The 141,064-nt window shown below is 50.8% G+C and overlaps 3 protein-coding genes across 11 annotated transcripts in view; 2 read left to right on the top strand and 1 right to left on the bottom strand.

The window, feature by feature from the left end:
• Positions 1-1,491, top strand: part of PIGH (phosphatidylinositol glycan anchor biosynthesis class H) — a 15,222-nt gene extending 13,731 nt beyond the window's left edge. Inside the window, exon 5 of one of the 2 annotated variants that reach the window (XR_004961464.1) lies at positions 1,228-1,491. The gene's annotated coding sequence lies outside the window, so the exon portion shown is untranslated. The remainder of the gene's footprint in view (positions 1-1,227) is intronic. The other variant, XR_004961463.1, reaches the window with a different exon arrangement.
• The window catches only part of PLEKHH1 (pleckstrin homology, MyTH4 and FERM domain containing H1), a 51,250-nt gene extending 2,367 nt beyond the window's left edge, over positions 1-48,883 (bottom strand). The window contains exons 1-26 of the mRNA XM_036277795.1: positions 48,844-48,883; positions 40,838-40,996; positions 25,535-25,597; positions 24,297-24,446; positions 20,840-20,923; positions 19,423-19,504; positions 18,561-19,318; positions 15,257-15,335; positions 14,551-14,642; positions 12,760-12,910; positions 12,445-12,587; positions 11,398-11,508; positions 10,050-10,136; positions 9,606-9,767; positions 8,646-8,726; positions 8,137-8,319; positions 7,681-7,789; positions 6,622-6,734; positions 5,870-6,046; positions 5,426-5,523; positions 4,839-5,016; positions 3,945-4,100; positions 2,779-2,879; positions 1,951-2,092; positions 410-552; positions 155-284 (exon numbers count right to left, since the gene is read on the bottom strand). Coding sequence (XP_036133688.1) covers positions 155-284; positions 410-552; positions 1,951-2,092; positions 2,779-2,879; positions 3,945-4,100; positions 4,839-5,016; positions 5,426-5,523; positions 5,870-6,046; positions 6,622-6,734; positions 7,681-7,789; positions 8,137-8,319; positions 8,646-8,726; positions 9,606-9,767; positions 10,050-10,136; positions 11,398-11,508; positions 12,445-12,587; positions 12,760-12,910; positions 14,551-14,642; positions 15,257-15,335; positions 18,561-19,318; positions 19,423-19,504; positions 20,840-20,923; positions 24,297-24,446; positions 25,535-25,597; positions 40,838-40,963 — 3,699 coding nt within the window. The 5' untranslated portion in view covers positions 40,964-40,996; positions 48,844-48,883. The remainder of the gene's footprint in view (positions 1-154; positions 285-409; positions 553-1,950; positions 2,093-2,778; positions 2,880-3,944; positions 4,101-4,838; positions 5,017-5,425; positions 5,524-5,869; positions 6,047-6,621; positions 6,735-7,680; positions 7,790-8,136; positions 8,320-8,645; positions 8,727-9,605; positions 9,768-10,049; positions 10,137-11,397; positions 11,509-12,444; positions 12,588-12,759; positions 12,911-14,550; positions 14,643-15,256; positions 15,336-18,560; positions 19,319-19,422; positions 19,505-20,839; positions 20,924-24,296; positions 24,447-25,534; positions 25,598-40,837; positions 40,997-48,843) is intronic.
• A 17,361-nt stretch (positions 48,884-66,244) lies between these two features.
• TMEM229B (transmembrane protein 229B) lies at positions 66,245-104,933 on the top strand. 8 transcript variants are annotated; one of them, XM_036273245.1, is made up of 6 exons: positions 72,582-72,797; positions 73,093-73,213; positions 81,212-81,375; positions 81,509-81,574; positions 93,923-94,104; positions 104,371-104,933. In XM_036273245.1, exon 6 carries the CDS (start codon positions 104,389-104,391, stop codon positions 104,899-104,901), a length of 513 nt encoding a protein of 170 aa, XP_036129138.1. In that variant the 5' UTR covers positions 72,582-72,797; positions 73,093-73,213; positions 81,212-81,375; positions 81,509-81,574; positions 93,923-94,104; positions 104,371-104,388; the 3' UTR covers positions 104,902-104,933. The 8 variants fall into 8 exon arrangements, with proteins under 8 accessions (XP_036129147.1, XP_036129156.1, XP_036129138.1 ...); XM_036273256.1 differs by lacking the exons at positions 72,582-72,797; positions 73,093-73,213 and adding an exon at positions 79,483-79,650; XM_036273260.1 differs by lacking the exons at positions 81,212-81,375; positions 81,509-81,574.
• Positions 104,934-141,064: the final 36,131 nt, after the last annotated feature.

Genomic DNA, 141,064 nt, shown 5'->3' with positions numbered 1-141,064 from the left:
AGAGATAGTGACCCCTGGTGGTTGCTAGTTTGCAGGCAGGCGCTTCAGACTGGACTCAAACATGACCAGAGAGGGACAGCAGCTCCATGAGAAAGTCAGGGCCTTCCTGAGGGTGTGGTCGCCACTCCTCCCGCTGGAAACCACGCGCACTTACCTGAGCAGCAAAGAGCTTAGCACCGAAGAAGGGCCATTTCCGGGCTACTGTCAGGTAGATGCGGATGCACTCAGGAGCGGAGCAGCCTTGCAGCGTTGCCCACTTTGTGCTCAGCTGATCTCCGAGGTGCCTGGTTTGGACAGATGGACAGAAGCGGTGCCAGTGCGGTGCTGCCACGTTTTCGAGGCGCTCTGAGACCTCCCCAGCTCTGCAGCCGCCTCCCACAGCAAGTCCCCGCAAGACCTGGTAGCCTACCTCAGCTGCTCAGGGGGTGCCCCGTGCCTGTAGCGCCTTGGGTAGAACCTGTCTAGGGCCTGCTGCAGGTGGTGGTGAGCCTTGGAAGGGGGTGTGCCCCTGGCGCCTGGTGGGAGGGGCCTCTCCAAGTCCCCAAACTCTACCTGTGATAGAAGCACATGGAGGCACAAGTCAGGAATCTGGACATGGTGGGGATGGGGTGGTGGTGAGGTGGGCTGTGGAGAGAGGTGAAACAAACCAACACTTTGTAACTGTACTGGTGAGGTAGGGATGGATGTGGAAAAACACTTCTTGTGGACAGACCCTTTATCTCCAGTTTCACAGACACTGTAGAAACCATCTTATGGTCCTAGAATATTAGAAGTTATCTAGGCCAACGTCCATTTCCCAGCTGAGGTTAAGTGCCTATCCAAAGACACAGCTGGTTAGGGGCAGGCAAGGGAAAACACTGCAGAGATTCTGGCTTCCAACCCGAAGATACGGGAACAGGACTGAAGATGCTACAGATCCTAGAGGACAGCAGGTCCTCGAACAACACTGCTTTGTTCAAAGTCATTTCGTCACAACGTTGATGAGCTGTTTCGCTTGCGGTCGCAGAACCGGCTGAGGATGTTAGTGGGGACGGACTGACTGTAGAGCAGCGCCCTCCAACTGTTGCCCTGGGAGTCGGACACTTGGCTCGAATCCCAGCTCTGCCACTTACCAGAACTAAATGGGATAATACATATAAAATATTTAGCACAGGGCCCTCTATAGAGTATTCAATAAATGTTTATTATATTTAAGGTCAGCTATTATTATTTCTCCTTCCTTTCCAGCCTGCAGATCCAGGGGAACGATACCGGTATCCCAGATTCCTTTGGCAAGATGGCCTACAGTAACAGGGAGAAGGCTCGAAGTCTGAAGGTGTGTTCCTTTTCCTAATTCCAGTTAAAATGTTTGACAGCTTTAAGTACAAATTTTAGCACGTACATTATGTGATATGCATTATTTAAGAATGACATCTAGGCCCTGCCCAGTGTGGTTGGAGCACCCTCCCGTACACTGAAAGGCTGTGGGTTAAACTCCCAGTCAGGGCACATACCTAGGTTGTGGGTTCAATCCCTGGTTGGGGTATATATGGGAGGCAAGTGATCAATGTTTCTTTCTCTCCCTCTCCTCCTTCCCCTCTCTCTAAAATCAATAAGAATGTCCAAGGGCGAGGATTAAAAAAAAAGAATCATATTTTGTACAACCCTGCGGAGGCAGGTACGAAGGTCTTTTCATTTTCAGTCTACGGAAATGGAAATGAAAAGCACACACAAGTAAAGTGACGTGACCGAGATGTCAGAGCAGGCAGTGGCTGGGACTCTGAGTTCCACGTCCAGAGTTCTGCCCGCAGCCTGTCTCCACGAGTCAGCTCCTCTCCGCAGCCGGCAGCCAGGCCCCCTCTCCTGGCTCCCCAGGAGCTGCGGAATCTCCTGTTCCAGGCTGCGTGGCGCATTCCACCTGTGGGTCCCAAGATGGTACCCTGACCCTTCTGACTCCCAACAGAACCCCACCTGGGCCATCAGGGCAGCCATCTCCAGAGCCAGTTCCTTGTTGACAGGAAACCTCCCTGCCGTTATCTCCCCGCTGGTCTGGAAGGCAAGCAGCAAACGCTCCCGCTCCGTCTCCCCTTTGACTTGGCTCCGGAAGTACAGCCTGCACGGAAGACAGTGAGAAGCCAGGTCAGCTGGGATCCTGAAAGGATGAGGTCATCTGGGCATCTGTTTATCTTGATTTCCAAAGAAAGAAAGAACTCATTTTATACCATTTGCGAGCCTGTCTTCTAATGCCTCCAAAGGCGTGAGCAAGCATGACCCGTCAGACCTCACAGCAACGGCGGCGTGCGCTTAATTCTGCCACACCGTTGGACTTAGGGATTTGGTGAAGGGGATCTGGTACCAGGAATCACAGCTCATTAGAGAATAGGATGAGCAAGAATCCAAGAGACTAATGGAAATTATTTTCCTGGAGACAAATCTGGGATGGAATTTTCTTAAACTGGTAGAAAGGATGTCTACTTCTGTATTCTTGTATATAGGAGCAGTTTATTTTTAGCCTTAAATATCTAGTGCTCACACAAAATCTCACTCCCTGTGAGGTAACACATGCAGCCATCGTGAGGTTGGTCTGTTTTCTTGGTGCGCACATGCACGCGTGTGTGCACGTGCGTGTGTGTGTGCACGCGTGCGCGCGAATGCAGTATAGGGACCGAGAGCCTGAGCTGCCCGTCGGCCCGGCTCCCCCAGCTGACGAGCACCGCGCGTGCTGTATCTGTGGGCCTCCCGCCTGTGTGCCAGTGGCAGCCCCCACGCTCGGCCCCACCCCTGGGCAGTGCTCAGGACCTGTTCTTGTACATCAGCTTCGCGACACGAGTGCCACCCTCAGACTTTCCGGAGTGCAGCTCCTTCAGGGCTTGTTCCCACTTGGAGATGGCATCGCAGATCTTGAAGCAGCAAAGAGGAGAGTCAGAAAAGCGCCTGATGCGGGGAAGGAGGTCCAGGCAGAGCGAGGCTCAGGCAGAGCAGTAGGGCAGCGGAGTGACTGCTCCAAGAGGAGGGTGACCTGCGGGGCCGTGGGCTCCTGCTCCCAGGACCCCAGGTGCCTGCAACTTCCTCACAGACAGACAGGGGTAGCTTGGGCATGGTGTGCGCAGCAAAGCAAAGCAAAGCTGCCCCTACAGGCCTTAAATCTGAGTCCCCACCCCTGCCCTGAGGCAAGGCAGGTCCCAGTCAAAAACCATGGCCTCATATCACCAGCTCCAGTTCCATTCCACTGCCCCTCATTCTCCTCTTCAGCAAATACACCGAGGTCTTCGGTGCAACAAAGCCTACAGCTGCCCGACATTTACAAAGGAGGAATGTGGCCTAGTGTTTCCAGGCAATGGTGAAGGACTACAGAAACCTCTGTCCTGCTGCCGTAAGGAAAGCGGACACTGGACCCAAACACTCACACTCACGAAGCACGTCCTGCAAGCACTTACCAGGCGCCATGGCTCTGACCTCAGGGCACAACACAAGACAGGTCCTTAATCCCATTCAAGGGCCTTTAATGGAGAAGGACCATAAGCTCTACCTCCTAAAAACGTGGCTGCACCTGTAGCATAGCACAGGCCCTGGCGGACAGGGTAAGAGCGAAGTGCCCGTGTAGGACACGGCGGCGTGGGCATGTGCTGTGCGTAGTGGGCAGGCTCCGCTGGGGCTGCTGCTGAGAAGGGCCTCCCTGCCTTCCTACACCAGCTGGGAAGCAGTGTCCCCCTGGATACTACGCAGCCACTGAAGGGAGACAGGATGTAGAGATCTGGTCCCCAGAGACAAGGGCATAAACACCTTTTCTCTGCCCATACGGTTACATTTTAGGATGGCGTAGAAATGGGGGTAGCACCTTGGGCTCAGCACCAAAAAGGCTGTGACAGTAGACACCCATCAGACAGGCTCTGTCCCCACCACCAAAACCCAGAGCCAGGCAGGGGCTCAGGAGGGGCTCGGCGGCTCCGCGGGGAGGCTGTCACCTTGACACTCCCCTGCAGGCAGTGTTCCAGGTCCCGGCCCGAAGGATCGTCCGTGAAGAGGGCAAAGCCAGAGTGGGACGACTTTCTCATGCCCGTCTCCTGGTTCAGCCGCTGGAGGAACTCATCCACTGTGGAGGAGCCGTCGAAACCAACCACCTGCAGGGGAGACAGCCCCAGAGGGGTTTCCTCAGGGGTGCTCACTGGGGCTCCGGGAGGGGTCTGCGTCCAGAGGTGGACAGTCTTGGATAAAAGGAGCAAGGGCAAACGCCAGAGCCAAAGAAGCACCCCACTCTGTATTCACATGCAGAGACTGGGTGCCTCAGGGGCGAGCCCGCCCTGTGGAACCTGGCCTGGGACACCAGCTCTGTTCCCTTCACTATCTATCACGTCTCTGGAGGCCCTTCCAGGCCACCTTCTTGGTCAGTGTCTCTGCCTCTCTGTTCATGCAGTGGGTTCAAAAGATCTACTTCCAGCCCAGCTGGTGTGGCTCAGCGGTTAGAGCATCGGCCCGTGGACCGAGGAGTTGTGGGTTCGATTCCGGTCAAGGGCACCTTGGCTGCGGTTCAGTCCCTGGCCCTGGTTGGGGTCAAGCAGGAGGCAACCAATCGATGTCTCTCCCTCTCTCTTTCCCTCCCGCTCTATCTGAAGATAAATGGAAAAATATCCTCCAGTGAAGATTTAGAAAAGAAAAAAAGATCTACTCCCAAGTCAGGGGGCTTTTGCAATTCAAGCTCCTCTCTCCTGCCTCACGGGCACTACCCACCCCACTCCCCCCCTAAGTCCCAGGCCCATTCCTTTGCTGGTTTGCCTATTAAGAATCTGCCAGTCCCAAGGAGGCTCAGACCGACCTAGCCTGGGGCACTCCCCTCTGGGACAGCGCACAGGCGCCCTCACCTGGTAGGTCCCGTTGGCGAAGTGCACGGGGATGCTGAAGGGCAAGCAGTGGTGGAAGGGGTTCCGCAGCAAGACGGACACCACCTCCATGCGTGATGGCCTGGCCTCCCGCTCCCCCGCCTGCAGCGTCCGCTCCACTGCCCGCTGGCAGTAGGTGGCATACTGGCCAGTTTCATTTCTGAAAAGACAGGCGAAGAAAGGAAATACTAGGGAGTCTACTCCTGCCACTCTGGCACCCTGGCTCCCAACCTAGACCTGGCCAGGACCGTGTCGGCAGCTGGGGCAGGCTGTTAAAAAAGCCCTGAAGACTGGCCTGGGGTGTCCATCTGCCATTCCGGGCCTATATGAACACAGCCACAGAGAATGAAAATCTGGGGGACGATATGGGGGCAACGAGCCCCACAAAACATCCGTGCACATGTGAACCGGTGTGCAGAGAAGCCCAGGCCTGCCCAGATCTTCACGTGCCCGTTTGTGAACAGAGCAGTGGGCGAGGTCTCTATGGCCACAGAGCAGATCCCAGAGGGTAAGGGGTGACCTGGTCCAGCCGGGGCTCCCCTGCGGCGGAGGAAACGGCGCCCACTCACCTGGGGTCCGCGTGGCGCTGGAGCTGCTGTTTGATGTACCAGAGGAAGTGGTGCTGGGGCAGGAAGAGTGGGGCGCACAGAGCCAGGAGCTGCCAGCACTGTGGGGCACAGGCCTCGTGGGGTGAGTGCTGGGGCCGCAGTGCCCCCGGCCCCCACCATCCTGAGCTACAGAGTCTTCAGCGCTCCCCAAACCAGAGACCCCCCCCCCCACCCGACCCCGGTTCTGGGGGCCAAGGTGGCCTGGCTCTGACCAGGACAGCGATCGCACAAGCTGCCTGCGCACCGACATCCCAGAGGCGCACAGAGAGGGCAGCTTGCTGAGGCAGCTCTGAGCACCGGGGCTGCCCACTGGCTCCCGGGACACCTGCCCAGTCGCGGCCTCCCTCTGCCCTCTGCTGGGCAGCCCTTGCCTGACTCCTGGCCACTGGCCCCTGGGACCCCGACCTGCGTGAGGGAGTGCTTCTGCGGCGGGCGGCAGCTGCTCTGCTTCATCAGCTGGCAGTAGATCTCGCTCTGCAGCTCGGGGTGGACCAGGCAGACCTGCAGCGCCCTCTGCGCCAGGGACACGTGGTAGTCCACCGAGGAGGCCTCCACGGGCACGGTGATGAAGAGCTGGCAGGACTGGCGGGGAAATGACAGTGGGCACAGGCAGCCCAACCGCCCGGGATCATCTCCCTGCGACTGGACAGACTGGGCCGTCCCCCAGGGCTCGGGAGGCACCGGTTCGGTTCGCAGAGAACGTTCTAAGAGGGGGCTGTTGCGGCTCCAGGGCACCTGGGCCTGCTGAGAAGGCCTCCTTGGGACAGAAGCTTCCCTTCTTCAAACGTTTCTATTACATAAGTGAGACATACTCATTTTTAAAAAAATAGAATATTCAAGACAGGCACAAAGAACATTCTGAAATAGAACCTCTCAGGTCCAGAAACAACACAGGCCTGCCCGGTCTTGCTGTTCACCACAGGTGGGGAGCTCCTCAAGGACAAGTCTCCCCAGGGCGTCCAGCCTCCCTGTCCACCTCCACAGGGCATGGCGGCTCTTCCCTTCCTCTTGAGAGCTTTCTGTGGGCTGCCCCCTGACTGCTTGGGTCTCCCTCACCTGAGGATCATCATTGTGGGCAGAACTGTGTGGGCAGAGCCTAGGCACATGGCAAGGGCACCCACCACCCGTCGGTGGGAGTGGGCTCTGCGCCACTTTACCTTGAAGAGCTTGAGGGCCTCGGTCTGCAGGGCCTCGGACGGCAGGGTGGTGAGGGACGTGTGCAGCCCGGCTTGGCTGTAGCACAGCGTGGGGTGCCTCCAGAGCGGGGAGTCTGCCCAGAGCAAGGGGGGCAGCGGCAGGGACCGCTCGTCAGGGAACTCGCCTCCCACCCCACCCCCACTTTGAGCTGTGGGGAAGGGAAGGATTTTTTTTTGCATTTATCTTCAGACAGAGCGGGAGGGAGAGAGGAGGGTAGACGGAGAGAGAAACATCAATGTGAGGAAGACACATCGACTGGTCACCACCCACACAACCCAACCAGGGCCGGGGACAAACTGCAACCGAGGTACGTGCCCTTAGCGGGAACCGAACCCGGGTCTCTCTGGTCTGTGGGCCGACGCTCTAACCACTGAGCTAAACTGGCCAGGGCAGGAAGGGAAGGATTTAACTGTCTGGACCCTGGGATGTGCTGGGTTTATGTGCAGTGTGGGGCTCACACGCACAGCTTACAAGAAGGCAGCCTCTGCTTTGCTCGTGCGGTGCCGCAGGGCGAGTGCGAGGTGTGGACACGAGAGCAAGCCTGTGTGTGCGGGTCAGGTCTGCGTGGAGGCGTGTGCACCAGCCTGCAATAAACTGCGGTGCAGCCGAAGGGGGGTGTGTGGCATGTGCGTGTCGTGTACTCGTAGTGCCTCAGGGTCCTGGAATCAGCAGCCAACTACAGACCCCGAGGTGCCCCGGCCTAGGTCAGCCTCCATTTATTAACAGCTCTAACTACAGACGAGCCAGCGGCCGCCCCTCCTCAGCCTCTTCCCAGCCAGCAAAGCTGCAGGTTGAATAAAGTAAAGCAATGACCCAGGTCACTGGGACGTCTGCTTCTCAGGTAAACTGCCCCCCACACAGAGTGGTCACCTCTGTCACCAGAGACAGTGGCCCTGGGGCTCAGGACGGGAACGCCCTTGGGCGGCTTATGTGGTTTTAAGACAGGGTAAGGGCACAGCAGCTTTCTTTGGGTCCCAGCCACCACCCTTGAACCCAGCCTGAGGGCCACGCTGCCTTACCGGGGTCTCCCTCCTCGTCCATCAGCTTGCCAATGAGCTGCTCGTAGGCGGTCCCCACCCTGGCACTGCTGCCACCTGCAGCCACTGTGAGGTGATAGCGCCACGTGTCCTGGAAGAGGACGGAAGCCAGCTGGGAGGGCTGGGCGGGACATGGAGGCCAGAGCCCCCAGGCCCGGGGCGGTCCAGCTGGTTTGGTTAGCACAAGTCAAGGCTACCAGTCTCTGGGAGGAAAGAGCTGGGGTCAGGTGAACATGAACCCAAGTTTCTAAGTTTGTGGTTCTACCTTGGTGAAAGAGATGGTCACTGGGATTAAATTCAACAGACGGAATATTCCCAATCAAGGACCATTAATTGCCAAAATGTCCAGGAGGGAAATGAATGTGGGGAAGACGGGGGAGGGGAGAGAGGAGATGAGAACTGCAGGTCCAAGCTTGGCAAGGCGGCCAGTCCCCTCACCTTTTCACGCTTGGTGCCAATGAGGAGGTAGGTGGGGCTGTGCTCCGAGGGGTGGATCACCAGGGTGTAGTGGGAGGACAGCAACCGCCGGGTTCCTCCAGCCTCGTAGTCCTCGTCTGAGTCACAGGACCGGTCGACTTCCTCTATGCGCGCGTCCCGCACAGGCAGGTGGCCCAGGGGTTGCTGTGGATGTGAGCTGCCGTGAACGGGAGAGCCAGCAGGGGGCAGGGTCTCCTCTCTCGGACCCTGGGGCCTGTGGGCTGGGAAGCATGGACGTGGACAGAGGACAGGAGGAGGGGCCACGGCTCCCTGGCTGAGGCTGGCTTGGAGAAGGGCAGTCGGCCAGAGTGTCGGTGGCCACGCACTCTGCAGGGAGCTGGCCAGCTGGCTTTGCACTTCCTGTGGGGTCAGGCTGGACAGAGGGGAAAGCTGGGCCTTCCGTCTGTACGGGGAGCCCCAGGAATGGGGTCTGGGGAAGAGAACAGGTGCTGTCGGGAAGCAGGAAGTACCTTGTCCTCATGGCTCCGATAGTAGTAGAAGGTTCTCCCAACGAGAGCACACCAGACCAGCTTGGAGTGGCCATGCTTCACCTGTGAGACACACGAGCCAGCACTGCCTGAACAAGATGCCCCCGGAGGTAAATCCAGGACTGGCAAAGAGAAGCCACAGGGAGGCAGATGTCAAACCCCCGGTCAAACCCGGGTCCTCAGTGGAGACGCCCAGACTCGGAGGGCACCCGCCCTTTCACAGCGAGGGGCCATGGCGTGTACCGCGGGACACCCCGGCCACCCTTGTACGACCTGCCCCTGAGACTGACCAGGCAATCACATGTCCCGTCCCAGGGGTGTGCACACGAGAACCTGCGGGGCAGCAGAGGCCGGATGGTAAGGGTGTCGAGAGGGAGGCGGCCAGGGAGGCGAGTGGGCATGGTGAACGGTGCGGGAGCGGCAGCTGTGCGCAGAGGGGATGGCTGGGGACGCAGGGCAGAGCGAGCTCGCCCGGGCCAGTGTGTGTGCCTCTTCATCAATTCCCCTTTACTTGGGGTTAACATTCCACTCTGTGCAACCAGAAGAGCCCTAACTAAACGTCTCTAGGGCAGGCCTGGGATACTGTGTGTTTCTGAGTGGCCACACCTACCTTGCTTAGGTCCCAGCTTCCCACTGTTCCCACTGTGGGTGCGGGTGGGGGTGGCGGGCAACCCCAATGACCTCGAAATGGGTACAAGACATTGTGTCCCTCCTCTGTCTTGAGAACAGCTGCTGCTCTAACAACCCTGAGCCCTGCTTCCAGGGACTCACTCACGTCACCTGTGTGCTCAGACCATGTCTGAGGCGACCAGCTAATCCCTGGGAGGAAGTCCCTGAGAAAGGGGCCGTGGGTACAGAGGACCCCAGGCCCCTTGGCACTCCCGCTCTTGGCTCCCCCGACTCTCAGGAGGCCCACCCCCTCTCCACCAGCCCCAGCCATACCTTGGTCAGCCAGCCCTGCACGGCGGGCTTGGCGCCACCCTGGGGCAGGGCTGGAGGCCCAACGGCCTGGACCTTCAGCAGCCCCTGCAGCACTCGGATCCACTCCTCCAGCAAGCAGGGCGAGTCCGCCGTCAGGTAATAGGTTTTCTTCTCAGAGACCAGCTGGGCAGGAGGGAGGGATTGAGGCGGAGCCAGGAGGCCGGGGGAAAGATAACAGAAACCTGGCTCTGAGGTGGCACAAATCCGAGCCCACAGGGCCTTCCTTCCTCCCACCCCGCTGTTCCCCCTCTCCTTCCTTCACTCTCTCTCACTCACAAACGAGGGTCACCCCCAATGTCGATGTGATGTCTTTCACTCATGCCGTTTGGCCCATCTCTGTCTCCCTCCAGCCCTCTCCCGGCCAGCGCCCCTGCTGTCTGAGTCTGCAGCTAGGACCACGCTCACCTGGAATGTCTGAGCACCCTCCCCGCGAACGATTTGGCAGCGGGAGTTCAGTTCCACCTGACCCTGAGGCTTCCGGATGATATCGCTCTGTAAAGAAGGGGAGCCCTGACTCCAGGTCTCAGAGGAGAACGCGACTCCCCAGCTTCCCTGGGCTGTGCGTGAGGGGCACCTGCTCTGCACCCTGGTTCCAGCTAAATGGGGCGACGACCAGACACGGGTCCTTCTGACCGTGGCCTCAGGAAGTTTAGATCGAGTCTTTATTTATTTATTAAAAATTTTTAAAAACATAGTTTAAATTGCAGTTTACATACGATATTATTTTGATTTAGTCTCAGGTGTACCGCACAGTGGTTAGACAGTCATCCTTCACAACGCCGTTCCCCTGATACTCCAGTGCCCACCTGGCCCCGTACATCATTACTAGTGTTATTGACTATATTCCCTGTGCCGTCCTCACGTCCCTGTGACTGTTCTGCAACCACCACCCCGTACCTCTCAGTCTTCACCTCTTCGCCAGCCCCTGCACCCCCTTTCCTCTGGCAACCATCAGTCTGTCTTCTGTATCTATGAATGTTTGTTTTATTTGTTCATTTATATTCTTTAGATTCTGCATATAAGTGGAATCACATGGTATTGCCTTTCTTTGACAGATGTCACTCTGCATAGTACCCTCTAGGTCCATCCATGCTGTTGCAAATGGTAAGATTTCATTCTTTTTAGGCTGAGCCTTTAAAATTGACTTACTTAGCTTACTACTAAGCTACAAAGTCCTTACATTTTCTTCTACTACATCTTTTATATCAAGTGTGGCAAATAAGTGGTATATATATATCAACACTCCCATTTCCAGTGCCACTGCAGACATTACTAATCGATCAGAGCATGCCTGCCTACTGAGTGGTCCAGGCCCAGATTCCTTAACAAGGTGTTTGAGACAGCCACTATAATTCAAGTAGATTTGCACTAGAGACAAGGCCTTTTTGCCCTCCTTAAAATGTTACTGATCAGGGAGGACCCGTCAAAGTAGGTCCCAGCATCCAAGGCTCCCCGATTCCAAACAGTGTTGGAAGGATGGGGAGGAGGCAGTGGGGTCGTCTTTGAACTCAGCTTCTAAAGGAAGAAGTGGCCAAGCCAACTCGGCTAGAAGTGCCTCTGCCTGCTCAGCCCCTGACTTCAGTGTGAGAACCAATGACCAGCCTCAGGGTCTGCGTGAGGCTCAGAGCCTCTCCCCACCTGCCAGCCCTCTGCCCTCTGCCCACGGGCGACACTGCCCCTCTTCCAGCTCCCCTCACACCCCAGAGGCCGGGTGGGGTCCTTCAGGTGACGACCGTGGGGAGGAGGGTCTCACCGGGGACTTGTAGTAGAGGATCTGTCCCTGTCTCAGGACAAACCAGCGCCTCTTCCACGTCTTCACCCGGCTCCCCATTTTCAGCAGGTAGCCCGACTTCTCCAGCGACTCCTGCAGGGGTGGGAGGTGCAGAGGGGAAGGGTGAGCAGAGAGGGGGAATCACTGAGGTGTGGATGTCACACAGGCCAATATGGCCCAACTGAGTCACTGCTTTGTCACCAGTTAGAAAAACACTGAGCACCTGTTGTATTTTCAGGGCACGTGTCCTGCTAAGGGCCCAGAGAGGACTACATAAGCATGGGTGGCCCTGCTGCGGGCGGGTCCTGCTGCCGAGGAACACACCTGACCACGAGCAGATGGCAGATCGGGGTTGCAGGAGGGAGAGGCTGGCCGGGAAGGGGCTTCAGGAAAGGGCTGAACTGGCCGCTGAGGTCAGCCTTTCCCTCAAAGATGAGCTGGGAGGAGGAAGAGGCCCTTTAGGCAGCAGGGAAGGGGGAGGTTTGGGGAATGGTGGGCACCTCCGCCAGGCTGGGTGGAGGTTCGAGGCGGGGAGACTCAGGCAGGGCAGCTGGGTGGTGTGCAGCAAGGGCAGGGGGTGTACGGCACAGCTCTGCGCCTCAGGCTTCTCATCCACAGAATGGGGTCATAACCCGAGAGGATTGAGGCAAGTGAGGCAGTACATGAAAAGCATGGAGCACGGTGCCTGGCACACTGGAAGGACTCAGTGTTAGCTCCCAGTGTCCCAGGGTCAGCGTGGAGAAAAATGAGGTGTTACATGTAAACCCCTCGGACTTAGTGGGCCAGAGTGTACTTTCTGACTGGCCATTCCTGGTTTGCTGAGGAGCCCAGCACGCACCCTCTCCGTCCTCACGGGGTGTGTGCGTCTGACTCCACAACTGCACACCCCCAGCCCACTCCCCTGGCCCCCCCTCCCTTCCCCATCCCAGGGACCCCTCCTCTCGCTGCTGCTGCCCATGTCTTGCACGGAGGGCCCTGGCAGGCAGCTCCCACCCATCAGCCCATTGGCTGGGCCACCGTCCAGCTCACCCCGCCCAGGCTCGGCCCATCAGTGGAGTAGGACGAGGTGCGCTGCAGCTTGTGCTCGGGCTCTGAGCAGTCGCTGTCCAGGGAGCAGGCGTCTGGGGGGATGGCGTAGTCACCCTCCGAGCTCAGAGAGGACATGGAAACACCTGGCCAGGGGGGAGGATTCGAGGCCTGTGTCCCATGTTTCACCACCTGGCCCCCGAGTCTGAGGGTGAGGGCTATGGGCAGAGGTCAAGCAGGGGCCCCCTGTATGACTGCCCACGGGAGGAGGTGAAGGGCCTTTTGCTGCCCTGCACCCTTCCTGCTCCCCTCTTGTACCTCTCTTGATGGCCCGGGGGCTGCCCAGTCCACTGGTCTTCCGGGGCTCCGAGCAGAGGACTGAAGTTTGGAAACTCGCCTGAGAGCTGCAGTCGTCGTCGGAGCCAGAGGACTCGTCCACAAAGGGCACGGAGCTGATCTGCGTGGCCCTCTGCAAGACAGGCCCCCTGCCCACTGCAGCTCAGGCTGCAGAACAAGCCCCATCCCACCGGCACTGCACTCTGGCTGCAGGTGCTCGGAGTGTGGCCAACACAGCCTGTCTGGGGCACATGGATGCCACCCCCACCCAGGCCACCCAACAGACAGCTGTCCCTTCCAGACCTCACTCTTGTGTCCTCACTGCCAAGCTGCTCCTTGGGCTGATGGTGGGGGAGCCACACCATCCCCTGTGGTCCCCACAAGAGCTGCCCCATCCTGGCTGCACACCTAACCACTGTGCCCCTACTCCCTGCCACTAGGGGGCCAGAAAGCCACACGGGGCCCAAGTGTGAGCAGGAGCTTTGAGAACGTGAGGGATAAGGAAACGAGAGCATCTCAATGGAGACATTTCAGGAGATCGACGATCTCAGTGTCAGTGAAACTGGAGAAGAGGGCGCTCTGCAGTGTGACAAAGATTTTTAGAAGATAATTTGGCACCACCTGTCAAAATTTAAAACGTGCATATCATCTGCCCATGAAGTCCACCTCTAGAACTCTGTCCTACAGATATATATATACAAGTGCACAGAGATGTGTTGGCACAGTGATGTTCATCACACCATCTATTTTAGAGAAAAAGAGGCAGACCTGAACTGTCAATCGGTGGAGGATGGGGTAAGGTCATGAGGGGCGTCTAACTGAGGGGTACTGGACGGCCCTAAAAGGGAAAGCACGGCAGGAAGACCTGGCACATGGCTGAGTGAACACACAAGGCGCAGAAGGACACGTACGGTGCGATCGCCTGTGTGTGCACGTGTGTGCCAGGGACAGACGGCTGTGAACGCCCCGAGGGCCTCAGCCAAACAGCAAACCACCCGTGACAGAGGCCTCTGGGTCAGGAATGGGGGAAAGGCAAGGTGACAGGACACTTCACTTTGCCTTTTTATTCTTCTATAAAAGTTTTACAAAGTGTAACTGTTGTGATTTCCAAAATGAATCATAACAGGAGACAGAAATGCATATAAAAACAGGTTGCACTTGTATCTGATTTTTGTTTTCAAAAGTGTTTCAATATATGCTCCCATATGTCTAAACATGTAAAAAATCCTGACAGCAGCGCCACTGCCCTCTGGGACACCCCTGACAAGATGGGGGGACAGGCCGAGCAGGCATAGGGTTAACCTTTCACTTTTTGTTGTTGTTGTTAATCCTCACCCGGGGATATTTCCCACTGGTTTTCAGAGAGAGTGGGGGAGGGGGCATTGATGTCAGGGAGACACATCGATTGGTTGCCTCCTGCATGACTCTGACTGGGGCCAGGGATCGAACCTGCAACCCAGGCATATGCCCTTGACCAGGAATCAAACCCAATTCCCTTCGGTCCTTGGGCCGAGGCTCTAACCCCTGAGACAAACTGGCCAGGGCAACCTTTCACTCTTTACTTTGCCCACAATCATATTGATTCCAATTTTTCTTAAGTGTAGAATCTTTCTACTAAAAGTCTGATAAGGGTAAACAATAAAAATAAAATGTGGTGGGCTGAGCTCCTGCCAAGTCGAGTGAGTAGAAGCTTGCCCCGGAGCCCCACTCCCGCCACCGACTGGACGGGGCCGCTGGAGGGGGACACCCTGTCCTCGGAGAGCAGCTGCTTACCCCCTTCAGGACGGTGTAGACGGGCGCCGTGCAGTTCCTGTAGACAAGGCCGGAGAAAGGTCCAGCGGATGAGAGCGGGGGAGGCCTCGAACCTGCAGGGGCAGGAAGTCATGGGATGAACGCAAGTGCCACAGCCCAGTGCGAGACCTGGACAGAGCGAGGAGGACAGCCACAGACAGCGTTCCCTGACACAGCCCTCGGGGTGACAGACTGGGTGACAGATCTCAGGACGGGCCAGGCTTTCTCCAGTCCCTCTCTTGCCAAGGTGAGTCTCCAGTCACGCACTAGGGCTCTCCTCACTGTGAGGGTTGTGCGGCTAGCCCACGACTCAGGACACCGCGGTGGAGACCGGCCTCCTTCAGGGGGCTCACCTAAATCAAGGTAGCGGAGGCTGCTTCCACCCACAGCCCTTTACAGAAGGGAAGCCAGTGCAAGGAGCAGGCTGGGCCCAGGGGCCCCCACTACAGTCCTCCCAGCTCTGGAAGTGGCTACAACCCTGTTCAAGGCCACTCCCACCGGCAGGCCACAGCTGAACCCGCACAGCTTTTCTCTCTCCAAGGCAGCCCTGGCTACGTGGTTTCACCCGAACCTTGCCTGTTGGGGAGGGCATGGGGTGCCAGGTGACCCTAGCCCTGGGTGTCGCCCAGAATCCTCTCCTCCCTGCATGTCCACCCTGCCCACTGTGGGCACCCGACTTGGGACTCACCACAGCAGGTGGCGTTACTTCTGAGAGGGACGCCCGAGAGACGCATGCCTGACATGGCCACAGCGTAGATCCGGCTCTCCTGGAATGAGAGGTCCCAGGAGGGTCAGAGCCCAAGGCGGTGCCACCCCAGCTCCTCCTGGGTGTGGAGAAAAAGCGTGGGTTTGGAGGCAGCCAGACCTGTGCCCACATAGACTCGGCTGCGTACCGGCGGGGCAATCGGCAAGTCACCTTGTTTCTGAGCCTCAGCTCTAAAATAGGGCGAGAGCACTCACCTTTCAGGACGTGTGAGAACCCCATGAAACGGCTGATGTAGGTGTCTAACACCTGGACTACAGCCAGTGCCCTGCACTCCCCGGCTCACCCTGCCCCGGGACAGCGGAGTGCCCGAGGACAGGAGTGGCCTGTTCTCTGGATCTGACCCATCTGACAGCCCCTGGGTCTCAGGCTCTCACCCCTACAAGTGGGGTGTTGACCACGAGCAACTCAGAGCTCCATGGTGAGGGCATGACCTTCTGTAAGCCAGTGGTCTGGAAGCTGGGACACGGTTTTTCTGCAGTAAGGTCACATCATGGCCAGGCTTTGGTCCAACCTACAAAGCCTGTCCAAGAACCCCACTCCACCCCTGGATGGATGGGGAGCGCCCACCCTCAGCTCCTGCCCCATCCCCGGGTATCCCTGCACAGTCGGCCCCCAGGCCTGGGGAGTTTTTCTGATGGCTTCGATGGCTCCTCAGCAGCTCACGGGCCCACCTCTGCTTTTGGGTATTTCTCTTCTTCACTCAAGATAAAGGGACAACAACGGCCCCTTCAGGTGACCTTGAGTCCCAAGGACCAGAGAAAGTGCCGGCTCAGGGCTGCAGGCAGGGCTGAGGCGCGGGGGGTGGAGGGGGCTGGGAGGAGATCCTGAGACAAGGGCCTGGAAGGGCCAGGTCGGGACAGGGCAGGGCCGAGGGAGCAGCCAGCGGGGCAGGTACACTGGGACCAAGCGGTGAAATTAGGCAGAAAACAGATGCTCCTAGTAGTGGCGGGAAAGGAACGTGGAGCTTGAGGAATTTGGGTTTATCCTGATGAAGGGATTTAGGCCACTATCTTAAACCAACAGGAGCGTTTCACAAAGGACATCTAAGGCCTAACTAACTCACCTCAGGTTATTCTGGAGGTCAACAGGAAAAGGGCTCTGTGAACTCTAAACTGGCAAATAAGATTATTTTTTTGTTCTTTTTTAATTAGTTTATTTTTGTTACAGCTGTGTCTCCTTTTCCCCCCATTGACACCCTCCTCCCGCTCCCGCTCCTCCCTCACCCCCTCAGCAAATAAGACCACCCGACTCCCTCGGATGGAGAAAGGCCCTCCTTGGAGTCCTCGTCCTGATGGTCACTGCCCAGCTGGTCTCACCTGAGAAGAAAGGCTGGCTCCCGGCCACTGTGGCTGCGAGCTGCCAGGAGGCCCTGCTCGGGGACTGGCTGGGCCGAGCCCTCTGTGGTCTCTGCCCCCTGGCCCACCCCGCCTTAGGGATCCAGAGCACTTGCATTTACAAGACCACAGTGAACAGGAGGCGGACGGGTCTGAGGCATTCCAGCCTGGCCTGGCCTTTCCCACATTTTCCGTCTCCACCTTTGTCCCACCTGCCCCTTTTCTGACCTGCCGGCCGCTTCCCCACCTGACCCTTCCTCTCTGGAGGCGGCCCACGGTGGCCCTCCCATGATCCTGGGGCTTCAGCGACAAGTCAGCCATCCTTGGCCTGGAGCCTGACTGGCCTTGAGGGACCTCCTAGCGCCCCTCCCAGCAGGGCCATGTCTTGAGTCACCCCGGTCCCCTTGCGGTAATCACTGCTACGCATGTGGCCGGCAAGCCTGGGGTGGTGGGGCTCCCCAACTAACAGCATTTCAAAAGGAGACCCTGTAAGGTGCTGCTGAAAAGGTGGGCCGCCAGGCAGTGGTGTGGGGTTGTGCCGTCCGCTGTGCCGCCAGGAGCCGGACACCCAGACGTGCCCACGGCGCTGCCCCACGGCGCTGCCCCACGCCACAGCAGCTTCCAGAGGTCAGACCACAAGTAGGGGCTGCAGCTCCTCTCCACGTCCTCAAAGAAGCAGGACAGCTGGAGAGTTAGAGCTGGGCTCTGGAGGCAGCTGGGCCGGTATTCAAAGCCTGGCGCCTCCCTAACGACTACATGACCTTGGGCAAGTGACTAAATCTGTGGGGAGAGCAGTTTCCCAAGCTGCAAGGAAAAACAGCATCTAACTCCTCGCAGACAGGCAAGGAGTCCTGCCTGCGGCGGGCTCTGTGCCCAGCTTTCAATGTCCATTATCTTATCCTCACCGCTGACCTGTGCAGACTTATCAATGCCGCCCCCCCTTTTCATTTTAACTTTTTATCATGGAAAATCGCAGACACAAAAGTGGAGAGAACAGAATAAAGGACGACTTCATGAATCCATCACCCAGTTCCACAAAGATTAGCACGTGGCCAGGCTCATCACCGGTGTCCCCACCCCAGATCCCTGACTCGGAAGCAAGCCCACCAGACAGCGTGGCGTTTTATCCAATGGTACAAGTAAGGAAGCTAAGGCTCAGAAATAACAGCAGCCAACACTTACGTGCCACTTTCTATGACCCACGACTGCAAGTACTTATGACAAATTAACCCTTTTATCCTCATTCTACATACAGTCGTCCCTCACAACTTCACGCTGCAACTTGCGCGGCTTCACTCCATCACGGTTTTTTCAAATATACTCATTAAAAAGTTGATCGAGACAGTGAAAATGATACAGCGCGCGCTCGGTTGTCTGAGTCAATGATACACCCCTGTTTTACACATAAATTAAAATCACTGTACGTATGGACTGTAGGCCTATGTATTCGAGCACCCCAGGAATCCTTCAATGCCAGGTGCAACCGCTAGAGTCTGGAACGGATTAACCACGATAAACGAGGGACGATTGTATAGGGAAACCGAGGCACAGAGGTTTAGGAACTTGCCCGGGTCACAGAGGTAGCAAATCAACCCAAGTGTTTTGATTCTGGGACCCGTGCTCTTAGCCCCCACGCCGCACCCCTTTCGAGAGTCACGGAGGACAAAGGGGAGCGTGCCCACACGGCCCCGGACAGCTCAGCCTGACGAGGAGCGCACGGCTTGCTCGGGGCGTGACTCCGAACCCGGGCTCTGCCCCTCGCTGGCTGGGTGGTCTGGGAGGCTCGGTGGCACCCACCTCCTGGAGGTGCCGTGAGGATGACCCCTCATCTCGTGCTCAGGGTGTGGCTGTGGTCACACCGTCAGCTCTGCCCAGCCCCAGGGGCCTCTTACCCAGGACGGAAACCGGTGCAGGGGGGGTGTGGGTGGTTTGCTTCCCGAATCCACTTCCTCCAGCTCAGCTCCGGAGGCTTTCAGGCTCTCTCTTTCCTCCTTCCTCCCAGCCGGGGGTTGCTCCTCCATCTCCATCTTCTCTGGCTCCTCCCGGAGCTCAGCGGGGGCTGCCACCTTGGGAAGGCTGGCGTGGGGGAGGGCTGAGAGGGTCCCAAGCTCGATGCTCACCATGTGGTTGAAGTGCCCAGCGCCCACCTGGGGCTGGCTGTGGTGCCGCTTGGCCAGCTGGACAATGTCATGGGCGGTGCTGGGAGCCCGCACCTTCGGTAGGGTCAGGCTGCAGCCGGGGCCACCTTCCCTGGCAGAGGTCTTTGTCCCAGAGAGTGACCCTCCCTGAGCAGTGACCAGGCCCTCATCCCAGGAAGCCAAATCATGCCTGGGGGTCCGAGTCTTCATGCACAGGCCAGGAGAGCACTCTCTTCTCAGACGAGGTGGAAGGGTCTTGGCCGCGGATGTTCCCCCAGGACAGACCATGATGGAGCAAGACTCCTCCGTGGGGCTTCCCACCCTAGGGTCAGAGCCCTTGCTTGGCAGAGAACTCGAGGAAGGCACAGGCAGGGATGACTTTAGAGCGTCCTGGGCCTGAGAACCACCGTCCTGCCCCATAGGCTGGGCTCCTGGCCCTGCAGGGACAGAATCCTGCTCTGGGGTTCCCTGGAGGGCCTCCCGCAGCTTCTCTGAAGGTGCCATCTGAAGAGCTGAGGTTGGGGCAAAGATAGGCATATTGAGGGCTCAGACCCCCTCCACCCCCAGGCACACACACTTACATACAGGCATGACACACACACACACACACACTTACCTTCTAGAGCATCTTGAAGGGCTCCCACCTGCTCTACCAGGTGCTGATTACAGCTTTTCAGGTGCTGATTCTCCATCTCAAGCTAGGCAAAAGGAAAAAAGATTTAGAATACTCAGCTCACAGGTTTGGACATATAATTCAAAATAAACTTAAAATCCCTTTTGAAGATCAAATCTCCGGGAAGAACAGTGCTGCCCCCGACCTCCTCCCTCCCTCTGTGCTAACTGGTCTTGTTCAGGATAGAATTCCACTGGGCAATCCCTGCCCTTTTCTTTCTAGTTTCGTTTTTAAGCTTTTTAAAATTGTGAAATACACATACACAGAAAACTGCATACCATGTCAAGGAACAGCACAACAGGTGCTGGAAGGAAAACTCATGTGACCACCATCCAGGTTAAGAAACTTGCCTGCACTCCCAACAACCCTGGACTTGCCCCTTTCTAACCACATGTTCCTCCCTCCCTCCCAGAGTCAACCACTGTCCTAGAGTCAAGAGACTCATGTCTTGCTTTCTGGGTTCTACCATCTAAGTATGTATCCTTACAAAGACTGGTTTTGTCATGCCCATTTTTGAACTTTATACAAATGGAGTAAAACAGCATGTACGTCTGTGTCTGGCTTCCTTTGAACAACATGATGTCTATGAGATCCATCCTCACGGTTGCTGCCTTTTCTTTTAAATGAAATCTCATACACAAGCTGATACCCCTACCAGTAGGTGTGAGCCACATATGTCAGAACACAGGAGAAAATGAGCTTTCCTCCCTTTGCAAACTTTAATTCCTTTTCCTTGTGTTTAGAAAGAGGTTTTTTGTTTTGTTTTTGCTGGTAGCTTCTGGTCCTGAGTTTCCTAAACAAAGCTGTAGCAAGTGCTGAACTATGAAAACGATGGAGTTTGTGGAAAGGAGAACAGAGGCCGTCAGGGGCTGGGGGGAAGAGAGAATGGAGTTAGCGTTTAATAGGTACCGAGTATCTATTTGGGGTGATAAAAAGTTTTGGAAACAGACATTGGTGATGGTTGTGAAAGTACTTAATGCCACTAAATTGTACACTAAAAACCAGCTACAATGGTATATTTTATGTATATTTTTAAATGTTAAAAGGAGTGGAGAGGACAGAGGGGCGTGGAGAGTGGATGGCAAGCACTGTGTGTGCCCTTCAGCGGAACGGAGGCAACTCTTCAGAAGTGAGGCTCGTCCCCTGTCCCCAAACCGAAATACAGCACAAGGCTAACGAGGAGCTCCGGGGGCCCAACCACGACAGAGGAAGGGAACGTGACGGGCTCAGCGTTTAAGCCGACTGAAGGGCAAAGGGTTAACAAAATGAAGGTCAGTCAAGGCCCCTCAAACAGGAGGAGGCAGAAAAAGGCTGGGAGCAACCCCACGTTCATGTCCACTCAGGCTCCAGGAAGACTCACCTCTTCTAACTTGAGCGTCACCCATTCCTTGATCTTTGCGGCTTTTTCTTGAACAACTTTTGCTTCCTCAGCTCTCATCTGCTTCTACAAAGAGAGGGCCTTCAGTGAATTACAGCAGTCCCCGGGTTAGTGCCTAACGAACTGCAGGTGGGAAGCCCTGACGAGGAATACCAGGTGACTGGATGGGGTGGGAAGCCTGATAGAAAAAAATAAATTAATTTATGAGTACGTTTAATATTCTTAAAGTGGGAAAGGCTTTCCTAAGCATAAGAGAAATCCCAAAAAGTCACAAAGAAGAAGACTAATAAATCTATATCATCACTATAAATTACTATCTGACACATACAAAAAAATCCCTTAAACCAAAAGATCAATGGGACGGTAATTTGCGACCCAAATGACACATATACAAAGGTCTAGTTTGAAATAAACAACTGAAAGGATATGAACAGAAAATCAAGAGAAAGAGAAAGAAAAGAAACCCATGAAAAGCTATTCCTGCTCAATCACAATTTTAAGAAATTTGATAACAACAAGATGTCATTTTCCTCTATCAGACTAACACAGCTTAGAAGTTTGATATTGTCCCAGATTGTCAAGAATGATGGAAAACAACCCCTCTGACCAAATGGGCAAAGCCTTTTGGGGGAGCAATTTGACACTATCTGTCAACTTTTTAAATGTACACGCCATTGAATTAACACATCCACTGCTCAGGAATGTTAGCTGCAATTTGATAAAGCAACAAAAACAGAAAACTCAATCACCTAAATGTCCACAAACAAGGACGAAATAAACATGAAAACTGACACTGTGCTTTGCTACACAAGAAATGTTCACAATGAACAGTGTTCTCGGTGAGGAGTAGAAACCAAGGATTGTGCATAGAGAACTGTTGTCATTTTATACTTTTCTGAGTTTTTTGTATTTTTTACTATACGCATGTATTATATTTACCATTAAAAACAGAAAATAGCCCTGGCCGGTTTGGCTCAGCAGTTAGAGCGTCGGCCTGTGGTCCTGAGAGACCCGGGTTTGGTTCCCGCTAAGGGCGCGTACCTCGGTTGCAGTTTGTCCCAGGTCCTGGTTGGTCGTGCGGGTGGCAGCCAGTCGATGTGTTCCTTTCACGTCAATGTTTCTCTCTCTCTCTCTGTTTCTCTCTCTCCCTCCCACTCTACCTGAACAAAAAAAAAAGGAAAAATGTCCTCGGGTGAGGATAAAAAAAAAAAACACGAAAATAAAGCTAAATTAGCACATGAGTACAGCAATTCCCTTCACACAAAAGGAGAGTATATAAGGGGGTGGAAAGGCAAGGTTTGTGTCTAAAGCCAGCAGCCTAGGATAGGAGGAAGTGCAGGCTGTGGGGCTCTGATACTGCCTCCGAGGCTTATCCCCCATCCGCACCAGCCCTCAGGGTGCATGTCCTTTCCAGAAAGGGGGATGACACGCCTCCCTCCTGGAGCACTGTGAGGACCAGGGGACAAGTGCCCAGCACAGTGCCCGAGGCACAACCAGTTCTACACCGAGCACAAGTGCCCTGATCTACATGCAAGGAGGCGGGCACATTCTGGAGTAGTTCAGAGACCAGCGATCTGACTCTGGTTCCACTTCTGGGGAAGAACTGCCTCCTAAATGTAAGATGACGGACATGAGCTCCACACAAGGGCGTCTGTGCAAATGAGGTGGGAAAATGTCAGACTCAGGGATTCAGAGCTGGAAGGGCCTTAGGCTGTCTAGTTTAGGGGTCTGTAAACTGGCCCGCAGGCCAAATCTAGCCTTCCACCTATCCCCGCCCCACACCACCTATTTTTGGAAACCCAGCCATACCCATTCACTTATATATGGTTAAGGGCTGCTTTCATGCTCAACAGCAGAGTTGAGTAGTTGCAACACAGACCTCGTAGTCCACAAAGCTAAAAACATTTCCTACCTGGCCCTTCACAGAAAAAGTCTGCCGACCGCCTGCCATACTTTCGCACTGAGGCCCAGGGGGGTGAGAGGACTTGCCCTGGGCCGTTCCTGGCACAGCTGGGAGTAAAACCAGATCTGCTGGCACCTAGAACAGCATTCTTTGTCTGATCTTGACCTATTATTGTTGTAAAATGATTTTTTTCTCGCCTACGCTTTAGCAGGAATCATGTTGCCTGCCAATCCCCAGATGCTACCCCTTCTATGAACCAAGAGAGAAAGTATCTCTAAAGTCAATGGAGCCCTGGCCGGTTTGGCTCAGCGGTTAGAGCATCAGCCTGCGGTCCTGAGAGACCCGGGTTCGGTTCCTGCTAAGGGCACGTACCTCGGTTGCAGTTTGTCCCTGGCCCTGGTTGGGTCGTGTGGGAGACGGCCACTCGATGTGTCCCTTTCACGTCGATGTTTCTCTCTTTCTCTCTCTCTCTCTCCCCCTCCCACTCCACCTGAACAAAAAAATGGAAAAATGTCCTCGGGTGAGGATAAAAATAAATAAATAAATAAATAAATAAATAAATAAATAAAGTTAATGGAAACTGATTATATTCCATGTGTCAAAATCCTATTTTCCCATGTTTTTCAGGAGCACACGGTGCCCCACGATCACACATGCACGCCCACAAAGGAGATGTCAGTGAGTGCTGGTGAAGGGTTACGGATTTGCCCACGATGGCGGGGCCTTCACGGAGGGTGCACACGTGGACATTAAGTCATCCGGCCTCGCTGTGGGGCTGTCTGTTGGAAATGATGGCGCTCTGGCACTAGGAGAAGTTGGGTAGGTAAGGCAGAGGGAAGGGAGGGGATGAAGTCAATGGGATCGTCAAGGGGAGGAGGCTGGGCATGGGGAACTGGCAGGGGATGTTCCGGATGTTATCTCGGGAGCGAAGGTGCTCACTGCAGCGGGAATGCTGGGCAGAGGCCTCTCCTGGGCTCCCATGTGCTCAGGACAGGAGGCCCCACTTTTCAGAAGCAGCAGCTGACTCCGGTTCATTGAGAAACTTGGGCCAACCAGGTGACCAAGGCTGCGGGGCCAGCCCTGTGCTGCTGTTCTAATACTGCAGCCAAGTGTGTCCCACAGCCAGGGGGGCACGAGGCCAGGGAGGAGGAGCTTTCCTTACCAAACCCCAACCTCGGTCTGATACCACACACAGATTAGAGTTCATTCCCCTGACAGCCCTCTGGCTGTTACAACCCTATGCTACAGACATGTAAAACAAGCAGCAGCAACTTAAGTAAACTGCCCACAGCTGGAGAGTAGCAGGTGCTAGAGGTGGGATTCGAACCCAGATCAGTCTGCCTCCACGATCCTTTTCCCACTATATCCCCTGCCTGGCTCTTACTGGACCTTCTAACAATGAAATCTTCACAGGAAAGAACCGCCTCAAGAGGGTGTGAGCTCCCCGGAGGGTTACGGGGGGTGAGGGGGGGGCTCTGCTCAATGGGTGCAGACGCCGCAGAGGGCACTGGTGCTCTGCTGCCTGGTGGCCCTTACCTGCTTCTCCAGCTGTGCCTCCAGCTGGCCGATGAGCTCATCTTTGCCCTGCACAGCTTTCAGCAATTCTTGGTACTTCCGGTGCAGGCTGCCTGCTGGGCCCACATTCTTCAGATTGGACAGTTTCACCTCTTCTTCCATCACACCCACCTGAAAAGGACCAATCGTCTCATAGGGTTGGGATGTGTTGTATGAAATGGCCACTAACATGGGAGGGGACGCTTCCTGATTCACCAGGCGGTGACTCCCAGGCAGATCCCTTATCCAGGGCAGTTGGGCCAATTAATTCAATGACCATTTAGTAAGCCTCATCTGGGGAAATAAAAGGAATCGACAAGGTGTTGGGCCCTCTGATTGTGGGGGCCCTGGCAGGGATGAGCTGGGCGAGACTAACAGCCCTGGAGAAGAACTGCTCAGACACCTGCTGCTCCCTGCATGTCCGTGTACTTGTGGACATTTCCAGCCTCCTGCAGTTAGATGGGTGTGGGACTCACTCCCGCCCTCGGGCCTGAGAGGAATGACACTACTTCTGGGCTCGAGCTTTTAAGAGCTGCTACACGAGTACCCAGCTCTCTTTCCCTACCATGGCAACCAAAGAGGCTGCATGTTCCAGACGGTCGGCGAGCAGGTGGGGCGCTCCATTAGCCTGGGTCCCCGAATCACTGTGTGAAGCAGAATCCCCGGCTCACCCCCAGTAGAGAGGTACCATGAGTGAGAACTGAACGTGATAAACTGCTGAGATGTCAGACTTAATTTGTTACCTCAGCATCACTATAAATTACTATCTGACACACAAAAAATCCCTTAAACCAAAAGATCAATGGGACGGTAATTTGCGACCCAAATGACACACATACAAAGGTCTAGTTTGAAATAAACAACTGAAAGGATATGAACAGAAAATCAAGAGAAAGAGAAAGGAAAGAAACCCATGAAAAGCTATTCCTGCTCAATCATAATTTTAAGAAATTTGATAACAACAAGATGTCATTTTCCTCTATCAGACTAATCCACTCACACACGCACTACACTGACCCTTAACCAAAGACTCACCCACGCCCACTGAAGGCTCCACGCGCCTTAGTTTGCTCAGCAGGCCTAATGCATGGCTGCTGGTTTTCCTTGTGCGTGTAAGTAGCTCATCAGCGTGATCAGTATGGCCACATGAGTGCACGGGAGGGGGCAGGAAAGGCCAGTGGTCGCTTCCCCGCACGCTTCTCGATCCCCTCCCCCGTTACCTGGGTCTCTGCATTCTCTGCTCTCTGCTCTGCCTCCTGCAGCCTCTGCTCCAGCTCCTGCATCTGCTCAACCGGAGACAAAAAGGACATGTAGGTGTGGTGTCCCCACCGTGCACAGGACGGCGAGGAAATGCAAGTGGACTGGGCAGACGCTCCTCCCGGCTGGCCCTGACCTGCCCAGCTCAAGTGGGCTCAAGGGGGTCAGGGCAAAGGTTTTTGGAGGAACACGTGGCTCTCATATCCTGAATTTATGGGAGCGGAAAGCCCATGGTGCTTCCCCTGCTGAGGGAGTAAAAGCCTCCTTCCTCCTTCCTCGCGTGAGGCACCGGGGAGGCCAGCAGCACGGGGTCCTTCTTCCTGAGGCGCTCCTGCCCCAGCCCGTCCCGCCTTCAGCTCCTCTCCCTGAGGCCTTCCTCCTCAGCACTGGGCGGCCGGCAGTGCCCTGCTCACCGCGCGCCCGCACGGACCCTGGTCCCGCACGAGCTCACTGCCTGTGGACAAATGCTCCCTCGCCCGCCCAGTGCGCCCCTGCCTGTGAGGGGCCTTCACAGACACCACCCTGTTAGATTTCTTCAGTCTTAAAGAAACAGAGGGGCTCAAGACACATTGCACAAATTCTAACTTGTTACCAGTAGAGACATGTCATTCAGGTCGGAGGAGGCTGGTCAGTCTGGAACCGTCAGCCAACTGGCCCAAGCACAGAGACCAGCGCTCTTACGCAGGGGGCCTGTCAGGGATCACAGAAGCTGAAGCCCGGCCCTCATGGCATCTCTGCAGCTTCGTGAACGTCAGAGGCAGTGGTGCGGCTGGATCTCAGCCCCCACCTGGCCCTGGTCAGGGCTCGGCTGTGCGCTGCCCCGACCACACACCATCGCTCAGAGGCCCTGCAGACGCAGAGCTGAGTCACACGTCCCACTCCCAAATGCGTCTCACTCCCAAACGTGACGTGCCAAGGCCTGGTCAAGTCAACTGCTCTCTCCCCACTCCACCCTGCCCCAGGGCAGCACATCTGCAGGAAACATACATCAGAGGCACAAAATCCCAGCCTCGTCCTCCAGGAGGCCAGACAGGCCTCGCCTTCCCAGCTCCAGCCCACCCTCGCCCGGCCCATCTCTGCGATGTGGCCTTTGCTCCAGCTACTCAACCTTCTCCTTGGCCTGGACCCTGACTTGATAGTCACCGTGAACGGAGCGATCCCTTCTCTTTCCCAGTCTCTCACCTTCTGAGCTGAAATTCTGCTTTCCCTCCGGGACTAGAGGATGGAAGAGGAGCTGAGGAACGTTACCCGGAAGTGGTTCACGCGTGAGAACCTGGGCCACCTCTTTCCTCAAGGCAGCTCTTCCTCATCTGTTTTTTCTCCTTTTGAGGACTAGGAGACACACATGCTTTCAGTACACATTCTTTGAAAGGCTCTGAGGTTCCTAAGTAAAAATTGATGTTTAAAACAAAATGGCCCTTGGGCCCCCAATGGACAGGACCTCCCGTGACAGGCATTCATCTACATCTCTTCCTTCCTCTCCTGGGTTTAATAATCATGCTCAAACCTCTCAACTCGAGCCTGAGGGGCAGGTGAGTTCTGGCCAGACACAGGCCTCAGAGCCAGATGACCTTTCCAAAACCAAATAGTCCTTGGACCGTCTTGCAGGAGCGCCCTGACCTTCAAACGCTGGCCTGCAGCTACAGGGAGGATAACAGCAGAGCGCACACCAGTATCATGGCTACCGGGTGGCTGCCCAGTGCACAAAGAACTCTGCTCGGTGGGGGGTGGTTGACACACAGTGGTGGCTCTCAGTGACCAGGTTAGTGCTCTATAACCCTCCCTCCTCTGATACCGGATCTGACTGAGCCAATCGGGTTCTCCCTCCCAGGATCTGAACTCCCCCAGAGAGCGGGGGGCTGCAGCAGAGAACATGCACCAGCTTCACCGCGTTATGAGCATCAGGGAGCTCCTCCAGTTCTGTGAGCTGTCCCAGGTTCTCCCGATACAGTCCGTTGGCTTAGCCAGCCAGAGTTGGAGTTTGGCCACGCCAGAAATATGTCTAAATCATGCAGTTACTGGGAGCATTTAAGAACACAATGGAGCCCTGGCCGGTTTGGCTCAGCGGTTAGAGCATCGGCCTGCGGTCCGGAGAGACCCGGGTTCGGTTCCCGCTAAGGGCACGTACTTCGGTTGCAGTTTGTCCCCGGCCCTGGTTGGTCGTGCGGTGGCAGCCACTCGATGTGTCCCTTTCACATCGATGTTTCTCTCTCTCTGTCTCTTCCTCTCTCTCCCTCCCACTCTATCTGTACAAAAAATGGAAAAATGTCCTCGGGTGAGGATAAAAAAAGAACACAATGGAATATTGAATGGGAAGGCTTTGGATTCTTCACAAGCCTCCTAGATTGACCATCAGCTGGATCTAACATTTGCTCCGCAGCTCAGAAGATGTAAGTTTTCCATAGGAAGTAATAATTTAATATTTTTTCTTTATTGATTTGAGACAGAGAGGAAGGGAGAGGGAGAGAGAGATAGAAACACTGATGAGAGAGAACATCGACTGGCCGCCTCCTGCAAGCCCCTCACTGGGGACTGGGCATGTGCCCTGACCGGGAATTGAACCAGCGACCTCTTGGTGCATGGGTCTATGCTCAACCGCTGAGCCACACCAGCCAGGCAGAAGTAATAATTTATGGGTGACCTTCTACAACGACTGATTGATATTTTCTCACTTCATCTGATGGAAAAACTTGTTTTCCCATTTTAGAAATGAAGAAACCAAGGTAGAGTGAAGCTCAGAATGCCTTTGAGTCCTACCTCCCAGCTAGACATTTCCATTTGGGTCAAGAGTGGCCAGTGACATTGGTCAGAGCCAGAAATCACTCCATTACTGACAACAGAATGAACATTTCCTCCCTCGAGATTTTACTATCCCTTTAAGGTATGCTATCATTGAAGCAGACAGAAAAGAAGGTCTCCCCCCACCGGGTCCTCATGGCTGCTGACCCTCCCAGCTGCTCTTATCCTCTCGGCAAGGGCACTTGAGATGCAAAGCATTCGGTGTCCACCTTCATGCTGGAGTATTCTTTTTCCTCTAAAACTAATTTCTGAATGTGAAAAACATTTGAACACCTAAAACTTTTTTTTATTCCTCACCCAAGGGATTTTTTCCCCATTTATCTTCAGATAGAGTGGGATGTGGGGGGAGAGAAACATCGACATGAGAGGGACACATCAACTGGTTGCCTCCCGCATGAACCTGACCAGGGCCAGGACCGAACCGCAACCAAGGTACGTGTCCTTGACCGGAACTGAACCCAAGACTCTGTGGTCCGTGGACCAATGCTCTAACCACCTAGCAAACCAGCCAGAGCTGAAACTTCTTTTAAACAAGAAGAGTATAAGGACCATCTATGTACCCATTACTGTAATCCAACTATTATGAACATCTTGCCGTCCCTGTTTAAAGGACATATTTTTAATATCATATTTCCCTCCATTTTTTATGAAAATACATTTCTCCATTGCCGCTAAAATAGTCTCAGGTGTGTCTGTGCTGGAATGTCTTCTCTCAGTCCCAGCATCAACACCCTTCACAACGGCAGAGCATTCTCTTTCACACTTGGTAAAGGCCATACCTGGAGCTCGGAGACACTGGAGCTTTGGGTGGGCCACCTCCCATTTGAGTACTGTTTCTCCTCTCAGAGGGTTCCTCAGGACTGTATCCTCAGCTGTCCTCTTAGTCTGTGGGCCAGGGGTGACCTGCCAGCCCCAGAGGTGTCAGGTTTAGGAGGCTGACTTTCAGGCAGGATCCACTTTCACCAGCTGCTACTCACACGAGATTCACAAGCTGCCTGAGAACTGGCTGCAGTGACCTATTGAAATGCACTCGGCACTGACCTGGTATTTAGTCCTTATGTCCGCAGCTCCCTGTAGCACTCGATGATGCTGTGAAATAGCCCTGTGGCAGCGGGGGTGGCGGGTGCCCTCCTGCACAGCTGGCACAGCCCGGCGTGCTGAGCAGTGGCCTGAGCCAAGAGCCATGCCATCCTGGGTCTTAGCTTCCCTTTGAAAAGGGGTTTGATGTCCTTAACACCGCCTTGCACCCACTGGAGAAAATGGTACAGGTAAGCACTATGGCTCTGGAACCCGACTGGCTCTGCCATGATGTGGCTTCAAATGCGTCCCCCTTAACCTCTCTGTGCCTGTTTCTTCACCAGTAAAAAGAGAGTTAACAAGTCTCTACCTCCCAGGGTTGTTGTTGAAGTTGACACAGGATGCCTCCATAAACTCCTGTGTACAACCTGGCACTTAGCGAGCAGTTTATACATAGAAGCTGCGTGTTGGTTTTTCACATACAAAGATGGCACTTACGACCGAGGACATCCGTTTGGCTAGGACAGTTTGTTCATGTGTCATCCAGAATAATTAGGTACCGGGCCTTCTTTCTCTCTCAAAAGTGTGCTGGTTTAGATGATAAATTGTATAGTCATCCTACCTAAGACCCATCCATAGAAAGAACAGCTTCAAGCCAGAGGTGGCTGGCGATTAGCCTACATGCCCTAGAAGACCTACAGTGCTGTGGGCAGTTAGCCCAGATAAACCGAAACAGGCCACTTCTGTGTGTCTGGCACTGGCTCACATCCTTCACGTGCATTAACTTGTTCAGTTTTCACCCCGATCCCAGGAGACAGGTACTATTATCCCTGTTGTACAGATAAGGAAACTGACTGGGGCAAGTAGGTAAGTTGCCCAAGCCACGCGGCTGAGGCAGAGCAGGGCTGACTCAGGAGGACTGGCTCCAGTCCACGGTGCTGTCAGCCACCGCGCTCGGCAGTCGCGGAAAAACCCAGATTCCACAGACAAGGCCTGACTTCAGCTTCTCCTGAAAACCCTGACGTGGACCCAGCAGGGTTACATTTTCTTACGGCAATGACCACTTCCTCCTGTAGCTATAGCACAGTCCCCCGAACTCTCCCCAGAATCCACTGTGTCACTTATCCAAGTTACTTGCAAGCATCTGAGTTTGCAAACCCCAGCTATCGAATGGTTCTAATTGTTGTAATAAAAAACAATGGTTTTTAACTTTTTTTTTTAGTAGATCTTTTCTTTTGTTTAATTGAAATCATGTGCTTAGCCCTGAATATATAAAATAAACGACTGTGCGGCTGCCCTGGTGTCTGACTATTGATGAGGGAGGAGAGAAAGGGCTCTAAGTCTTGTCTGCGGGTCCCACTGCACCCCCATAGCCCAGAACCTCCTCTGGGCACATGGGGCTCAAGGCGTCCAGTAGAAGGACAGCTGAATGGGGCCCTGGGGAAGGCCGTGGCAGGAGTTTGTGGTGGTAAGTTCTCAGACCTTCAGGGGAGGAAAGATCTGTGTGGACCCTGTTACAGGCCCATACCTGGGCCTTGACCACAGAGGTTTTTATTCAGCGAGTCTGAAGATGGGCCCAGGAATGTACTTGAAAAGAAAATCCCAGGTGATCCTGATCCAGGTGGTTCACAGACCACATCCTGAAAAACACTAGACTGGCCACAGAATGCAAAGCAAAGCTGACCGATTCCTTTGGGGATGCGTCCCCGGGCGGGGCCCCATCAGCACAGGGCTTCCGGAGGGCTTCACAGGAGACAGAGCTCTGTCCACGCTGTGGTCCCTGATAAATACCGTCTATAGTGGACTTCACAGAAACGAGGGGTAAAGAAACTTCTCTCTGCACACACATCCGCACGCATGCACGCATGTTCATACAGTGAACAAAAGTTCTAGGAGGCATCTGCTCCCAAAGCAAATCAGGCCCGTCAGCATGGAGAGCTGCTAAGGCTGCCTGTGATGACCTTATGCAGACTTCAACACACTTCCAACCAGCCTCCGTCCCAGTACGCCCCTTTTACAGCTCCCGGCCCTTCCACAAACTCTGAGGTGTGTAAGGGTGTTTTCTCGTGTTCTTTTCGTACATTGTTGGTGCCTGAACTGAATGGCTGTTCTGTATAAGCCTCTGTCTGCGGGGGGAGGAGCAACAGACATTGTTCTTTTGTTTAAGGAAACTGAACTGAGCCATTTATATATTTAAAAAAAAGTCCTGAATTACAAAATGTTGATGTATAAATATAAAACGAAGCGACTGTATTTCAAAATCTTGGTTTATTGGAATTAGCAAGGGATTCTAGAAAACAGGAAGTGCTCAGTGGTTGAGCATCGACCCACCCATGCACCAAGGTCACCAGTTCGATTCCTGGTCAGGACACTGGCCCAGATTGTGGGCCAAATACCCCATGGGGGGCGTGCAGGAGGCGGCCAATCGATGTTCGCTCTCATCGATGTTTCCATCTCTCTCTTCCTCTCCCTTCCTCTCTCTCTAAAATCAAAAAAGAAAAAAAAATTCAAGCTAAAAAATGAAAACTGTTTTATTACTCATTTCTTCGATTTAATAAATCCACTCAAGTCCCTTTTGGAAGCACATAGGGAATAAATAAAAAACGTAAAATCTGTATCCGTTCTAACGCTGACGCCATGTTCATCACGATACGTCCTCCACAGCTCTTTTGTGGACAGATGCTATATTCCCACTTTCTGATGGGATAACTGAGGCACAAGTTTAGCAAGGATGAAAAAGGTCCAGGGGCCCTGGCCGGTTTGGCTCAGCAGTTAGATCATCAGCCTGTGGTCCGGAGAGACCCGGGTTCAGTTCCCGCTAAGGGCATGTACCTCGGTTGCAGTTTGTCCCCGGCCCTGGTTGGGTCGTGTGGGTGGCAGCCACTCGATGTGTTCCTTTCACATCGATTTCTCTCTCTCTCTCTTCCTCCCACTCTATCTCAACAAAGTGTTGAAAAATGTCCTCTGGTGAGGATTAAAAAAAAAAAAGAAAAAGGTCCAGGGGACGTGCAATGTCCGTCCACACGGCCTCTCAGAACAGCTCACAGTTTCAAATGGCCCTGACTCGCCTCTGTGACTCCTTCAGCACCAAAGGAGGAGCGCGGGGGAAACGCCGCCAAGGGGCAGAGCAAAGGTGGACTCTCAGGCATCAGCCCTTCCTTGACTCCTGGACTGGCCCCAGGAGGGGGTGGCCTGGCCACCTGGGTGTCCATGACAACAGACCCTGAGAGGTGTGACAGCAGAAACAAAGTTTAGTGCCGTCTCCTCTCCCACCCTTCATCTCCTCTCACCCGTAGGTGAGGGATTATCTGGTAGCCTTGACATTTTTCTTTAAAAAAATTATTTTTGGTACAGGTTATTCCAAGCGCAAAATGGCAGTTCTGCAGGAGGAAGTCAGGTGTGAGTAGGCTGTGCGGTGGGGAAGAAGGGCATGCTTCCAAGCCCTAGCAGCCGGTGGCGGCATCTGATCCAGGCAGGGCCCGTCCCCTGGGAAACACCAGGCCTGGCCTGCGCTGCTGCAGCCAGCAGAGAGCCAGCAGCTATCAGTCATCCGGGCCCTGCATCTTGTCCACACAGGCGCGCACGCTGTGCGGACAGGAGGAGGGGGCAGGTGAGCGAGAGGGCTGGCCAGACGGACCAGCTGACCTGGCTCAGCAGGTGGGAACTGATGATGACTGGTAAGTAAGTGCTGGGAGGAGTGACGGACAGGACCTGGGCTCGGCCTCAGCAGGAGCTCTCCTGAGAAACCCAATCATCTCTTCCTGGGATTTGAAACTTACCTTGATGTACTGTGGAAATCTCTAGAGATTTACTGAGCCTTCCCATTGGTTTGGGGATGAATGCAGGTGACAGGCACAGACCTAACGCTGAGCAACATGGTGGTGTTTATGGCTTAAAAATTCCTGCCAAGAGGTCCAACACCTCTTCCATAAGTCTCAGCCCCGCTCCTTACTTATGTCTCCCAGCCCGTGAGCTCTGCTCAACACCTCTCTCCTCCCACACCTCCAGCCTCTTTCCCTGTCTGCACGCTTCGCCTTTCACTGCCCAAGTCACGTTCTGAGCCCCCAGCATTTTTCTGGGAGAACATTCTGGTTACATGATGATTAAAAACAGCCAGGAAGAGAAGAGGGGCCAGGACGAAAAGTCAACCTACCCAGACCCAAGGAGCTGTAGAGAAAGGTGTTTATGAATGTGTTTAAGGCCCCTGGGGAACAGGGAGGGAAATACCTCAAAACATCTTTTTTTTTTTCCAGATTCCGTCACCTTTATTAATGAAAATAGTATTAGGTTCACACATAGTCTAAATAAAGTATGACAAACCTGCTGTGTCATCATTTGTCAAAATACACATTACAACCGCCCTGGCCACTTTGGCTCAGCGGTTAGAACATCGGCCCGCGACCAGAGAGTCCTGGGTTCAGTTCCTGCTAAGGGCATGTACCTTGGTTGCAGTTTGTCCCGGGACCCGGTTGGGGTCATGTGGGTGGCAACCAGTCGGTGTGCCTCTCTCGCATCGATGTTTCTCTCTCTGCCTTCCCCCTTCTCTCCCTCCCGCTCTGTCTGAAGATAAATGCAAAAAACAAAAAAAAACAAAAAACAAAAAAAAACACATTTAACCAGTGTTCCCATTCTTCTGATTTAATGATCTGAGAGCTGTGCCTTTCAGAGTGGAGGCTAATTATTTAGTAAACACAGCTGTACAATATAGTTATGTATTTAGAGATGAGTTGTCTATACTTTTGCAAAAACATCTCTTACTATGAAATATTTCAGGCCAAAAGAAACATGTAGAGAATCATTCAAATAAAACACGGACCCACCATTCAGCTTTGTCAAATGTTAACTTTTGTCAGAAATGTTTTTAAGAAATGGGCCACTACAGGATGTCTCCCCAGCACTGCCCCTCTTCTCTGGTGGTTACCATGTGTATACACCCCTGAACAACAGACACTGCCTTTCTGTATATTTTAAAACTTTATATAGCCCTGGCCAGTTTTGCTCAGTGGTTAGAGCGTTAACCCGCGGACCAAAGAGTCCTGGGTTCAGTTCCCGCTAAGGGCATGTACCTTGGTTGCAGTTTGTCCCCAACCCCAGTTGGGGTCGTGTGGGTGGCAACCAGTCGATGTGTACCTCTCACATGGATGTTTCTCTCTCTCTCTCTCTCTCTCTCTCTCTCTCTCTCTCTCTCTCTCTCTCCCTCCTTCTCTCCCTCCTGCTCTATCTGAAGATGAATGCAAAAATGTCCTCGGGTGAGGGTAAAAAAACAAAAAACTTTATATAAATTGTATTGTCACATATATATATATCCTTCTAGACCTTTTTTGTTGTGCTGGTTTTTGAGATTTATCGATCTTAGACCTAGAGCTCTACTTGATTTATTTTTAACTGTGGTGTGCATCCCACTGTAAAAACACTCAGTATGTTTATCCATCCCCTGTTCAGGGACACTTAGAATAGTTCCAATTTTTCACACACCAATGCTGCAATATATATTCTTGTATATGTCTCCTTGTAACCAACACATTGGGATTTATTTCTACTTTTGCATTTTGTGTTTTCTATTTACTCTTTTTCTGTCCTCTTTTTTCCCTCTCTCCCTGTCTGTATTTAATAGACTTCCTTCATTCCATTTCCCTGTTCCATTGATTTGAAAGTTACATACTCTACTTGTTATTACTATTATTCTAGACTCAAATTGTAGGCTTACAGACTGTTAACTGTTCCCCAGTTCTGCTCCCCATGTTTCCCCCTTCTTTCTCATATCTACAGAACTTCCCACTTAACAGAGCCCATGGTTATCCAGAATAAAAAATATACTTTCCGATCTTTCCTGCAGCTGGACAACCAAGTTTTGCCAATGGGATATGAACAGAAGGAATGAATGCAACCTCCAGGTCATGCACTTAAAAGGAAGGGGTTGGGTGAACATCAGAATGCACCATCTTCAAGCAGCCGGTATCACCCTCGAATTAGACCCCTTATGTCTGAGATACTACATGGGAAGGAAGGAAGTACCTGTTTGGTTTAAGCCATTGTTATCTTGGATTCTTTCTTACAGCAGCCAAACTACAATCTAGCTAATACAGTAGGCATGGATTTTTTAAAAAATGTATCCCAGTTACATTCATTCTGCTTCTTGAATCTGGGGTTTCATGTTTTCATCAAGTTTGGAAATTTTTAAGTTATTATTTCTTTGAATAATGGCTTTCCTTCACTCTCTTCTCCACTTTTGGAATCTTATATAGGATCTTGTCCTTCTAGCATCCATGTCTCAGCCTGCGTCTTTACAAACTGTGTGCTACACTCTGCATGATTTCTCAGGTTCATGTTTCCGTTCTGTCTTCATGGTGCCTAATCTCGTGTTTAATTTATCCACTGAACATTTCATTTCAGTAAAAACAGTTTTCACTTCTAGCGGTTCTACTGGGTTCTTTTCAAAGTCTACCCGGTCTTTTGGATAGTGTCTCGTTCTTGTCTCATGTTTTCAATTACGTCATTATGTCTTCATTAGTTTTGAACTCGTTTATTTTATAGTATTTTGCCAACAGTTCTATTATTCAAAGTTCTTGGTGGGTGTAGGTCTACTCCAGTTGTTTGTTGTATATTTGGACTCTCACTCACTGTAGATTATTCTCTCAATATTTACTCATTTTGGATCATATATTCATCTTCACTATGTTTTGGGTTTTATTTTTCCTGTGGGTATTCTGTATGACCTGGGTTGAGGTCTTATTTCTCCAGAGAGGTTCTGTGTCTGTTCCTATAAGGTCTTCCAGGGGTATCTCTGGCCCAGAATTTAGGGTTCCTAATCCACACAGATAGTATACATTCTAATGTTAATCCAGTATCACCATCAGATGATCCCCCCACCCCCACCCCGAGCCTTGCCTTAGTATATACTGAGAAACTGTCCCGTCATCTCCCTGTGCTGGTGGAGGGCTTTCTTTTCTTTGTCTACCTTTTCTTTATAAAAGCCCTTTAATAGTCCTGACTACATGGAAGGTTCGGTGTCAGGCCCAGCTTCCAAAGGGCCAGACCTCATTTCTGTCTCCACAGACATTACAACTCAACCCTTAAGCCTTTCATGACCACAGGGAGACCAGCCACACACCCTGTCCCACTTAGCTGCCAGGGTTGAGTACCACTCGGGTTTTTCCTCTTTATTTTACCCGCTGATGATTCCTCCTTTTTCAGTGTATAGCTTTAAACTGAGAAGGACAGTTTAAATATTGAAGCCAGGACGTCTAGGTGGTTCACAGTGGCCGTTTTTAAGGTTATGTTGTCCATATCCCTAGAAATGGTTCTCTTCCCTTTGAGACATGTTGGCTGATCCCTACTTATCCTTTCCTTCCCTCGCACACCTTTTCCAATACCATAACCCGAGGCGGGGTTCCCGAACTTTACAGTATTGAAACCAATTTCTGGGAGCTTGTTAAACATGCAGATTATGAGCAGTGCCCCAGGAGACTTGGATCAGGAGGGCTGGGTGGGGCCCAGGAATGCACATGCTTAACGAGCACCCCAGGTTTCTGGCACAGGTGATCCCAGGACCACCCTTTGAGAATCACTAAGGCCTGCTTCCCTTCCCCAGGTGGAGGGATTCTGCCCGTTCTATTTGCAGTGCCTGAACCACGTCCGTAGGAACCCTGCCAACCTGTTCTGCAAAGCCTGAACGAGGCAGCAATGCCAACAGACCCAAGGTTCACGAGTTCCAGTCCAGGCTAGTCCGGGGCCACTCCCCTCGGCAGTGGAAACACAGGTGATGCCAATAACTTGTCTTCCTGGACTTGTGAGCCTATCCCTAAAGCAGGTCATTTCCACAGGCTTTACTCATTAAGGCTTTGACGTTACTTGGAGAAGGGTGGACAGAATTTTACTTTTGTACTACAAAAGAAAGGTTTGCTAAGCAGATGGGTACTATAAACAAAACTATAAAGAGAATGGTTGATCCAGTTAACATTGTTTACATATAGATACATTTAATGCAGGTCTCTACTCTTGTTTTTTTTTTTTTATCCTCACCCGAGGATATTTTTCCATTTTTTGTACAGATAGAGTGGGAGGGAGAGAGAGGAAGGAGAGAGAGAAACATCGACGTGAAGGGACACATCGAGTGGCTGCCACCCGCACGACCAACCAGGGCCGGGGACAAACTGCAACCGAAGTACGTGCCCTTAGCGGGAACCGAACCCGGGTCTCTCCGGACCACAGGCCGACGCTCTAACCGCTGAGCCAAACTGGCCAGGGCGCAGGTCTCTACTCTTTAGATGGGTTATGTTCCAAAAAGCCAGCCATTTAGAATGTATCTTCCCATAGAAATATTATAAATGGTGGTCACTTTCCCAGACCAGCCCACTCAAGCCTGTAAAGAGAATAATTGTACCCAATAAGACCTATCCTATGCCAGAACCTTTATATATGTGATCTGGTACAATTCTCAAAATAACTCCCAAAGGCAGACATTTGTGTCCTGCCTTAGAAGTGAAGGACTTGCTCAGGGTCCCATAGCTAATAGGTGGCTGAGCCAGGTAGGTTTGGCTCCAAAGCCTGTGTCCTTATTACCAGGAAACCAGACTGCCTTGAGGCGCTCCTATGCTGAATAGAGGGTGAGCAGCAGGGTGGAGATGTCGTCTTTTCTCCTAAACACCCTCCTCGCCCACCCTGGGGAAATGTTCCGGGAACACCAGAACCTCCACTGCAGCCACATGTGCCTCAGGAGGCAATGGAGAACCAAGAAGATCTGTGTCACTTCTTTGGTGTGCTCTACCGAGAAGCAGAGCAGGGAAGAATGCCAGATGACAGCTTAATAAACTGCTTTGATTTTGGTCTTCAAATAAAAAAACTACCTTTGGTGGGTTTCATTTTGCATGTGTAAAAAGCATCTTATTAAAAGTTCACCTCCCGCCCTGGCTGGTTTGGCTCAGCAGTTAGAGTGTCGGCCTGCGGTCCGGAGAGACCCGGGTTCGGTTCCCGCTAAGGGCATGTATCTCGGTTGCAGTTTGTCCCCGGCCCTCGTTGGTCGTGCGGGTGGCAGCCATTCGATGTGTCCCTTTCACGTCGTTGTTTCCCCCTCTCTCTCTCTTGCGTTCTCTCCCTCCCACTCTGTGCAAAAAAATGGAAAAATGTCCTCGGGTGAGGATTAAAAAAAAAAAAAAAAAAAGTTCACCTCCCCAACTTAGACTCTATCTCTCACAGTGATATTTTTGCCGATATATCTCCTACGGCAAGGAAACATTTCTGAACAGCAAATGAAACTATCAACAAAATGAAAAGGGAACTCACTGTATAGGAGAACACATTTGCCAGTGATACATCTGATAAGGGGTTCATTTAAAAAATATATAAAGAACTTATACAACTCAACACCAAGAAGACAAACAATCCAATTAAAAATGGTTCAAGGCCCTGAACAGACAGTTTTCCAATAGACATATGAAAAAAATGCTCAACATCACTAATCATCAGAGAGATGCAAATTAAAACCACAGTGAGCCCTGGCCAGGTGGCTCAGTTGGTTGGAGCATCATCCCATATACCAAAAGGTTGAGGGTTCAATTCCTGGTCAGAGCACATACCTACATTGTGGGTTCAATCCCCAGTCAGGGCATGTACGGGAGGCAACTGACTGATGTTCCTCTCTCATACTGATGGTCCTCTCTCTCTTTCTCTCTCTCTAAAAATCAATAAAAACATATTCTCAGGTGAGGATTTAAAAAAAAAACAGCCCTGGCCAGTTTGACTCAGTGATTAAAGCATTGGCCTGCAGACCAAAGGGTCAAGGGTTTGATTTCTAGTCAAGGGCACATACTTGGGTTGCAGGTTCAATCCCAGCCCTGGTCGGGGTGGTAAGGGAGGCAGCCAACCGATGTGTCTCTTTCACATCAATGTTTCTCTCTTTCTCTCTCTCCCTCCTTTCCACTCTAACTAAAAATCAATGGAAAAATATCCTCAGGTGAGGATTAACTAAAAAACAAAACAAAAAAACAACCTACAAAGAGATATCACACCTGCCAGAATGGCTACTATCAAAAAATCAACAAACAAGTGCTGGTGAGGATGTGGAGAAAAGGGAACTTTAGTGCACTGTTGGCGCGAATGCAGACTGGTGCAGCCACTGTGGAAAACAGTATGGAGTTTCTTCAAACAATTAAAGATGGAACTGCCTTGTGACCCAGCCATCCCCCTTCTGGGAATATACCCTAAGTATCCCGAAACATGAATCAGAAAGAATATATGCATCCCTATGTTCATAGCAGCATTATTTACAACAACCAAGATCTGGAAATAGCCTCAGTGCCCATTAGTAGATGAGTGGGAAAAAAAACTGTGGTACATTTACACAATGGAATGCTACGCAGCCATAAAAAAGAAGGAACTCTTACCTTTTGCAACAGCGTGGATGGACCTGGAGATTATTACACTAAGTGAAATAAGCCAGCCAGAGAAAGACAAATAACATATAATCTCACTTACATATGGAATCTAATGAACAAAATAAACTGATGAACAAAATAAAACCAGAGGCATGGATACATTGAACAGACTGACAGTTTTCAGAGGGGAGGGGGGGAGAGGGGGACTGAATGAAGGAAGGTGAAGAGATTAGCCAAAGAACATATATGCATAATCCATAAACACAGACAACTGTGTGGTGATGGCCAGAGGGAAGGGGTCTGGGTGGAGTTGGGCAAAGTGGGGGTGGGGGTGGAGGGGGCAGACATCTGTAATAGTGTCTACATATAAAGTTATAAAATGGAAGTTCAGCCCTGGCCGGATTGGCTCAGCAGTTAGAGCATTGGCCCGTGGACCAGAGAGTCCCGGGTTCGGTTCCTGCTAAGGGCGCGTATCGGTTGTGATTCATCCCCTGCCCTGGTTGGGGTCGTGTGGGTGGCAACCAGTTGATGTGTCTCTCTCATATCAATGTTTCTCTCTCTCTCTCTCCCTTCCTCCCTACCTCCTGCTCTATCTGAAGATAAATGCAAAAATGTCCTCAGGTGAGGATAAAAATAATTTAAAAAATAAAATAAAAGTTCACCTTCCTGTAATTAGTAAGCAAGCCCTAATGATCAAATGCACAGCATAGTGAATACAGACCACAGTATTGTATTGTAATCATCAAACTTACTAAGAGACTAGAATTGAATTATTACAACCACTGAAAAGAAATAATTATATAACATGACAGAGCTGCTAATGATCACTACGATGGCAACCATATCACAACATGTAAATGTATCAAATTCACATGTTGAACACCTTAAATTACACAATGTTTTATGTCAAACATATTTCAATTAAAAATTAATAAATAAAATAAAACAAACAGAAAAAGAAAGTTCGCCCTGCCCAGCTCTCTGAGTCCCCAGCTCTCTGAGTCTGATTCTGGCCCTCTCGGACACTGACCCCTGCAGTGAGGCTGGACATGACCGTGGCCTGCTCTCGGAACTCACCTTCTCCGCAAGCAGCTCCCTTATCTTGCTGGCCTGTAGGCGGAACCGGAACAGCTGGGTTTCCAGGGCCAGGCAGCGTTTCTGCCAGTCCATGCTGGTCCGGGTCTCCACCTTGAGTTCAGCCATGATGGGATTACCTTCTGGATATTCCAGAGATCCCTGAGAACCAGCACCGAGAGAGGAAAGGATCCGTGAGTGTGGGAGGAAGTTACTTGGGGAAAGGAGGAGGGGAGATCAAAGGAGGCCAGAGAATACAGGGCGCAGGGGGAGGGAAGTGAGTAGTCACTGTCCCTGGGTCCCTCTGTCCCATGGCCCCCTTTCTTAGCTCAGTGTGTCACAGTCTTTCATAAGTTAGAGGGACCTCACAAAACCCGAGAAACCATAACGAGGACCTAGTCTCATTTCTACGAAAGTGAAAAGTAGGACTCATTTTTCATTCAATAATTCCATGTAACAAATTTTTATCCATTCAACAAACATTTATGTGCCAGACACTGTTCCAAACACTGGAGATGCAAAGATAAATAACAGCGATCCCTTGACTTTGAGTTTGCCTGGAATTTTCCATAATGCAAATTTGCTATATTTTGAACCCCCTTTCCCTTTGTACAGGAGCCACATGACCTCAGAAAACCAGCCACCTCCTGCTTTGTCGCCAAGTATTTCCCTGGTGCGCCAGTGCGCCTGTCCTCGCTGGGTGAGCCACCAGTGTGGTTTCCCACCTCACATTCGGCTTTTATGAGTATCTTTCTCCCATTACATACCACAAATAGCTATCATTTATTGAGTGCTTGCTGTGTGCCAGGCATGTGTGGCCTCTTCAGTCCTCCCAGCCCATGAAGCAGGGGTGGGCACTAGTCCATGGACCCACATGAGGACAGCGAGGAGCTGAGAGGTAGCTGGCTTCCACAGAGTCAGCTCCACAGCTGGATTCTCATCCCAAAGTCCCTGTTCTCAGCCACTGTGCTCTTTACGCATCCAGAAACTGGAAATAATTCTGCTTTCACAAAGAGTGGGGTGGATTTTTAAGAATGAAAGAAAGCCCTGGTCAGTTTGGCTCAGTGGTTATAGTGTCGGCCTGCAGAACCGGTGTCGGTCCAAAGACCAAAGGGTCGTGGGTTCCATTCCCGGTCGAGGGGCACATTTTGTCTCTCTCACATCGAGAGGACAGGGATTAACAAAAGAAGAAGAAGAAGGGAAAAAAAAGAAAGATATATTATACTTTCAAGATCGCTGGCACTAAGATATATTCCAGATTTTCCAGGGCATTCTGGTCTCAAATATTCTGACACCATAAACTCCATAAACACAGACATTTATCATGTGTCCTGACTTTTCATTTAAAAACCAGGGTCAACAAACTTGTAGAGAAAGGCCCAACAATTAAACCACTGATGGGTCTGGTGTCTTTTGGTTCTGGGTTGCTCAGAACACTGGACGGATGACCTCAGCCCTGCTCTCCCGGAACTGTCATCCCAAACAACCCTGACATTGTGGCCTCCCAGCGAGCCCCACCTCAGAGGACTGGGACCAACAGGAACGGCAGGAAGACAAAAGACAGAAACAAAACAGGACCTTTTTCTGAGTTAAGATCACAACTGAGAAGACAAAACAGAACCCTGTGCCCCGCCCCCCCCCAGAAGGCCCTGAGGCTTTGCATTTGATTTGCTTTGTCTTTTAAGGGGTTTTTGCTTTTTCTTAGATAAAATTTTAAAAAGTGGTAGATCTAAACTAGGATCTGAAAGTCTTGCACCTAGCCCAGGGCTAAGAAATTAGCAGTGAAAGTGCCCCCAAGTAAAACCAAGGGGCAGGGGAAATTTAATTGTTTTGTGGTGTTGAAAGGATTCGGTGGATTTTAATTGCCTCTTATTAATTGTCAAAGCTGTGGCTCAGGTTCCACAGGAGGGGAAACCCAAATTATCAAAATGTCCAGGACCTCTGGAAATAAAATAAGTCACTGGCCTCTGCCTAGCCCTGACCTTGAGATGTACCTGGACTGAAGGGAGTGCTTTCCCCAATCAAGCATCTTCATGGCATCACGGTTTTGAACCAGTCAGGTGCCTGCTAATCCTCTCCCTGCCTTGGGGATGTGGCCAGAGGGCTGGCGTCAGGCTAGGCTTGTCTCCGCCTGTGAGGAGAGCTGAGAGGTTTCGAAACAGATCTAGAGCAAGATGCCTGCTGCCAAGCATGAGGCCCAGAGGCGCTTTCAACAGAAGCAGGTGGTCAGAGCGGTGGCTATAAAACCTGAGATGTTAAGGGGAGATAGAAGTTGAATCTCACCTGCTAAGGCACCTTGCGCTTGTACCTCCCATAAAGATGCACAAGGATGAGCAGAAATAAATTTACAGAACAGTTCTTAACTTTTCAAAGCGTTGCCATAGGCGTTCTTTCTTTCCTTATCCTCTCAATATCCCTGAGATGCAGGGCAATGAGCAGATGAGAAAACTCATCACTTCTGCAACTTGCTTGGAGACACAGAGCTAAGTAGTATCACAGCTGGGCCAAGAATCCTGACCTCCCAACAGACAAAACATCCTCTTTCCACGAAGATGCTTCAGCAGTGGGGGTGGAGTCCCATGCTACTAGGCCAGCCTAACACAGATACAACAATAATCGCAAAAATAGATGGGGAAATGAGAGAAGGGACATGAGATGGGGACAAAACCAAGCTCAACATTTTTTTATTCTGGAAAGCTTCCAACACAAATAAGTAGGGAGAACGGTACAATAAACCCCCATGTACCCTCCACCCAGCTACAATTATCATCAACTCATGGCCACTCTTGTAAAACCCAGTTTTCCCAACTCCCGCGAGTGCCCAGCATGCTAAACTGCTTAGCAGGTGAGAGTCAAAGGACTGCCATACCTGCTCAGGAACTCCCTAAGTCTTCCAGCACCCTGGGCTGACACCGCCCAGAGGTCGGCAGAGATATGCCTCGGAAGAAGGGGCTGCGGGTAGACTGCGTGGTACAAGAGGGCACAGGGAGTTGCTGGGTGACTCAGACTCTGGGCCTGCATCAGAGGAAACACAAACTCGACCTGGGATGGCTCTGGCAAGTTTAGGAATTTGACCAGAAACTGACAAAATGCTGAAATTAAATTTAATGCAACCAATTTTTGTTAAGTGACTCCTACGTGCAAAGTTGGGCCCATAAATATGAATCAAGATTGGTGGCTTTCGAGGCTCAGGTCTATAGTCTGAATATCCTGGAACTTCTCTGCAAAGGGGCCAATCAATACAAGAGCCTAAAAGAAAGATCAGAGGTTGCTGCAGGGGGGCATCCGAGAGTACTGGGGACATCAGAGGGTACTGGGGACTCTGTTCTGGGTACAGTTTCCTCTGGGCTGTCCCGTGTCACCTCTCTGTGGTTCACTGTGGAGTGTGGGCACCTTTTGTGATTTCCACTTGCTTGTGATGGGCTATCACCATCTTCTGAAAGTGCTCGGCTAAACTAGCCTGGCCACCTGCCCAGGATGTGGGAGAGGAAGGGTTCTGTGCCCCTTTTTTGAGGATGGAGCTGGGAGAGGCAAGTGGACACACGGGCATAGCTCCCTTTGAGAGCATCATCTGATCAAGCCAGAGACACACATTTGACCTTTGTTGGGTGCCGAGCATAAGCATCACATTTTACTGTGTTGGGGGAGACAGGAAAAGGTGAGCACGTTCAGCCTTCAGGGATCTAGATACCAGAAGAAGGGGCTAGGACGACCAGGTAGCACCCCTTGAGAACAAAGCCAGTAAAGAGAAACAGCCGAGTGTAGTAACTAAGATCCAGCTTTCTGGCGCTAAACAGGCCTGGGTTTGAAAACTGGCTTGGGAGCTAAAATCCTGTGTCCTTAAACCATTTACTCAACTTCTCTGAGCCTCAGTTCCAGTTTGAAACTGAGGGCAATAATATTTGCAAAGGAGGGCAATAATATTAGGTTGAACCATATAAAACTGCCAATATTTAACACTTTTTTGACTTTTCAAAAATGGCAGTTTCATAGACCACACTCAGCTGGATCTTTTTGAGGATTAAAGGAGATAGTACTAAAGCCTGGTGCACAGTAAGCACTCAATAAATGACGACTGCTATCAACAAACAAAGGCAAACCCACAGTGGCCTGGGCATACGAGGAGATGTGGCCCATAGATGTGTCATCAGATCCACCTCAGAGAGGAGGTCAGGAGATTTTATTTTATTTATTTATTTATTTTAAATGCTTTAATTGTGTTTTTAGAGAGAGTGAGGAAGGGAAAGGAAGAGAGAGATAGAAACATTGATCGGCTGCCTCCTGCACGCCCCCTATGGGGATCAAGCATGAAACCTGGGCAGATGCCCGACCGGAAATTGAACCGGTGACCTCTTGGTGCATGGGATGACGCTCAATCTACTGAGCCACACCAGCCGGAGATAAAAAATGATCTTATCTCTTTATTTCTGAATGTTGAATCAAAAACTAAACAATACAAAGTAAGGCTTCTTTTCCTACCCCTGCACTTCACCCATAGTTCTACTTAGAGGCAACCACTGTTACGGCTTTTGTGTCTTTCAGAGATACAGTGCACAGACAAGCATTCGTATATATGTTGCGCACACACACAGCTGGTGGCACATGAAACAACTGTACTTAATATAACTTAGAGATCTTCCTGTATCAATATATATATCTGCCCCACTCTCCCTCCATGCTTTTTTTTAAAATATATTTTTATCGATTTTTTTCTTTTTAGGGAGAGAGAAACATTGATGTGAGAGAGAAACACTGATTGGCTGCCTCTTGTACCCACCCCCTACTGAAGATAGAGCCCACAACCCAGGCATGTGCCCTGAGCAGGGATTAGAACCAGGACTTCTCAGTTCATGGGATGACGCTCAATCCACTGAGCCACACTGGCCGGGCTTTCCCTCCATGCTTTTTAAAAAATCCTCATTGGAGGATATTTTTCTACTTATCTTCAGATAGAGTGGGAGGGAGGGAGAGAGAGAAACATCCACGTGAGAGGGACACACTGACTGGTTGCCTCCCGCAGGACCCCTAACAGCTGAGCCAAACCGCCAGGGCTCCCTCTATGCTTTTTCACAGCTTCATTGTATTCTATTGTGTGGCTACTACATGATTTGACAGTCATGTGCCACATAACAGTGTTTAAGTCAACGATGAAACACATGTAAAAGTTCCCAAAAGATAAGAGAACTGAAAAATTCCTATCGCCTAGGAACATCATAGCGTGTAATGTAACAGCACAATGTATGACTCACGTTTGCGGTGATGCTGGTGTAAACAAACTCCTGTGCTGCCAGTCGTGGAAAAGTACAGCACTTACAACCATAAACAGTACGTAATACTTCATAATAACAAACAACTATGGTACCGGTTTATGTATTTACTACACAGTATGTTTTACTGTTATTTTAGACTGTTCTCTTTCTACTTACTAAAGTCTCCTAATTGCATCATTTTGTCTTGTGCTTGATTGAATCTCATGTTGTTTTGTTATTATTCATTTTTAATCCTTACCCTAGGATATTTTTCTATTTATCATCAGATAGAGTGGGAGGAAGAGAGGGAGAGAGGGAAGGGGAGAAGGAGAGAGAGAGAGGAACAGTGACTGGTTGCCTTCCACACGACATGACCAGGGCTGGGGATGAACCACAAATGAGGTATGTGCCCTTGACCGGAATCGAACCTGAGACTCATTGGTCCATTGGTCCGTGGGATGATGTTCTAACTGCTGAGCCAAACCAGCCAGGGCTCATGTTGTTTTGTATAGTCACATGCTGTCCAGGCTTATAACCTAGGAGCAAGAGGCTATACCACATAGCCTAGTGTGTAGTAGGCTTACCAGCTAGGTTTGTGGAAGTGTAATCTGTGATGTTCACACATGACAAAATTGCCACACAATGCATTTATCAAAATACATCCCCATCATGAAGTAGTGTATGACTGTATTTAAGTGTCCCTTATTGACAGACATTTGGGTTGTTTGAAATCTTTTGTTAAATAACCGATGCTGCAATGAATATAAAATGAATGTACACATCATTTCATATGCGTCAGAATATACCCGAAGGATAAAGTCCTAGAAATGGAATTGTAGGGTTAAGTGATAATACATTTTTAAATGGCCAACAGTCCAAACTGCCCTCCATTAAGGCTATTCTAATTCATACTCCAGCCAACAAAAAGTGCCCGTTTCTCCATGGAGGGGGGCAGTTTTGAATAAGTTTTTAAAAAAATATTCTTATTGAGTTTTAGAGAGAGATGGAGAGGAGGAGAGAAGCATCTATGTGAGAGAGAACACATGGGTGCCCCCTACCGGGGATCGAGCCCACAACCCAGGCATGTGCCCTGACCTGGATTTGGGATTCGACAATCTTTCAGTGGGAGGGACAATGTCCAACCAACTGAGCCACACCGGTCAGGGCTTGAATTAGGTTTTTTTTTTGTTTGTTTGTTTTTTATCCTCACTGGAGGACATTTTTCCATTTTTTGTTCAGGTAGAATGGGAGGGAGAGAGAGGAACAGAGAGAGAGAGAAACATCAATGTGAAAGCGACACATTGAGTGGCTGCCACCCGCACGACCAACCATGGCCGGGGACAAACTGCAACCAAAGTACGTGCCCTTAGCAGGAAACGAACCCAGGACTCTCTGGACCGCAGGTCGACGCTCTAACCGCCGAGCCAAACCGGCCAGGGCTTGAATTACTTTTTGACAGAAGGGAGACACAGCCCCACTGGGCTGGCCAGGGAATGCAGGATGGTGGCTCAGCAGCCAGCCTGCTGTGAAGTTACCTGAATCAGGAGTGAGGGAATCCTGGCACCTTACCATCAGCATGTGTAAAATCACTCTGCAACCCATAGGAGCACAGATTCCACACAGATCCTCAGCCTCAGAGAAGGGAACAGTAACAAAGAGCTCAGGGGGAGGAGAGTAGAGTGGGAGGTACATACTTCTCCCTCTTAGCTGGTGACTCCTGAAGAGGGTAGGAGCACCACATTTTCTCAGCTGTTAGTTTTAATGAATTTGGGAGCACAGGGTGTACCCACTATAACCCAGCTCTGAGCTGAACCCCCTCAGAAGCCTACCAGAGGAAGGGTGACCGGACAGTGGACCAAGCCCTTTGGGATTTAGGAGGCTTGGGTTTGTGTCTGGCCTCTTCCACTTTTCAGCTATATGAACTTGGGCAAATCATAATTTTTTCTGGGTCTGTTTCCTCTTTCATAAAATGGAGATAATAATTCGTAAAATCACTGCAGATATTTTATAAAGTGTTAAGTGATGTTACCATATACAGTGTCTGGCACATATCAGACAGTCCGGAAAGTCTGAGGAAGGAACCAATGACTTTTCCATTGGAACTGTTATTAAAATGATCTTTCGAGCAGAAATTTTAGCTGGAACTAAGGCTCTGTATGGAAGAGTTCTGTGAGGTGGCTTCATAGTAAAAGCTTGTGGAGATGTCCTGGCAGGGAGAAATCCAACACGGAGCATATTCTACTCTCAGAAGAGTCTTCATGCCTCTGCGACTCCCCAGTAAGGCCCCTGATCCTTAGTGACCGTTTCCTCTGAGGCTCCTAGGACACAAAGCTCTTGGTGTCATTTGACGCTCAACTTGTTTTCTTTTCTGCACGGCTGACCTGCCTCTAGGAGCCCTAAGAGAACCACCGAGAAATCACAGAAGAGAAAAATCTGAGATAAGGTGGGGAGGGCAGGGGGAGGGATGAAACGGAGCGAGAGCACAGGCAACGCGGTGAAAAGCCTGCAAGTACGCTCCGAGGGCCCTTCCCGGGAGCAACTGGATCGAGCCGGTCCCCAACTCCGGGCTTCCCCAGAAAGTCTACCCCGTGCCTCCCGGTGCGGGTTCCCGAGCCTGACTCGCGCGGCTCCTGCGCCCCCAGCTGCTGGGAGCTCGGTTCCAGGTGGGGAGGCACCTGCTCCTCTCCGCCCAGCCGCGCGCCCTCGGGGTCAGCGCGCACCCCCAGCCATCCCCGCCCGAGGGCGCGCGGCGCCGCTCACCTCCGGCAGCTCGCGGACGTCCCCCCGCGCACCCCGAGCCCGGGCGCTCTCCGTGCGCGTCCGCCGCTGACCTTGCGCCGTTCTCGTCCGACCACGGCGGCCGCCGGGTCTCCGTTCCCCGGCAGCAGGGGTCGGGGTGGGCGGGGCAGGGGGAGGCCGGGGCCTGGAGGGTGCCCGCGGGCTGGCGGTACAAAGACCAGGCGAGCCGCGCCTCCCCGCGCCCATTCAACGCTCCGCCGCGCTGCCTCCGCCCCGCCCGCTCCCGCCCGCTCCGTAAAGGCAGAGCGCCGCCCGGCTCTCGGCGGCCCGCGGGCAGGCACAGGAAATGACCTCAGCAGGCCCCAGCCTCCCACTCCCCGCACCGCTGGGCTCGTCCCTGGGGCGGCGGGGCCCCGTGGGCGGGGGGCTCTGCCCGGCTCCGGCCCCGGCCCCGAGCTCCCTGCGGAGGCCGCACCAGCTGCCACAAGGGACAGCGAGGGCGCCCCGGCATCTGCTCTGCTCCAGCAAGCGTGGGACCCTCGCAGGAAGGGCACAAGACCAGACCCCACACCACCACCAAAGGAGGTTCCAGCATTTATCTGGCGACCTGTAAAGCCTTTAACGCCCAGATGTTTGAAGCAGTTCTTATTTCAACAATCTGTCCCACTGAATGTTCTGATTTGTAAGTGGAGGGAAAAAAGGTCACCGCAGCTCAGAGGGTAACTTGTTGGTGTATGTGTGGGTGCATGTGTGCATGTCTTACTTATTTCAAGGAATCGGCCAGGAAGGCAGAAAGGTGAACAGGACACAGCCTGTTGGGCGGTTTGCAGGACTGTCTTCAGCATGCTCTCGTTTTTCAAGGGCTTACAGTCCCTCAGCTCCCCAGTATAATTCTACACCCCAGGGGGATTGGAACACTCAATTTTTGGTTAGGTGGATACGGGGTAAAAGATTTCTTCCCCAAAGGAATGAACAGAGGCAAACTCCACCAGGGCCAGGTTCTCCAAAGGGACTTTAAAAAGACTCAGTCCAGGTGGTGGTGCAGGATCCCCAGGCTCCACTTCAGGTTTGAATCTTAATCTCTGGAGGTAAAGCTGGGAAATTGCCCAGCTAACAAGCTCCCCAGGTGATTCTCATGCACAGTTTTGAGAGCCCAGACACTGAAAAGATGGTCCCAGTAGTTCAGGAGGCCAAGTAGTTCAAATGGGCCAATTGGACTCTTGGGGCTGAACTTGCAAATAGATTCATAGCTTCTGGGGATTGGGATAGATCAGCACCAGTCTGTGGGACGCTGGCCTCTGCTGTCCCCTTCAACACTGGAAATTGCCTAAGGAAACCCAAAAGTAAGTCCTCTGGAGTTTGTAAGGGAGATTCATTCATTCACACATTCACTCGCTTTGAATAGGTAATCATGTACATAGTATACATTTCAAATAATACAGAGGGGCTAACAGTGAAAAGTCTTCCTCCCACCTTGTCCCTTGCCCCCCCAGATCACTCCTCCCAAACACAACTACTGTTGTAAGTTTTTGTGTATATCCTTTCAAGATATTTTATGCATGCGTAAGGATTCATGTATTCATAAATTCACGTGTATTTATATCCCCCTTTCAACACTAAAGTGTCTCTTGCTTTTTTCTCTTGACATTACCATTTGTTGACTCTAAGTGTGACATATCCACATACTTAGAGATGCCTTATTTTTTATGGTTCCCTAGTATTCTTAATGGATATTTAGGATGTTTTCAATCTCTGGAGTTGGTTGGAGGATTAAATCAGATGAAAGAGTTACATGAATTTTGGAATTCAATTATTATTTTCCCTTAAACTTTCCTCCCAACTTTTTATTTTGAAATTTTCAAACCTACAGAAGTTACCAAAAAAAATAGTACATTAAAAACCTATATACTCTTCATCTAGATTTACCAAATGTTAACATATTACACGACCCCCCGCCATTTGAGAGTTAGTTGTATACAACTTTTTAAAAATCTTTACAAGTTTTTGACCTTTTACTCCTGAATACTTTAGCCTATACCTTTCTAAGAACAAGGGTGTTCTCCTAACATTATACTTAGAAAAATTTAACATCAATACAGTACTATCATCGACGATGCGGGACATATTCTAATTTCCCCACTTGTCCCAATAATGTTCTTTATAGCTGAGTTTTATAGCTCTTTTATTTATTATTAGTAGTAGTTTCTACCTAGTATTCCCCAGAGTGAATGGTTAGAGGAAATGGGCTTGTCCCCTCCTCCACTCCAGGGAGAGAGTGACTCCCACAGCCCTAGACCCTGGCACTCTGGGAGCTGTAGGTAATCAATAACCAGGCATGAGAGATGCTCACAGGCAGAGCAGAGTTTCCCATCTAATCCTAGGGACTGTCCCAACTACCACCTTTGCTGTTGTTGCCTCCTTTGCCCGACCCCATGCTGGGAGCACAGCAATTCCCCCCACAACTCTGGTTGGGTTTCTAACGTCCTCTCTACCTCCCCTACTGGTCCCCAGTCAACAAAGGCAGCTGTTCTGGCTCCAATGAGACCTGGCTCCTACATCACCACTGTCCCCCTCCAATGCCACCCTACCTCAGGGATGAATCCCTATGACCTCCAGGTTGGCGGCCCCCCAGTTTAATCCTGAGATTAAGGATTGGGATGGCGGAGTCCCTGTCTTTTCCCCATGATCATCCTGTCTTATGGCCTTTTCTGTGGAGCTCTCCCTGGAACCTAGACTGACAGTCAAACCGTGGCCACTGGCCAAATCCAGACAATGATGTCAGCTGACACCGATACCCCCTCAATTTATGGTAGCTGGCTTTTATTTATTTATTTATTTATTTATTTATTTAATTTATTTATTTTTGTTAGAGATGTTTCTCCTTTTCCCCCCACTGATTCCCCCTTCCCCTCCCTCTCTGCCCTGTCCCCAGCTTTGTTGTCCATGTCCATTGTTCATGCACACATGCATATAAGTTCTGTGGTTTATCTCTCCCCCACCACCGCCTCTCCTGGGGATTGTCAGTCTGTACCCCACGTCCACGTCTCTGGGACTACCCCATTCCTCAGACTGTTATGTTCATTATATTCCACGAATAAGTGAGATCATATGATACTTGTTTTTCCCTGTTTGGCTTGTTTCGCTTAGGATGATACTTTTAAATTGTTCCAGGTACACTATTACTTGCCCACTCTAAGCTTGGATGAACCACTTCCTTGCTTCCTGCCTCAGTTTGTCCTGTTGTAAAGGGAGAAATTCTTTCCTCAGCACAGGTACCTTCAGGTCGGAGGATTTGAAAGTTGGAGGAAAAGGCAGGATTATGAGGGAGTCACCACAGTAGAGGGGGCTGTGTAAAACTCAAATAAAGAGAAAGCCATCTTGCCCTGGCTGGTTTGGCTCAGCAGTTAGAGCGCCGGCCTGCGGTCTGGAGAGACCCGGGTTCGGTTCCCGCTAAGGGCGTGTACCTCTATTGCAGTTTGTCTCCAGCCCTGGTTGGTCGTGCAGGTGGCAGCCACTAGATGTGTCCCTTTCACATCAAAGTTTCTCTCTCTCTCTCTCTCCCTCCCTTCCCCCCCCCCCCACTCTATCTGAACAAAAAGTGGAAAAATGTCTTCGGGTGAGGATAAAAAGAAAGCCATCTTGGGCGCCATCTGGGCTGGTGGTGTAGCGGGGGAGGGAGGAGAGCCCGAAGGGCTGGTAGGAGCTGGTCCCGGGAAGCCTGCTGGAAAGGCTCTGACCCCCACACCCCTGCAGGGATCCATGGAGAAATGGTACCCACCACACCTACAGCTTGTTTCTGTTTGGTGTCAGCTTATTATAAGTGGCCTGACAGCAGAGAGAGAGAGGATGAAAGCCACCATGTCCTCAGAGTCTAAAGGTCATTTGGGTCAGTGAAACTGAGGGCCTCCTTTTCTCCGAGAGGAGGATGAGGACTGGATGGCCACTCACTGTGAATAGGTCTGGACCAATTTGGCCCTTTGGCAATTGTCTGGTTATTATTATTTTTTAAAATCCTCATCTGAGGATATGTTTTTATTGATTTGAGAGAGAGAGACAGAGAGAAACATGGATGTGAGAGAAACCTTAATTTGTTGCCTCCTGTATGTGCCTCAACCTGGGACAGAACCCACAAGTCAGGTTCTTAACATTTGCAGCCACTGGAGATGAGAGGTGGGTGGAGGGCATTTGTCCCTTCTTCCATAACCTCCTACAGGTGGGATATTAGAAATGGCCAAGGCTACAGTCTGCCAAATCTATGACCATTTATCAGCAGGCAGCACAAGAGTCCCTGGACTGGCTTCCAGGGAGTCATGGAGTTGGCCTGTCTGGTTTTTGCACGTCATTCATGCGAGGGCCCAAATCATCTGCTTGCCTGTCTCCATTTCTTGAAAACCACTTATTTCAGCAGTGAAAGATTGTTTCCAGCATCCCTCAAACCCATTCAGACTGCTGGTGTAGATTGGGATGGTGGCTGAAATGTTTATGTAACCACTCTCTAGAGTGTGGGTTCCTGATTAGAGTGCTTCTGATGCTAACTAACCACTCTAGAGGTGAGAACTATGCCCATGCTACATGGAAACGGTTAAAAATAAATTCCTACAGAGTGCATGTCACAGCTTTCCAGTCTGTGCCTGGTTCCCTGAGCAGCACCATGGGAAAGAATGGGGACCTTGAAACTGACCAGACCTCAGTTCAAGTGCCAGCTTTACCATTTCTGTGCTGATATAACCTTGGGGCGCTTGCAGAAGCTTTCTGAGTCCATTCCTCCTTTGTAAAATGGTGACAATACTCTTGACTGTTAGGGTTGTTGAAAGGATTCAGTGAGATAGTGTGATGTCTGGCACAGTAGCAAGTTCTGTATAAATGGTAGCTTTTGTTACTCACTCTTTGAACAAATATTTGCTGGAGGTTTAATGTTTACCAGCTGCTCTACTAGGTTTCCAGATATCTACTCTACTACGTCAGAGGTGGTATCTGTTCCCAAGGAGTTCTCTTTGTTATAAGATTGCCATAGATAAGCAAGATGGCCTGAGAGAGAAAAATAATTAGGAGAGCGGATGAAATGTTTGACAATTCATCTTCCCGATGTCCTGGGCTTTCAAGAGACCCCACTTCCCAACCCCACTTGTTTTCTCTGAGTCAGGCCCTGGGTTCCAAAGAGACCCCTCCTGCTTCATTGAAATCCTCCCAAATTAAGCACCCATTCTTCTGCCTTCAGGGCCGGGTTCTGTTGCTGTTGGAAAGAGGGTAAAGGGAAAGAGGGAGAGGAAAGAGAAGGGGAAGGGCTCTCAGATTCCCAGGAGCCCTGGGCCAGTCCTGGTCCAGCCTTCTGCCTCGGGGGCTAGGGGCAGAGCTTGGTAGATCTTGTGTTACAGAGAGGTAGGGGGGCTAGTTCTACTGCTGATTCTCTGGAAGCAGCCAGGGCAACCATGAGCTGGGTCAAAGAAGCTCAGAGTCACCATCCAATTGGGACTGGGAAGGCAGTAATCAGACATGCAAAGAAGTGTAGGGTACATGGTAAGAAAATGAGTTGGCCCTGAGGCAGTAGTGTGTGTGTGTGTGTGTGTGTGTGTGTGTGTGTGTGTTGGAGGACATGTCCTAACTGAGCATGGACAGACTCTTCTTTCATTTATTAGTTCAGTTACTCATTAACACATATTTACTATTTTCCAGACACTGGGTGAAGAAACAAAGTGTGATAAGTATGACCAATAAACTCAGGGCACAGGCTTCGGACCCAAACATGCCTGCCGTTGAATCCCGGCTCTTCCCAGCAGGGATGATGGGGAAGAACTGATGCCATTACCACATAGATCACTGCAAATGATCTGTTCAGGGCCGCAGTGGGCTCTGGAGCCAGAGAGCCAGGTGGACGATGGGGAGGGGAGGGATTCTTCATGTGTAAAACAGGAATCAGAATTCTTTCCTTGCAGGGTGGTTGTAAAGGTGGATGGAGGTAAAGGGTCTGCCCCAGTGCCTGGCATATTATAAGCTCCTAGTGAGTGTTACTAAATGAAAGTATGAAGAGGTAAAGGGTTGGCAAGATGCCCAAAGACTAGGGGCTTGGAAACTAAGAAAGGGGGGTGGGTGGAAGGAGGGTCTGGTGGAGAAGAACTCCAATGAGAAAGTAGGCAGTTCTTCCCCATCTAACCTCATGTCATAGAATTCTGGAGGCGTTGATTAGAATATGGATTCAGATCTCGGGCATTGGGATCAGCAGGCCCAGCGGTCGGTATATTCACGTTCCTTGGACCGCGAGGGTGCCTGGTAGTGACTGGTTTGTCATACGTCACATTCCAGCACTCCAGTGATCTTCTCAAACAGCAACCATAGAGGAGGAACAGAAGGTAGAACTGCTGTAATTACAACATATATCAGTGCAAAATGATCTGTCCAGTGCAGCTGTGGGCTCCCCAAGCAAGAGAGAGCCAGGAGGAGGGGGTGGGGCTCAGCAGGATGGAGGCAGAGAGGAGACAGAGGAGATGGCAGGGAGGGAGAAATAGGAGCTAAGTTTGGAGCTCATGGAACTCAGGGATGAAGACCAGGTAAATCCAGCCCTCTGATTGGGATTCTAGATCATTTTACAAATTACAACATCATGGTTTTAAACCTGCGGTCTTATTTTCATCATAAATAATGGCTGCTTACATCAGGTCACAGTAAGGGCTGGACAGGGCTCAGATCCTAGTAAGTGGCTGGTCTTAAAGCAGCCTGGAGAGCCCATGTGAGAAGAGATCCCAGGGTTCTAAGAAGCCAAGGAAATTCAGGCCAGTTAGGGAGCTGGCATGGCCCCTTGGCTCTAGACACTTGCGTTCTCAAGGTGACGGTGTTTGGTCCCTGGAGTCCTACTTCCAGAATCCAAACCCCAGCTCTGGCATTCAGCTCAGTACTGGCATGTAGGAAGTACTCAGTAGATGCTGGCCATTATTATTATCTCTTCAGCTGATGACAGACCCAAGCTGAGAGAGAGAAAAGTCTTCCTCCCACCCCTACCTTACCCCACACTCAATTCGGCCTGAGTTTCCCACTAGCTCATCTGAGTTGGACAGTGTGAGAGGTCTGATGAGCCAGGGTTCTGCTTTCATACATTTAACGCACATTTGGGGAGTGTCCACTGTGGGCCAGAATGTAGGGGAGGGAGAGTGTGGAGGAATAGGTGGCTCACTCCACAGCAAGCTGGACATTGGAGGGTCTCTTTGCCTCCCCTCCTGGAAGCAGCTGCTTCATCTGGCAGGAAGTGGCCCACTGTCTGGGGTGGACCTGCACGTAGGGCTGTGAGTGTGCTTCCTCTGCTTCACGGACGGACAGACGGATGCATGCATTGCTCTGCAGGGTGCCTTCCAGGCTGAGTGGTTGCTACTGGAGTGAGCCAAGAAGTGCTCCAGGGTTCAAAGGGAAGGGAAGACGAGATATATGGGAATAGATTGAGAAGACACAACCCTTGCGGCTCTTCCTCTCCTTCCTTCAGTGGCTTGGCGTGAAACCAACAGGTTCGTTATCTCCTTTGATCAATCAGGCCTTTGTCTTGTGCTTCTGATCATCATGCTCAGGCTCAGGGTTTTTACTAGAAGTGTCAGGGAAACTCTCTTTGCTAGTTGCTTTTTGTGAGGGGAAGTGGGGTTAGTCCAGATGACATAACCTTTCTCCTGTCAAAGTCCTCGTGGTGACCATTGACCCGCCAGGACATCACAGGCTATCTCTCAGTGCCATCTAGTGGTCAGGATGGCTTGTCTTAAAATTTTTTTTTTTCCAATTACAGTTGACATACAGTATTATATTAGTTTCAGGTGTTCAACATAGTGATCAGATATTTATATTACTTAGGTGATCATTCCAATAAGTCCAGTACCCCCAATCTGACACCTGAGATGGCTTTTTTTCTTAAAGGACCCTGGGCTCCAGCATTTCTACTCCCATTCACATCTAGGGCCAGATCTGTTCCCTTCTGCTCTGACCAAGACATGCTTTAGTCACCTCAGAGGTGGTTGAAGGGGCTTCAAGCTCTACCTAAGGTGGAGACTTTAATCTCTGCATACTTTGTTCCTGTTCTATACTGCAGTTTCAGGGAAGGGGATTGGAAAACTTAGTGTTATTAAAATATGAGGGTGAAGTAGGGAAAGATGGAAAAAGCATTCTCCCCCTTCCCAGCTCTGGATGCCTGGCTCCAGCAGTGTACAGACCATCAGCCTGGCACTTATCCATGCCACCCAGTCATGCCATGAGAGCAGGAGACTGAAAGAGTCTCTTCTGTGCAAAGCCCAAGCTGTGGATTAAGGACCACCTTTGCTCTGCCACAGATGAAGTGACAGGACATGGAGCTGAAACCAAACTGCTCAACTCAGAATATCGAGGGAATCCACGAACTGGGAGCTTTGTTCATGTAGAAGGGGGCTCTGGAGTTTAAAGAGAAGTGCTATGCCCAGTATACCTTCCCAAAAGGAATTTCCTCATATGTAAGTTCTGCATTTTGTGATCCAGGTCCAGAGGAGGGAATACTAGTCCTTCTCCCTTTATGGAGTAGGGTCCACCCAAAGAAACCCGGTAGAGCTGGCAGACAGGTCTCTAACATAAGAAGGAATGTTGGGGATAGAGCAGAACACATAGATTCCAAGGACAGGAAACTGACAGGCATTGCTCAGGCGAGGACATAGGGCTGCTGTTCCTTCCAAACTCCACGCATCGCGTCGCCCCTTTGGCCACCGGGGAAACTCCCAGAGGGCTTCTGGAGAGGTCTGATCCTGAAAGCACGAATTTCCCTGCAGGGCGTTGGGATCATTTCTATCTAGACCCAGGATCGCTGGAACTAAAAATACTCTTGGGAAGAGCACGTTTTTGGGGGAAGCAAAATTTTAGTGTCGATATAAATCCCTTGGGACATTCAAAGTAAGAAATTCCCTAAATACAACTGCCATTCAAAGCCAGTGAGATAGTAATGTACATATGCAATAATGGTCATGGGGTCAGAAGTCATTCATAGAGGTGAGGGTCACCAAAATTTTTCTAGGACCTTTTCCTCCACTCTCAATCCCTGCTTTCATGGACATGGTTTTATGATTCTTGTGTCCTTTCTTGAGCTACATCATTTAGTATTTCTCACAATCTGTGTTAGAAGAAGAATGGTTGAAATGACTATATTGTCCCCAATATTTATTAGCAGCAATAACAAAATAGAGAAAAAGACACAACCTGAATATCCATCAACTGCAACCTACTAAGTAAATTATTATGACTCATCTAGAAAATATAATACTATGCAGTCATTAAATTTATGTTGAAGAATTATATTTAGTGACATGAAAAGATACACATTACTTAATTTCAGGAGAAACAATTTCTAGAAAACTATATAATGACTAATTTTGTGCAAAATTGTGTATATGTCTATACATAACTATTTGTATATCTATGTGTGTGTGTGTGTGTGTGTGTAGATTTTTTTTCAAACATTAACAGTGATTATCTTTAGGAATAGGAATTTGTTATAATGTTTTTTGTTTCTGTTTTGTTCTTTATTATATAAATGTTTTATAAGAAGTATGAATCATTTTTTAAAGAAAGCTATTAAAATGTTTTAAAACTATTGATCTCATCAGTAAAATAGAAAGCTGAGATTCGGGGAAGTTGAGAAATAATTCAATAAAGCCACAATCTGCCAGTCCAAGAATCAGAATTTTCCCAAATAACTTTCCATCCCTCAAGTTTAATGCCAGTCCCTCTGAGTGACTGCCTCTAACTGGTTAAAATCTTGGGGAGGGATATGACCAGTGGAAACGTGGGACAGTGGGGGGGTCAATGTTCAGATCAGAGGGGACTCACATGCTTTTGATATTGCTGGATCTCTGTTACCTCTTCAGAGCAATTAAGCTCTGACCACAACAGCGTTACTGGATTCCTATTATACACCATGTCCTTGTGGTCTGGCAGTTGTCCAGGTCTTCAAAGAGCAGACACAAGTCTGGGAACAGAGTTAAGTTGGGCCTAGTTCTAATCCAAACCCGTCTTACATCCTGCAAGGGAAATGCCGTGTCCAGCCACGTTCTCCCCTTGAGGAAAGAAGGAACGTAAAGCTAGCTGGGCAGTCCAGAGGCCGGACACCTGGCCAGGAGCAGCGTGGTAAATGAGTTCCAGGAGAAAGTCTGGAGTCGGTCTTCCTTCCCTCTCTCCCTTCTCATTCTTCCATACCTACCCCTGTGCCTCCACACTCCTTCCCGGCAGCACCGGAGACCCTCGGGACCCTTCTTTTGACATTCTTAGAGTTCTGGAACATCACCCAGCTCTATGCAGCCTGGTGGGCTTGTAGTAGTTAGGACCCACTGGGCCCAGTGTCTTCCTGGACATCCAACTGGGATTCAGACAATACGAGCTCAAAGATATGCTACAGTAGTTGTCTCCATGATACCAAGGCCCATAAGGGCACTCCCGGATCGCGGTGAGGCCCTGAGCAGTCCGTTTCCTCCGCAGGCTGTGCACGCGGAGCACAGACGTGCGGCTCCAGCGCAGAGCACTTGGCACCCGTGTCCTTCCTCCGTGTTACTAGAAACCCCACGAGTCTTCCCTTCCTGTCCCTAGACCCTTCTACTGCATTCCCCGGGCGGTTCCAGTCCTAGACAGCTGACATTACTGCCCACAGGTATGGACAAAGCCACCAAAGATGGCATCGCCACCTTCCCAGGTTCTTTTGACAGGGTGTGCGAATACTGGTCAATTCTGAGCCAAAGCCTGAGAGTTTACTTTACAAATAGAGGGAGGGAGATATAAAACCAGACATGGAAACAGCCCCATCACAGAACACAAATAATCACATTTTGCTTGGCTTGGAGGTGCAGAACACGGGGCAGTGCTTTGTTACAGACCAGTGTGTATTGTTCTCACATCCACATGGCAGTCTTTTCACCTGTCTGACCCTAATCCTTGGCGCAGTACATGGTACCTCAATGGTTGTTGAATTGAATAACAAGGTCTTTGCAATGGCGCAGTGCTAGGGAAGCCCATTCCTCACAACGGTGCGGTGCTAGAGAAAAGAAAACACTAAGTACACACATTAATTACTTAGCCTCTGAGACTAATAGGACACCTCTAGTGAACTAATTTCCCAGACAAGATAGAGTCTCTGGGATCATCAAGCCTCAGGCTTATGCAGCCTTTCCTGAAGGTGGCAGAATTGTCCTAGAAGGGCCAAGATGGGAAGGGTAAAACGAATTGAAACAGGTTTTATCCTACCCTGCGCGAGGCAATCTGCACCCCCACCCCCTAAGCTGGGCTGTTTCTCAGCCAGCTCCTGTGGGAGAAACATTCTGACTCAAATTTACAAAAAGAAAGATTTTTTTTCTCCTTCTAACCCATCCCAGGACCTGGTGGGGCCAGGAATTGGGGCTTGGATGAAATGTTGTGATAGAAATTCTTAACCTATTAATGTTGCCAAATCCCCAGATATCCTTCTGCAATCCTTTAGCGTCTGGCTGAAATTTCTCTTTGAACTGATATAGTGAAGTTGGGACAGGCACACAGTGTCCCCCTGTCCCCCGGGCAGAATGGCTTAGATAGCAGCATAAAAGCTTTTAGTTGCAAAGCCTTCTCATAACCAGGCTTCCCTTAACAATAATCCTTTGTCCCTCCTCAGACGACTAAGCTCCTTGTATCCTGGCAAAGGGAGGCACGAAGGGGAGGTGACCAGCTTGGAGTTTGGTTTCTAATCTCTAGGGCAGAAATTCTTTCAAATTTGCCCAGCACCTGGGCTGACTGCTGAGTTGGAAATGAGAGCAGCTGGGGAGTGGGGGTGGCTCTCCCCATGATTTCCAAGTTTCATAATCAACTCTATCCCCCCGCCCAAATTTACAACCTTCACAGTTAAACCCACACTTCGAAGTAAAGAGTAGCGTAGTTTCAATGTATGTTTGCATTTTCACTTTAATTTCTTTTAGCAATGGCCTCTCCTCCCCACCTTAATTGACTGCTAGTCTCATGAAACTACACTAATTTTCAGGGCTGTCTTCATGCACACACATTCATGTCTTAATGCTTTATGGATGAATTCACATGGTCACAGAATGGCGAGGTCTTCATTTTCAGGCTCAAGGTGTTCATAAATACTGCATAGTCCTTATCCACTGCATTTTCTTTGTGATGGCTAAAAAAAGAGAGAGGACATGACTTTTAAATATCCCCAATGCAGGAACACACATTCTTTTGAGAGCTCTGTGAAATTACATATCCCTTTCCCACGTAGACAGATGGACAGCAAACCTTCTGATAAAGCTGCAGTTAATTTGACCATTTCTCTAGGGCCTAATTCCTCACCCCCCTCACCCCCCCACACCTCCGCTGGTACCCCTTTCCAACCCTCAGAGGCAATTTATAAACATTCAAGGACACCCTTAGCAACCTTTTGCACTTGCTTCCCTTGTCAGCATTCACCCGTTCCTGGGCACAGCTCAAAGTGCCAAGGCCTACAAAACGCCTGCCTGTCCCCAGCTCTGTACCTGCCCCAGAACAAGCAGTTTTTATTCAGCCATCTACGCTTTCCTGACCCAGGATGCTTCAGAGCTTCCTGCTACTTTCTTGTGTTTCTCTTTTCACCTTCTCTCACAGGGATATATTTCCTGTGCTGCCTGTCCACCGCCCCTCCCCATGTCATGGATATTCACTTTTGGGGGCACTGCATAGCAGCCTTTCTCTACCTTTGGGTAACTACTTTAATTTCTCTTTCACTGCTTACCTCTCGATTATGATGTGGAGTGTTGGTAGAGCTTATGTCAGAGTATTCTGCTGGCCCTTCCCTGGCCAAGAGGTGGATGCATGACTGACTTTAGGCAAATACGACTCTTTCACACTTGAGCGGAAGTGATCAAAAGATTGAGGTTGTTCTGGCAGAAGAGGCCTGAGGAGACTTTCAACTACTTCCTGTTATCTGGGCTCCTAAAGCTGTCCTGGTCCGACCTATTCAAGCCTATTTTGCCAGCATTCCCTAGAGATCCATGAGCCACCTGATCATATCCTTCCAATAAATTCCTTTTAGACTTAAGGAGCTAAAGTTGGCTTCTGTTGCTTGCAACCAAATAATTCTAAATGATACTGGTTCACACTCCTTAGCCTCTTTCCTTCCTGTTTCGAGAAGGGGCTGTTACCGTGTCCATGAGTAGATGAGTGGATGAAAATAGCTGTGGTACATTTATACAATGAAATACTACTTGGCCATAAAAAAGAAGGAAATCTTACCCTTTGGGGCAGCATGGATGGACCTGGAGAGCATTAAGCTAAGTGAAATAAGCCAGTCAGAGAAAGACAAGTACCATATGATTTCACTCATAAGTGGAATCTAATGAACAAAATGAACTAACAAGCAAAATAGAGACAGACTCATAGATAGCAGGCTGATAGCTGTCAGGGTGGGGTTGGGGGACTGAATCGGGGAGTAGAGGGATTGAGGCAAAAAGAAAAAAAAAAGAGACAAAAAGCTCATGGACGCGGACAAGTGTGGGGACTGCTGGAGGGAGGGAGGAGCGGGGTAGGCAGAGGAGGGTATAGGGGGGATAAATGGTGATGAAAGGAGACTTGGGATGGTGAACACACAATACAGTGTACAGATTATTTGCGGTGGAATTGTGCACCTGAAACCTGTATAATTTTGTTAACCAGGGTTACCCCAATAAATTCAATAAAATGGAAAAAAAAAGAAGGGGCTGTTACAAAGATACTCCTCCATTTTCAAACTCCCACAAATTACCTTGACTCCTTCTCTTACCGGCAAGGCCATGCCCATAGTTTTAAAAAGACAAGACCCTTTCTGCCCTTCTAAAGAGCTAACCATGCATAAAGGGGTTGCTTTTGCCCACCATAAATACTTTTCTTGGTGACTTTCAGGGGAAACAGAAAGATTTCTGTATGCTTGTTAGAGAGCATTGGTTCCCGGGGTTCCTCCTGTTCCCTCTCACCCAGCTCGTTCTCTTGTCAAGCTGGTCCAAATGATTTCAGACTTAAGACTGACTTTGACTCCAATGCTTCCTCTGCTCCTGCCTCACTTCTCTCTTTTCTAGCATCTGGGACAGACTATACATAGTTCTCTCTTGGCCTCTAATTTCCACACTCCGGCTCCCTACCAGGTTCCTCCCGATCTGGCTGCGGGCCCAGTCCTTCCACTGAAAGCATCCTCATGATCCACATCTCTCCTGACTTATGGTCAGAGGGCAACCCCCGGGGAGCCAATTCTCACTAACACGTATACAGAAAGTCAAGAAAATTATGTATAGTGGACAAGAGCAACCCCTTCATGGGTGGTTTACTTTATAGAAGGGTAGGAAAGCTCTTGTCTTTCAGACAATATGGCTAAGAACCTAACATATTCAGGGCATTTTGGAGACTACAAAGACACTTGAGAGACTCTCTTTTCCCCTACTTAGTGGTAGGAGAGAGATGTAAGGAGAACTACCATCAACTGCCTCTGTGACGGGTTTTTAACCATGTCTACGTGCTTTGTGCTATGCTAAATACCTAACATGAATCATCCTATTTATGCTTATAACAGTCATGGGCTTGGTTATTATTGCCATTCCCATTTTGCAGATGAGGAAATAGTCTCAGAAAGGTTAAATAGACTGGTTTAAGCCATCTGGCCAGGATGTGAAGCCTGAATCAAATCCAGGTTGCTTTGATAAGACAAGAAGACAAAGGAGGGCTGGCATCCTTTGGGGCTTGGTTTGTCCCATGGCCCTCCAACTCGGGTCTGTACTTGGACCAGTACACCACTATTACCGTGCCTACCTGCACCCAGGGTCACCCTCCTCACCCATTCACACAACACTCTATGTATGTCTCAACCTTCTTTGGGTGAAAAGCCAGGGGACTACTCGCTGCATTTTTAGGTCTGCTTCCGCAACAGGCTGCTCTGTCCTGTATACACTTGATGTCATTTGAAATCTTCTAGGTGAAGTTAGAAAAGATCTCGGGTAGGGTGCCAGAAGACCTGGGTTTGAACTGCATTTTGCCTTTACTAGTAATATAACCTTGACCAAAACATGTAATCTCTCTCTCCCAATTTTCCCATTTATAAAATAGGGATAAAAATAGCTACTTTACCCAAAGAGAGAAGATATGTCAATTGTAAAGCATTGTTTAAATTTTTATTAGGAAGAAATGATTCCTAACTTAGGAATGAGGAAAATCCAGATCATGAAGTTAAGTCCACGGGAAAGTTGGATGAAGTAGAGACTGTCTGATGCCAAGTCCTGTGCCTTAGTTCCTAACTCTTCCTTCTTTTTTGTTCTGTAACCGGCACCATGTCTTATGTATGCTATGGCTTCTATACTGAGGATGAAAATACTAATATAAGAAAGTATTTTCCTAGACGTCACCGTTTATTTTTTGTCTCTGATTTTTAAAAAAATTCACAATTTTTGTGGGCCCTAAAATATTGTAGGCTCTAGGCACTGCATCTCCTGTGCCTAAAGGCTAAATCACCCTGAATTCGGATCTTCTGCCTTTCCAGCCCATTGTGCAGTGCTGCCTCCCAGGGATGGGGGTGGGCAGTGCGAGGTCGGGGTGGGGGTGAGGGGGATAGGTTAGGGGGGTGTCAGCTGCCAGTCACAGACTGAGAACCAGAGCAGGAGAACTGGGCCTCCAAGGCAAAGAGGCACAGGGGAAGTCCCTCTTCAGTAGGTGGGCTTTGCTGCCAGATTAACTAAAACCACTTCTTGCCAAGGTGTTCCCGAGAGAGGGCAGTCTCTTGCCTCTTGGACAGTGTTCTAGGGACAGCTCACCTGCCTCACTGTAGCACTGACCCTTTCTCTTCACTCCCTGCAGAGTAACCCCAGCAGAAAACACTTTTCTGTTATCGAAGACCGACTGTGCACTGAGAATTTTATGTATTATGTTACTGAGTCATCAAAATATACTTATGAAATAGGCAATACTGTCTCCTCCTTACAAAGGAGGAACTACCTCAGGAAAGCCTAGAGCTCTTGACACTGATACCACATGGCTACTTACTTCCTATACTTGTTTGAGAAACTCCTTCTGTCCCCATTGAACCCCAGTAATTTCCTTCTAGAGATAATAACTCAGCCAGCCCTAGAAGAGGGTATGTATGGGATGGGTTTAGAATTCTTTGTTTGAGATGCACTTTTGAATATCTCAGCCAGGGATAGGAGGTTGATGGGAGACCCATGGCCCCATGAGGCAATTGGGGGGAAGACATAGGGTAGATAGGATTCCGTTCAGACAGTAGGAAAGCAGCCCCGTTTCTCACTCAGAGTGGGGCAAGACCAGCTACATGAACCTCAGGTTCCTTTTCTTAGAAAAGTCCGTGTTGCCTTAGACCTCTAAGACCTCTTATCACATACCACTGTGGCATGTGATAGGAAGGGGGAGAGAGCCAGGAGAGAGGCAGCAGTCAGACCTCTCAGATCAGGTCTAGGCACACAGAGGGTTTGTGTGAGAATTAGAAAAGGGCGCCCACCCCGTTGCAGTTTGGCAGCCATTCAATGTGTCCCTTTCATGTCGATGTTTCTCTCTCTCTCTCTCTCTCTCTCTCTCTCTCTCTCTCTCCCTCTCCCTCTCTCTCCCTCCCACTCTATCTGAACAAAAAATGGGAAAATGTCCTCGGATGAGATTAAAAAAAAAGAAAAGGGCGCCCCCTCTGGAGGGTTTATTTACAAAAGGACACCCCAGGAGGCCTTATACCTTTATTTAAAATTTTTTTAATTAATTAATTTTTGTCACAGGTGCGTATACCTTTTTTAAATGTCCCTTTCTCTTGGCTGCAGCACCCAGTGCCAGGACCCAGGCTTGGCGTGGGGATATGGGTTGGATTGCATTCTCAGTCCCTGCTCAGCCTTTCTGCGGGACCTAGGACCCGTCAGGGGCCGTCTCAAGACGGTGCCTTCTGTCAGGATTCCCCACTGTCCACAGGCTTTCCAGATGACATCCAATATCTACTACCTTCCAATAGAAGAACCTAGACTGACCCCAGAAGTATCTTCTGTTTATTCTTTGTTGTGTAATATGGGCGTTGGAGGTTCAGGCCTTGCCTTCGGTGAATTCCTTAACTTCCGTTTTTCCATCTTGAAAATGGGGCCAATAAAAACAACCTTGCTGGGCTGTTTCGATGGATGGACTGCACAGAACACAGTACTGGCACATAGTGGGTCTGCAACACCATGTGGCCCATGGTGGCAGGGAACCTGCAGAATACCCACAGTGGATTTTGTGCACGCAGTCCCCACAACTCCTACAAGCTGGGAGTGAGAGGCCGGGGCTAGTCCTCTCCTCCCGGCTCCTGCAGCATCTCAAATACAGGTGGGGTGGCGGGGCTGCGAGGGCCAAGGAGCTCGGAACTGCAGCCACCTGCGCCGCCGCCCGGCGGAGGGCGCGCTTCCCGGCGCCCGGGCGCGGCCGACTGCCGGCTGGGAGCGGCGGCGGGGCTGGCCGGGTAGCGCACGGGGCGGACGAGCAGGCGAGCAAGGAGTTAAGCGGGCCGGAGGCAGGGCGGCTGTCAGACGCGAGCATGAGCAGTTTGCACCGCATCCGTACTATGGGTGAGTGCCGCCGCCGCCGCCGCCGGGGGCTCCGTTCGGCCCGGGCAGCGGCGGCTGCAGCCCCCCGACCCCCGCGGCGGGCGCCGACACGCTGTGCGGGACCAGGCGCGGCGCGGGAGGCCCGGCGGCGTGGGGGAGGCACCGCGGGCAGCTGGCGCGGGGGGAGCCCGAACGCCGGGCGTGGGGGCGGGGAGCGGGCGGCGCGGCGGGGCGCCCGAGTCCCGGCGCGGGAGGAGGAGCGGGAGGAGCCGGCGACACGGCGCTCCTGGCCGCACCTGCGCCCGGCAGGCGGCCGGCCCAGCCCAGCCCTGCCCTGCCCTGCCCCTGCCCCTGCCCTGCCCGCGGCCCCGGCCCCGCACTGGTAGGTGCCCCGATTCCTGCGGAGAGGCCTTTCCGCCGCCCGGAGAGGTGGCCGCGCGGGGCGGCCAGCGCCGACTGAGGAGGTGCGGGCGACGATGCGGCGATGGGGAAGACAGGGAGACCGGGCTGGGGGCGCTGCCCCATCTCGCTTCCTCTTTGCTTTCGGTTTCGAAGTGGCTGCCCCGGCTGGAGAGCTAGCGGCAGATTAGGTGGTGCGCCCGGGCTTGGATTCCCTGAGGGGGATGGGCACACAGGGGGGCGTGTTGGGAAAGGGGTGCATGTTGGCAACTTTCCCCGCCTGAAAACAAAGGGGGTTGGAGGAGATGCTAGGGGAAGGGGCCAGTAGGAGATCTTCGGCAGCGGAAGGTTGACACCCCCTTCCTCCGGCGGAGCGCACCCCACGAGGCCCCTTCGGGAGGGCGAAGGGGGGCGCCCGTCTGGGTGGAAGTTAGGGAGCTAGGGCTTGGGAGTGGAAACCACAGATCCTCCTTAGTTGAAGGCTGAGGACTTTCCAGAAACGGAGGGAACCGTCCAAGAGGACCCTGCTGCCTTCTCCACGGGGTGCATGAAAAAACTAGGTGATGGTGAATTGCACACCCTGGGGCCCGGCCCAGCCCCCTGGCTGCCAGCCTTCTGTCTCCCCTCTCGGATCTCCAGTCCTCGGCGGGAGATGCAGGGCTGAGATGAAGACCACTTCATGACCATTTCATCTCTGTTCATGGCAAGGGCAGAGAGACGTTGGCTCTTTCCCAGGTGTCTTTCCCTTTTTCTGTGTGTTCCCAGTCAGAATCTGACCTCTTCCCTTCCTTCTCAGGACTATGTCTCCCTCTTTCTCCACAGTTGCCTTGGGGGGATGTTTAGTTGCCTCAGGTACAGAGCCTAGGGTGGCAGGTGGTTCAGATGCTGCTTCATGCCCTCCCAGGAGGACAAGAGCAGGACCCTGGGGGCGCTGGGCCCGTGTAACCTTGGGGGCTCTAGAGCACTCATCAATTCTCATGTGTTGTCAGCACTTAGTAACAAATGAGCTGTTACTCTGGCCTTCAGACTTGGGTCATCAGGAGGCCTGGGTTCTGTCTTTGCTGTAACCAGGAAGAAGGATCAAGGGGAGGGCTGAATGGCTTGCCCTGGGGGTGGTACAGTGTTTTTCTCTCTAGAAAAATGGGCCAGGTTCCAGGTTCCAGGTTCCAGGTCCCGACCTTGCGTCTTCAGGAATGAAGTGCTTCTGGCTCCAAGCCTCTTGCGTGTGACCACCGGCTTCTCTCCTGCGGCAGAACTGTCCATTGCCTTTCTTTCTCTCAGAAAGGACAGCCCTTTGAGACTTCAGTTTCCCCCCTGGTTGCAAGGCAGAGCTACATCTGCTTGCCTGTGGAGACAGAAGGTACTGGGGCGGGGTGGGATGGGTGGATGGTCTGCTGGGTGACTCTTCTGCCGGCTCCTGTGAATGAGCTAATAATACAAGTGATTGGGCCAGGGGTTCCTGCAGGACATCTTGGTCTAGAGAGGCTTGGAGGGGTGGGCTTAGATGAGGCTTGACCACCATCCACAAGGCTTTGTTTTGGGGGACAGAAATGCGTAAATGGGAGACAGCGGGGGCTGGACAAATTTATTTATCTGATCCTTGGAGGGAAATGACAAGCTGATTTAGTGTTGACTTCGGTCACTTAAAGGTATAGGATTAAGGGATGTTTCAGGACCACGAAGGGGCAGCAGGAGAAAAAGTAGTCCCTTGATTTATAGATCTATGGTCCTGGAACCGTGGCTGGAGTCAGATGCGGGTTCTAGAGCAGACAGCGCCACCAGTCCCACTTCTAGGGCCCTTTCCCCTCCAAGTGGCAGGGTTGATTTGTGTGGACTCCCCTTACCCCACCCTCACCATTGGCTTTACACCAAGCTATTTATTCACAGCTGAGGGTTGTTCCTCAAATGTACTGACCGTAACTTGAGAATAATGATATGGAGTCCTGACCTCTCTACCCCATGATAGGAGAAGGGGCTTTTCCATAGATTGTTCCTCAAATGTATTGACTGTTATATGGGGAAACGGTACTTCCTCTGATTCCCTTTTTCAAAGTGATGAGGCATGAATTTTTACATTTATAAAGTGATTTAAGAGCCTCAGGTCCTTGAATGAAAGATGTCAAATGAGTCAGGGAGCCTTCTTTTGTGTTTATTTCACTTGTAGCATCAGATTTATCTATTGTTTCTAAAGAGAAAGGTGTCATTTTGCAGGGAAGGGTTAAATTACAGCTTTTGGGATAGGGAAAGCTCACTGTCCGTTTTCAAAGTGTAGCTTTTAATCAGAAAGGCACTTGTAGCACATGGGCAGCAGGTGTTTTTCTGTCTGCCTCTGCTCTCCAGATGACTTAGAGCTCCTTTCTAGTAGGTAGATGGTGTCCAGCTTGGACATCAGGGACAGTCACCGTCCAGCTCTGAGAAGGGTCTCTGATGATGTTGGGGACACTGATGTTAGAAGTTGAGACGTGGGTGAGGGCAGTAAAGTGAAGCAGCTTGGGCTTATCAGCAACCATATAAGATCTGGCTGTTCTTGAGGGAAGGGAAATCTAACCCTCCAACAGCCTGGCTGTTTTCAAATTTGTATCACTTTACTCCCCCCCCCCCCTCCTCCCTTCACTCCCCAATTTACAGACAAGGCTATTTGGGCTTTATTTTTAATTTTTTTTTTTTTTAACCGCAGGAACATTTTTTTTTAAGGTGAGGATAATTTCTTACTTGGCAAACTCTCAACTCTTTTTGTGGCAACACCTGGCTGAGGAGAGACTGTTGGAAGGGATTCCGATGTTCTGAGCAGGAAGAAATTCAGCCTTTCTGGTCAGGTCTTCTGTTTTCTCCACCACCATCTCTCAGAACTCAGAGGCTTTGTATTTGAAAAGTAAAGTGTAAGCTGATTTCTGGGGAAGGGCTAGGAGAAGGCACTTCTGGTTATGATTTCCCTTAAGGGAAACTGAGTCACATTCAGAGTTAGCACACTGGCTATGATTTGACTGAATGTGTTGGGGAAGTTTTCCTTTCTGGGACTTAAGAATGTTTGGACTCAAGTACTGGAAGACACCCAAGGGTTATACTTTTTCGTTGTGAGACAAAGGTGCACTGATAGAATTTAGGCACCCATGTGCTTGGTTTCAGATATACGATTACCTCAGACTTTGAGCTGTGGGATGCTCCGTGCTGCTGTGATATAAAGAGAAGGTGTGGTTTTTACCCTGCAACTCATATCCATAGATAGAACATAGAGAGATAGATCTATCACATTTCTGGTTGAAAAGGGCCTGCTTCCTTCCCTTGACTCTAGTCCATCCTGCAGGTATGGATCTCCGCTCGGGTCCACCCTGAGGTTCATTTTAATATCCATTTCCCTCTGTATGATTTAGTGGGTTCGAGTCACAGAGTGATCTTGGCCTCTACGCTTTGGAAGGATGGTTCTGAAAGGTAACTTTCCACCCTCTGCTGAGGTTGTTGTTTCTTCTACCTTTGGAGTCGGTCACAGTCCAGTGTGGCAATTTGAGGAGTAACCAAAGTCATTGCCACGTCCTGTTTCTGAACATTGAGCTCCCCATTATTCTTTACTCTGCTGGCTCCTCAACAGGGAGTTTGCTACCTTTTCAGGGCTCGTGGCTCCCAGGATGCCTGACACTGAAGAAGGGACAGTATCCTTAAAGTTAGGGCGCATAGTCCACATGGACAGAACTTGGGTCCGCAGATTGCTCCCTCCTGCTTCTCCAACCTCTGGAAGCATGGCAGTTAAAAATAAAACCTTGCCTGGTCAAATTCTAGCTGAATGTAGGGAGATGTAATAGATTGGGGGATTTAATCAGAGGGTGCACTTTCGGCCGTTCCTTGCCACTCCAGAAGCCCTGCAGTCAGAACACACCAGCCACTTCCGACTGCTTCCGTGGTTGGACTTGAATGACGAATGCTGTCTAGCTGGTTCATTCATTCATTGCTTCCTTTCAGTTTTTAAGAGACACCCCATCACATGAGTTTCTGAAATGTTTCATTTCTAACAGAAAGGTCACTCATCCTGAGTTTTCGTAAAGCCTTGACACCAGCCCTGAGGAGCTAGGGATGCCAGCCAAAAAGGGGATTGAAGGGCCACAAAGAGAGATTCTTTTCTGAGCTTCTGAGGGGTGATTCATGCTTTGAGATAAAATATGCTTCCTGGGCCCTGGCCGGTTTGGCTCAGCGGTTAGAGCTTTGGCCTGTGGACCAAAGAGTCATGGGTTTGATTCCAATCAAGGACACGTACCTCAGTTGCAGTTCGTCCCCTGCCCTGGTCGGGGTCATGTGGGAGGCAACTAATCCATGTGTCGCCCTCACATCAATGTCTCCCCCTCCCCCATCCCTCCCACTTGATCTGAAGATAATGGAAAAAAGCCCTTGGGTGAAGATTTTTTAAAAAAAGTGCTTCCTGAGGTTTCATAGCTTGTACGATCAGTGGAGGGACAGGCCCTGGTGAAGCAAGAAGCCCACCTTGTAGACAATAGCTGCCTTTCTTTGGAGCATTGGTGGGGACCTACATTTAGCTCACTGTCCTTAGCCAGACCCCATTTTAGTCTCTACTTCTTAGGATCCCCCTCCCTCTTATTCCCAATCAAACTTGTCTTTCTAAAGCGAGGAATAAGGCAGCCAAGGCATTGGTCTTACTTTCATCTGCCTTCTTAAATATGCACAAGAGGTATTGTCACTACTGGGCCACACAAGCAAGCGGTAGTTCCAGATTTTTGTTTTTGAATTGTTTCTGCCTGCCATGAAAAAGAGATGACCTTTCTACTCTGATCTGTAGAAGCCTTGAAGCTTTCGTATAGCCTGCACAGTTCCTAGCACATGGGGAGGGCTTATTAAATCATTGGCTGTGGTACTTGGATGTGATCAGATACCCAGATTTCTAGGTCATTGAGCAATGATGTTGTTTGTGTAGGAGCTGATGGGTGGCAAAGGCTTCTGGAATCAGGAAATCTGAGGTCCCTTTCTGACTCACTTTTGTGACCTTGGACAACTGATAGTTAATTCCACAAATGGAACCTTAGTTGGCTTCAGTGCTTGTAGTAATAATAATAATAGCTACCATTTATTGAATACTTACTATATACCAGGCACTGGGCTAAGCACTTGATATATGTTCTTCTTTGATAGCAATGGATAAACAGATGCTTATTTATCCCCATTTTACAGCTAGAAAAACTGAGGCTCTGAAAGTTAAAATGATTGCATATGTCACACAGCTAGCAAGTGTCTAAACTGGGATTTGAACCGAGATCTGTCTGATTCCGTTGTGTTCTATGTAGGGATTGCATGTTGGGGAAAAGGTAAAAGTGGAGGTGGTGTTAGTTAAGCCATAGGAAGGAGGGCTTATGTGGATTAAACACAGCTAGTCAAAAGGTGTCGAAATTCCAGATTCTTATTTGAAAAACATCCCAGTGAATGTTCGAGAAGAAGAGAGAGGTCAGTACCCTGCACTGGAGAAGAAGACCAGATGGCCTGGAAGTTACTCTAAGGAGAATCCACTTTCTGCTTGGCATAGGATGTATCTCATAAACCTTATTTTATTTTGATGCCAGTGTTTTTTTTCTCTTGCTTAACAGTTCTCTGGGCAGCATTTGTCTTTCTGTCACCCTACTGTCACTAGTCATAGCAGTTTATCTTTTCAGATTCTTGACTCCAGTCCTCATCCTCCTGCCTGATTTCTGGGCCTCCCCCTGCCCATTGTTACAGTCCGGCTGTGGAGCCCTGCTCACGGCTCTGGGCCGCAGGTGCACTCAGCAGACTACAGCACACTATCCTATTTTCTGAGAAGGGATTTGTGGCCACTGGTAACTCCATCCAAAGGTGACCAGCTAGTTCATTGAGATGATTCTCATCTCTTTCATCCTTGTTTATTTCAGGCAAGTTAATTCTGAGGCTCTTCTGCCATTTTGAGGTGTTCGTGGGAGAAGAATGAAGGTTGAGGTGGTGGCCTGGAGAAAGCGAGCCAACCCCCTTTGAGAATTAGCATGATGGTGTATAGGGGAGCATTGTGCTGGGTGTCAGGGGACTTGGGCTTCTGTCTCCGCTCAGGGACTGGGACGTGACGTGAGTCCTTTAGTTTCCTTATCTGTAAACTAATAATGTTGGAGTGCGAATGCTGGATGAGCCATTAAAACAGCGATTCTCAACCTGTGGGTCACGACCCCTTTGGAGGTTGAATGACCCTTTCACAGGGGTCACCTAAGACATAGCAATAGCAAAACTACAGTTATGACGTAGCAACAAAAATAATTTTATGGTTGGGGGTCACCACAACATGAGGAACTGTATTAAAGGGTTGCGGCATTAGGAAGGTTGAGGACCACTGCAGTAAAATCTGGTTAGTTTGGTCCCATCTCAGGGAATAACTCAGCTGGTCTGGAACTGTAGGAACAGAGCTGGGCATGCAGAGGTCAGGTTGAAGGAGAAACCCCAGAAGAAAGAAGCCAAATTGGAAGTTAAGAGACAAAGTCAGAGCTGAAGTAAGTACCTTCTTGTGAAGGGGAACTGGGTCAGGTAATTCCTCCTTTGACTGTTTGTTTTTTGTCTTAAACAAATTTTTTTTTATTTATTTTTTTAAACTTTTAAAAAATGTTTATTTATTTTTCATCATTATTATTATTTTTATCCTTACCCGAGGACATTTTTTGTTCAGATAGAGTGGGAGGGAGGGAGAGAGGGAGAGAGGGGGAGAGAGAGAGAGAGAGAAAGAGAAACATCAACGTGAAAGGGACACATGGAGTGTCTGCCACCCGCACCCAACCAGGGCCGGAGACAAACTGCAACCAAGGTACGTGCCCTTAGCAGGAACCAAACCCGGGTCTCTCTGGACCACAGGCCAATGCTCTAACCGCTGAGCCAAACCAGCCAGGGCTATTTATTTACTTTTGTTACAGATGTTTCTCCTTTTTTCCCAGCCTCCTCCCCGGCCCCACCCCGCCCTCACAGCATCGTTGTCTGTGTCTCCTTTGACTGTTTAATTGGGCAGCTGAGAGCTGTGTACTCTCCATCTCCAAAACCGTGGGGAGCACCCCTTGTGTCTTGTCTTAAAATTTAAACTTCACACTCCCCCCATGCCCCAACTGCCCAGTGCAGGCAGTGGGGGGCTGTGCCCTGCTGTATTGCTTTACATTCTGTGCTTGGATTTGGCAGACTCCAGGGACTAGTTTGGCCCAGGATCCCCCCAGGGCTCCAGGACTTGGAGACATTGGCTGATGCTTTCCAGGTGACTCAGTGTTGTGAGAGTGTGCCTCTTCTCTGCTGCCTTTGCTCTGGCCTGAAATGAGCAAGATCACATGGTAAACTCAGCTTAGGAACTCGGGGAGTCAGAGCTTTTCTGTACATGCAGCGGGGCCATGTGGGTTTCCCTTTGATCGGAGTCATTTGTGCAAGGACTCGGAGTCTGCGATCCACTGAATCAGCTGCTCTTTCCATCTCATCATTTTCAGAGTTGAGGAGCAAATGAGTTCCCGCTGAACTCACCAAACTAATCTTTGCTGTCCCTGCCTGCCTTGCTTTTTTCCTTAGTTCCTCATCGCCCTGTCACTTGTTTCTAATGGTGACTACTATATCAGTGGGGATGTGAGAGATGATTTTAGTTGGTATAGGGACAAACGTTCCACTTTAATCACTATGTTTCTAATTAGTATAAAGAAACATGACTCATTGGGATGTGTTTATAAAGTGACTTAATTTTGTCTCCTACTATCCCTTTATGTTTTTGAGCGGGATCAGTTCTTTCCCTGCCTCGGGATGAAATCATATCTTTTCTGGTCATTCTTAGGCAGTAGAAGGTCCTGTGGTCACTTTAGGTCACAATTCAGTATTTAATGCATCCATTCCTTTGCCAGTGGGCTGAGAGGGACAGGAAGGGGTTCACTTGGCCGGCGTTGTTGCCTGCCAGCTTCCAGCTTCCTGGGCCTGGCAGGGATTGAACGCCGCTGCTCTCTTGTAGCCATGTTCCTGGTTTCTCGGGGACGTCTCCTCCCCTTTCCCCATTGCTGGGGTTGCTGACTTCCATTTGTCTGGAAAAGAACAAATTGTTTTCTATTCTATTTTTTGTATAGACAGTGTGGGAGGGAGAGAGAGGAAGAGAGAGAGAGGGAAACATCAATGTGAAAGGGACACATCGAGTGGCTGCCACCCGCACGACCAACCAGGGCCGGGGACAAACTGCAACCAAGGTACATGCCCTTAGCGGGCACCGAACCCGGGTCTCTCCAGACCGCAGGCGGACGCTCTAACCGCTGAGCCAAACCGGCCAGGGCTGTTTTCTATTCTAGATCACTGTTCTTTCCTTAGCCTCTAAAATCCAGCGATTCGCCTTTAGCCTCTTTCGGCGAAGGTCCTTCAGTCTGTCTGAGGGGCCCTTTTGGGCAAAGGTGCTTCTCTTGCATATGGTCCATGTAAGTTCAAGGACACAGTCACACGGTTGTTGGCACAGTGAACCTGAGAACGCAGGCTGATCCCCAGCTCACCATTTCTCTTGGCTCCTCCCATAGCAGCTGGCCAGGCTGTGTCTCATACTTTGGGTGTTGCAAGTGGTGGTTAGATGTCAGCCCACCCAGTCCTCCCTGTTGCAGGGTCGGATATCAAGTTTCTTGAGTGGTCCTGTGGAAGCCCCTTTTACCAGCTTGGGAACATCAGATCTATTGTACTTGGTGCCTTAATTAAGACTTTTGGCCCTGGCCAGTTTGGCTCAGCAGTTAGAACATCGGCCCGTGGACCAGAGAGTCCTGGGTTCAGTTCCTGCACTAAGGGCACGTACCTCAGTTGCAGTTTGTCCCCAGCCCCAGTTGGGGTTGTGTGGGTGGCGGCCACTCCATGTGTCTCTCTCGTGTCAGTGTTTCTCTCTCTCTTCCTCCCTCTCTCCCTCGCAATCTATCTGAAGATAAATGCAAAAATGTCCTTGGGTAAGGATAAAAAAAAAAAGACTTTTGATTTAATCTCTTGTTATATGTATATCATCAAAGCCATAACTGTCACAAGCCCATGGGCCCCGGCCAGGGTGGCTCCGTTGGTTGAGCATCATCCTGTGCACTGAGAGGTCACTGGTTCAATTCCCAGTCAGGGTACATGCCCAGGTTGCAGGCTCGATTCCCAGGAGAGGTTGTGTCGGAGGCAGCTGATTGATGTTTCTCTCTCACATTGATGTTCCTACCTCTCTCTCCCTCCCTTTCTAAAATCAATTAAAACATTTTTTAAAAAGCCTATTATTTGATGGATATTATTGCTTAGGATAAGGCTACAGTATATACTTAACTAAAAATTTAACTTAAGTAAAAAGGTTAACAACATCTAATATTTATTGAGTACTTAAATTGCTAGGTACTGTTTTCAGTATAATAAACATGCTTTTTCATCTAACCCTCCTGAGAGAGGTACCTGGATTGTCTTGAGAAAACTGAGGCAAAGAGAAGTTAAGCAGCTTGTCCAAGGTCACACAGTTGGCAACAGAGCCCGGATTCAAATGGAAAGAATCAGACCCCAGAGTGAGCAGTTTTCAACCACTACACTCCGTCTCTTCCCACGAGGGTGGTGGGCAGCCAAGACCAATCATGAAGGCAGGCGGCAAGTGACTGGGACGTGCTGCCTTAGGACATAAGTGCCGGCTCTCCACTCTGACGTTCCAGCTCTCCATGCATCGTTTGCATCTGCTTTCCCCACAACTCTTCTGTGCCCTTTCCACAGCCTAATCCACATGCCTGGCTAACCTGCCACGCACATGCCCGCCCCGTATCTCATATCATTTTCCTGCCTGGACCGCCGTCATCTGCTTTGCTGGCTCCCCAAACCAAAGTTCTTTTTAAAGTCAGAGCCCATCTTTGCTGCAAAGGTATATTTGACCAAAACCACTTCAGCCGGGATATTTTACCCCTCGTAATTTCATCACTGAGTTGGCAATGATCATGCAAGAAGCCTATGGAAGGGGCAGTGAAGGCCCTAGCCAAGTAGCTCAGTTGGTTAGAGCATCATCCCCATACACTGAGGTTGTGGGTTCAATCTTTGGTCAGGGCACATACAAGAAGCAACCAATGAATGCATAAGTAAGTGGAACAACAAATTGATGTTTCTCTCTCATTTCCTTCCTCTCTCTCTTCAAAATCAATCAATAAAATTTTTTTTTTTTAAAAAGGGCAGTTAGCCCTGGCTGGTTTGGCTCAGCGGTTAGAGCGTCAGCCTGTGGACCAATGAGTCTCGGGTTCGATTCTGGTCAAGGGCACATACCTTGGTTGCAGTTCGTCCCGGCCCTGGTTGGGTCGTCGGGGAGGCGATCAGTCAATGTGCTCTATCACATCGATATTTCTCTCTGTCTCTCTCCCTCCCTCCCACTCTCTCTGATGATAAATAGAAAAGTATCCTTGGGTGAGGAATAAAAAAAAAAATAGTAAAAAGGGCAGTTAGATAACCCAGATTCTAATCTCTTTCTGCCATTAACTACCTGGTTTCATCATTTTTAAAGTGTGAGTGTGGATTAGTTCCCTTCAGTTGCCAAAATTCTGTGTTTGTGTTTACCTTCTTGTCCCTACTACCTTTTAAGCTCTTAAGGGCTGGAACCATGTTGTGTATGTCTTAGTACCTCCCAGAGCTCTGCACAGGGTTTTACACACAGAAGGTATTTAATAATAGCAGTTGGTTGGATAGTGGGAAATGCTGCTATAAATCTGCTCTGGGCTTGACCAATTTTTATTTTATTTTATTTTTTTAAAAGTTTTTTATCTTGCCCGGCCAGTGTGACTCAGTGGTTGAGCACTGACCCATGCACCAAGAGGTCGCCTGTTCAATTCTGGGTCAGGGCACATGCCCAGGTTGTGGGCCTGATCCCCAGTGGGGGTCTTGCAAGGAGACGGCCAGTCGATGTTCTCTCTCATCGATGTTTCCATCTCTCTCTACCTCTCCCTTCTTCTCTCTCTCAAATCAATAAAGAAAAAAAATTAAAACACAAACAAAAAAACAACTTTTTTTCTTTATTGATTTGAGAGAGAGAGAGGAAAGAGGGAGAGAGAGATAGAAACATTGATGAGAGAGAACATCGATTGGCCGCCTCCTGCATGCCTCTCAATGGGGATTTGGCCCACAACCTGGGCATGTGCTCTGTCTGGGAATTGAACCGGCGACCCCTTGGTGCATGGGTCAACGCTCAGCCACTGAGCCACACCAGCCAGGCTGGGCTTGACCAACTTTTAGAAATTGCCTTCTTTTGGGTTATTACTTGTAAGGACTTTGCAGTTGTCTTTTCTGCATAAGTTTATAACAAAAGTTTGGGGTCCAGTCTTCTGCCTTTTCTCTATACGCAAGCTAATGTAGTGCTGTTAAGACTCATGCTCCTTTATAGTTTCAGAACCCAAGACATTCTAAAGCTGAAAGCTTTTCTTTAAATCATGCGATGGCACAACCTGACCTGGACTAATGTGAGGCCACTGGTCGTCTCTTCTGCAGAGTGCGAATATTCATGGCCGTGGCCGAAGAAATTTCCTGTGTTCACTGGGGGTGGGGGGCGGCCCCAGACCTGCTGTGGGTCCATGTCATCTATGAAATATGCTCTAAGTTACCTTTTTAAAAACTCTTAAAATTCCTGAATTGCAAGGGTTTTGGAAAGGGGACTGTGGTGCTGTGTGGTTTCTCCACCAGGGATGGAGCAGGGCTTTGTTACACGGGACTCTCTCCACATGGCAGACCCTCCTCTGACCCCGCCTCGTTGGCCTGGCCCTAATCCTGGCCCTGGTTACAGCCTGCGCCTTAGTTTACCAATGTGATTTTGGAAAATATTGCATTATGATATCGTGTATCTTGATTACTAAGTTTTCTGGGGGTTTTTTTTTGGCACACCTTAAATTTAAATTTTGTACCTGAAGAAGATGGTTCCCTTGCCTCCCCCTAGTCGGTCTTGGCCCTGCATGACTCCTAAACCTAGGATGCTTTTCCTCTTCCCACTGCCTGGTCTCTGAGAGGAGCCGGTGTGCCCTGAGCGTGGGGGGGCCCTGCCGGGTGTCCTTAGTTCAGTGTGGCATGGGTGGGGACCCTGTTGGCCCCTAGCCGATCCCACTCTCCAGAGGGACTTGTGACCTGGCTCCTGGACGCTCTGCCCACGTGTGGATGTGTCTCCGGAGCCCCGCTGTGCCTGGCTCCTCTACTTCCTTCTGGGAAGTGCTGCAGCTCCTCATTTGAGTCTGTCTGCTTGTCAGTTCCTGCAGCTGCTTTGACCCGATGTTTACAAAAACCTTTTAAAAATACACTGGAAAAATATGAAAACAATAGGGAAATGTACAATGATGGACTCTAAAGTGTTCCATTGTGTTTTATTTATTTTTTTATGAGGAACGTGAGAGGAGAGGAGTGGCGAGTGTTTGTGGAAGAGCCCCTCAGAAAGCCCTTTCCGACTTCCCATTAGTGCTCCACGCCGGCGGGCGGCCCCTTCCTCTCTCCCCAGGCCCCCGCATCCTCATTTTGGGGAGGACACACGAGTCAGTTAGCTATCCCCTCTTGATTGAAAGACACATTTTTTACCCTTTGTTCCTGTTCGGCAGTGAGTAGCACGCCCATGGGAATTTATGCCTCCACATCCCGACCACTAAACAACCATCCCCTCTCCGAATCCGAGCCCTGAGCATTTCTGGCCTGTCTTTTTAACTTATTGGAGGTCCTCTGAGATCATTTCTCTATCCCTATGCCTGTCCATATTTCCTCACGATATAGCATTTTCCATAAATACATTTCCTTAAGCATCCTCTTACAAACTGTTTACTCATCTTCTCATCCATTAGGAAGATATTCCCCAGCCCAAGCCTGGCACCTGTTGCTTTGACTTCTAAACACATCTTCGCCTCTGGACATTGAAGCATTTATCACTGCCCTGGCCCCTACAGACTGACTCGTGGTCTCTACCTGTTGTCATCGTGCTGGAAAATGCTGAGATAGGGTATAATTTAAACTAATCGTAGACCTGAAATTTCCCGGAGGTGGCCAATTGTACAGTTTCCTTAAGCCCCATAGATGTGCCGTATCGTCAGTATGCCCGTCATCCGTGAGCTTCATGCAGGTGTCTGGAAGAGACCATTGCATTTATTCCCTGGGACTGGTCACGTGAAGCCACCCTGATTCTGCTCACCCCTGCTGTTCCCTCAGCACCGCAGTTTCTTTCGCTCCTAGGGGCTCACGATGAGGAATGGTGCCCCCTTTTTTATTTAGCAAATATTTGTAATACTTCCTCATTACCCCGAGTAGAATTCATAGGTAATATGACCTACCTATTTACACAAATTAAAAATATCAATAAAATGCCTTGACTGTAGTAGAAGAGAGAAATAAAGGACAAACTAGTTATAATACAGTATCATGTCTGCTATGCTTGAGCGTGACTCCACGGAAGCCAGGAGGAGGGAGTCAGATGGTTGAACCTGTACATAGAATCACTGAGAATGCGGCAACCACAGACACCCACACGGCGCAGGTGTGTTGTGTGGGTGACTCGAATGCCAGGGGAGGGGCTGCTGAGGTTGACGTGAGTTTCCAAAATGGGGAAACACTGTTGGCAAAGTCCCAGACAGCGAGTGCGGCATCCCTTCGATGTGGACTCCGGTGGAATTCCCGGACAATTCAGTACGTGTTAAAACCCAGCAAAAATCCTCTGTGTTTATTTTAAAAAGGAAGTTCGGTACTAGGTGCAGATCCTTACAAATGGGCTTTTCACCTCTGAATGTCCAGTGGACCATTCTGAGGTCACGTGAGAGTTCTTTTGTGGGCTTCTGTGGGCACTGTGGGGCATCTGGCAGTACCTGTAGCACCCCCTCCCACTGTGGGGCTGGTAGAGGGTCCCCCCATCTCAGGGGTGGCCCCACTGAGAACTACTCATCTGGAAGGACCAGGACCAGGCACTGGGAGACCTGTGTCCTATGTCTGGGCTGTAGTGCCTCAATATTGTGTGACCTTAACTCCACATGGCAGGGTCCCCTATCTGTAAAGGGGATTTGATGACATGTGTCCTGCTGGCCTTTGGGATTGTGGCTCATTGTGCTCCCCTCCAAGACCTCAGGACAGCCAGAGCATCTGTGTGCCCCACAGCGTATATCCCATCCACAAGCTCTCCCTGACTGCAGTTTTTCTTAGGATTTAAACATCCTCAGGTCTTTCCTACCTAGGAAAGAAGGAAGGGAGGGAGGGAGGGAGAAAGGATACCCCTCTCATCTATGCTTCTCCAGCAGCTTTCTCTCTCCTTTCCTCCGTGAGCACATGTCTCCAGAGTCACCCATACACTGTCTCAGTCACCTCCCTCTGCAGGCTCTCCTCCTTCCTAAATAGCCCTCAGTGACCTCTGCTGCTAAGCCTCTTCAGTCCCTGTCTGGCTTGTCTCTGCAATTGGCCACCCCCCCAAACTCTCCTGCCCCTTTTTCCCTGAGGGGGTCCTTTCCTGGGCATCCCCTGCCTCCCTGGCCCTTCCTTGGGCCCCTTCACAGACCCTTGTCCTCTGCCACCCCTCCCAGCTTCTCCCCAGCATGTTCCATCCAGCTGGGGTCCCAGCCTAGAGTCCTGGGGGCATCTCATACTTAGAGCATCTGAAACGCAGCAGCTCACCGTGAGTCACCTCCGACCCGCCCTGTATCCTGCTCCCAGGAAGTGACACGGCCATCGCCCAAGCCAGAGTCAGGTATCACCCTCCACGCCTCCTCCTTCTCATCCCTCCAGTGATTTCCTCACCCCGTCCTGTCAGTCTTGCCTTCTGAGTAGCTCTTGAGTCTTCACTAACTTGAGTTACCTACTTGACCCTTGGCTGCACTTAGGATTGCAACCTCTACTGACTCTTTGGGCCGGAGGAAAACCTTTGGAGACCCGCAGCACTGACCAAGGTAGGGGTCCATAAGTACTTAAAAATATATTAATAGAGTTCTAAGTTATCATAGAAAATCATGGTTATAGAAATACCAAAATGTACTTGCGCAGTGAAGCCACGAGAGCTGCTTTTTTTTCTTTGATTGATTTTATTTTATTTTTAAAAATTTTTTATTTATTAATTTGTTTTTGTTACAGATGTTTCTCATTTTTCCTCCATTGACACCCCCCTCCCCTTCCCCACCACCACATCCCCAGCTTTGTTGTCTATGTTCATTGGGCATGCATACATGCATGTAAGTTCTGTGGTTTATCTCTCCCCCTCCCCAAGCTCCCCTCCTCTGAGGCTTGTCAGTCTGTACCCCACCTCCATGTCTCTGGGTTAATTTTGTTCAGCAGTTTGTTTAGTTCATTATATTCCACAAATAAATGAGATCATGTGATATTTGTCTTTCTCCGCTTGGCTTGTTTCCCTTAGCATAATACTCTCCAGGCTCCTCCATGCCATCTCAAAGGATAAGAGATCTTTCTTTCTTACAGCTGCATAGTACTCCATTGTGTATATGTACCACAGCTTTTTTATCCACTCGTCTACTGATGGGCACTTGGGCTGTTTCCAGATCTTAGCTATTGTAAATAGTGCTGCTATGAACATAGGGGTACATATATTCTTTCTGATTGGTGTTTCAGGTTTCTTAGAGAAAAGAGCTTCTTTTTGATGCTCTCTTATTTTCTCCTCTTTAAAGTAATTTTCTTTGGCACCCCACCTAAGCATGTGTCTGGTGGGTCAGTGGGCAATCCAGGACCACTTAGAACATCAGCCTCCTGTGGCCAGGGCTTGGGTCTTTGCCTCTACAGTCTTCGCATGTACCTGGTGACATGGCACAGATACTAATTGTTTAATGAGCACGTGAATGAATGGGTGAATAATGAGATGTACTTGAAAGGACTCTAGTAAAAGCACTGCCAGAACGTAAGCTATCATTATTATTAGCTTTCTGGTGTTTGATAGTACGGCGGAACCTCCGAGGTTTCGTATTGCCGATGTGTTAAAGACCAGCAGCCTGGTGCTGGGCCTCAGCTCTCACGCTCCGACCTATTTAGCATTGCACAGCCTGCACATGAAAGATGCATGGAAGGGTTTCTGAGTTAATAAGTAAGTGATTCCCTTTAGCCCGCAGTGAGGCTGCTTAAAGAGACTGTCTGGCTGTGTTATTTAAAGTGACCACACCCAGCTGTGACAATGAACCTGGGGAGGGAGGCTGTGGTGTGTGTGTGTGTGGGGGGGGGGTTACTTTGGGATCACACTGGTGATGGTGACGGTGGTGTGGGAAATGGGGCATCCACCCTAGAAAGCCTGCACGAGATCTCAGAAGGGAGGAACGTGGCCTAAAGGCCTAGAGTCAGGCAGTATGAGTAGTATAAGCCACAAATTGGGGGGTTGGGAGGGAGTAATGAAATACGGTATAAAACCCAGAAGGCTTAAAACATAGAACTTGCCTCAGCATTATGGGCTTGTGGACACAATAGGCATCAAAACATTTCCATAAAGTATTAACTATATTTAAGAAGAGACCCAAAAGGTGAATCAGTCCTTTCCCTGGGGTGGTAGGAAGGCCTCCCAGAGGACTGCTGTCTCGGGAGAGGAAGAGGTACACTGATGAAGAAGTAAAACGAGGAGGGCCAAGTTGGAGGGGGAAACGTGTCCGGGAGGGACAGTGTGGAAGAGCTGGAACTTGTGTGTCCAGTGCAGACGTGTGATGACCAATGTCCTCCCTGGACTCACCCTCGTGTCTGCTCCACCCTCATCCCACCCCCTGTCTAATGGAAAAGGCCCTTTTGTTGTTGTTTTTCCCCCAATCTTTTTATTTGGAAATTAATTTCAAATGTATAGAAGAGTTGCCAGAATAGCACAGAACACCCATGTACTCTTTATCCAGATTCACTCTTTTTAACATTTTGTCCCATTTGCTTTATCATGTATGCGTTCCCTGTCTCCCCCACCCCCACCCCCACCCCGGACCATGTAAGAGTAAGTTGCCTACATCATGGCCCTTTAATTAAATATTTCAGTGTGCGTTTCCTAAGAATAGCATATAGTTTCTTATAGCCTTCAGTACATTGCGCACACACGATACTTCTCCGACCTGCTGCTTTATTTCAGGTTCTCAGTTGGCCCAGTCATGTCTTGGTAGCACTTTTCCCTCCAGTGCAAGATCCAGTCTAGGAGCCCGAACTGCATTTTGTTGTCTTGTCTCGTCTCTCTTCATCTAGAACGGGTCCTCAGCCTTTCTTTGTTTTTCATGACATTGCCAAGAGGAATATAGCCTCTTTCTCCCCTTTAAAAAAAGAATGTTCTTCTCTTTAGATGAGTCTGATGTGGCCTCACGGGTAGACCCTGGCTGTGTGTTCCCAGCTGGGATGCACAGGGTGATGCACGTCCTTCTCAGCCTGTTACATCCAGAGGCACCGGATGTCCACCCGCCCCTTCGGCGTGATGTTTGATCTCTCGGTCAAAGTGTTGCCAGTGTCTTCACTGCTTATTTACGATGTTCCCTCATTACTAATGAACAACCTCTGGGTAGATACCTTAAGACCATGTAAATATCCTGCCTCTGCCCAGCTGGTGTGGCTCAGTGGTTGAGCATCAACCCATGAACCAAGAGGTTAACAGTTCAATTCTTGGTCAGGGCACATGCCCAGGTTGTGGGCCCGATCCCCAGTGGGGGGCATGCAGGAGGTGGCCAATCGATGTTCTCTCTCATTGATGTTTCTATCTCTCTCTCCCTCTCTAAAATCAATAAAGAAAACATTTTTAAAAAATATCCTGCTCTTCATCAACATTCTACCCCTTGATTTGCCAATTTTCCCCTCTGGGTCTGCAGGTTTTTCTGTGGGAGTGCACAGCTGTCTGGGACCAGGTGGACCGTGTACAAGGACTCCCCCGTGTGCTGTGCTGGGCACAGCCCTGTTGAATAATCGCATCTCCACAATAGTTTTCCTCTTCCTACTCCCACCTGGAACAGAAGCTCATTCGTCATCCACTCAACTGACATATGAGAATGTTCTTGTGACAGCTCGGCACAGTGGGGTATAGAGAGAAGGCTAGTGCCCTCTTGGTGTCTGTAAGGAGCCTACCACAGAGTTGGGGAGATAAGACTTGGTCTTACTGGAAGGTAAAGGGAGTAAATGTTATCAGTATTGTGACCCCACAGGACAGATCAACCAGAGGTCCCTTGAGAATTAGGTGCCCTTCGGCATTTAGGGGAGGAGGGGAGGTTGGTTAAGCAGGATGCAGGGACCTTTCCTTAATGAGGCTAAGCTCTGAGTGAGCATTGAAGACCAGGCAAATATGAGTCAACAGAGAGGAGAGATGAGGGCATTCCAGCAGGGGATCGTGTGTGCTGAGATCCAGAGGGGAGCAGGGATGGTCCGGTTATGGACCAGCCTGGACAGTGCCAAGGGCTGTTGCAGGGGTCAGATCGAATCCCTTTTGCTTTGCAAAATAGCAGCTTTCTAACCAAATCTTATGAGCACCTACCTCAGGCCAGACATTTAAAAAACTAACTTTGCTGATTCTAAAAGTAATATATGTTCAATATAGGGAGTTTAGAAAAATAGACATATATAAAGAAAAATTTTAATGAAGTCACTCTATTTTTGATTCAGAGATAACCAGTTAACGACTGTGTAGTTCCTTTATTTCTAAGATCTTCAGTGTTCTGCTAACAGCCTTGTTTTGTTTCATATGTTCAGTAGCCCCCTTGCCTCTCAGAGGATATTAATTATACTTAAAAAAAAATTTTTGTTGTTGTTGATTTTAGAAAGAGAGGAAGGGAGAGGGAGAGAGAGATAGAAACATTGATGAGAGAGAACATCGACTGGCCACCTCCTGCATGTCCCCCACTGGGGATCGGGCCCACAACCTGGGCATGTGCCCTGACCGGGAATCCAACTGGCACCTCTTGGTGCGTGGGTCAGTGCTCAACCATTGAGCCACACTGGCTGGGCTTAACTGTACTTTTTAAAACATTTCATTCTGTTGACTTTGTTCACTTTGTTTTCTAACTAGAACTTCTGTTCTTAAATTGGGTGGTTTTCACGGTTTGGTTTTCGTCAAATGTTTGGTGAATCTGGGTTATGTGCTCCAGAGCCAGCTGCCTCTGGTTGTGGCCAGGAGTGTGGGATGTGCCTGCTGGGGACTGGCAGGAGCTGGTGCAGGTGTCCCCTTGCCTCCCTACCCGAGTGTCCAGAGCACAGGCATGGGTGGGATGGCAGCTGCTCTAAGTCCACTCAGGCTTCTCTTAGGCTTCCAATCTGCTGGCTGTAAACTTGGAGCCCCCAGAGCTGCTCATCTGGCTGAGCACAGAATCTTCGTTACATTGCATGGGTTCAAATCCTGCTGGCACTGTGCCTGGGGAAAGCTGTGTAACTCAGAGTTCTGTTTATAAAGTGGGGATAATAACAGTCCCTATCTCAAAGGATTTTCGTGAGGGTTAAATGAGATAATATATGCCAAAGTTCTTAGAACAATGTCTGGCACATATATGTGCTATAGGAGTGTCCATTATTATTATTCTTTCACAATTTTATTTTTGGGGGGTGGTGGTTTCTCCATGTTTATTCCCATCTGCCTTCCATCTTCAGGGAATCCTTATAATTCTTTCTTGTTTTCTAGAACTGTAATGGATTTATCTTTCCTAGAAAATGCCTTTTCCGTCATTTTCGTGGGCGTTAGGGGAGGTAGGTACGCGGCCCTGGCCTGCCACCTCGAAACAGTCATACCTTTCCTCCCGGTTCTCTGTCCTAGCTGTGGTCCTCACCCTGGGCCCAGCCCAGGACTGGCCTCGCCTCCGAGGCCGAGTTACCAGATGTGACAGGCTCTGTGGAGGACTGGGAGGTGACGAGTCCTCTTCTCGGCCTTCCTGAGGCTGGTTTGTGGCTGTCCTAATGAATGTAATAGGTCCTCTGTTTCCTTTGTCAAAAGGAATGTTAATTATTTTCAGCAGTCTAATTACGTGGCTAATGAGAGGCTGAGTGAGATAACATCCCCTTTAATTACTCTTGCCTAAGTGCTGTTTGAAGACATATTTTGAGCATGTCGCAAGGCTCGCTACTTGGAGGGGATGGAGTCGTCCAGCGAGGCTGAGCGGGGAGCCGGCTCGGGCTGCCGTGAAGGGCTGGCTGCGTCCGTGCCAGCCGGCGTGCCGGCCTCCCTGTGCCATCGCCTAGAGCGGTGGTTGTCAGCCGTCCTCACGCCGCGGCCCTTTAATACAGCTCCTCGTGTGGTGACCCCAACCAGAAAAGTATTTTCGTTGCTACTTCATAACTGTAATTTTGCTACTGTTATGTCTTAGGCGACCCCTGTGGAAGGGCTGTTTGACCCCCAAAGGGGTCGCGGCCCACAGGTTGAGAACCGCTGGCCTAAGGGCAAGGGGCGGCTGGCTGGGTCAGGAGCAGGGCGTCCTTCACAGCTCCGCGGCGCCCTCATGCCCGTCTTCCCCCGGGGCACTGCCCTCCGGCTCCGAGTGGCCGAGCCTCCGCCCTCTCGGGGGACCTGCGTTCTGCCTTCTCCGCTTTCGGCACAGGGACGCTGAGTCTCTACCGTGTGCCAGGTGTTCCAGGTCGCGGGGCAGAGATAAGGAGCTCGTGGTCCAGACTGCTTTCTAAGACAGAAGTCGATCATACCTCTCCCCTCTTGGCCCAGGAGAAATGCCACAGTCGTGTGTTCTGACCCTGCTGCCTTCCCGGGCTCCGCTGTGCTAGGGCCCTCCCGTGGTTCTGGTGTGAGGTTTTCAGCACCGGGCCTTCACGGGCCGGCCCTTGGAAGGCAGCCCTCCCAAGCCCCTGGGGGACTCGAGCAGACGGAAGGGGCCGCGCACATGAGACCGTCTGCCATGAGAACCTCTGCCAACTGTAGGTGGTCCGTTGCCATAGTTAAACTAAGTCTCTTAGTTCATGTTTATGCACCCCTCTCTCATGAGTGGTGTAGGGAGGTGACGTGGTGGCCTCCCATATCCTCTGTGAGTTTCTCTTGTCTCCTGAGTAAATTGCAGTTAATGTCTGCTTCATACACTTGTGGATGGAACTGAGGAGGTGACCTGGGAGTGGAGGGGACTGAGGAGGTGACCTGGGTGTGGAGGGGACTGAGGAGGTGACCTGGGAGTGGAGGGGACTGAGGAGGTGACCTGGGAGTGGAGGGGACTGAGGAGGTGACCTGGGTGTGGAGGGGACTGAGGAGGTGACCTGGGAGTGGAGGGGACTGAGGAGGTGACCTGGGTGTGGAGGGGACTGAGGAGATGACCTGGTACATAAGATGCCCCGTGAATGGTCTGGAGTTTTTAACACTCCACGCAGCACCCCTAGACTGAGTTACAGCCAGAGGCCCAGTGGCTGGCTCATTGACCAGTGGCCAGGGCCCTCTCCTGGGCTCTTGGATGTAAGACAGTGGACAGTGACTTCCATGGAACCAGGGTTAATGCTCCTTCATCTCCCAGGGCAGCCTTGTCAACTAGGCCTGAACTTGAGGAGGAGGTTGGGGGGGGGGGATCTGTTCCACAGCAAAGGATTTCAAGAGCACGGAAATGGAGCCCAGCCCCAGGTCTGTGTCTGGCAGCCTCTGGTCACCTGTGGAGGTCTGGAGCAGTGCGGCCTCTGCGGTGAAGCCGTGCTCTGCATCTGCACTGTCCGGAATGGTAGACCAGCCACGTGTAGCTGCTGAGCACTTGAATGTGTCCAGGGCCACTGAGGAATGGAATTTTTTATTTTATTCACTTTTAGTTAATTAAAATTTAAATAGCCACCTGCAGATCGTGGCTATCGAATCGAATGGTGCAGTTCTGGAGTGTGTAGAAAAATATCTGTTTGCGCACTACCTGCTGGTGGCTTGTGCCCTATCTCCAGGCTGCTGGCTTTCACGTATTCTGTTTACAGAAGATAGTCAGGGTGTGCTGGGTTGCTGGCAAGAGTCAGGTAAGTCATCCTCTCTATCAGTCAAGAGGACATGACAAAGTCGGGGTAGTAGCCAGAAGGGAGAGCCCCCAAAGCTGTAGGCGTCTTGCTGAGATGGATCGGCCTTGCCAGGCATCTGAGCTGTCTTCTCACCCTGCACCTTTCTGTCTGGTCTGCACAGCAGCAAGGGTAGGCAGGCGGTGCTCAGGTACGTGATCCCCGTGCCAACCAGGTACGTCCCAGGTGGGGGAAAATCACGTGTGCTAGTCAAGATTTTCTTGATGGCAAGTGACAGAAAACCCAGCAAACTAGCTAGAGTAAAAAGGAATATTTACTTTCTCGTTAAAGTGAAATACGCAGGCCAGAGAGGGCCTGGTAGTTTCTTAAATTCTTTTGATCAGAAGTGGATGGAAGTTGCAGGCCATCAGTCATCTGATCTCCCTTTCCCTTCATTTGTTAGTAAGCACGGTGTAGAACGATAGTTGACTAGGCCCTGTTTCCACCCCTGCCGGGAGGGGGATTCTTCATTGACTGGCCATGCTCCCTTGGCAACTGGGGTCTTTGTCCTGGCCCAGGTGGCATTGCAGAGACCACCAGAAGACTTTTGCGAGGAAAGGTGGGACACGTCTGTCCCCTTAGTTATACCTACTTTAGCGACTCTGGCCTTGCTATTTCTCAGACTTCTTTCGCTTGCTCCTACCTCAGGGCCTTGTCACTGACTATTCCCCCCACCTGGAATGCTTTCCCCAAAGCTCTTTTCATGGCCTTTCGCATCTTTCTGATCTATGCCCAATTGCTACCTCCCTATGGAAGCTGAAGGCTCGCTCTCTGACATCCAGTTTCTGTGTGTCCCCTGTCTGTTCGTCCCCCTTCTTTGCGGCCCAGCGCCAGGAATTACAGTATGCGCCGGCTGGTTTACCTACTGTGTGTCTCCCCACCAGCCTGTGAGCTTCAACCGGGCAGGAATATTGTCTTGTTCGCACCAAGTACACAGCCTGGCCTCCAGCGGGGACTCAGTAGATATTTGTTGACGACTGGAATGCAGCACCTCGAGTAAACCAATGAACCTCCACAGGACTTCTTGGTCTAGGTCTCCTGGTTGTGTAGAAATCTCTGGGTAGAAATCTCTGGCTGTAGAAAGCTGTGAAAAGTAGGGCAGCGGGTGTCATGCTGTTGAGGTAGCTTGTCCTCTGAAAGACCCACTGGTCTTCTCTCTGCCTCGACTCGTGAGGCAACTGAGGGGCAGGGTCCCCACTGCCCTGGAGGCACAGTGTGGTGGAGTAACCTGTGGACCCCCTAAGTACATGGCAATAACGAGGAGAACCCAGAAAAATAAGCGTCTGATCACTGTGTCAGCAAGGCCGTGAGACCACTGCCTGCCCCTATGCGGCTGGCAGGAGAAGCCTCCTGGTGTCACGTGACAGGTTTCCAGGGCCCTCAGCTGCCACCTGATGGGCTCTGCAGAGGGGATTACTGATGAAGGGGAGGTGAGGCAGCGCTTTACAGTAACACACGCCTCGCCCTGGGACGGCGGCCAGGCAGCTCATTAGAGAGCCCAGCAGCTGTCCAGCCTTTCAGGCCGTTACCCTGTGCCAGGAGGTGGGTGGGAGGGAAAGGACAGGGGCATGGGCCAGAGGCCACCCTCCACGGCACAGGGCCTGGACTGTCAGGGTGTGTGCAGAGGGAACGTTGGGAGGGGCATGTAAAGACAGGGGGGCTGGACGGGAGGAGGAAGGGAGAAGAGGACAGGTGGCCTCCAGGTGAGACAGAGGCGGGGTGGCGAGCTGTCTGGCAGACAGGGAACCCATATTCCAAGCCCTGGGGCAGAGGGCCCAGAGCAGAAGGGCAAGGTCAAGTAGAGGCCATCCCTGTCTTCACCCACCTTCCCTGTGCCAGTCAGGTCCCCAGGGCCCGGGTTTCCTTGCTCCCCAGGGCGATTTGGAGTTCCCGTTGCATTTGTAGCTGAGTGTGGTCACTCCTTGGCTTGGGAAGTTGCCAGATCCACCTACTACAAACAAGCAAAAGATTTGTTCTGTGTCACATGGGAAGAACTGGGGGAACTTTGAGTAACCAGAGGGCTCCCCAGTGGGCCTTTGGGGCATCCTCTCTTTCCTTTGTGGGTCGTGGGGTGAAGGAGATTTGGGGAGAGTTAAGGAAGAGGAGAGTGGGAGAGACAGATAGTATTTTGCCTGCTGCTTCCTGGCTCCAGTCTCAGGTTCCAGGCCACAGAGATGGGGGCAGGAGGTAGGGTAGATTTGGTGTTTAGGTTCTGATCAGAGAAGCAGAGATGCAATCCTGCAAACCCAGCTTACCCTACATAGTTATAGGGGAGGAGAGAGAACGATGCAGAGGGAATTTCCTGCCAGTAGCTGCTGGTTAAACCTCTCTGGGAAATAAATCCTACTTGCGTGAAAACTGGGTGTGCCTTTTGAGAGGGCCAGCACATTGTAGAATAGTAGAATAGACGTTGTTATGCTCTGGCCTGAACCTAAGCGTGGAGCCCGAAGTATCTCTGGGGACGACTGGGATGCTCTGATCCTGCCCCAGGCTTTCTCATGTCACATGTCGTCTGGATTGTCTGGACCCTCGGCACCCACCTCGTCCACCTGCACCTCTCAATCCAGGTGATGGCTCTTGGCGGTAGGAGCAAGGAGCGTGGGCACCCTTCTTCCTTCCCCCATCTGCAGAGGCAGCCCTGACCTTGAAACCAATGCCAGGTGCTTTGTGGGAGGATGCCCTTCCAGGATGCTGGCCTGAGAAAGGAGAGAAGATCCCTCGTTTGGTTAATAACACCGGATGGTGCAGTCACCCAAGAATTCAGCTGGCCCTTCTCTTCCTTGCTTGTCTGTCTGTCCAACTGCACTTCCATGGACTCGGGAATTCATTATGTGGAGAGAGAAACAGACACATGATAATTTTAAGATGGGAGAGTATGTTTTAATAGAAGGATGTTCAAAGGATGTTCCTGTGGGAACATCAGCGATGGGGGACTGTGGGAAGATGACGTCATCACCCGAGGAATGAAGTGGGAGAGAGTCTTGGAGGAGGAGTGGGTGCGGCGGGCTGCGGAGGAGGGCAGGTCAAGAGGGCTTGAGGCTACGTGGTGGTCTCTCTGCTCCTGCGGGCTCCTAGCAGCATCTGGCACGTTGAGGGGAAACTGGAGAGACTCGGTGGTATGTTTACAAATAAGCAGCTTACAGAACGGACTGAGTAGATTATACTTAATGAAGTGTGTGTATGCAGCAGGGGCCTTAAGGATGAGGCTCGGGTCTCAAGCAGTTTGGAGGCGTGCTGTGTGGGAAGAGGGGTGACTGCGGGGCCCGCGGACTAGGGTTTGAATCCAATGTGTGCATCTGGCCTAAGTTCGTAATATCCTGAGACTCAGTGTTTTCACCTCTAAAATGGGAGTGAGGGGGTCTTGGGAGATGATATACTAAAAAAGGTCTGAGTTCTACCCACATGTTAGTTGTTATCAGGGCTCCTCACACATTCATATCCTCTAAAGCAGTGGTTCTCAACCTTCCTACTGCCGCGACCCTTTAATACAGTTCCTCATGTTGTGGTGACACCAACCATAAAATTATTTTTGTTGCTGCTTCATAACTGTAATTTTGCTACTGTTATGACTCGCCATCGGAAATATGTATTTTCCAATGGTCTTAGGCGACCCCTGTGAAAGGGTTGTTTGACCCCCAAAGGGGTCGAGACCCACAGGTTGGGAACCGCTGCCCTAAAGACTTCTGGTCCAGGCCACGCAGCCCGCAGAGCCTAATGCCTGCGCACCCTGGACTACTCGAAGAGGCAGAAGTGTCGGCGGAGGCCGGGACCCCTGGGGGAAGGCCAGGAAGCAGGAGGTGTCGGGCGCGAGGCTGGCCTGGGAGGGAGCCTGCTCTGGCGGCTGCAGCTTCCTGTGCAGGGTGGCACCTCGGCCAGCAGTGGGCTGGGCTCCCGGGGCTGACTGCAGCAACCAGCAGGCTGTGCTGCCAGGATGTGGGCTTTGGTTTCTGTTTCAGTTTTGACTTACTCTATTGGTGTGGCCTGCTTAGGGTGCCTGTGCCCGTGCCCGTGCCCGTGCCCGTGCCCGTGAGTGGGATTGAACTCCCCAGGCGCAGGGTCATGGTGGTGCTGGGGGAAGGGAGGTACCGACCATGCTCCATTAAAGCCCTTTCTCGAGGTGATAGGTATGTGCCTTGGTGACCCCTTACCCCCCATCAGGCAGGCAGGAAGACGGGAGGGCTGGACGGGTGGGACCGAGGCAAGGCAGATCCCAGGAGCCCAGTGCCCATCGTACCCGCTGCCATTCACTTCTCTCAGTGCAGGGGAGACCACCGTCTCCAGCACCAGCACATGTGCACACAGTGAATTTCTGGTCTCCGACCCCTGCCCGTTCACTTCTCAGCTCCCCCGCCGCCTTGCAACTTGTCAGCTTGGGGAGCAAAGACCTGAGTTACCCCTGCTCAGAGAGCCTGGGGTGGGGAAGGGAGGAAGGTGACTGTGGGTGTCTGCATGGGGTGGCCTCCCTGTGGTCCACCCTGCTTGGCCATCCATGAGGAGATGGTGCCAACTCTCACCCCCAGCCAATATACTCTTCCCGGCTTCCGAGTGGCTGGTGCATCCTTCCACAGGGCCGTGCCAACCTGTCCTTGGCCGTGTGCAGACGGTGCTGTGTTCAGGGGGTTTCAGGAGGCTTCAGCACCTCCATATTAGAACAAAAACCGTGGGAATCTCTATCACATGGTCAAGTCTCAGGGATGTATTGACATGTATGTGGCAAGGGAGTTATAAAATCAGATTTCTCCCAGCTGTAGTCAGTGACTGATGGTAATTGGAAGGGCCTCGACGGCAGTAGTGATAAGAGGATAGAATGAAATAAATTTCAGGGCAGTGGGGTTGTGGGCAGAGTTCAGCACATATTTCCGATGGTGTGCTTGTTTCTCTGTGTTGTTTCTGACTCCCCCAATGCTAGGACCTGTGCCGCGCGGCCTGTCCTCAGTGAAGCTCTTAACCGGCCTCGAGAGCAGATGCTCCCACGACAGGGTGAAGGGAGAGTGTAATCTGAAGCTAAATGAAAATGGAGCTGGATTGTAAAAATATATCCCCTCTCAGATTTATAAGTGAGCACACATTCCCTCGTGGTGAAAGGAGTCCTAAGTCCTGGCCCCACATGTGACTTGGGATGGATCCCAGGCTCTTGTCGCTGGATTAACCAGACCTGAGCAAACAGGGCAGCAGCCTGCAGGGGGTGGCAGGTTCCAGGAGCAGGTCAGGCGGCCTGGGTGGGATGAGTGTCTGTCTGGTGCTGAGCCTGGAGCTGGGGCCTTGTGGTGTTTGCCTCGAGGCTGCTGCTCCGGCTGCCTGGTGGCTCAGAGCTGGGGACAGCTTAAGCTAAAGAATACCTCTTCTTTTATTCCCAGGGACACATGGAAGCCATCTGCCCACTAGCTGAGGATCAGCTGAGCCTTGGGACTAATGCTGATCCACACTACTGAGAATGGCACCGTCACCCAGTCAGGCACCAGGACAAAGGTTAACCCGGGACACTCCTGGACAGTGATCCTGATGTCTGTTCTGAGCTGTGCACTCAAGGGTGTGATAAGTGAGTATGTCACAGGCTCCCTGGGAATAACCAGCCTTTCCTGCCTCCGGAGCACGGGCCCAAGTCTGGAAGCCTGGTTCTGAGCTTGCTTTCCGCCCACGGGTCTGCCAGAGCCGTGGTCCCCTTCTGTCCAGTGGTCCCACTTCTGGAATTATGTACTAAAAAATAGTCCCAGAGAGGAAAAGGGCAGGAACGGGAGGGGCGTGTCCAGCAGTTGCTGGCCATGCCCTTTGCTGGAACCACCTTACAGCCACGTGGCCTCCAGACAACTGGGCCGGACTGCGATGGGCGCCAGGTGTGCCGTAAGACACCCACCGCAGGAGATGCATCCTCCCAGACCCTCCTTGTCTGTAGGCTCACGGACGTTTGAATCTTGGGCTCCACCTCTGTGCCATAGGAATTGTTCCTCACCTGGGGCTTCGACCCTGCCCGGGTGCCATGGTCAGTCTCCGTGACCCTGGGTAGAGCACCCAGGGCACAGGGTGCTGAGGGGTTTGTGGCACCTGAGCTGCCATAAAACTGGCCATCAGGGTGTGTGCTGCTTTTGTCCCGTTAGCTGTGTCTCCTCTTCAGTCCAGACAAGCTCCACGGGCAAGAGGCCCCCAGTTGCGGAGTATCGCCTGCCCTCACATGGCCCTTTTTTCCAGCCTTGGCCTCTGGCTTTTCCTGGACAGTGCTTTGAAAAATGACGATTGTCTGCATTCCCAAGCCCCAGAGCCCTGTGCGGCCTGGAGGCTGTTCTGCCCATGGGACCAGCAGGCAGAGAGCTCCTTGGACAGCAGGTGGATGGCAGGGCAGGTGCTTCCGCACTCCTGCCTGGACAAGGTTTCAGGAGCAGCTGGCTGGTCCCTGGGAGCCGGAGCCTTGGATTCCATGGAGGAGTTTGCAGGGAGGCAAAAGAGTAACCAGGAAGTCCTCAGCTTTAGGTGGAGCTCGACTGTACTGCCAGCTGAGCGTTTAAACCCAGGGCTAGACTCTGTTTTTCACTGAGTCTGGGTTTGCAAAATCAGTTGGTGACGGGAGGGTCTTTCGGGAAGCGTGTGGGGTTGGTTTGTGGCCGGGGCACTGTGAGTGTGCCTGGACCAGGGGAGTGGCGTGGGGCGGAGAGATGGCCATGGAGGCCGCTGTGGGAACTCGGTGACTCAGTCAGGAGACCTCTTCCCCACATAACAAGATTCCCCAGAGCAATCGACATCATCAGCCTTAGAACTGTTGTCCCCTCTGCCCAGTGATCCCACCTCTGGACAAATAGTCCCAGAGAAGAAAAGGGCTGAATTCTTTCGTTATAGGCATAAAGATGTTTCTTGTGGTGTCGGTGTAACAGTGGAGATGGAAACAGTTGTTCTCCCTTTGTTGAACATTTATGTTACGCAAACAGTAGTTTTCTACTTGCGGAATATTACACAGCCATTAGGATAATAGCACATAGATGATATACTGACTTGGAAAATCAATGATGATAATATAGAAAGTGATAATGTCAGGTTACAGAATAAGTATATTAGGGTAACGTAAAATAAATGTGTGAGAGAAGGTTGCAAAGGGGAAATAATAGTTGCTAGTTTAGTGGAATTATGGATGCTTTCCCTTTCTAAGATGCATGGATTTTTTTTTAAAACTAAATTTAATCTGGATGAATATACAACACACCATTAATGGTGACTTTCTTTACAATGTGGATGATTCCTTTCTGTAATGTTTAAATACTTTTTTCTTTATTGATTTTAGAGAGAGAGGGAGAGAGAGAGAGAAACATTGATGTGCGAGAACATCGATTGGCCCCCTCCTGCACACCCCCACTGGGGATTGGGCCACAACCTGGGCATGTGCCCTGAATAGGAATCGAACCGGTGACCTCCTTGGTGCATGGGTCGATGCTTAACCACTGAGCCAAACCAGCCGGGCCCTTTCTGTCATGTTTAAATTTCAGCTGTGAGCATGTTACATTTGTAATCAGAAAAAATAATAAAGATATTTTAAATGCTAGAATTAAGCATTTTAAAAAGCCTATATTTCTTAAAAAGCGGAGAATAGAAAGGCTGAGCTGGGTAGCTGTTTATACCTGCCCTCATCAGTGTTTAAGGGCCTGTGCCTGTTTGGGCCCATTCATTCATTCATTCACTTGATAGACATTAGTGGGTCTTATTGCCAGGCACTGTTCTAGGCTAGGTTACCTGGCAGTGAACAAGACAGAGCCCCTGACCTGTGGAGCTTTCCCTCTAACTGGGGAGCTAGACAGTGAACAAATAGCAAAATATCAGAATGTGAGAGTGTTATGAAAAAAAATAAAGTGGGATGATATGACAGAGGCTGTTTTGGATTGGAGATCGGAGGTCTCTGCAGGGTGACAGTTGAGCTGAGACCTGAATGACAACAGGGAGGCAGCCACGTGAGGTCTGGGAAGAGCCTTGAGGCGACGCACGGGATGCCCAGCCTGTGGGCCCATCCACAGAGTGCCCTTTGTTGCTGAGCCCTGGGGAACTTCTGTGCCAGGACTGACCTCGCTCCCCAAGCTCACTTGCCCCCTGCACCAGCTGGGATTTGCTTAGCATCTGAGACCCTCTAAAATCCTCCCCTGCCCACTGGCCTGTGTGGAACGGTTGCTCCAGACATTCTGGCTGCTGTTGCTCCAGGCACAGGCTTCTCTGGGCAGCCTGCATGCTGGCCACTGCTCTTGGCTGCAGGGCTGGGCCATCTGAGAGTCCCAGCAGCATTGGGGCCAGCTGGCAGTCAGGGAGGCTGTAGGCAATGTGAGTCCTGGTGAGGGATCTTTGAATGGCACATGCCTTGAGGCCCTGCGAGGTGGCCACCGTGGTCCAGAGAGGGTCAGTTTGTGTCCTCGGAGGACCTTCGTGCAGATCCTGCCAGACCTTGGCCTCAGAATGGAACCTAGTCTCCAGAATAGGCTGAAGCCTTTGGTAGCTCTGACACCCATTTTGAACTTCACTGGTGATCTGTCTAGGATCTTACATCCTTCTTGTTTCCTCTTCCTCTCCCTCTACCGTCCCAGGCTTCCAGAAGCAGAAACTCAGAAAATGGTACTGTCCTCAGCGAAGCCTGTAGTCAGCCTCGGGCAGTGCTAGGGGGGACTGGAGGCTCTGGAGCTGGGCTCGAATCCCACCTCTGCTTTGTTTAGCTGTGAGAACTCAGGCTAATTGTTTAGCCATTCTCTGCCTCAATTTCCCCATCTGTAAAATGGGCTTGAAGATGATCTGGGTTAATACATGGGAAGTGCGGAGAAGAGTGCCTGATTATTAATATTGTGACTTGGCAGGTGGAAGGAGGACTAGCCCAGGGGCTTTCCCTGGGGACAGCCACAGCAAGAGAGGGTAGAACTCTGGCATCTGGCCAGCCAGTGACCGCAGGTATTTCTCCCACTTGCTTCTCTTCTGGCCCTGAAGCAAGCTCATGCTTTCTGCCCCAAACTTGATGTCCACAGGGGAAGCTCAGGACGGTTTCAGCCCTTGCACCCAGATGCAAGGGCAGCTCATTGAGTCCACCCACCTCCAGCACCGGGTCTGCCAGGGGCCCGGGTTCACGGTCACTCAGGCTGTGCCCCCACGGCATCTCCCCAGAGCGTAAAACTGTGGTGGTTTCGTACCTGAGGATGGGGAGTGAAATTTGGGAAGTAAACAGTGGGGAAAGAGGAAGGCCTGCCCAGCCTGGTTACACGGAGTGGAAGCCCGATTTTCTAGCAAGAGGCTCCTCGGGACAGAAGTTCCCGGAGTTGTCGTGTTGTGGCACCACAGCTTCCTGGAACGAGAGCGGAGTTTTTGGCAAAACCAAGGACAGTCATCTCATCTGGTTTTGCTTCCAGCTTGCCTTGGGCTTTTATGGTGTTCCCTTAGCTCCTCTCACCTGCTCTGCTCTGCTCTCTGCCACCCGAAGGGCTAGCTCAGCAGGCCTGAGAGCAGCAGGGCTCAGAAAGCCAGCACCCTCCCCGCCAGTCACCTGCCCCTTGCAGGGGCAGTGCCCTTCCTGGACACGTCTCCTTGCGTTCTGGCCCTTTGCTGGAACTCGGTGTTCCCAGGCCCGTTGATGGGTTGTATCAACACTTGTGCTTGAGTATTGTCCCCCCAAATCCCTCTCGTGAAACTGTCCAAACTTTGTTCCTGACTTCAGTTTTGCCCACACTCTCCTCTTTACTCCACCCTAAGTTTTCTTTCCAGGGCTGTCCCATGGTTGTATCCTGGTGTGCTTGTCATCAGGGGCAGGCGGCCAACATCCAGTGTGCTCAGTGTGCCGCTGGCTCTTCCTGGTGACAGTTTTCCCAGGGCTCCCACCCCAGGGCCTAGCAGAGAGTTACGGGAAGGGTCGGGGGAAGGGCTCAGGTGGGGGGAAGCCAGGGCAGGGACAGGCGTCTGCTGGAGCTAGCAGAGGGTGAGTGAGCTCAAAGTGTAAGCACAGCTCCTGTGGTTATTAGATAGGGTTTGGGGAGTAGAGTTCTGAAAATCTACCCAACCCAATGCCTGCATCTAATCTTGGTGTCTGTCCCACCATAGTGTGTGCTGCCGTCCGGCCGACAACACTGCCTCATATCCCTGTCTTCACTCTGTCTCCTGGCCCAGCCAGGACTTCCGAGTTCCCCATTAGTCTTGCATGGACCAGGCATAATCTGCAGGCACGACACCTCAGACGCGGCTGACTTTGCTTAGGTATGCTTCCCCTCCACCTACCCCGTTCTTCCAGGTACGGTGGAAGGTTCCAGAAACAGGATCCAGGCCTCTGGCACCCCCATTCTCTCCCCACCCTCTCTTCTGTTCAGCAGCAGGCCCCCTTTCTCCCTGTGACAGCTACCTCTTTAATTTTGCTGCTTCTAGGAGCGGGGGGCGGGTGACTGGAGCCTCTGATTTGTTACCGACCAGGAAACCATTCTTGGCTGTTCCAAACGATGAGACCAAGAGGCAAAGAGAACAGGGTTTTTAAAACCAGCATGAAGCACTGGCCGGTTTGGCTCAGCGGTTAGAGCGTCGGCCTGCGGTCCAGAGAGACCCGGGTTCGGTTCCCGCCAGGGGCGCGTACCTCGGTTGCAGTTTGTCCCCGGCCCTGGTCGTGCGGGTGGCAGCCACTCGATGTGTCCCTTTCACATCGATGTTTCTCTCTCTCTCTCTCTTTCTGTCTCCCCCCCTCTATCTGAACAAAATATTGAAAAATGTCCTCGGGTGAGGATAAAAAAATAAATGAAAACCAGCATGAAGGTGGGGGCTGACCTGCGTGAGGAATGTGGTTGTGGCGGCCGCTGCTGGGCCGAAGAGGAAGCCCGTCCTGGATCCTGTGGATGGAGCAGCTCGGGGTTCAAGTGCAGGTCGGGGGGACAGACCCCAGGTCAGAGGGGCCTGATGGGGTGGGAGACAGGGTCTGTCCGGAGTTCAGAATAAAATGAGGGTGTCTTTCCCTTTCACCCTTCTCCTGGAGCCCGGCTTCAGAGGGCTGGTTCCGAGACCCTCCCCTCTCGGCCACGCGGAAGCTGGAAGCCACACCGACTCCTCAGCTGAGGTTTCACTCTCCCTCGGGCTGGATGTGTGGTTTTTTATTTTCACAGGGTTATTTGGCTGCCAGGTCGGTGCTCTGGGTGGAGGTAAAGACCTTTGCTTGGCAAAGAAAGCCGCTGGGCCACTGGTGAGGGAGGAGCCGAATGACCCGCCTGCGGTGGGAGGGGCACTCTGAGGAGGAGCAGAGGGCCAGTGAGCCTGGCGCTGTGCCCGGAGCGACAGCCACCCTGTGTGAGCATCGGCTGGATTCTTAGCAGAGTGTCAGCTCCTTGATCGCACAATGACCCTCAGGGATCGTTACTCTTGTTCCCTTCGCTTTCCTAGAGGGAAACTGAGGCATAGAGAGGTCAGGTAAGATGCCCTATATCCTGCAGGTGGGAGGTATCAGCCAGGATGCAAAGCCAGGATACAAGCAGGATGTAGAAGCTTATGCTTGACCACTACACCCTATTCAGACCTGTGAGTCATAGTTTGCCGTTGGGGAAGAACCTGTTAATTTTACGTGACTTCAGGTTTCCTTAGGTTCATTTGCCTGGCAGATTCATTGAGCATCTTCTGTATACAAGGCACAAAGATGAGTAGTACATAGACATTTAACAATTTTTAAGATAAAATTTTTTTATGTTATGCATATTTGTTAGAAAAAAATGTTTAGACTGTACAGAAAAGAAAAAGAAGGAAATAAGAATCACTTATGTCACTCACCATGCAGAGATGATCGTGGCTAAATTTTGTGTATATTTACGTGTATTATGCCTTCGCCAAATCAAAGTCATATTGAAGATTCAGTTTCGAATCCGGCTTTTTTCTCTCAACATTGTATTAAACAAGTATTCATCAAGTGGCTACTAGTGCTGGCCTTCAGACGGATTATGGCAGAGCGGAGTGAAGAGTCACCACAGACATGAACCGTGCAGAGGTGGACAGACAGGGCAGTGGACAGCTCTGGAGTTGGAGGTGTCAGGAGAGTCTTCACGGAGGAGCTGGATCTTGAGGGATTATGGGTTCACAGGCTATGACGGGGATGGAGGCAGAGGCAGCAGTTGGGAAGGGCACCCCAGGTAGCAAAAACAGCAATGTAAAGATCAGAGGACGGGATCAGAGGCAGAGGGGTGTCATGGATGGGTTGGAGCTGAATGACATTAAAGATCCACTAACGAGCATTAAGTGGGGAGAAACATTGGATTTGCATTTTAGAAAGCCTGCTGTTTGTATACACACTTTCATAGTGTGAGAGTGGATTGGAAAGGAGGCCAGGAGGGAGATGAGAGGAGCTGGGAGACAGTGAGTTCGTGGAGTCATCCAGGGGAGAGACGACAAAGGCTTGAGCCAGAGCAGCAATAGATTTCAAAGATATTTAAAAGGTAGAAAGGACAGGAGTTAATGGCTGACTTGGTGCTTTGCCATGTGACTTGCTTCAGCCAGTAAGATGTTAGTGGGCATGCCTTAACCAGTCTTGAAAAGCACTGGTGCCACTGGGCTTGTTCGCTCGCATGCCTTTGCCCTGGTCATGGGAACATGCTGGGGTAGTCCACTAGGCCCAGGAGGAGGAGAGAGACAAGGGTAGCAGAGCCACCCAGCCGAAAACAGATCTAAGCCACTGAGTTTGGGGATGATTTGTTATGTGGCAGTTGCTAACTAATAAAGAAATGTCTTTGTTCTTGTATGGAATGCTTACTGTGTGCCAGGCATTGTTCTGGGCACAGGGGATACAGTGCTGAGCCAGACAGACAAGGTCCTTACTCTTACATTACCGTGAGGGTGCAGCAAAGGAAGTTGGAATGACGCCAGGGCCCTGGCTGCTAACTAGGTGCATGGTGATGCCAGTAATCAGGATGGGTCAGAGGAGGAAAACCAGTTCTGGGAGGAAAGATCATGAGTTTGATTTAGGAAAGGAATTGGAGGTACCTATGGGACATTTAAGTGGAGGTGTCCAGGAAGGAGTGAGCTATATAGGTGCAGAACACAGGAAAGATGTCAGGCTAGGGACAGCAAGTTATCAACATAATAGGACAGAGAATCATACGTACCAGAGAGAGAGAGAGAATAAGTGTTGTAGATATTCAGAGGAGGAAGAAAGGACTTGTGTCCGGGAGCGTGGAAAAGGTGTTGCTCTGAAGGTAACCTGTAAGCTGGGTTCGTACTTGTGATGAGAGGAGAAAGGCACACCAAACCCAGTAGACAGGAGATGCTCAGGCATGGAGGTAAGACAGAGCTGCCCTGTAAGAATAAGACTGAAAAAGTAGACTGGAGTGAGATCATGGAGAGTCTTGAATGCCCGGGCAGGGATGCTGGAGTTTCATTAGGAAATGGGGAGCCAATGAATGTTTTTGAGCAGGGGAGTGACATTAGGTACTCATGTCTAGGAGATGGGCAGTAGTATGTAGTGGGATGAGTTTTGAAGTAGAAGTCAAGAGATATGGATTCTGGTCTCAGCTCTTCCATTTACTGGCTCTGGGATATGGGGCAAATGACTTCTCTCTGAACCCCAGCTGTGTCTCTTAGAAAACAGGAGTAAAACCCTGTCTGGTATGGCTCAGCTGGTTGGAGTGTCATCCTGTACACCGAAAGGGTTTGGATTTGATCCCCAGTCAGAGTACTTACAGGAGGCAACCAATTGCTGTTTCTCTTTCTCTTTCTCTCCCCTCCCCCTTCCTCGCTGTAAAATCAATGAAAACTATATCCTGGGTGGGATTTTTTAAAAGGAAAGTAAAACTACCTGCCCTTCACATGAATCTTAATTGTGTAAGAATCAATGATACAATGTGAATGAGAGTGCTTGGAAGACGCAGAGCAATGCACGGGCGGGGGACTCTGTAACTAGGCCCCCTGCGGCGGAAAGATGAGACTGGAGTTCCTAGAGGGGTGGGCAGACTGCAGATGGCACCTTTTTTACCTCTGACCCTTCTCCCACCTTGGTGTCCACTGGCAGCTGGCCAAGCTGGGGTTCATGTTCTGATGCTCTGTCTTCCTGTTCTTGATGCAGCCCTGACCTCTCTCATCCTACCACCCACATAAACAACGCGTCATTTAGAGAATACCTGTTCAGGAGAGGCCTGTGCCAGGGCTGCAGAACAGAAGACCAGAAACATCTGCTGCCCTCGAGGAGTACAGGCTAGTTGGATCAAAAGGGCATGTGCCTAAAATAGGAAATAGGGTGGCACTGGATAGAGGGCCAGTGAGTGGTCCAGACAGTTGTTGGTGAAGGATGAGGAGAAAGCAGAGAGTCCTGTGGGCTGGGCCTTGAAGACTGGGTTTAAAAGAAAGGAGGGGGAGGGGAGTAGAAGTGGAGGGAAGACTCCTCTGTCAGCCCCCTGGTTTCCTTTCAACATCGATACTAAACACCAAAACCCTGCTTAATGGAGCAGTTAGGGACAAATGCGACCACAAGAGCTACCACTTCACACCCACGAGGATGGCCATCATCAGAAAACCAGACAATAACAAGCTGCTGGCAAGGATGTGGAGAAATTGGAACCCTGGTGCGCTGCTGGTGAGAATGCAAAATGGTATAGCTGCTATGAAAGACAGCAAGGCCATCCCTCAAAAAATAAAAATAGAATGGCCAGATGATCCTGCAATTCCACTTCTGATTATATACTCAGACGAGTTGAAAGCAGGGACTCGAGCAGATATTTGTACACCTGTTGCGTTGCACAACAGTGTTCAAAGCAGCATTGGTCCCAATAGCCAAAAGGTAGGAGCAACCCATTAATGGATAAATAATAAACAAACAAAATGTAATATATCTAGATAGATAGGTCCCAGTAGAATATTATTCAGCCTTAAAAGGGGAAAGAAATTCTGACGCATGCTACGATATGGATGAACCTTGAAGACCCTCTGGAAAGTGAAATAAGCCAGACACAAAGGGACAGATGTATATTCCATTTATGTGAGGCACCTGCAGTCCAATTAATAGAGACAGAAAGTAGACTGTGGTTGCCATGTGCTGGGGTGGGGTGAGAGTTTTTAACTGATACAGAGTTTCAGTTTGGGATGATGAAAAGGTTCTGGAGTCCAGCTGGTGTGGCTCAGTGGTTGAGCATGGACCCATGCACCAAGAGGTCGCCAGTTTGATTCCCGGTCAGGGCACATGCCCAGGTTGTGGGTCTGATCCCCAGTGGGGGGCAGGCAGGAGGTGGCCAATCGATGTTCTCTCTCATTGATGTTTCTCTCTCTCTCTCTCCCTTTCTCTATAAAATCAATAAAGGAAAATAAAAGGTTCTGGAGATGAATGGTGGAGGTGGTGGTTGCACAACGGTGTGAATGTACTTAATACCTCTTAACTGGACACTTAAAAATAATTAAAATGGTAAATTTTTTGTTACATACATGTTAACACACATGCATAAAAGACAGGTGTGATGGCTTGCTTAGAAAAATCTCAGATGGGTCACGTGAGAAACCAGCTAGTAGCCTAGAACTGGGGGTGATTGATGGGCCAGGACAGCTGACTCTTTCACTGGCCACAGGTCATTCAGAAAAGTTGTTATAGGGAGAGTAGTAGACACCTTCTTCCAAGAAGCATTTGAGCAGTTACTCAGGAACCCAATGGGGTTGTTTGTTTTCTTCATTTCTCACGCCTGCCTGGCTCAGGTCAGGGGTATGGAATAAATGTAATGACGGTGGAATAAGGTAGAGATTATGGTTGGTAACCAGAGAGAAAGGCAGAGGCAGGTTTGGTGACATCAGAGACTTGGACTGGATGGTGGGAAGGCACGCCCTCCCCTCCCCCCTCCCCCCTCATCTGTGCTCTCTGTGTCCCCAGCAGCTGGCCCCAGAAGGCGCCATGGCTTCCGTGGAGCCCCTGACGGCGCTGTCCCGCTGGTACCTGTACGCCATCCATGGCTACTTCTGCGAGGTGATGTTCACCGCGGCCTGGGAGTTCGTGGTGAACTTTAACTGGAAGTTCCCGGGGGTGACGAGCGTGTGGGCGCTGTTCATCTACGGCACCTCCATCCTGATCGTGGAGCGCATGTACCTGCGCCTGCGGGGCCGCTGCCCGCTGCTGCTGCGCTGCCTCATCTACACGCTCTGGACCTACCTGTGGGAGTTCACCACCGGCTTCATCCTGCGCCAGTTCAACGCCTGCCCCTGGGACTACTCCCAGTTCGACTTCGACTTCATGGGCCTCATCACCCTGGAGTACGCCGTGCCCTGGTTCTGCGGGGCCCTCATCATGGAGCAGTTCATCATCCGGAACACCCTCCGCCTCCGCTTTGACAAGGACGCCGAGCCCGGGGAGCCCGGGGAGCCCGCAGGTGCCCTGGCCCTGGCCAACGGCCACATCAAGACTGACTGAGTGGGGGACTCGTGGCCGGGGTGGGGCGGGGCGGGGCGGGGCCGGCAGGGTCTCTCAGGGGCCCTGCGGAGAAAACGACTAAGCTGCTGGACTGGCCCCTTCTGCACAGCACAAGCCCCGCGCGTCCAGCCTCAGCCCCGGGAGCACACTCAGCCCCATGCCCTCCTCCGTGGGCGGGCGTGGGGGCGGGCTGTGGCAGCAGCAGAGGAACTTTGGGCATGGGTCCATGGACCTCAGCCCAGCTCAGAGGCTGGCAGCAGGAGGCCTGCGGCTTCACAGGGACTAGACTTACCTGGGTGACTTCGGAAGCAGCAGGCCCTGTTCCTGGCTAAGGAACTTTGAGAAATGGGCAAAAGGTGGTAGGCAAGGTCTGCAGAGGCTTGGGGCTGCTGCCTCGGCCACCTGGTTCCCTCTCCTCTGGTTTAGTTGGGCTTTGGCTGGTTCCATTAGGCAATATTCAGGTGCTTGCTTGCAACCAATACCTCCCCGGGGGCCTGCTGAGCTGCAGCCTGAGGAGAGACTGGGCAGCTGGGAGGCTGCTTGGAGCCATGCTGATCTGCAAGGGCAGGGAGGCCCTCCCTGGCTCCTCTCCCCTCCCCCAGGGCCCCACGCTGCTCTCTTGGCCTTCTGGGGGCCCCCTGGTGCTGGATTCCCACCAACCTTGGGCTTTTGGAGGTTTCAGTCCGTGTATTTGGTGGTGTTTCCCCTTTTCTCTCTTATTTTCAAGGCCTTTACCACGATCAGCCCTTTATCCATGTCAGTCATCCACCTCCAACTCCCCAGCCAACACAGCAGCTGCCAGAGAGAGACCCTGAGACAGACCTTGCCCGGCCTCTGCAGCCTTCCCTCCGCCGTCCCCCAGTCTGCGGGGCTGTGGCAGTGCCCCGGTGCTCTCCTCCATCCACGCCCCTCCCCGCAGTAGCCCAGCTGAAATGAATGATACCCACCCACGCTGTCAGGCCAAGATGGGCCCCAGAGACCCACAGTGGGGACCTAGAGACAAATTAGTGTGTGCGTGGTGGTTGGGGGGGGGGTCTGTGGGGAAGGGGGTAAAGGCATACCCAACGGGTTTATTTTCAATCTAGTCAGGGGCAATCTAGCATTCTACGGAATGAGGGAGCAGTATCCAGTGTGGGGGCATCATGGAGAATGAATGAAGGAGACCCTCCCATCCTTGGTGGGAAGAGATCAGCTCTGGTTCTGCCATAGCCCAGCCCTGCAGCAGAACCTCCTCAGGGCTACCCTCTCCTCACCCTTCCCAGCAAGGCCGACACTTTGAGCTTGCACCTCAAACAGTATTAACCCTGCCATGCTCATGGACATTGTCATCTTGGTGGCCCATGACAGGTCCATTGCTGGCAGTGGACAGGTGAAAACCTCACTCCAGCCCACTTCTGGCTCTGCCCCCACTTGCCAAGGGCGGGGGGTGTCCATCAGAACACAGTCTATCCCATGGTACACAGTCTCTTCTTGACCATAGAACTCTTAGGTAGAAATTAGCCTCTCCCTTTTTATAGAACATTAAAAAGTGATAATGCCACCTTTGGAGAGAATCTCCTCTTCCTTACTGTGTTGCTCCACCTAGATTGTGCAGACAGCACCGGGCCAGGGCAGGTGGGCCGGGTGTGGGCAGGAGTGGTGTCCTGATTGGGAGAAAGGCGGGAAGACTCTGTCTTCGGCAGGGTTGCTTTCTACAGCTGATCCTGTCCAGGACAGGAGGAAGGGCATTTTCCAGACTCTGCCCTGGGTAGGCTCATCACATCGAGGCACGAAGTACATTCTGCTGGGACCAGCCCTACCTTTGATATTCCAGTGGCCCCGACTCCAGGGCTTTGGGGCTTCTAGGGATTCAGTTTCCAGTGAGGGTAGATTGCTTTCCATCTGCAGCTGGAGGGGATTCCAGAGGAAGAATATTGTCTGGCTTCCCTGTTCCCCCTAGGTAATTGCTTCCTTAGTCCTGTTCCCCAACTCCATGCCATGAACCCCAACACTCCTGCAAGCCCCCGTGTGGGCCCCTAGACCATACCCCCCACCTCTGATCTCCCTCCCTTTTTACAGTGGAATATGGTGGTCAGCTTGATTTCTCCCAGCATAAGGCCTCCACAATTTTCAGCCTGGCCAAGCCCTTGGATGGCCCACTGGATCTGGCCACTCCACATGTTGCCTATGGGCATTTCTTGGCACCATCCCTTGTTTGTGCAGGAGGTCCTGGAGTAAGCCTGCCTCCCTGGCATTGTGCAGAACATTGTGTTTCTGCTTCATTCAGGTGCCCCATGGCTCCTGTTGTCCCTCATAAGACACAGAGCCCCCCACAAAGGGAGGCACTGAGCCAGGGCTTGACCACAGGATCTGCAGGCTCAGAGCTCACCAGGGATACCCCAGACTTCAACTCCTTTTTTCGGTATCTTCAGGGCCCCAACTGCTTAGTGGCCAGGGACTCAAAGTCTAGAGTAACCCAGCCCTGCTAAGCAGTGGGGGTGCTGGCGGAGAGTCTGCTCCCTGTTTGTCAACCGCTGGTGTCCTGGGCCTCTTAGCTGGACATCTCAGCACCTGTGAGTTACAGACGCCATGTGCTACCTGCATGGTTGAACCGCTTCCATGTCTGCTAGGTCTGCTAGGTATCTTGGCCCTTGTGCCCTGTTCCCTCTGATGCCAGTGAGTCATAATGGCATCACAATGGCCTATGCTTATTCTCAGCAATAATACCTAGGGAGTGGCCACAAGTCCTTTTGTCCTGGTCCCGTGCCCTCTGCATGGGTCTCCCGGGGAGGCAGCCACGGAGTGGGTCAGTTCATGAGAACCTGTGTTTAAGAAGCTCTGGGCTGTGCAGACATCATCACAGGAGATGCAGAGGGGCCCGGCCCTGGAGGAGCTATGGCCAAGGCATGGAGGAGACCTTCCACACTGCGGCCACCCTAGCCTGGAGGAGCTGCAGGTCCTGGAGGGCGGCACTGGCTCCCAACTGCAGCAGCTCTTCAGAAGGACACACGACTGGTCTGTGCACCCACTGCCTGCTCTGTCTCCGTTAGTCTCTTTGTCTTTCTTTTCACATTCGTGCACATAAAATATACGGTGTTTGTGTTCCAGGACTGGCCTGACCTATCTCTTCTATTTTGGAGCTCCTCTCCTAGCGCTGCCGGAAGCCAGGCTCTTCACACCCTGGCATCACGCTGCTGGGTGGGGCCACCCTGTGGGGAGGGCAGGTGGCACTCCCCACCAGTCTTCTCACTGTCTTCGCTCTGATCCTCTCTGGTAACCTGAATTCTCCAACCAACCCCCAACTGCCCACCAGTAGCATAATCTGGCCCAGGACTTAGAGTTGGCCCTCGTTTATCACGGTTAATCAGTTCCAGACTCTGCCGTGATAAACGAATTTCCGCGAAGTAGGATTCTTTCTTTACTATACTGCTTTGGTCCCAGGCTGCGGGGCAGGTGAGGAGCCCGGGCAGTCCCCGGCCGGCTATAGGTTAGCTGCCTCCGCCCGTGAGCTGAGCTCCTCTCGCACGCGCCAGCCGATCCGGGAGGTCTGTGCCATGGGGCGGGAGGGCACAGGGAGGAGGCTGAGGGTACCTCAAAGAGCTGGAAGTCAGACTCCTGACGTCCCATTCTGTTCAGGTCACACGTTGAAGACGCAGAGCTCACACTCCCCGGCAGCGCCGCCTTCCCTGGGACACACATTTGCAGGCGGGTCCCTCCCCACTCTGTCCCTCTGTTGTCTAGCTGCCCTTGTCCATTTCCTGCTTCCGGGAAGAGGATGGAGGGTTTGGAATTTGCTCAGTCAGTCCAACTAAACACCCCTGGCTTGACCCCTCCTGCCCCAGCCCAACCCGGCCACAGCTGGGCTGCAGAACACGGGCTGGTTTTCTGGATGGAGGGGCAGGGTGCTTTCTGAGTCACTGAGAAGGCGCTCTCCCTCCTCTCGCCTGAAGGTATTGATTTCTTTGACTAAAAGCTTTTCGCCTTATAAAAATGAACAAGTATAAAGCCCCAACAGTCATTTACATGTTAGTATAAACAAATCTATAAGGCTACTCCCTTAGCAGTTTCTATGGAAAGAAGCAGGGAAACATAATGAAGCAGGGCCTATCTCATGGAACTTGAGAGAAGAGGCAAGAGGTGGGGCTCAGAACAAGAACACTGAGGGCACTGAAGACCCTTCTTAGCGGGCCAGCTCCTTGTCCTCCACTCAGTGTGTGCCTTCCTGACTTGACACTTTCCTTCCTTACCCTCTCACCCGATCCAAGGGGATCATCTGACAACACTACATCGAGGCGAGTTCTCTAGGAACGCTAAGGCCAAGGGCCTTGCCGCATCTTATGAAGTCTGCCCAACCTCTGCAAAAACCTAACACCGAATAACAGTGAACAAACGACCGTAACCTTGCTTTGTCTGCTGGGGTGCCTGTCTCAGAAGGGTGTATTGTCTGTACTGCCCCCTGGTGCAACCCAGGGACAGCTGTGTTTGCTGGGCAGGGAAACAGGTCCAGCAAAAGGGAGTGCCTAACTCATCATGCCGCAGGTCAGAGGGAGCCGGTCCCAATTATAGTGACTGCTGTGGCTCCTACGCTGCTGGTCCCACCACGCCCAGTCCAGGCGCAGCAGAGTTTTTCTCTCCCACCTGAGGTGGGCACTATTCCCTGTTTTATAGAGGAGGTCTGGTGACAACCAGTCTGCAACCCAGTTTACCACGTCAGTCTTGTTTCAATAGAAACAGAAGACACTTTGGGGGGCTTTGTGATGAGTCAGGTATCCTTTTGTACTTCGATGAGATTGTGGATGTGGTTAAGAGTCCAATCCATCCAAATGCTATTCACAGAGAAATTAATGTTTGGGAGTGAGAGTTGGAGGAGAGAGGGGATTACAAGGAAGGGGGTATGGGATGCCATCTTAGCCAAGACTTCAGTTGCCACAAGGATCCATCCCTGCCGAGAGAGAGTTGTGAAATTTTGACCTCTTGCAACCTTGGGTTAGAGCTGACACCTCTCCCTCCATAGGTCTTGTTGATGTCCTGGGCCTTTTCCCAGTTCTCCCATTTCTATTACTTGAGACTAAGCCCGGATCCCTTACTGTGGGTGTTCTCAGAGGGTTGGAAACTTCCAGATGAAATCTTTCTCCTGAAAACTCAGGTGGGTCTGAGAATTGACCTGGTTAGTTATTCAGTTTCTTATTGGACACCACAGTGAACCAGGGGCCTGGCTAGTTACTGGGGTGTGTGCAGTCGATCGGGGAGAAAGATGTTGCATAAATGCACACACTTCGCTGTATCACTAGTGTTGATAGTCCTCTGAGGAAGCCCCCAACAGAGGAACCTGACTTGTCTATGAGGATAGGTAAGGATCCCAGGTAAGAGACACTGCAGACCTGAAGGTCAAGTACCAATGTTTTCAGAAGTAGGCTGGCTTCTCACCATCGGGAAAGGAAGATGTTGACTCTACCCCAGGAGGTGCCTAAGAGGGCACAGTGCAAAACAGCCGGTGCTTTAAGGAACTCTAGATGAAGAACGAAGTCCTGTCAAGGGTCAGCCCCACCAAGCCAGCTCTAAGGGCTAGGTGGGTGTCCCAGAGCACCAAGGCCCAACCTGGAGCTGGGAATCCTGTTAGACCAACGACCGCCCTGCCATGTCTCTGGCCACCACACTTTCCTGCTTTCTCTTTTCAGAGCCCTGCCTGCCCCCCAGCTTCGCTCTCAGAGCCCTGCCTGCCCCCCAGCTTCGCTCTCAGAGCCCTGCCAGCCCCCCAGCTTCGCTCTCAGAGCCCTGCCAGCCCCCCAGCTTCGCCTCGGAGCCCTGCCTGCCCCCCAGCTTCGCTCTCGGAGCCCTGCCTGCCCCCCAGCTTCGCTCTCGGAGCCCTGCCTGCCCCCCAGCTTCGCTCTCGGAGCCCTGCCTGCCCCCCAGCTTCGCTCTCGGAGCCCTGCCTGCCCCCCAGCTTCGCTCTCGGAGCCCTGCCTGCCCCCCAGCTTCGCTCTCGGAGCCCTGCCTGCCCCCCAGCTTCGCTCTCGGAGCCCTGCCAGCCCCCCAGCTTCGCTCTCGGAGCCCTGCCTGCCCCCCAGCTTCGCTCTCAGGGCCTTGGGACCTTAGCCACAGATCCAGCTCCACGGACTTGTCCATTGCTTTACTCTGGCGATAGACTTTCCAGGTGTGGGAAAAGGTGTCCTTTGAGTGCCAGGCAGTGCAGAAAAGAAGGAGCCACTTGTAGTCTGGTGTTGCCTCCATCACCATCTCACCTTCCAAACAGAAAGGAGGTTTTCTGGTTTATAAAGTTCCCCCGATGATGAAGGTTCCTGAGGATGAAACGTCTTAGTGGGAGTGTAAGGTTGTATTCGTTTTCTAGGGTTACTGTACCAAAGTTCTACAAACAGGGTGGCTTAAAACAAGAGAGATGTATCCTCTCACAGTTCTGGAGGCCAGCAGTCCCGTGTCGGGAGGCTCCGGAGGCCTCTCCCAGCGTCTGGTGGCTGTGACTTACCTTGGTTCCCTAGGCTGGGGCAGCATCACTCCAAGTTCGGTCTCCGTGGCCACGCGGGCTCCTCCTCTTGTCTCTGTCTTCTCTTCGGCCTCTTGTAAGGACATATTATCATTTATTTAAGGCTCACCTAGGTAATCCAGGATGATTTCATCTCAAGATTTTTAATTTTATTATACCTGCAAAGACCCTTTTCCCAAATAAAGTCACATTCGAATTTCCAGGGACTTTGAGGTGGACATATCTTTTGAGGGGCCATCATTCAATCCTCCGTGGGGGTTAAGGAGGTAGATTTCTGCTGAAGCTGTGCACCCTGTACCCATTTAGGAATTCATTCAGAGTAGGAGCTGGAAGTACAATAAGGTGTGACTCGAGAGAACTCAAGGATTCAGGTTGAGCATGGAGCTTTCCATCCTAAGACATCTCCTGTAGCTGCTGTGATTTTTGTTTAGGTGTATTTCTGACCATTTCATCCCCTACTCCAGATGCTTTAATGATTTCCCATTACCTTTAGGATCAAGCTCACCTATCGAGGCTGACACAGCCCTTTGTGGTTTGGCCTCATTTCTCGCCTCCCCCACAGTCCCAGCAATCCAGGGAGAATGACTTGTAGCTTCCCCATCGGTTCCCTGCTCACTGTGTTCCTGTCCCTGGAACACTCTTACTCCTTTTCTTAGCCGAACTAGAGACTGAGGAGCTCACTTACAGCCAGCAACATTCGTGTCTGTTTACTGCAAGCTCTCCCTGGCCCCAGCTCTCAATTTAGTTCAGCAAACCCAGGATGGGAGCTGTCTCCCTGGAAACTCTCCCCGTGACAGCCGGCCGGCAGCAGAAGCTAAGTTCTTCCAGTGCAGTCCATGCAGCAGGCTTCCGTTTGCCCGTGCACCTGCCGTGCACCAGGCCCTGTGCTAGGCTTGCGGGACTACAGTGAGCAAGCAGACTCGGTCTCTGCCCTTCCTGCGTGATGCCCTCCCCTGAATTACAGGGTGCCGAGGACTCTGATGAGCTGACTTAGCGGAAAAGAAGTTAACTTAATTTAGGGGGTCAGGAACTATTTCTACATCTAGTATAGGCAGGAGAGGTGGTGAAGGGGGAGGGGAGGTGAAGAGCAGGCCTCCAGGTAGAAAAGACAACACCTGCAAAGGCCAGGAACCCAGAGAGAGCAGGGCACCCCTGGGTCTGCAGAAGCAGCCAGCGGTGAATGATAGAGTCCATGGGAAGCCAGGCCTGGATCATGACATGTCTGTAAGCAAGGCAAGGAGAAGCAGACAATGAACAAACAAGAAAACAGCAGGTTATAATAAAGTGAATAGGGAGCTCATGACTGGGTAGCCCTTAAAAGGTCTTTGGGAAGAGATGATATTTGGGCTGAATCCTGAATAATGAGGAGGATCAGCCATGTGAAGACAGGGAAAGAATAATTCATGTAGAGGGAACAGCTAGGGTAAAAACCCAAAGATGATTGAGTTTGGAACAGCTACGAGGCTGGTGTGGCCGGAGCTCGGTGAGAAAGGGGCAGGAGCACAGCGTGAGGGTGAGAGGTGGGCAGGCTCAGAGTGTGCAGGGCTCTGGAGGCCTGGTTCGGGGGAGGGTGGGGAGGAGAGATGGATAGGAGAGATTTTAAAAAGGAGAATTGGGGGCCTGGCCCCCAGCTCCTTCCAGGGAACCCCTCCAGAGGGGCAGGACTAGGCAGGGGAAGATGGTAGGCAGAGAGCCTGGGGTCTCTTGTACCCCTAGCATCTGCCCTCTCTTCCTGGAGGCTGGGTCGTGGATTAGTTAGCATAACTAAAACTTGGGTCTGTCTGGTTTCTGCAAACCTTCTCTCTACCTGTTACATAAGCACGCCTGCCCTCTGGGATAGCTTGTACCAGGTTGGATCCTGTAGGGCTTTATAAACTAAACCTCTCTCTCTCTCTCTCTCTCTCTCTCTCTCTCTCATACACACACACACACACACACACGCACACACACACGCACACTTGTACACCTTGCACATACATGCTATCTGGGAACTCAAACCCTCATTCTACTCACAGACCCCTGGGGCCTTGGCAATGTTAGATCCCAGGGCAGGTGTGTGAGTGTGGGAGGAGGGGACAGCACAGGGGTATTGAGTCAGACAGACTCTGCTACCTACTATCTGTCTGACTTTGGAGAAGGCACTGAGCCACTCTGGGATTCAGCTCAGTGGATTTAGGGCAACTGAGTCAGTTTCGTTTAATGTACTGGGAGCACATTCTAGCCTCCCTGTCCAAGGCTGAATGTAGAACTAACTAGGTTGAAGGTCTGGAGCAACCAGAGTGGGCATTAGATTCCAGCTGAGCACAGTCAACATCTGACAATGGCATGTTAGACATCTCTGTTATTAAAAGTCTTGTGGGTGTTGCCCTTGGGGGAGTTTTCACTGGCCAACTCTGCCCCTTACCCTGCTGGTTGTAGGGTGACCAGCTGTGCCCTGTGCCAGAACTAAGGGGTTTCCCAAAACGTGGGACTTTCCATGCTAATTCCAGGTGAATCTGATTTAGGAGCTGTGCTCTTCTGCAGTGGGGTCCCCAGGAGTCTGTAGAAGCCGACAGTTTGCCTAGCCCGTCTGGCTACACAGTCAAGGACAGCGAGTGCCCACTGCTTCCCAGTGTCTCCTGCTGTTCCAAAGCCAAGGGTCAAGGCAGGAGGCAGAACCTTGTCTGGGCCTCTTTAGCACCAAAGGGCAAACTTCCTCTTTGGATCCCTTTAGAAATGAAAACCAAATGACGTTCGGTGTTATTTTGCTGACTTTCCCTCAATCTGTTCCCCCAGGATCTCAGGCCTGCTGACCAGCAGGACCAGACGGCACCTTTGCAGAAGCACATCATCACGTCTGCCTTTGTGTAGGCTCTGAACTTCCTAAGAAACAACTTTTTCCCCTTCTGATGGACATATTTGTGCATCCCTTCTCGTTTTTCACATATTTTTTCCTTCCCACGACTCTGCCAAAGGCACTTAACACCGAGTCCTGGCTTACATTTCATGTCCCTGGATGATAGTTAACCTTGTTGTCCAGAAGGAAGGGACAGGGAAGGGCAAAGACCAGGAAATGGGAGGAGCCAGGCTGCTCTGTCTTTATAACTGTTTGCAACCATCCTCTTTCTCTGTCTTTCCAGAATGTTCCCCTGGGAACTCCCTGATTGCCCAACAAAAGATGCAAAAGACTAAGGTCATTGGCTCTGACTTTGAATCCAAGGTCCCTGACTCACTTCTTAGGTGTGTTACATTACTTGTCTAAGCCTCAGTTTCTTCATCTGAAAATGGGGCCAATAATAGTCTATCCCTTCCAGAGCTGTGGAGATCACAGGGAGCGATGCTTATCAGGTGCTTAGCCGGCGGTCAGTGTCAGATGCTGGGAGAACTATTCTCCTTTGTAAGTCTCACACGTCAAAGCTCTAGCAAGCATTTCTGGACTTGGGCCACTTGTTATCAATAGGAAGGCAAATTAACCTCCATATACACAAGTTTTCTCATCTGTGAAATGGATCCCCATGGCAGAACCTACTCTGTAGGATTTTTATATAAGTTAATCAAAAATAATATGTCGAATATGCTTCATACAGATCCATGATTTCTTACTCCAAACCCATGGGATTTTGCAAGACTTTTTGGATTAAAAAAAATGACATTTATATGCTGGATATTTTATAAGTCCTGAGCCAGGTGTGAATCAGCACTCCACAGTCAAACACATTATTTCTACACGAAAACCTAGACTATTGCACTAAGTGGGGTAAATAAAGACTTTAAATGGCTTTATATCCTTACCTTGTGAGACAGGTGGGACACTATTAAAATTGCCACTTGACAAGAGACATTTGAAAAAATGCTCATTGTCACTAATCATCAGAGAGATGCAAAGTAATACAACTATGAGGTATCATATCACCTCACACCTGCCAGAATGGCCGCCATCAACAAATCCTCAAACAAGTGTTGGCGAGGGTGTGGAGAAAAGGGGACTCTAGCACACTGCTGGTGGGAATGCAGACTGGTGCAGCCACTATGGAAAACACTATGGTGTTTCCTCCAAAAATTAAAAATTGAACTGCCATTTGACCCAGTGATCCCACTTCTAGGAATATACCCTAAGAAGCCTGAAACACCAATCAGAAAGAATATATGTGCCCCCATGTTCATAGCAGCACTATTTACAATTGCTAAGATCTGGAAACAACCCAAGTGTCCATCAGTAGATGAGTGGATACAAAAGCTGTGGTACATATACACAATGGAACACACACACACAGAAATAAAAAAGAAAGCCCTGGCCGGTTTGGCTCAGCGGTTAGAGCATCGGCCTGTGGTCCAGAGAGACCCAGGTTCAGTTCCCGCTAAGGGCACGTACCTCGGTTGCAGTTTGTCCCCGGCCCTGGTTGGTCGTGCGGGTGGCAGCCACTCGATGTGTCCCTTTCACATCGATGTTTCTCTCTCTCTCCCTTCCTCTCTCTCCCTCCCACTCTACCTGAACAAAAAATGGAAAAATGTCCTCGAGTGAGGATGTTAAAAAAAAAAAAAAAAAAAAGAAATAAAAAAGAAAAATAAAATTCCCACTCGACAGATAACAAACTAAGGATCAGGATAGTGGGCTGTCCAAGATCACATGGTCCACACTTGGCAGCACCAGGGTCCCTGGGGCACCTGGCCGTCCATCTCAGGGACTCTTTCCATCACATCACAGTGTGATGAACATGACCCTGTTACAACATTTCCTCCCGTCTTTCTAAGTGTATATAGGTATATTTCTACATTCTTTTAATGTTCTGCTTTTTGGTAACTGGTACACATTTCTCTGAATTGTATTGTAATGTATTATAGTGTAGTGTATTGTCATTTTTTAAAACCATAGAGTCTTCCAGAATCTTGCTATAACCCAGTTAGCTCGGCTACTCCCCCATTGCTAGGTGTTGGCGTGTTTCCAGCTTTGCACTGTTCTCAACAATGCTCAGTCACTCACTTTAAACTTTGCCTTGGGGATGAGCAAGCACATTGATCCGAAAACGCCCGTCCCCTGAGCCCCCGGCTGGCTGGCAGCCTTTGGGAGATTGTATTTCCAGGCACTTTGACTACATATTTGTTGTTCCCAATCAACTAATCAATTAGGGTTCATTGAGTGCCTACGCGGGGAACAGGGTGCTCTTCGGTGCTTGGAGGCGCAGAAGCAGAAGCTGTGTCACTTACCCTTAGGAAGCGTGTGTCACGGAGAGGCCCCTCAACTCCAAACCAAGCTGGGTTTGCGTCCAGCCAGAGGTTTCTGAGAGGGCGGGACTAGAGCACCAGGGTGTGACCTGAGTGGTGAAAGCAAGAACTTTAAATAGGTCTCTGATGTATCCCCTTGCCTGTCAAGGCCCTGGTTCTGCTCAGGGGGAACGTGCTAAAAATGAATCAGTGAATAAGGAAAACAAGGTCAGGGGTTCCATGAAGCCTTCCCTAACTCATCAAATTATACTTTTTGAACAGTCAGAGCGAACCATTAAAAATCAGTATATGGGTGTCATCCCATGCACCGAAGAATTGCTGTTTCAATTCCTGGTCAGAGCACCTGGCCAGGTTTGGGGCTCAATCCCCAGTATGGGATGTATAGGAGGCAGCTGGTTGATGTTTCTCTCTCACATTGATGTTCCTCTCTTCTCCTCCCTCTCCCACTCCCTTCCTCTCTCTAAAAATCAATTTTTAAAAAATCAATATGCAGTACCACTCCTCTGATTCCCCTTGATGGGGTGAGGGGTAGGGGACTGTCAGCGAAGGAGAAACAAAACCTGGTGGCTTATCCTATTCATCTTTTCTTTCAGCAAAGGACTTAACCCTTCTCTGCCTCCTCTGGCTTATCCATCAGATGGGAATGACAGCGACAGTCTCATAGAACTCACGGATTGTAACGAAGATCACTCAACTCCTGACAAGCGCTTTAGAGAGAACAAAGTGTTGCTCCAGTGCTCTGAGGGGGGCTGGGCACCAGCCTCATTCACTGCCACATCCCAAGCACCCGGCACAGTGTGGGTTCTGGCGTAATAAGGGTTTGTTGAGTGGAGAGGAGAGAATAGGCAGGTGCTAATGTGAATCCATAAAGGGCAGGGAACCTCGTGTCATTCCGTCAACTCTGAGCCTGAGGAGGAGGCTGGCAACACTGCAGCCCCACTCCCTCTCCTACCCCCAGAGCAGCGCCCACCCCGATCCTGTCATCCCTGGATCCACTCTCAGGAGTCCCTCGTGCAGGGCGGCAAAGACCCACGCCGCAAGTTCACCTGCCATAGCGGAGCAGAGGCAGGCACTGACCTCAGCCCACCTCCTCAGGTTTCAAGGGCTGCAGGACTCACTGTCACAAGAGACTGACCGGTTCTGCTCTCATCTCCTGCGCCTGGCTGCTGAAGCAGGGAAATGTCAGGCCGTAGTGGTCAGCGGCCAACAGCAGCTCTCTGGCCAGCTGAGGACACCTGGCACCAGAGAGCAGCCATAGCCTTACCCACCAGCAGCCAGGGCCTCAGGTATTCCATCTCTGGTGCAGCCAGCTCGCTGCTTCTGGGCATTTGGGACCAAGAACAGGGACTCCCCGCCCAGCCTGTGCCGTGGAGTGAGTTCAGAGTGGCTCACACCTGGACCACCAGCTGGACTTTCCCAAGGAATTTCCTGTACTTCTTAAGTCAGTGTCATCCTTCTCATTTAGGTCTTAGAGGACAAGTCAAGCTGTGAAGATTTGTAGCTGTGGGGTTGTGACAAATGGTCATTTCCCAAAGTCTGATTTTTTTTTCTTTCATGTATTTGTTTCTTTATTCTCTGTCTTCACTACCCAAATGTAAGGTCCAGAGGGCATGACACATGTCTAACTCATCCCAGTGCTGAGAACTGTGCCTGAAACTAAGCAGGTGTTTAATTAATATTTGTGAATGAATGAATGAATGAACCAACAGATAAATTCTTTTGCAATGTTTACTATATATAAGTGATAATTATTATAAATGATTTATAAGCGACTTTAAAAGGGGGCCATACCTTCCATAGTCTATAAGGAGTAACATACACAGTGTCCTCCTTATTCATTGATTGTTCATTTATTCATTCAACCTTGTGTCTGGTCTGTAGTCACATAATGTGTATGTCAGAGCTACAGAAGGAAGGAGTACAAAGTGCTACAAGCATCTGTGGTGGGAGCATTTGATCTAGTCCAAGAGGTCAGCAGAAACAACCTGAGGAAGTCAGTGTGAGCCAGGATCCAAAAGAAGAAAGTCATCTACTGGGAGCCAAAGTGGGGACAGAAAAATGCTTCAGGAAGAGGGGATGGCACGAGGAAGTCCTGGTGCTGGGAGGGAGCATGCAAGGAGGAGAAACCGAGGACAGCCAGGAAGAGAGGAGGGCAGCTTGGACTGGGTCAGCCCTTCTGTGAGGCCAGAGCAGCAGCAGACATCCAGCAGCATCCAGATGTCTTGGGCAGGGCAGGGTGTACCCTTTGGGAGATGTCACCTCCTCTAGGAGACTGTTCCAACCCCTAAGTCTAGGTTAGGGCTCCCTCTCTGTGTTCCCATGGAAGCCAGCTTCCCCTATCATTGAACTTACAAAAGCAATTTTAATGATCTGTTTTCTTACCTTTTTGTCTCCCTGTCTTTTGATTTGTGAGCTGCTTGAGGGCAGAGACCTTGACTATTCATCCTATGCCACCAGTGCCTCATGGCGTGCCTGGGACATGGTGGTGCCCCGTTCGTGTTGGATGGGTGGGTGGATGGGTGGATGGGTGGATGGGTGGATGGGTGGATGGATGAGTGGATGGGTGGATGGATGGTTGGATGGATGGGTGGATGGGTGGATGGATGAGTGGATGGGTGGATGGATGGATGGGTGGATGGATGGATGGATAGATGGATGGATGGATGGATGGATGGATGAGTGGATGGGTGGATGGATGGATGGATGGATAGATGGATGGATGAGTGGATGGGTGGATGGATGGATGGATGGATGAGTGGATGGGTAGATGGATGGATGGATGGATGGATGGATGGATGGATGAGTGGATGGGTGGATGGATGGATGGATGGATGGATGGATGGATGGATGGATGAGTGGATGGGTGGGTGGATGGATGGATGGATGGATGGATGAGTGGATGGATGGATGGGTGGATGGATGAGTGGGTGGGTGGGTGGATGGATGGATGGATGGATGGATGGATGGATGAGTGGATGGGTGGATGGATGGGTGGATGGATGGATGAGTGGATGGGTGGGTGGATGGATGGATGGATGGATGGATGGATGGATGGATGAGTGGATGGATGGATGGGTGGATGGATGGATGGATGGGTGGATGAGTGGATGGATGGATGGATGGATGGATGGATGGATGGATGGATGAGTGGATGGGTGGGTGGATGGATGAGTGGGTGGGTGGGTGGATGGATGGATGGATGGATGGATGAGTGGATGGGTGGATGGGTGCATGGATGGATGGGTGGATGGATGGGTGGATGGATGAAGTGCCCTCAAATCAGGGAGTGCATTGGGCAAGTGGGTTTCTATAGTCAGGAAGCCCCAGTTGAGCTCTGCTGCAAACAGGAGAATGTGGACGGGGGTCCCTGCTGCTTTTTGAAGGAGAAGGGATCCAGAAGGCTAGAAAAAACAATATGGTGTTTCCTCAAAAGATTAAAAATGGAATTGCCATTTGACCCAGTGATTTCACTTCTTGGAATACATGCTAAGAATCCTGAAACACCAATCAGAAAGCATATATGCACCCCTATGTTCATAGCAGCACTATTTACAATTGCTAAGCCCAAGTGTCCATCAATGGATGAGTAGATAAAAAAGCTGTGGTACATATACACAATGGAGTACTATGCAGCTATAAGAAAGAAAGATATCTTACCCTTTGAGATGACATGGAGAGACCTGGAGAGTATTATGCTGAGCAAAATTAACCAGACAGAGAAAGACAAACACCACATGATCTCACTCATTTATGGAATATCATGAACAAAATAAGCTGTTGATCAAAATAGATCCAGAGACATGGAAGTAGGGAACAGACTGACAAACCTCAGAGGGAAGGGGGAAGGGGAGTGAGAGCTGTGAGGGGGGGTCAATGAGGGGAAAAAGGAGGTACATCTTCCAACAATAAAAAACAAAAAAAGGTCGGGGGATGCTGTGCAGTTGGTGCCCATGCGGGAGAAAAGGATGGGCAGTGCCATCTTTCAGAGGAAGGGGGGATGACGGTTTCAAGGAGGATTTGTTTACCACGCGCTTAAAAGGAATTTCGACAGGTAAATTTTCATGTGTTTATAAGGATGAATGAGGATGTCAGCTGGGTATTTAGCAGACTCTTGTGTATTATGCATCAAGCACTGTTCTAAGTGCTTTGCAAGTAGTAAACCATTTAAATCCTCATAACAATTGCATGAAGCATTTAACTATGACTGTCTATTCTACAGGTGAGGAGACCGAGGAGCAGAAAGGGTAAGTACATCCCCCAGGACTGAGCAGCCAGGAAGTGACGGAGCCAGGCTCTGAACCCAAGCACTTTGGTAGAAGCCAGGCTCTTACCCCAACCCACGCTGCCCTCCAGCCAACCCTTGCTCTGCTGGTATAACAGAGGAATTACTATCTTTTTAAAGATCTTCCCAAAGGGAGGTATGATTCTTGCCCATTTTGCAGATGAGAAAACTGAAGCTCGAAGAGCTTAACTTGCCAAAGATCAGCCAGCTGGTAAGTGGCAGAGCCAGGATCTATGATACAGCCACCTGCACTGCCTCCTGTGTCCCCCGGACGCTCTCTGCTGAGCTCTGAGCCTGGTATTTCCTATGCCAGTCCCTCTGCAGCTCAGGAACCTCAGCCAAGGCCTGGCAGATGGCCGCACTCCGGGCACATTTCTGACTCAGCAGCCCCTTCTCTGTTCCCCATCGTGCCATCTCAGCTCTGAGCCGCTAACCCACCATGACCAGGACAGGGACATTATCTCAACCTGGCACGCGATTTGGAACAGCTAAGTCCATCAGCAACTTTTGTGGGGGAAAATGGGTATGGCTAAAATTATTTATACAGCCCTGATGGACAGGAAGGTGACAGCCTGACCTAGGGGAAGGCGGTTAAGGATCCAGTGAGTCAGCATCCCAGGCACCTATAGGCCGACGGGGCCTCCTGTGCAGGGCTTGGAGCCTCAGGCAGATACTCTGTCTCACACTTGGACGCCAGGATGTTTTCCCTGGCGCTGCCCATTCCTTCTCTCCTGCTCCACTCCTCAGGGGCAGCCTTTGCACAGTGGCTGACAGGCTCACGATGCACCTGGAACCAGGGAAAGGGGCAATTGGATCCAACCCAGCCCCTTTAACACAGGGTCCCAGGGCCACGCACATGCCAGGCCTGTCAGGGTCATCTGAGCAGCTTGTGAACACACTGGCTACTTTCACTTCAAGAACCTCACTCAAAAGACATCTGACATAGGCTTCACTGCTCCGTTCCCCTTCCTGGAGGTGACATGTCATGTGACGGCCCGTGCCTCAGTTTCCCCATGTGTGATAATGGAAGCTTTGCAAGTTTCTAGCACACACACTGTTGAGCAAGGGAGCCCTCTCTGAGACAATAACAGAAAACATTTTCATTAGTGGACTGAAGGAGGCAGCATGGTGAGGGTACGGGGCAGAAGCTTGGTTTCTCAGGGTCAGGCGGACCTGGGTTCAAATCCTAGCTCTGCCTCTTCCTGTCTATGTGGATGGATCTCTGCACATTGGAAATAATAACCAATCCAATCCTCAAAACAGCCCTCTGAGGCAGGTGCTATCTCTACCCGAGAAACTGGGGCACAGAGAAGTGAATTCACTTGTCCAAGATCACAGAGCTCGCAAGGGGCAGAGTCAGGCAGCCTTACTCTGGCCTGCGCTCCTAATCGCCACCCTACACTGCCCTGCTTCCTATAACACCTTGAAGAGCAGAATTATCATCCTGGACCTGGCAGTGACTTAAGTCACACTGTCACTTGGGCCTCATCTGTAAAATGAGGGGAGAAGACCCCGGCTCTACACCATGGAGCGCTGTCTTAGCTTCCAAGTTGCTTCTAAGAGGGTGTTGTCTTTGCCCATTGGCACCCAAAGTGCTGGGACCGTTGCCAGGAGATGGCTCCCCTGCTGCACGTCGCATACCTTGCCTCCTGGCCTTGGCTCCCAGGGTAAGCCACGGGGGGGGGGGGGGGGCAGTGAAGAGCTTTTCCCGGGGTGTCCTGGGTCCAGGGCACCACGGGGCAGTGGCTGCCCTCTGGACAATGGAGACCATGCTGATAGGTCACATCCTCCCCACATTAGGTCTCTCGGCCCCTTGGTTACAATGGGAAGTGTAAAGTAATTCTGAGAACCAGAACCAGAGGGGAACGTGCAGATGAGCAGGAACACCCGAATCTCATCCGCAGCAGTTCTGACAAGATGCCTGGTGTGCCCTCCGGACCGCCAGCTCGGCTGAGCCTCCCGGTTGGCCGAAACAGGGGTTCTCTCTGAAGCTGGGCTACAATCAGACTTTTCCGTCAGGTCCACCTTCTGGGCCTGGTGTGGCCCATTGGAGGAGCACAGGGTCCCTCTCATGCGACAGTCCTTAGCCAAGTTGAAGAGAGTCCCTATGCCCCTGCCAAGTCTTCTATTTTCTGGATTCAATATCCCCCACTTCTTTCAGTTTTGCCTCTTAGATCAGAGTCCTTCGAGGCCTCTCTCTCCCCTCCCCCTCCCTCTCTTCCCAGTTTGTTCTAATGGATCTGTCAGGAAGCCCACTCGGGATCCCTTTCAAAATAAACGATCAGAGCACGACACCCCAGCGCTCAGCACGCCAGCTCCACCGTCTGCCGTCCGCCTTGGGCCCCCGCCCAGCTCTCCCCCTCCATGTGGAACTGCGCCCCCAAAACCCCCTCCATGTGGTCCTTGTAGGGGCTGCCACGTTCACACACGATTCTGTCCCCGAGCACAGTTGACTGGCCAAGAGGTCGGCACAACATGTAAGCTACTCCAATCAAATCACTTTCTGGGATTTGGGGGTTCGAGTGCCTCTCTGGTGACTGAAACAGTGAGATATAAAACCCAGCGGCTACCGGCAGCTATATTGACCAGGGGTGGAGCAGGCTGGGCTGTGCAAACGAATCAACCCTGAAGTGTTAGTGGCTTAATCTAATAAAAACGTATTTCCTTCTCATGCAAAGCTTGACGGGGTTGGGCACTTCTGGGAAGCTCTCCTCCAGCTGGTGATTCAGGGATCTAAGAGCCTTCTATCCCGAGGCTCTATCCTCTAGGGATGTCTTGGACTCCGAGCTTGGGGGTGGGGGTGGGGGGAGTGGAGGGTGGGGAGGGCGTGGAGAAGGCTGCCTGCTCCGAATGGCCTCTGCCTGGAATGACGCGTGTCACCTCCACCCACATCCCCGGTCAGATTCCAGCCTGTAGCCTCACTTTACTAGCTGCCGGGGAGGCCGGGGGCAGGGGGGTGCGGATGCCAGTTTTCTATGTGCTGAGCAAGAAGAGGGATAACAAAGGTTTGTGAAAAGTAACACGCAAGGACAGGAAACTTGTAGCAACCATGGTTTTGCCACACACAGGAAGCTGGTCGCACTGAGGGAAGTAATCACAGGCGGAAGAGCTGAGAGATGGAGAGCAAGCTCCCGGTTAGACTGTTTCTGAGGCTCACCCACCTTCCCTGGGGCACCACACCGTCCCTCCGACACATCCCTCCTGAGATGAGCCAATCTTGTGTTAGTTTTGGTCACTTACATGTCAAGGAGACTGATCTAATAAGTTCCTTGTCTTAACATTAGAATACTATTAATGCAGACTAAATAATCACAAACTTTTCTTAAGTTGTAATAGTTTAAAAATTTTTTTTCTTTATTGGTTTTAGAGAGAGAGGAAGGGAGAGATAGAAACATCAATGAGAGAGAGCATTGACTGGCCGCCTCCTGCATGCCCCCCACTGGGGATCGGGCCCACAACCTGGGCATGTGTCCTGACCGGCAATCGAACCGGCGACCTCTTGGTTCATGGGTTGATGCTCAACCACTGAGCCACATCGGCCAGGGCATCACAAAATTTTTAAAAGAAACCCTTTCACTTCATCTCTCTCCATCTAGACTTCCTTGTCTGGTTCAGGGGTCAGCCAGATAGCAAGTGTGTTAGACTCTGGACCAGACGGTCCCTGCCGCGGTACCGTGCAAGCCGCCATGGACAGCGCATGAACGGGTGACTGTGGCTGTGCTCCAGTAAAACCCAGTTTTACGAAAACTAGCACACAGGCCACGGTTTGTCAACTCCTAATCTAGCTGGTCTTTTTTATCTGAGCTTGGGATTTTCATTTCTCCTTACTACACATAATCTTGTTAGCGTCAACCCATCTTTCAAGTCAGTGGGCATAGTTTTGAATCCTGATTCTGCTCTCCCGCATAGCAGCTCCGTGCCATGTGCACAGTGAATGAGCTTTCAGCATCGGGACGGTTCATCAGACTCGCAGGCCCTGGAAGCTGGCGGGTGGTAACTGGGCACCCTGCCGGGGAGAGGCCAGGACTGCGAGGGGTGGGATGCCGGACGGGACACCCTTCCGATCACAGGGAGCATGACCTCGGGTCAGCACCGTCTCTCTCTCTTGCTCTCACTTCACCAAGGGCACCTGGAGGGCCAGGAGTCATTTGGAGGCCGTTTGCTTGTGTGAAGAACTCTTTCACTCAACACTCATTATTCAGGGTGCTAACTGGAGAGTCATCATCCACTCCTACTGCGCCCTCCAGCGATCTGGGGCACCCTCCCTGAGTCAGAGCCGTGGACTCCCACTCTTAGGGCATCATCAAATCCAGGGCCCCCATTTTACAGATGAGAAAACTGAAGTCCAAGAAGGGAGCAATTTTCCCAAAGGCATGGAGGGTATCTGAGGAAGGGCCAGGTTGGAACCCAGGGTCCTTCTTTCCATATCCGCCCAGAGGGAACTGCCCCGTGGGATCCCAGGCCACGAAGCCCTGAGCCCTTTTATACCAGTGCAGCGACGGGAGGACAGGGGGACTTGTGTATCGGGGCCTCCTCACTTGCCATCAAAGTGAACAGAAGACCTCGTCTTTCCTGGGAGGTGTGAACTGTTTCTTGTAGGCTTGGCTTTAAAGCCAAAAGGACTTTGCAAGAGCCAAAGCCAACTGTGAAGTGCATGACTGTTTGTAATGTGTCTGCCTGAAACCCAGCTGATGGTGTTTCCTTGTGAATAACCATGTCTATATGTATTTTTTTCTGACTTCAAAGGTGCGGGTTTTTTCCTCAACACCAAATGTGTGTTGTTTTTCCACATCAATTCTCCAATTCCCCATCACCAACTAGGTGTCCAACAATTCAATTCAATTCAATTCAATTCAATTCAATTCAATTCAATTCAATTCAATTCAGACACTGTCTACTGGAGTTAGCCTCAGATTCCACAAGTCAAAGGACTCAGTCCTACAAGACTGACCTCACTTTATTTTATTTTATCTTCAACCAAGGGCATTTTTCCATTTATCTTTAGACAGATTTTGGAGGGAGGGAGAAAGAGAGAGAGAGAGAGAGAGAAAGAAACATAGATGTGAGAGAGACACATTGACTGGTCGCCTCCCACGCGACCAGAACCAGGGCTAGGGACGAACCGCAACGTACCCAAGGTACGTGCCCTTGGCCAGAATCAAACCCGTAATTTATTGTCCATGGGCCGATGCTCTACCTCTGATCCAAACCGGCCAGGGCAAGATTGGCCTCACTTTATATGCCAGCTGCAGGTGGGGTCCCCAGATGATCCTTACTTCTGCCTGACCAATTACAAATAGGGAGTTTCCACAACTGCCCCCATCAAAGTCTATAACCCACTGGAACGATTCCAGGACTCAGGAGAGTGTTCTACTTACAATTCCCTCTTTATTATAAAGGATCCAGCTTAAGAACAGCCCAATGGAAAAGATGCAAAGTAGGGGTGTGGGGGGGGTGGAGAGCTGCCCTCTCTGGGTGTGTCATCCACCTAGCATCTTGATAGGTTCGGAAAGTCTCCAGATCGCCTTGTTCCGGCATTTTTATAACTTAATTTCCAGCCCCCTCTCCTCCTCAGAGGTTGGGAGGTGGGCCTGAAACCCCACCCTCTAATCGTGTGTTTGGTCTTTCTGGTGACCCGCCCTCATCCTAAGCTATCAAGAGGTCCCACCCAGAGTCACCTCATTAGCATAACCCCAGTTGTTCAAAAGGGCTTGTTATGAAGAACAACATACACAGACGATGAATTATAATCTTGTACGTCTGAAAATTATATGTTATTAACCAATGTCACCCCAATAAATTTAAAAATAAATAAAATAAAGAAATAAATAAATGGAAGACACTCTTATCAAATCCAAGGGTTTTAGGGCTCTGTACCAGGAACCTAGGACAAAGACCAAATTATTTTTATTGTACCACACTGTGCCACATGCAGTTTCTCCGTCAGCTAGGATGCTTACAGCTAGAGCCTGAACTCACCACTCTGGACGCACGCTTTATCATGCCCATCATTAGGAGGCCACCCTCCCCCCAGGAGCCGCAAGGATACTCCTTCTCTTACCACCCGACCCGACCCGGTCCGGTCCGGTCCCAGAACCCTGGCCCTCCTCCCCAGCCTGTGCAGGTAGGTTCTTCTTTCCCCACCAGGCTGCAGGTGAGTAAAAGGTTTCAGGGCACAGAAGACCTTACGGTGGTGGTAGGTCTTCCAAGACATGGTGCTTTTCATTGACATTTCTTTTTCTTTTCTTTTTTGCTGGAATAAATCATTTTACACTGGTACAGAACAGAGAGCTGTGCTTTTTGTTTTACAACGAACAGAACTCAACCTAATTTTTGTTAGTTCTGTCACATTTCTGACCATCACTCACAAATCCTTCCCTGTGGGAGGTTGGAAAGACACATGCCTGCCCTGCCCTTTTCCCTGAGTCCACATTTGTGGTAAAACATCACATCCATGTTCCCCAGCCCTGACCCAGCGCTCCCTGCTGTGCGGACGTTGCGGCTCATCCGCGAGCACCGAGCACTGTGGACTCTGCTCTGCAAAGGCTGTGAGCATCCAGCTGTGCATCTTTGCCCTGCGCGGCTCTGACACACCACGCAGACTCACTAAATATTTAGTCCTGGCCCTGGCGGTTTGGCTCAGCGATTAGAGCATCGGCCTGCGGTCCCGAGAGTCCCGGGTTCGGTTCCCACTAAGGGCATGGACCTCAGTTGCAGTTTGTCCCCGGCCCTGGTGGGTCGTGCAGGTGGCAGCCACTCAATGTGTTCCTTTCACGTCAATGTCTCTCTCTCTCTGTTCCTCTCTCTCCCTCCCACTCTACATGAACAAAAAATGGAAAAATGTCCTCGGGTGAGGATAAAAAAAAAAAATTCAGTCCTGGTCTACGAGAGAGAGGTCCAGCTCGTTAGACGAGCCAGGACGGGACACCGGAAAATGGGTGATACAAACAAGGCGGGGTGCTCCTCGGTAGCTGTCCTCTGCCTGCTCTGGTTCACTCTGCTCTCTGTGCTGCTAGACCCATCCCCCACTAGAAACACACTCAGTTCTATTAATAGATATAACTCAAGACTGACGGCTCCAGAAATAACCTCTTTTTCAAGGTCAGTGCAAGGCCATAGAGCCACCATCCTGGTCAACGCACTGAACAAATGGGTAGATACTGGCTCCCAGGTAGAAAGACCCCCCCCCCAACCCTCAAGGATGGGGCATTGCAGTCTTAGCAGGGCATGTTTTGCATAGACCTTAGGCATTTGTGTCCTCATGGGTTTATTACTTTATAAAAATATATTAAAATTATGTTTTAAGACTACAATGGCCCTGGCCAGTGTGGCTCAGTTGGTTGGAGCATCATCCCGTGCACTGAAGGGCTGCAGGTTCCATTCCCAGTCAGGGCACGTGCAGGAGGCAACTGGTCAATGTTTCTCTCCCTCTTCCTTCCTCTCTCTCTCAAATCAATATTTTTTAAATGTTGGCTTAAAAAAAAAAAAAAAAAGACTACATTGGTATGAAGACAAATATAGTCCAACCCTGACTCTTTTTTATACATTCATTATTATTATATCCTCCTGATTTTGAAATAAATTAAAATGAAAACATTTTATGGGCCCCTAAAAGTTTATGGGTATTAGTCTGGGTTCTCCAGAGAAACAGAACCAATAGGAGACATATAGATACAGATATATAAGTAGACAAAGAGACTTATTATAAGAGATTGGTTCAAGCACTATTGGAGGCTAAGTCCCCAGTCTGAGTGAGCAAGCTGAAGACTTGGAGAGCCAATGGTATAGTTTTAGTCAGAATCGAAAGGACTGAGCCCCGGGAGCTAATGTGTCAATTCCAGTCTGAGGTTAAAGGCAGGACAAGATCAATGTCCCTGTTTGAAGACAGCCAGAGAAAGAGAACTTTCCTGTTGGGTTTTATTGAGGTCTCCAACAGATTTGATGAGGTCCACCACCACTGGGGAGCACAATCTGGTCTTCTGGTCTACCATTTCAACCGTTAATCTCATCCAGAAACCCCCTCACAGACATGCCCAGAATAATGCTCACCCAAATATCTGGATACCTCCTGGCCAGGTCTAGCTGACACATAAAATTAACTATGGCAGGACCCTAGGCACTTTGTCTACTGAGCCGCTGGAGAAGTCTGCCTTGAGTGTTAGGGAGCAGACCATGAGGGGCTTTTCCTTGGAGTTATCACTTTGCAAATGGGACCCACAGTGGTGATGTGGGCTCACTGCCAGGGGCCTTGGGCATGGTGACCATGCGCTTTAATCTCTAGTTGGGAGAAATGGGGGATGAAATAGGGCCTTGGAGGACTGACTTTTCATCTCTCTCCATCCCTTGTCAACCCTCTCTGGCTTACGCTGAGCCCTGGAGACGAAGCTGGGAGCAGGGCTCGCTGGGGCAGAGCTTCGGCTAAGTCAGAGGCGCGTGAGTCTGGACCGCAGGCTGGCGGCAGACACGACTGCAACATGTCTCTTCAGTTTAATCTTTCATTTTACAAATGGCATCTACGTTTTACATTCTACGCCATAGTACATTCATATTTATTTCCCCCCAAGATTGTTAAAAGTTGATGCTCTGTTTTTATCTCAAGGGCTCATTATTCCTGGAATATTGCAGCCCTTACTGGGAGAACCGTGGATTAGAGAGAAGGGCCAGCTCCGAGGCTTTGTGCCAGGGACTAAGGACGCTACAACAGTTAGTATCAGTATTCTGCCGTCTTTCCTACTCTCTTCTGTGCGCCCATTTGCCAGATGGAGAAAGGCCTAGGGAAGGGTGCCCATTTGCTCAGTGTGTCAAGGCAGGAGGTGAAACAGAATCAGGGCAGCACCTGGTCAAGCTGGGAGATCTGCCGAGTGTGTCTTCCATGCTCCAGGCATGATCTGGGCGCAGGGCAAGGCGACAGAAACAGAGATTTTACAGCCACGCTTTTCAGTGCAAATCCTACTCACCTGTGTATTCAAACCACAAACCACTGTCCATGCAGCTAAGGCCCATTTCAAGTGATTTTACATCCATGACAAGGAGGTTCGATCTTGGAGATAATAAAGACTGACCCAGCTGAAAACAAGCCAACCCTCCTGCTGTTTCATTTTAGTTCTTTGATGTGTGTAGATCATCACCAACTCAATAAAGAAAATGCAGGCGCTCCCCTTGCTTACCTAGCTAATAAATTATGGCTGAAAGGCTGCTGGGGACCGTGTGTCCTCAGGACCTCTGCTGGGCGGGTAGCCGCCTCCGAGGAACAAGTAAGAGGGGTTGGATGTGGCGGGTGGATTAGATACCCCTGGCCAGGGCATCCTGAGAGAAGACTTGAGTCAGGGTGGAATGAGTCAAAGAATGGGCTGACTAGAATAGGCGTGTGTGGTGTGTGTGTGTGTTTATGTGGAGGATGATATGTGTGTGTTTGAGGGGGTGGGGTAGGGAATAAGGAAGACACTGGGGAAGTCTGGTCCGGGGTCTTGAACAGGAGAGGGGAGACTCTGGTCGGGACAGGGTCTATTCCAGGGGTTTAATGGGCATCAATGTTTTGTTTTGTTCTTCCTGCTAAAAATCTATTTCTCCTTTTTTCAGGTTGAAATTCTTCTTGAATTTCTGTTTTGCTTAAGCCAGTTTGAGTTGAGTTTCAATCCCTGTCAAGTAAAAGAGCCCCAGACAGACCATGGAGAGTCCAGTGAGAAGGGCATCAGACGGAACTCAGGAGACCTGGGTTCCAGCCCTGCTGTCACACACCAGGCGTGGGACCTCGGGCAAGTCTTCCTCCTGGACTCAGTGTGCTCATTTTTAAAAAGATGACTGGCGCCCTGGCCAGTTTGGCTCAGCGGTTGGAGCGTTAGCCTGCGGTCCGGAGAGACCCTGGTTCGGTTCCCGCTAAGGGCATGTACCTCGGTTGCAGTTTGTCCCTGGCCCTGGTTGGTCGTGCGGGTGGCAGCCATTCGATGTGTCCCTTCACGTCAATGTTTCTCTCTCTCTCTCTCTCTCTCTCTCTCTCTCTCTCTCTCTCTCTCTCTCCCTCCCACTCTATCTGTACAAAAAATGGAAAAATGTCCTTGGGTGAGGATAAAAAAAAAATTAAAAAAAAAGATGAGTGGCTTTTAGATTTTGGATTTCATGGACAGTTTAAATCATCATAAAGAACCACATCATTAACAACTATCTCCAACATTTTATAAAAGAAAGAATACTTTGACACCAAACATGTAAGGGACAAAATCGAAAATGAGACAAATTTAGTTGTAAGAAAAAGCCACTAGATTGTTTATAATGTTTGCCCATATTGCCCTAGACGGGAGAAGGCATCATCACAGACTGGTCCTGCTCTGCGCGTGGAGCCTGGTGACTACTGACTTCCACGCGCTCCTGGGTCCATGTTCAAACGCTAACGTGGTAGGACTAATCCTCCAGCTCTGCACCTTTATCCAAGATCGTCAGTCTGCGTTGTCAGCAGCCCAGCCCTTAGCCATCCTTTCCTGCTCTGCAGCTGAGAGAAGGGAGTGTCTACACAGTAAAGAGACATTTCCCCCTAAACGGCACATACGATGAAAACCTACTGCGACTGCTACTGCTGTTACTAAAGTCGAACTAGATTAGGAGCCCATTGCTGACATTATTCTAACCACTTTGCATGTTTAGTGTTTAAAAAGCGAACTCAAGTTGCACCACTGAACCCCAACCCCAGTGAACTTGCATTTCCTAGACCACAAGCTCTTCCCTCCATAGGGCTTTTGCAGCTGTTGGTCCTTCAACCTAAGGCCCTGTCCACAGTCCCCTGCCACCCAGGCTCAGCTCCAAGCGGCCTGCCCTGGCCAGCTGGTCTGAAGCAGAAGTCCACTTCTTCTCCATCCCAGCACCTGTTCGTTTCCTTCTGAACACCTTACACCACAAACATACCATTTCGTGCTTTGCTTCCTTGTTCGGTGTTTGCCTCCTTGCCACGAGAGCAGGGCCCTGTCTGTCCGTCTGTTCATGGTTGGAGCTCCCCAGCACAGCGTGGGGCACTTAGCAGACACTCAGGAAATGCTCCTGCACGGAAGGTCCATTCCACACGCCACCCCAGGACCCAGGTGTCCGCCCGGCGTCTCTCCTTGCCCCTGCTGCTTCTGCTCCTCCGCTCTCCCCTCAGAGGGTAGGTCACGGCGCAGGAGGCTGGGGAGGTGCTGCATCTGCCCTCGGGGCGGGTTTCCGACCCTGTGGGAAGGACTTGCAAAGTGCCCGAGGTGGCAGTGAGGCCATGGGGTGCTGGGTGGAGGCCAGGACCGCAGTGACAACCCCAAGGGCCCACTCTGGTGTTGAAAGGGAACTCTTCCTCCCCTGGTCTCCCTTATGGAAAAGGGGCCCCCTCTGCTGGGCCACGTACGGCTACCAAAGATGGGTACCACACAGAGGAAGCAGCTGTGAGATGGCCAGGAAGGGGTGCAACCGGGTGTTTGAGGGCCGGGAACAGACGTGCCAGTGTGGAAGCAGGTATTTGTACCCTCCCTCAGGGTTGCGGAGCACCCGGCATGAAATCTGGGGTGTGTGCTGGACAAGGCCTGGCTACCCATTCTCCCCAGCTACCCCGTGGTAGAGAGCGGCTTTCCCCTCCAGCACCGACGCCCACTGGCCTGGCATCCTGGGCATCTGCCCAGCCTTCTTGGGGGAGGTTGGCCAATCATGACTAGATGGTAATATCTTGTGACATCCCCAGATCCTGGCAAAGAGCCCCAAGGTTCCAGGCAAGAGTGACTCTGTAGATTCCAGGTTTCTGTGGGAAGCAGAGCTATGAGGGCTCAGGGATCGGCCTGCAGGGAGTAAGCCCTCTGGGAGCCAGAGCAGCTCAGCTTTGCCTTTGCAATACACCCCATCGGACCTGTCTCCCCTCCTCATCCTGAAAAAAATAAACCAACAACACTCAACAGTATCTAACATGCTGCCTGTTAAACTCTCCCCTAGCCCCAATTTGGTGCAAAAATATGTGGTCATTAAAATGTCCTGATGAAAGGACTGCATCCCACACAGAGACTCCAGCACTAGACATGGCCAAGGAGGCAAGGGGTGATGCCTCATAGAGCGCCAGGCCTGGGACCAAATCCGAGGCAGGAAGGCTCTGTTATCACCCGGCTGGGGGACCAAGGGGGGAAAGGGCACAGGGTGATCCAGACAGGTATGGCTGGAGGCAGATATCCTGCAATTTCTCCATCACTGTTCTGTTAACTCTTTGAGTAACCTTCCTGGAAGTCTGACAAATGAATGAAAACCTGTATGACCATGATGAATTTTTTAAACAATCTATAGAACAAAGTACAGCATGCTGAACACCCAAGGACTTAGTTACTCTCTCCTGCTGTGGCCGTCATTATTCCTCCCAATTTCTACGCGTGCACAGGGTCTGTCGCCGAAACACAGTGCAGTCCTAACGCTCCCCGGTCTGCAGCTTGCTAGGGGTTAGTGGCTCTCACACTTCAGTGACATCATGAGTTATCTGGCCAGCTTGATAAGACTCGGATCTACCAGGTCGGAAGTGTGGCCCAAGAACCTGCATTTCTACAAGCTTCCCAGGTGATTTCGATGCAGAGGGTCCTGAGGCTGTCCCCACCCCTTGAGAAACACTGACTTAGAAATCATTGTACAAGTGGTTGATTTTTAATGTTTAAAATGATACTGCCATGAAGACTTTGTAGAAATCATTTTTTCCTCTTCCATTACTTTCTTACCACGTCTCCTTAAAAGGAGGATTATGGAATCAAAGGATAGGAATTGCTCTGTCGTTCTTGCCAAATTAATCTCCGGGGAATTTGAATAATTGAATCTTAACTTTTAGCATTTAAATTGATTTTTATAACAATATAAAAGTTGCTCAAATTGCAAGTCCAAGATTTATAGTGGGGCTGCTCATTTTCCCATGTAAGCTCTGTGTGTAACCTATCCACTCATTTCCTCCAACTATTTATCAGAAAAGGAGCAAGATACCGGCCTTTTATAGTTATATCAATTCCTGAGCTATTTTGGATAAAAAGCTTTATTTGCCACATGTATTTCTCACTCTTCTGTGGCTTTCATTTCTGTATTTGCTTTATTACAGTCTGTGGTACAAAGGCTTTTAAAAACACATTTGTTTCCATCCATCCTGTCCCTGGTATCTATTTCATCAATAGACAAAATGTTTTCTCCTCATCACAGTCGAAACACATTGGCCTTTCCATTTCCTTCTCTGGCTTTTTATGACTCATTTGAAATGCATTGTTGTGCACGGTGTGAAAAATATGGATATAAGCTCATTCTGATCCACGCTGATGTCCTAGCACTTGGATGATGTTTATTAAATAGTGACTCTTTCTTTGAGCATTGTGTTGATGCTATTCATTTTACATCAACTCCTTAAATAAGCTGAGTCTGTTTCTATAGATTCTATTCTATTCCCCAGGCCAATTTTTCTTGTCTTTGCTCCAATAAAATATAGCGATGGCTGTAGTTCGTCTAAGTTCCCCCAAAATGTTTTTAGCCCACTCATACTCTAAATGAGTTTTACTGTTTATTATTTTTTGATAATAAAGTATCCCTCGAGGAGACTTTTTTTATTAATTTTGGAGAGAGAGGAAGGGAGAGAGAGAGAAACATCAATCGGTTGCCTCCTGTATGCACCGCAACCAGGGATCAAACCTATAGCCTAGGTACATGCCCTGACCAGGAATCAAATCTGCAACCTTTTTGTTATAGAGGACAACGCTCCAACCAACTGAACCACCCGGCCAGGGCTTACTGTTTATTTTTCTAACCTTGCCATGCATCTCATTCTGTCTTTAATTTATATTCCATTGTAATTTTCACTCTATTTAGATTTAATAATCAGAATCAGGTGTAGCTCTTCATTCATTCATGTTCTCCTTTAAAGTTTTCTTTGAAAAAGTATCCCTTATTCCAAGTTAAAGTAATCTCCAACGAGTTCCTTGGGGTGGGGGACCATCCTTATAAATAGACCAGCTCTCTTCCTTCCTCCCCTCGGTCCCTCTTACTCTCATGCTCTCTAACATACAAGCATTTTGACCCAAAAGCCACCAGATAAAATGATCCACTTCCCCTCGTCCTGCCCGCCCGGCCCAGCATCGCTGCTTCTTGGCCTCGGCCAGCGGCAGCCTGAGAGCCCGTCTCCCTCCCTCTTCCTCTCCTCCCTGCAGATGGGCAGAGCGCTCCGCACCAGCTTCCCAGGTGGGGGCCCCGCTGGCCAAGGACAGTGCAGAGTGTTCTAGAAGTGCCATCCCTATTTATTAAACAACAGGAAACTATCATACACTTGAATAAGTATCCCTTCAAAACTCATGTCCCCCCTGAACTTCAGAATGTGACCTTATTCAGAAATAGGGTTTTTACAGATACAATTCGTTAAAATGAGACTATACAGGATTAGAGTGGGGCCCAAAATCCAATGACTGGTGTCTTTACCAAAGAGAAAATAGAGACACAGACACACACACACACAGCACCACGTGACAACAAAGGCAGGGATGGGAGGGATGTGTCTAAGGGACGCCACCAGAAACGGGGAGAGGGGCCTGGAACAGAAGCTCCCTCAGAGCCTCCAGACGGAACCAGATTTGCCCATAGCTTGATCTCAGACCCTGGCCTGCAGAGCTGAGAGAACATCAGTTTCTGTTGGTTCGAGCCTCCCAGTTGGTGGTACTGTGTTTGGCAGCCCCGGGAAGTTCCTCAGTCTCGCCTGAAAGCATCCCCAGCACTGACTTTTAAATTTCTTTTTCTTTATTGATTTGAGAGAGAGAGAGAGACAGAAACATCCATGAGAGAGAACATTGACTGGCCACCTCCTGCACGCCCCACCCTGGGAATCGGGCCCACAACCTGGGCACGTGCCCTGACCGGGAATCGAACTGGCGACCTCTCGGTGCGTGGGTTGATGCTCAACCACTGAGCCACACCGGCCGGGCCCAGCATGACTTTTGACTGTGGGATTATCTAAAACACAGAGCAGAAGTACCCTTGTAAACCTGCCCCAAACCAGAGAATGAACAGTCCCCTCTGGAATGTAAATACTCAAGAAATGATGAGAGTTTTCCTGTTTCCTGACCAACCATAAGTCTCTCTTTGTGGAAGGCGAACTATTTATAGCCTATTCCCAGCTCTGAGAACCCAGGACCCTTTGGCCAGGGCAGCAGTGTGGCACAATTCAGAGGGCTTGGCGCGGGGCGCAGCCCACCAGGGTCCAACCTGGGCTCTGCCTTTTACCGTAAGTGTGTCTCTTTGAGCTGGACTCCCAGTCTGAAAAAGGAGACAATAAAAGCTTTATCCCTAACATAGTTTAGGGAATTGTTGCTGGGGTCCAATGAGATCATTTATGGGAAATCATTGTTTAAGCAGCACAGTGTTGGGCCGATGTTACGGTCGGGAGTGGCTGCCTGCGGGGCCGGAGGGACAGGGTGAACGCGTGGAGGGACACTTCTCACGGTGTCTCCTTTTATTCCTTGTATACACTGAAAATCATTTGTTAAAAAAAAGCCATTGGAATGTGCAAGGAAGGGGGAAGGCAAATGAACCTGCATGCCTGATTTCGGTGTCACCCGAAGATGACATCTAGAGTTGTGAGCACGGACAGCTTTTCAGCGGGGACCTCTGTCTACTCCCCAGCTCCCGGGATACAAGCCAGCTCACACCCCCGAGCCATTTTGTCCTTGCTCCTGTTAACCCAGAGTTTGGGAACTAGAACTGGTGTCCAGCCCTGCCACGGATTTCACATGGCCTGGTTTCTCTTTCAGAATCTCGAGAGGATGGGGACCCTGCTGCCAAGTGGTTGGGGCAAATCACAGGCATATTCGGGCAGACACTTTCCCAGAGCACGCTGAGGTCTTGTGTGCACCCCAAAGGCATAGAGGCATGGCTGCTCCGGTGGGAATCCCCCGGACTCCGAAAGGGAAGCTGAGCCCCGAGGTCCACTTACGGAGCTCTTTGCCCCACCTGCCAGGTGACAAGCAGGCCCTCCAGGGTCCTAAGGTCTCGTCTGGGTCCTTCCCCTTGATCTATGTCCCAGGGCTGCATCTGACACTTGCCACCAGCTCCCTCACTGCCAAGACCCCAACTCCCCCCCATGTCACCACCGGCCTCCTCCAGAGCTCTGTCTGTCCCCTCGACACCATCAACCCTAGCAGGTCATTATGACACTCCATGCGGGTTGCTTCTCTGACAACAGAGAGAGGCCCCCCTCTCTTCCTTCTTTGGGTGGTGGGCTTACAGCAAAGTCACTTGAGCCCCCAGGGGGAAGGCCCTTTCAGCTTTGCCAATCAGCCCCCTCCTTCGGACCACGCAGGTGTTCCCGCTGGGCACCGGCACGGAGCATGGGCCGGCACCTGCTCCACACAGCCAGGGCCACTTGGGCTTTGTTTCTGAGTTGGAGCCAGCAGGCGGGACCCTTCCTCACCCACAGCAGTCTCCCCTCCGCGTGCCTGATGTCATTCTCCATAACCCCCTTTTCCCAGCCCATACTGATGAGTGCAAACTGTACCCAGATTCAGGTCCTGTCCCAGGCGGCCCTGCTGCAGGTGTGTGGTTTCGTCGAGAGAAGAGGGCTCTGGAATGTGTGACTGTGGCCTGTCTCCATGTGCCATTGGACCTGAGCCTTGGCTCCAGCCAAGACACAACCAGGCGTGCTCTGCTCTGCAGGAGCTTATTGGGGCTGATTCCTTTCGCACTGTAACGGTTCAGAGCAGCAACTTTGGAGTCAAAGACAAACCTGGTTCGGTCCCAGCTCCACAGTCCACGTGGACTCCAGCGAGTGACTTAATGTCTTGGAACCTCATTTGTAAAATGAAGATGGAACTGGGTCCCAGGGCTTCTGAGGGATTGGATAAGATAATGCATACAGTAAGTGGCTGATAAATGTGAGATGTTATTGTTGTTAACAAAATGATCTAGTTTCTAGTCATAGCTTTAGCCCAATTGAGCTTTGTGACCTTGAGTAAGTTATTTTACCTCTGTGGGCCTTTTTTAAAAATATAAAATGAAAGAATGGGTCTTGAGCCTTGATATTTCTTCTGACTCTATGACCCTACAACCCCTTTGACCCTAAGGGCGTCATTCCTGCCATTAGTACCGTCAGATGAGGTGAGGTGGCTTACCTAGAGGCTAAGATTAAAGGCTGCCGGAGTCCCCTGGCCTCTCCAAACCCGCCTGTCCTTTGTGCACCCCGGGGCAGCGGTGGGGAGGGGGTGTGGGGAGGGGCCGCTGGGAGTTTGTCTGTAGAAGCCTGATAGATAACTAAGTCTAAAGGAAGAAATGCCAGGCACTCTGGCCTACCTGAAAAAACAGATTCTGAGATCCGAAGGCAGGGGTAGTGCTGGGTAGGTCGAGTCCTCCTCATAGAGTTTTAGTGGGAAAGGGGGTTGTGAAGAGAGAGAGGCTGAGCACGCAGTCTCCCGGGGCTGTGAAGAGGCAGTGTGCGCCGGCTGCAGAGACCGAGGCCTGGGTTTGAATCCTGGCTCTTCCATTTACCAGCTGTGTGACCTTGGTCAAAATACTGAACCTCTCTGGTTTTCTCAAGTTCTCATTTGTGAAATAGGGTAATAACAGTAGTTTCCCGTACTGGTTGGTGTGAAGACTAAATGTACACAAGTACTTAGGAAAGTGCCAGGCATGTGGTAAGGCTGTGAAGTGAATATCATTATAATAACAGGGAGCAAGATATTGCTCTGGGCTTTGTGTGGGGGGAGAGGGGGTCCCTCTAATGGTGCAGCAGAAACAGCCAGAGGCATCTCCATGCCGGCTGTGGAGTTCTGGGGCGTAGGTGGAAGTTCATACAACACCTCTGTGAAGTCTCAGAAATGTGTGCAAGAGACTTTTTGGATGGGTCCATAACAGTGGCAGAATATGTCAGGAAACGGTGTCTTACAGTCACTGGAAGGCCTTAGCGTGGGGGCTTGAGGAAACTAAGGTTACACCACCATTATTAGGGATCAAATCCCTTGGATGGACTAGATAGTGAATTGTCATCTGCCATTAGCTCAGTGCAAATGAGTTTCTCAGATTAGCCAATATTTTAGTAGAACCCGAGAGACTAGAACTAAAACGGGATGAGGCGGGTCAGCGCTGGCACAGCTCTCTGTGGGACAGCAGGTGGGTGGCAGAAGGAAGCTCAGAGTGTTTGGGGTTAGTGCGAAGATGCCAGAGAGGAAGGAGGAAGCACCGGACAAAGGCAGTTGCTTCAGCTTTGCCTGGAGGTCCCTGGATCTGCTGTTGTCAGAATTTTCATAGGCCACAGGCCACCAGAAATGTCCCCTCCCCTCCTGCCCTTGGTGGACCATGGACTTTACCAGGCCAGGGACCAAACTGATCGTGTGGGGTTTGCCTGCCCCCTAGTGGCTACTATGTAGAAGTTCTCTTAAAATTGGTGGAGACGAGATTTTGTAACAGCATCTGGATGGTGCTTTACAGTGGCTATAAGGCAGTGTCGCAAATATTAGTTTTTTTGCTTGCATATGCTTCCCACCTCCCCACAATCTTCAGCCACCTTGAACATGTCTCCCCTCACTTTCCCCAGCCACTTCTGATACCCCACCTTGCAGATCCCTTTGGTTTACCAAATTTCTCCTAATGGGTGGAGGAAAGGAGCCCGGAGCCTAGAGCCTGGAGCAGTCTGGGAAGGACTGGGGACTCCTCTGAGGCCTTGGGTCCTCTCTCCATGCAGAGGACCCAGAAGTGCACTGAAGAATGTGACAGTCCCTTGCCCTCAGCTTGCTCCCACTCTCCCCTTCACAGTGGTCCTGGTGCCCTGGACATGCCTCAGGCCCAGACTGCTCTGAGCTGTCTTTGTTTTCTAGCTCAAACCCCAGGCGTCTTCAGACTTTGTTCCTCCTAAAACCAGACACCATCCACACTATTCCTGCAAACCGGCACGGTCTGCCCTTTCTCTGCCACTGTCCCTGCCGTGAAGGAGCCTCAGAAAGGGACTTCCGACGGGGCAAGGTACAGAGGTTCCCGCTTTTCAAGGTCTCGCAGCCAGTCCCTGGTCCCTGTTTCCTAGCTCCTTTCCTGAGATCAGTGAAAACCCAGAGGGTGAGCTCAAACCCTCTTTCCTTCTCAATTCAGCCAAGATGCTATCAGACTCAACAACACTCTCCTTTGTGTGAAGAATGTCCTAGAAACTGTTGTTCTGATTTTCTTTGTACAGGAAAAGGTAATCTGAGAGTCATGCTGAATATTTTAAATGTTTGATTTTGGGGGGGTGTAGGGGGGTTGATGTGTTATTTTGAGAAACCACTTAAAGATGTCTTGTTTTGGGCAACATAAGCCAGTCATTAGGATGATTTCATTCCCCAGGTGAGACAAAGCAGCCGAGCCTGTTGGGATGATGTCCTTGCTTTCCAGACAGGACCTGAGAAGAATCAAGGCGATGAGAGGGGAGGATGCAAGGGGGGGGGGCTGGGCCTGCTCTGAGGGACAGAGCCAGGCTGGGACCCTGGGGCGGGGGTTGGGGGGGAGGGACCGACTTCAGAGCACAAGGTGGGATCATAGCAGTGGGAATGTCCTTCCTGATCTGATGGCGCCTTGAGAGCCAGCCCTACCCTGCCAGCCTTCCACCCCCTCCCCATGGAGGCCTCAGCAGGGACCCTGCCAAGGCAGGTCATGACTCCAACCAGGGAGAATGCCGGATGCTGAGAAGGGACAGGAGAGGGAAGATGGGGTGGACAGGGCATTGGTCCCACTTCCTTCTCTCTTAACTACCCTTTATATTGTAGCTTCTCCTCTTCAACTTTTTTTTTTTTTTTTAATGTGCCTGGTGTTGAGTATTCAATTCCACTGGACCACAAGATGTGAGAAGAGGGAGGTGGATCTAAATCCTTTAATTCCTCCAACTATTGCAGGAGTCACCAGGTGTACCCCCAAAGGGCTCCCTTGCCCTTAACACTTGAATAGGGCGACAGCCACCCCTTCACCCTCTCTGAGAAGAAAATATGCCGCTGAGGGGAAGAAACACCTGGGACCTAAAGGAAGCTGACGCACAACCCTCCAGGTCTGCGCCCTCCTCTCTTTGGCACCTCCCTGCCGACTGTGTCTCTTCTCAGACTTGCACGTCTCCCTGGCGGTGCTCCAGCGAACGTCTGATGCCCTCCTTCCCTCGGAGGCCCCCAGGCCTGGCCTCTCCCCCGGGGCCCTCCCACCTTTCTTGCCCCCTGAAAGCCCTCTTCTGAAAGCAGCATGGTGCCTGAGCTGTG

This window comes from Molossus molossus, unplaced genomic scaffold, assembly GCF_014108415.1.
Source record: "Molossus molossus isolate mMolMol1 unplaced genomic scaffold, mMolMol1.p scaffold_m16_p_1, whole genome shotgun sequence".
NCBI lineage: Eukaryota > Metazoa > Chordata > Mammalia > Chiroptera > Molossidae > Molossus > Molossus molossus.
Note: the sequence above shows the minus strand (reverse complement) of the source record. Positions and strands in the feature narration are given on the sequence as shown.

Coding starts and splice junctions, on each gene's coding strand:
- TMEM229B (XM_036273254.1), top strand. CDS start 104,389: ATGGCTTCCGTGGAGCCCCTGACGGCGCTGTCCCGCTGGTACCTGTAC.